Here is a 130,559-nt window from a genome sequence, read left to right on the forward strand (position 1 = left end):
TCGTACATCCAACACGCTTGATGCATGTCTTCCATCTATCACAATGTGATCAATTTGATTTCTTGTTCTTTGATCTGGCGATAGCCAGGTGCCCTTATGAATATCGAGATGCTTAAATCTGGTACTGCTAACTACCATGTTTCTTGCAGCTGCAAAGTCTATCAGCCTCATACCACTGTCAGATGTTTCACTGTGGAGACTGAATTTCCCGACTGTTGGGCCAAAGATATTCTCCTTTCCAATTTTGGCATTAAAATCGCCTAGTATAATTTTAATGTCATGGGCAGGGCAACGGTCATAAGTTTCTTCTAAGCGCTCGTAAAAAATATCTTTGGTCTGTTCGTCCTTTTCTTCAGTGGGAGCATGAGCGCAAATAAAGCTGGGGGGTTACTCTCTGTTGCGATGCGTTAGGAAAATGCGATGCGTAAGGAAATTAAATGCGTCTCTAATACGTTTTAGTATCTCCTTTCGCCATTATTTTTGTTCCTTTTTTCCTCTCTTGCACCGTCGCAATCTGTAATACAAAAGCATATGTCAAAATCGTGTGTTAACGCAAATATCTTGCGCTAACGAAATACCAAACGCAAACGCATCGCAATACAGAGTAACCCCCTGATGTTGAAGAATTTAGCTTTTATTCGAATTGCAGCAAGTCTTTCATTCACTGGGGTGAAGCTGGAGACCAGATGGCAGCTATAATACAGTGCGTCACCTTTAGGTGTTGTTGTGACGCCTTTCCCAATCCATCGTATTTCCTGTATGGCAGTAATATCGGCCTTGTACTTTTCAAGTACGTCTGCCAATGCGAAGACTGCACCTTCTCTATAAAGAGTGCGAACATTCCAGGTGCAGATTCGCAGATCATGGCCCTTAAAACGTTTGCGGGGTTCGTCAACTTTAGAGGGGTTTGTTTTTCTTTTCTTTCGTTTTTTCATAGTAGGATGTTTTTTCTAGGGGAGGGTTACTAACCCGACGCCCAAACCCATGTTTTTAACGTTCTTATGGGTGAACGAGCGGCACATGTTAGCTCACTACCTTTAACGGGTGTTAAAGGCAGTTCCCCAGGTATAAAATCTAAATAAAAATTGTCGGTTGCAAACGTTTTGAATATCATACGAGAAGAAGTGTTCTAATCTAAAAAATAACAAAAACAAATATTTCTTTATTTCGATTTTATTTCATTGTATATAAATTGTTTTTAAAGAAAAATGGTTTTATCACAATAAAAAAAGCTGTTGAAACATTTTAAATAGTAATGTATAATCTACAACAATAATTATTCAATCTCTATGGAGGACAATAATTGTTTATTGTTGTTGTTCTTGTTAAAATACATATTCAAGTGGTAAATAAATGGTTTTTCTTTTCATGGAATACATACATAAAAATACAGTTTGGAGGAAAGCGTTGTTTATACATTATGTTCTAAATGTACATTAACATAATAATAATTACAAAACTGTTAATTATAATAATAAAATAATTGAATAGATTCATTTCTTCCCTAAGGTTGTTGTTGTTGTTTAATACATACATACATATATAAATTGTAATATTATTATTGTAACCTTGAATACTTCAAGTCTTTAACAGAGTCGTTTGTTGGTTTATTTTGTGCCTTGAAGTTGTTAGCCGCTAAAATTTGGATTATATGGTGCTTGTTTTTCATAGGTACCATTGTTGGGTACACCAGCTCCAGCACCACTAACTGCCATATCATAGGATGGAGGAGCATCGTTCGCCATCGGTGGATAGGGCGCAACATAGGGTTGAAGACTGCAAGAAAAAAAAAAAATGGAAAAAAGTTAGTAAGGAAAAACAATTTATAAGGAATGGGGATTATATTGCTAAGGCAATTCGTTAATCAAGACCAAAACTTGGTGTTTATAACAAATGATAGGCAGGAAAAAAATTAAAAATGGTAATAAATGATCAGTCAGCCGTACCGACAGAGATATACCCTAAGCATCGGACCTAAAGAAAAGAAGTTAACACAATAATTCTGACGTCTTTAGGAGTTTTTTGAGTTTTTGGGCCAATTCCTAGGGAAGTATTGACTTGCCCCCGAAATAAATTGTACCATTGCAACTATGTTCGCATACATAACATGTTGTCAAAAATTTAAAAACGATCCCAGACTAGTTCTTAAACTGCACTCTTTCCAAACTTTGTGTCGGTGGTACCCCAAAGAGTGGTCCGATGTAGCCAATATTCCGACATAATCCGAGTGTGTAAGAAATACCAAATCGGTTTCTCCCTTCGAGGGTGAGGGCCCACAAGAAGAACTTTTTGGAAAAAAATTCAAAACTATCCGAGATGAGCTGGTTAACTCTACTTTTCCCAAATGTTAAATTTTGTGTTCGAGGTACATGAAGCAGTATACCGATTTATACCATATTCAAACCTGATATATGCCTGGAAGTAATATTACCATATGCAAAGTTTTGATCAATTCGGTTACTCTTTCCGAGAGGTTACTCCCTCCTGTCTATCTGAGTGGATCGCATAATAACTCTCGAACGGATCAAGCTATATGGTTCAAATTGAGGGTATCGTAATATATTGTCCAGACTTAGTTAAAGTTCGAAGATAGGTCATACGAATCCACTCCTTTAGATACCTTCCCACAAAAAATCAAACTTGTTCGCTTATACAACAAACAAACAATATTTTTGAACTTTTGTGGGGGAGGTATAAAAAAAGTGGGCCCAATTCGGTTCGCACCAGATAGACGGACATCCGAAATCAACTCCAAATTTTCTGAACCGGATTTCGTCCAAACATATTCGGGGTCTAAAACCATTTTTGCCATGAGGTACAATTTTGGTCGTATTAAAGTGTACATACCATTTTAGCCTAAAGGTTGAGGGTAAAAATAGCCTAAAGCCGATATAGAAGATCTGTTAAAGGTCTTTCGTCTACAGAGGACTTGTCAAAGACCTGTTAGAGGTCTTCTTTATATAGAATACCTTTAAAAGGTCTTCTGTTTGTAGAAGTCCTGGTAAAGGTCTTCTAGATATATATGATCTGTAAATGGACTTCGGTCTATAGGAGCCCTAGAAGAGAGGTTAAAGGTATTCTGTTTACAGTAGACCTATAAAAGGTCTCCTTTCTGTAGAAGACCTGTAAAAGATCTTCTGTCTATAGAAGACATTTGAAAGGTCTTCTGGATATATAAGATCTGTAAATGGTCTTCTGTCTATAGAAGACTTCTTAAAGGTCCTCTGTCCACAGTAGGCGTATAAAAGGTCTTCTGTCTTTAAAATAGGTCTTCTGTCGATTTTTCTATAGAAGACCTGTGTTAAAGGTCTTGGCTCTATAGAAGACGTGTTAACAGTCTTGGGTCTGTAGAAGAACTGTTATATTTCTTCTGTCTATAGAAAACCTTTAAATGGTTTTTTGTCCATAGAAGACCTGTAAAAATGTTCCTGGATATATAAAATCTGTAAATGTTCTTCGGTCTATAGAAATTCTATTAAAGGTCTTCTGTCTATAGAAGATCTCTTAAAGGTCCTCTGTCCATAGAAGACCTGTAAAAGGTCTTCTGTCTATAGAAGAGAGGTTAAAGGTCTTCTGTCTATAAAAGGCCTGTAAAAGGTCTTCTTTCTACAGAAGAGAGATTAAAAGTCTTCTATTAATAGTAGACCTGTAAAAGGTCTTCTGGATATATAAGATCTGTAAATGGTCTTCGGTCTATAGAAAACCTGTACTATTAACAGAAGACAAGGCCTGCAAAAGGTATTCTGTCTAAAATTAGAGTTATTTCTTGCGGAAGGCCTGTTAACGGCATTCCTTCTATTGAAGAGCTGTTTTGGGTTTTGGGTCTATTGAAGACCTGTTAACAGACTTTGGCCTGTAGAATTATTCTGTCTATGGAAGACCTGTAAATGGTCTTTTGTTCACAGAAGACCTATAAATGGTCTTCTGTCTATATAGACCTGTTGAGGGTCTCCAGTCTGTTGAAGACCTGCAAATGGTATGTTGCCCATAGAAGGCCTGTAAAAGATCTTCTGTTTGTAGAAGACCTGTAAAAAGTTTTCCATCTGTAGAAGACCTTCCGTCTTCCGTCTGTAGAGGGCCAGTGAAAGGACCTGTTAAAGGTCTTCTGTCTATAGAAGACCTGTTGAAGGTCTTCTGTCTATAGAAGACCTGTTGAAGGTCTTCTGTCTATAAAATACCTGTTGAAGGTCTCCTGTCTATAGAAGACCTGTTAAAGGTCTTCTGTCTATAGAAGACCTGTTGAAGGTCTTCTGTCTATAGAAGACCTGTTGAAGGTCTTCTGTCTATAGAAGACCTGTTGGAGGTCTTCTGTCTATAGAATACCTGTTGAAGGTCTTCTGTTTATAGAAGTCCTGTTAAAGGTCGTCTGTCTATAGAAGACCTGTTAAAGGTCTTCTGTCTATAGAAGACCTGTTGAAGGTCTTCTGTCTATAGAAGACCTGTTGAAGGTCTTCTGTCTATAGAAGACCTGTTGAAGGTCTTCTGTCTATAGAAGACCTGTTGAAGGTCTTCTGTCTATAGAAGACCTGTTGGAGGTCTTCTGTCTATAGAATACCTGTTGAAGGTCTTCTGTTTATAGAAGTCCTGTTAAAGGTCGTCTGTCTATAGAAGACCTGTTGAAGGTCTTCTGTCTATAGAAGACCTGTTGAAGGTCTTCTGTCTATAAAGTACCTGTTGAAGGTCTCCTGTCTATAGAAGACCTGTTGAAGGTCTTCTGTCTATAGAAGACCTGTTGAAGGTCTTCTGTCTATAAAATACCTGTTGAAGGTCTCCTGTCTATAGAAGACCTGTTGAAGGTTTTCTGTCTATAAAATACCTGTTGAAGGTCTTCTGTTTATAGAAGTCCTGTTAAAGGTCGTCTGTCTATAGAAGACCTGTTGAAGGTCTTCTGTCTATAGAAGACCTGTTGAAGGTCTTCTGTCTATAAAGTACCTGTTGAAGGTCTCCTGTCTATAGAAGACCTGTTGAAGGTCTTCTGTTTATAGAAGTCCTGTTAAAGGTCGTCTGTCTATAGAAGACCTGTTGAAGGTCTTCTGTCTATAGAAGACCTGTTGAAGGTCTTCTGTCTATAAAGTACCTGTTGAAGGTCTCCTGTCTATAGAAGACCTGTTGAAGGTCTTCTGTTTATAGAAGACCTGTTGAAGGTCTTCTGTCTATAGAAGACCTGTTGAAGGTCTTCTGTCTATAGAAGACCTGTTGAGGGTCTTCTGTCTATAAAATACCTGTTGAAGGTCTCCTGTCTATAGAAGACCTGTTGAAGGTCTTCTGTCTATAGAAGACCTGTTGAAGGTCTTCTGTCTATAAAATACCTGTTGAAGGTCTCTTGTCTATAGAAGACCTGTTGAAGGTCTTCTGTCTATAGTAGACCTGTTGAAGGTCTTCTGTCTATAGAAGACCTGTTGAAGGTCTTCTGTTTATAGAAGACCTGTTGAAGGTCTTCTGTCTATAGAAGACCTGTTGAAGGTCTTCTGTCTATAAAGTACCTGTTGAAGGTCTCCTGTCTATAGAAGACCCGTTGAAGGTCTTCTGTCTATAGAAGACCTGTTGAAGGTCTTCTGTCTATAAAATACCTGTTGAAGGTCTCCTGTCTATAGAAGACATGTTGAAGGTTTTCTGTCTATAGAAGACCTGTTGAAGGTCTTCTGTCTATAGAAGACCTGTTGAAGGTCTTCTGTTTATAGAAGACCTGTTGAAGGTCTTCTGTCTATAGAAGACCTGTTGAAGGTCTTCTGTCTATAGAAGACCTGTTGAGGGTCTTCTGTCTATAAAATACCTGTTGAAGGTCTCCTGTCTATAGAAGACCTGTTGAAGGTCTCCTGTCTATAGAAGACCTGTTGAAGGTCTTCTGTCTATAGAAGACCTGTTTAAGGTCTTCTGTCTATAAAATACCTGTTGAAGGTCTTCTGTCTATAAAGTACCTGTTGAAGGTCTCCTGTCTATAGAAGACCTGTTGAAGGTCTTCTGTCTATAGAAGACCTGTTGAAGGTCTTCTGTCTATAAAATACCTGTTGAAGGTCTCCTGTCTATAGAAGACATGTTGAAGGTTTTCTGTCTATAGAAGACCTGTTGAAGGTCTTCTGTCTATAGAAGACCTGTTGAAGGTCTTCTGTTTATAGAAGACCTGTTGAAGGTCTTCTGTCTATAGAAGACCTGTTGAAGGTCTTCTGTCTATAGAAGACCTGTTGAGGGTCTTCTGTCTATAAAATACCTGTTGAAGGTCTCCTGTCTATAGAAGACCTGTTGAAGGTCTCCTGTCTATAGAAGACCTGTTGAAGGTCTTCTGTCTATAGAAGACCTGTTTAAGGTCTTCTGTCTATAAAATACCTGTTGAAGGTCTCTTGTCTATAGAAGACCTGTTGAAGGTCTTCTGTCTATAGTAGACCTGTTGAAGGTCTTCTGTCTATAGAAGACCTGTTGAAGGTCTTCTGTCTATAGAAGACCTGTTGAAGGTCTTCTGTCTATAGAAGACCTGTTGAAGGTCTTCTGTTTATAGAAGACCTGTTGAAGGTCTTCTGTTTATAGAAGACCTGTTGAAGGTCTTCTGTCTATAGAAGACCTGTTGAAGGTCTTCTGTCTATAGAAGACCTGTTGAAGGTCTTCTGTCTATAGAAGACCTGTTGAAGGTTTTCTGTCTATAGAATACCTGTTGAAGGTCTTCTGTTTATAGAAGACCTGTTGAAGGTCTTTTGTCTATAGAAGACCTGTTGAAGGTCTTCTGTCTATAGAAGACCTGTTGAAGGTCTTCTGTCTATAAAGTACCTGTTGAAGGTCTCCTGTCTATAGAAGACCTGTAGAAGGTCTTCTGTCTATAGAAGACCTGTTGAAGGTCTTCTGTCTATAGAAGACCTGTTGAAGGTTTTCTGTCTATAGAAGACCTGTTGAAGGTCTTCTGTCTATAGAAGACCTGTTGAAGGTCTTCTGTTTATAGAAGACCTGTTGAAGGTCTTCTGTCTATAGAAGACCTGTTGAGGGTCTTCTGTCTATAAAATACCTGTTGAAGGTCTCCTGCCTATAGAAGACCTGTTGAAGGTCTCCTGTCTATAGAAGACCTGTTGAAGGTCTTCTGTCTATAGAAGACCTGTTGAAGGTCTTCTGTCTATAGAAGACCTGTTGAAGGTCTTCTGTCTATAGAAGACCTGTTGAAGGTCTTCTGTCTATAGAAGACCTGTTGAAGGTCTTCTGTCTATAGAATACCTGTTGAAGGTCTTCTGTTTATAGAAGACCTGTTGAAGGTCTTTTGTCTATAGAAGACCTGTTGAAGGTCTTCTGTCTATAGAAGACCTGTTGAAGGTCTTCTGTCTATAAAGTACCTGTTGAAGGTCTCCTGTCTATAGAAGACCTGTAGAAGGTCTTCTGTCTATAGAAGACCTGTTGAAGGTCTTCTGTCTATAGAAGACCTGTTGAAGGTTTTCTGTCTATAGAAGACCTGTTGAAGGTCTTCTGTCTATAGAAGACCTGTTGAAGGTCTTCTGTTTATAGAAGACCTGTTGAAGGTCTTCTGTCTATAGAAGACCTGTTGAGGGTCTTCTGTCTATAAAATACCTGTTGAAGGTCTCCTGCCTATAGAAGACCTGTTGAAGGTCTCCTGTCTATAGAAGACCTGTTGAAGGTCTTCTGTCTATAGAAGACCTGTTGAAGGTCTTCTGTCTATAGAAGACCTGTTGAAGGTCTTCTGTCTATAGAATACCTGTTGAAGGTCTTCTGTTTATAGAAGACCTGTTGAAGGTCTTTTGTCTATAGAAGACCTGTTGAAGGTCTTCTGTCTATAGAAGACCTGTTGAAGGTCTTCTGTCTATAAAGTACCTGTTGAAGGTCTCCTGTCTATAGAAGACCTGTAGAAGGTCTTCTGTCTATAGAAGACCTGTTGAAGGTCTTCTGTCTATAGAAGACCTGTTGAAGGTTTTCTGTCTATAGAAGACCTGTTGAAGGTCTTCTGTCTATAGAAGACCTGTTGAAGGTCTTCTGTTTATAGAAGACCTGTTGAAGGTCTTCTGTCTATAGAAGACCTGTTGAGGGTCTTCTGTCTATAAAATACCTGTTGAAGGTCTCCTGCCTATAGAAGACCTGTTGAAGGTCTCCTGTCTATAGAAGACCTGTTGAAGGTCTTCTGTGTATACAAGACCTGTTGAAGGTTTTCTGTCTATAAAATACCTGTTGAAGGTCTCCTGTCTATAGAAGACCTGTTGAAGGTCTTCTGTCTATAGAAGACCTGTTGAAGGTCTTCTGTCTATAGAAGACCTGTTGAAGGTCTTCTGTCTATAGAAGACCTGTTGAGGGTCTTCTGTCTATAAAATACCTGTTGAAGGTCTCCTGCCTATAGAAGACCTGTTGAAGGTCTCCTGTCTATAGAAGTCCTGTTGAAGGTCTTCTGTCTATAAAATACCTGTTGAAGGTCTCTTGTCTATAGAAGACCTGTTGAAGGTCTTCTGTCTATAGAAGACATGTTGAAGGTCTTCTGTCTATAGAAGACCTGTTGAAGGTCTTCTGTTTATAGAAGACCTGTTGAAGGTCTTCTGTCTATAGAAGACCTGTTGAAGGTCTTCTGTGTATAGAAGACCTGTTGAGGGTCTTCTGTCTATAAAATACCTGTTGAAGGTCTCCTGTCTATAGAAGACCTGTTGAAGGTCTTCTGTCTATAAAATACCTGTTGAAGGTCTCCTGTCTATAGAAGACCTGTTGAAGGTCTTCTGTCTATAGAAGACCTGTTGAAGGTCTTCTGTCTATAGAAAACCTGTTGAAGGTCTTCTGTCTATAAAATACCTGTTGAGTGTCTCTTATCTATAGAAGACCTGTTGAAGGTCTTCTGTCTATAGAAGACATGTTAAAGTCCTTCTGTCTTTAGAAGACCTGAAGTGGCTTCTTTGCATGGAATTATTGTTAAAAATCTTCTGTCTTTGGAAAATCTGTGAAAGGTCTTCCGTCCACAGACTGTCTATAGCAGGCCAAAAAAGACTTTTCCAAGAGAACGTAAAAAAGGGCTTCTGTCACTGAAAGACCTGTAGAAGACGTGAAAAAGGCCTTCTGTCTGTAGAAGAGCATTAAATGGTCTTCTATCAATTGAAGACTTTTAAAAGTTTTTCTCTCTAAAGGACACCTTCAAAGGTTCTTCTATCTATAGAGAATATTTAGAAGATCTTCCACATGTAGATTTTGTTGGATATTCCCAACTTACCCTGGAACTGGTGGTTGACTAGCTGGCATTGGCATAGGCATTTGTGTTGGAACCCTGAAATTAAAATAATATTGAAATTAATAGCAAATTCTTTAAAAGATTAACGGATATTTTCGAAGAATCCTATGGCAGGAACTTCATGTTTTCTACATACCCTTGGGGTGGATAAGGTGCTGCGTATGCTTGTGGTGCTGGGTATGCTTGTGTTTGATATCCTGTGGCTGTAGTCGTTGCACCCACTGGCATTTGTGAGACAGGGTAGCCACCGGGCGCTGTGTGTGTGGCAGATGTCACAACTATTGGTGCTGTAATGAGAGCAAAAGAATTAACAAAATGTTTGATGAGTGTTATTGTTAAAATAGTTTTTTTTGGATAGAAACAACAATTAATATGGCACTGGCCATTGTTTTTCAAAAGGGACAGAAAAATATGATCTTAAAGACATAAAGTAATGTTACTCCATGTTTACATTGAAATTTTCGGTTCATTGGATATAGGAGTTGTTGTTGTAGCAGTATAGGTTGGATCATGGTGGAATAATAAGGTGTTACATCGATAACAATAATCGGACCATTTACCAGACCAAACGTCAAAATTTGTGCACAATTGTTGACGTTTGGTGTGGTAAGTGGCCCGATTATTGTTATCGATGTAACACCTTCTTATTCCGCCATGGGTTGGATGCTGGGTTGGCGCCGCTGTCCCAAACACTATTGGTGTCAGCTATTGGCAACCATTGAGTTCATAACACCATCTTTCACCAACAAAATGAAAATTTCCCCACGTAATATTGCCCAATATAAACCATAGCTATTCATATCATATGAGAGAGACTTATGGGGGAGAGCAATATGTCTCTTTGTTAAGCAACAGCTGACATAATTTAAGTTGTTATGAGAAGGTATGTGCGCCGAAATCAATGACGTACAAATGTAAATTAAATTGGTTGAAATATGTTAAATATTATGTTAAGTAGAATTGAGTTCTTATGTTTGGACTTAATGCCACGGGTTCATTTTCTTTGTGATGATTTATTTGACATGAAGTGGATTTATACACGTAATATAACATTTCTTGTTTATGTGATAAGTCAAAATAAGATAGAAACTGCGATTAGAGGATTCGTTGGATATGTGTCCGTTTACCTTAGAAAGTCTGTTGATACGCAAAATTACCTTGGCCATTTTTTTTTATAAAATTATCTTATATATAAATATAACTACCTCCAATTACTTGAACAGAATGGCGCTTATTCATACATCTGCGACATATAATAACAGCCATTGATGTTATAACCGAAATTGAAAATGTCATTCCGAAAACGATAAGAAAGGTTGTTAACATGACGATAAACCACTGGCTGCTGTTTTTTTCTAATCAAGTATTAGTAAGGTGGAATATTCACGCGAAACTATTTGAACACTAATTACTGATTTCCAATTAAATACAATTTCTTGTTAAACAAATTAGTGAGATTGAAATCTGAGATGATAACAATCTTGGATTGTAAATTCACGGAAAATAGTACTATACATAGAGTGTGGGATTTCCACATGAAATAAATAATAAAATGCAAAGTGCGGCTTTTTCTCATAAAAAAAATCTTTATAGAGAACGTTGCTTCTCTAGACTATGGGGTTATAGATTATCAAGAAATTTAAATGTAACAGAAAGTTTACACAATCCAAATGCCTAATCGAAAGAAAAACGCCCTACCTTTAGAGGATTATTCTACGACGGCTTACCTCCCACAATCTCAGCTTCACATTGTCGTTTTAATTTTCTACGACGTAAATATATCGCCAATGTTGATAATAGAAAAATACCAAATGCAAATGAAAAACTAATGGTGAATGCCTCCATGAGGGAAAAATAATAACAATTTTCTAAGGGTAATGTTTACAACTTGCCGATAGCGCGTTTTTATTGGTACTAACACACTGTTTAAAAGTTTGATAACAAAATGCAATTGATTTGAGGTGAGTAATAGTTTTGGGGAAACTACGCAAAATGGTTAACACGTGAAGTGGTCACTGATAACATGAGAACCTTTTTTAATCTAATCAAAAGCAAAGAAGATTTTTTGTTAACGATCAAGATGGAAAGAGTCTTCTTGAGAATAGAAGACCTCCGTATAGAATAGAAGACCTCCGTTGGAGGCTTCTATAGAATAGAAGACCTCCGTTGGAGGCTTCTATAGAATAGAAGACCTCCGTTAGAGGCTTCTATAGAATAGAACAACTCCGTAGGAGGCTTCTATAGAATAGAACAACTCCGTAGGAGGCTTCTATAGAATAGAACAACTCCGTAGGAGGCTTCTATAGAATAGAACAACTCCGTAGGAGGCTTCTATAGAATAGAACAACTCCGTAGGAGGCTTCTATAGAATAGAACAACTCCGTAGGAGGCTTCTATAGAATAGAACAACTCCGTAGGAGGCTTCTATAGAATAGAACAACTCCGTAGGAGGCTTCTATAGAATAGAACAACTCCGTAGGAGGCTTCTATAGAATAGAACAACTCCGTAGGAGGCTTCTATAGAATAGAAGACCTCCGTAGGAGGAGGCTTCTATAGAATAGAAGACCTCCGTAGGAGGAGGCTTCTATAGAATAGAAGACCTCCGTAGGAGGAGGCTTCTATAGAATAGAAGACCTCCGTAGGAGGAGGCTTCTATAGAATAGAAGACCTCCGTAGGAGGAGGCTTCTATAGAATAGAAGACCTCCGTAGGAGGAGGCTTCTATAGAATAGAAGACCTCCGTAGGAGGAGGCTTCTATAGAATAGAAGACCTCCGTAGGAGGAGGCTTCTATAGAATAGAAGACCTCCGTAGGAGGAGGCTTCTATAGAATAGAAGACCTCCGTAGGAGGAGGCTTCTATAGAATAGAAGACCTCCGTAGGAGGAGGCTTCTATAGAATAGAAGACCTCCGTAGGAGGAGGCTTCTATAGAATAGAAGACCTCCGTAGGAGGAGGCTTCTATAGAATAGAAGACCTCCGTAGGCGGAGGCTTCTATAGAATAGAAGACCTCCGTAGGAGGAGGCTTCTATAGAATAGAAGACCTCCGTATGAGGTTTCTATAGAATAGAAGACCTCCGTAGGAGGTTTCTATAGAATAGAAGACCTCCGTAGGAGGTTTCTATAGAATAGAAGACCTCCGTAGGAGGCTTCTATAGAAAAGAAGACCTCCGTAGGAGGCTTCTATAGAATAGAAGACCTCCGTAGGAGGCTTCTATAGAATAGAAGACCTCCGTAGGAGGCTTCTATAGAACAGAAGACCTCCGTAGGAGGCTTCTATAGAATAGAAGACCTCCGTAGGAGGTTTCTATAGAATAGAAGACCTCCGTAGGAGGTTTCTATAGAATAGAAGACCTCCGTAGGAGGTTTCTATAGAATAGAAGACCTCCGTAGGAGGTTTCTATAGAATAGAAGACCTCCGTAGGAGGTTTCTATAGAATAGAAGACCTCCGTAGGAGGTTTCTATAGAATAGAAGACCTCCGTAGGAGGTTTCTATAGAATAGAAGACCTCCGTAGGAGGTTTCTATAGAATAGAAGACCTCCGTAGGAGGTTTCTATAGAATAGAAGACCTCCGTAGGAGGTTTCTATAGAATAGAAGACCTCCGTAGGAGGTTTCTATAGAATAGAAGACCTCCGTAGGAGGTTTCTATAGAATAGAAGACCTCCGTAGGAGGTTTCTATAGAATAGAAGACCTCCGTAGGAGGTTTCTATAGAATAGAAGACCTCCGTAGGAGGTTTCTATAGAATAGAAGACCTCCGTAGGAGGTTTCTATAGAATAGAAGACCTCCGTAGGAGGTTTCTATAGAATAGAAGACCTCCGTAGGAGGTTTCTATAGAATAGAAGACCTCCGTTGGAGGTTTCTATAGAATAGAAGACCTCCGTAGGAGGTTTCTATAGAATAGAAGACCTCCGTAGGAGGTTTCTATAGAATAGAAGACCTCCGTAGGAGGTTTCTATAGAATAGAAGACCTCCGTAGGAGGTTTCTATAGAATAGAAGACCTCCGTAGGAGGTTTCTATAGAATAGAAGACCTCCGTAGGAGGTTTCTATAGAATAGAAGACCTCCGTAGGAGGTTTCTATAGAATAGAAGACCTCCGTAGGAGGTTTCTATAGAATAGAAGACCTCCGTAGGAGGTTTCTATAGAATAGAAGACCTCCGTAGGAGGTTTCTATAGAATAGAAGACCTCCGTAGGAGGTTTCTATAGAATAGAAGACCTCCGTAGGAGGTTTCTATAGAATAGAAGACCTCCGTTGGAGGCTTCTACAGAGTAGAAGACCTCCGTAGGAGGTTTCTATAGAATAGAAGACCTCCGTTGGAGGCTTCTACAGAATAGAAGACCTCCGTTGGATGCTTCTATAGAATATAAGACCTCCGTAGGAGGTTACAGGGGACACTCAGGTTACAGATGATACTTTTTTTTTTTTGAAGAAAATAGTTCTCAGGTTACGGATGACAATTTTTCTATAGAAAAAAATCCCCAGGTTACTGAGGACACTGTTTTCCATAGAAAAAAAAGTGTCCTCAGGGAACTGAGGATTTTTTTCTATAGAAAAAAGTGTCTCAGCGACCTGGGGAATTTTCGCTATAGAAAAGTGTCCTCAGTAAAAATTCCTAAATGTCTATAGAAAAAAAACATCGTCAGCACACTGTGAAGAATTTTTACTACAAAAAAACCCTCTGGTCCCTGAGAATTTTTTTCCTCAGGATCTGAGAAATTTTTGGTATTGAAAAGTGTCCTTAGGAACCAGAGGAATTTTTGCTGTAGAAAAAAGTGTCCTCAGGAAATTGAATTTTGGATTTTCGTTCCGTAGAAAAATGTGTCGTCAGCGACCAGAGGAATGTTTTCTACAGAAAAAAGTGTTCTCAGGGACATGACGAATTTTGTTCTATAGAAAAAAGTGTCCTCAGTAAACTGATGAATTTTTTTTACAGAAAAATGTCATCACGGACCTTAGAATTTTTTTCTGTAGAAAAAAAGTGTTCTATGGAACCTTAGGAATTTTCTTGGGAACAATATTTTTTATAAAAAAAAAACATCTGCAGTTTCCTGAGGAGACTTTATTTCTATCTAACGAACATCCTCAGGTCCCCGAGAAAACGTTTTTCTATAGAAAAAACATTCTCACGGACTTGACATTTTTTCAATAGAAAAAAAATGTCAGGTATCTGCGAATACTTTTTTCAATAGAAATAAATTCCTGACGTCCTGAGACTTTTCTATAGAAAAATTCCTCCTCTGAGGAGACTATTTTGTTCAGAAACAAATCTGGAGATTACTGAGGAGACTTTTTTCTATAGAAAAAATCCTCATAAATGTTTTATAGAAGAAAATTCCTAAGCCATATGAGAATTTTTGCTACGGAAAAAACATCAGCAATTTTTTCCTTAGGATCTGAGGATTATCTTCTATAGAAAAAAGTGTCCTCACGTACCTGAGGAATTTTTTCTATAGAAAAAAGTATTTTCAGTAAACTGATGAATTTTTTCTACAGAAAAGTGTGCTCAGGGAGCTGAGGATTTTTTCTGTAGAAAAAAGTGTTCTATGGAAATTTAGGAATTTCCTGCGAACGATATTTTCTATAGAAAAACATCTGCAGTTTCCTGAGGAGATTTTATTTCTATAGAACAAACATCCTCAGGTTTCTGAGGAAACTTTTTCTATAGAGAAGAACATTCTCACGGACTGGAAATTTTTCTCTAGAAAAAATTTCAGGTCTCTGCCAACACTTTTTTCAATAGAAATAAATTCCTGACGTCCTGAGACTTTTTCTATAGAAAAATTCTTATGCCTCTGAGGAGACTATTTTGTTTAGAAACAAATCTGGAGACTTTTTCTATAGAAAAAATCCTCAGGAATGTTTTATAGAAGAAAATTCCAAAGTCATATGAGAATTTTTGCTACAGAAAAAACATCAGCAATTTTATTTCCTCAGGATCTGAGATATTTTTTCTATAGAAAAAAGTTTCCTCAGGGACATGAGAAATAAAAAAGTGTAGTCGGCGTTCTGAGGAATTTTTTTCTACAGAAAAAAGTGACCTCAGTGACCTGAGGAATATTTTTCTATAGAAAAGTGTCCTCAGGGACCTGAGGATTTTTGCTGCAGAAAAAGAGTGTCCACAGCTATCTGAAGAGTCTATAGAAAAAAGTATCCTCAGGATTTTCTTTTATAAAAAATGTCCTCAGTAACCTAAGGTATTTTTTTCTATAGAAAAAGGTGTCTTCAGTGACCTGAGGATTTTTTCTATAGAAAAACATCTTCAGCAACACTCGATGTTAGTGTGTATGTACTTGTATGTATCCTTATTTACCTTCATCAACTTTAGTTTCCTTTTGTCGTTTCATTCTCTTCCTTCTTTTTCTACGATTTAAAATTAGTGGTAACATCGATAGTAGGAAAATGCGATCAATAATGGAAAGAAAAACTTTAGCAGAATAAAATGTCGTACAACTTAACGATATGGATAATTTGATCGAACTAAATTATTTCATACGTTTCGTAAATACTTCAAATCCTTTGAAGTGGGTAATCGGTTTTAAGTAAACAATGTCGAGTAGATATTGAGACTTAACGACAGCGATTGATTTTTTGTAAACTATCGAAAAGAGACAAACTATTTGTTTCGAGTACCTTGTTATAAAAGAAGACATGCTCTTGACCTAAGCAAGCGCAATCGTTGCTTACATGCGAAAAGTGGCATATTCGGAATTAGTAGACGTATACGTAACTCCATTATTCATACGCACTTTAGCTAAATAAGGTGTTCGTCATTCTGCATACCATGTTTTTATAACTTCTCGATCGGGTAAAACCACTTCAGGAACCAACTCATTTAGACTTGTTTTTAACTGTCTTACCCTTATTATCCGAAGCCTTCCTACGTTTCCTTGTCACAAAAACACAAATTGAAGTTATTGCGAATATAAAAAAGGTAACGGCGAGCGCAAAAATTATGGCAGAATCCTCCATGGTTGACTAATAACAAAGGTAAGGTAATACTAAAAAAAATAACAGTCCCCCATTAACACAATTCGTTTGTAAAAAGAAAGTGGGTAATCTTCAAATACGAATACAAAAACAAATGAATCGTCGTTGGCAATTTGTTTTCCACTTGATTGCAAAAACAACAATAAAAAAAAAAACAAAAATGATAACAATCAAAATAAAGTTTATCTTCAAAAGTTGATGCAGCAGGGTTGACAAGTATAAAACAGAAATACCGATGGTTGGCTACAAATTTTTTTCAAAATAACCAGGAGATGTCTGCCTGTAAATCGTCGTTTTGTAAAGCAGAGCAAAGAATATCAAACACAAATTTTCTAAGATCTCCTGCTTTACTGCATTTATTAGACCAAATGTTGATTCTCGACCAAATTTCATTTTTTTTCGATATGCAAATATAAACTCATCATTCTCATTTAATGTCATAAATGATGGTTCCTACTTCTTTTTCGTGACAAATTGTCGTTGTTGTTGAAAATCAAAATCGATGGTGAAAAAAAATAAATACAATTTGGCAACTCTAACGTTAGATGATATAAATATTTACATCATTTGGTGATAACAACAACGCAAAATGTTATTCCATAGCAAACATACGTGAATCCAATGCAGATCTCAATGAGTAAATATTTAGGGTAGATACCGCGAATGTTTTTCGGAATTGCCAGGTGCTAACGTTAGGTGCTAGAAGACACTTTTTTCTATAACAAAACCACTAATCTGAGTGACTTTTCTATAGAAAAAAATTCTTCAGGTCAATGAGAACATTTTTCTATAGAAAAATGCCTCAGGTCCCTCACTTTTTTCTATAGAAAAAAATTCTTTAGGTCCCAAAGGGCACTTTATAAATAATAAACATCTTCAAGGAGATTTTTCCTGAGGTGACCTTTTCTATAAAAAAAGCTGGTCCCTGAGGTGACTTTTTCTATAGAAAAATACTTCTGGCACCTTCTGACTTTTTTCTATAGAAAAAAAATCCTTCCTATAGAAAAAAGTGTCCTCAGGGACCTAAGGAATTTTTTCTACAGAAAAAAGTGTCCTCAGGGACCTGAGGAATTTTTTTCTATAGAAAAAAGTGTCCTCAGGGACCTGAGGAATTTTTTTCTATAGAAAAAAGTGTCCTCAGGGACCTGAGGAATTTTTTTCTATAGAAAAAAGTGTCCTCAGGGACCTGAGGAATTTTTTTCTATAGAAAAAAGTGTCCTCAGGGACCTGAGGAATTTTTTTCTATAGAAAAAAGTGTCCTCAGGGACCTGAGGAATTTTTTTCTATAGAAAAAAGTGTCCTCAGGGACCTGAGGAATTTTTTTCTATAGAAAAAAGTGTCCTCAGGGACCTGAGGAATTTTTTTCTATACAAAAAAGTGTCCTCAGGGACCTGAGAAATTTTTTTTCTATAGATAAGTGTCCTCAGGGACCTGAGGAATTTTTTTCTATAGAAAAAAGTCTCCTCAGGGACCTGAGGAATTTTTTTATAGAGGACACTTTTTTTCTATAAAAAAATTCCTCAGGTGAGGACACTTTTTTCTATAGAAAAAAATTCCGCAGGTCCCAGAGAACACTTCTTTTTATAAAAAAAATCCTCAGATTCCAGAGGAAACTCTTTTATAAATGAGGAGACATTTTTATAGAAAAATACCTCAGGTCCCTGAGGAGACTTTTTATAGTAAAAATATCTCAGGCCTCTGAGGAGATTTTTTTATAGAGAAAAATTCCTAAGGTCCCTCAGGACACTTTTTTTCTATAGAGGACAATTTTGCAAACAAAAAGTGTTCACAGTACACTTTTTTCAACAGAAAAAAAATCCTCAGGTTTATAATGACACTTCTTCTATAGAAAAAAATTCCTCAGCTCCCTGAGGACACTTTTTTCTATAGGAAAAAATTCCTAAGCTCCCTGAGGACACTTTTTTCTATAGAAAAAAATTCCTCAGCTCCCTGAGGACACTTTTTTCTATAGAAAAAAATCGTCAGGACACCGAGGACACGTTTTTCTATAAAAAATGCATCAGGTCCCTGAGGACACTTTTTTCTATAGAAAAAAAGTGTCCTCACTTCTTTCTATCCCAGGTCCCTGAGGACACTTTTTTCTATAGAAAAAAAGTGTCCTCACTTCTTTCTATAGAAAAAAATCCTCAGGTCCTGAGGACATTTTTTATAGAAAAGTTTCTTTAGGATCCTGAGAATTTTTTCTATAGAAAAAAGTGTCCTCAGGATCCTGAGAATTTTTTTCTATAGAAAAAAGTGTCCTCAGTATCCTGAGGAATTTTTCTTTAGAAAAAAGTGTCCTCAGTATCCTGAGGAATTTTTCTTTAGAAAAAAAGTGTCCTCTGGATCCTGAGGAATGTTTTTCTATATAAAAAAGACTCCTCAGGGATCTGAGGACACTTTTTTCTATAGAAAAAATCCTCAGATCCTGAGGAAAAAATTGCTGGTGTTTTTACCGTAGCAACAATTCTCATATGGCTTAGGAATTTTCTTCTATAAAACATTCCTGAGGATTTTTTTCTATAGAAAAAAGTCTCCTCAGTGATCCTAAGGAATTTTTTTTCTATAGAAGAAAGTCTCCTCAGGGACCTAAGGAATTTTTTTCTATAGAAAATAGTCTCCTCAGGGACCTGAGAAATTTTTTCTATAGAAAAAAGTCTCCTCAGGGACCTGATGAATTTTTTATAGAAAAACGTGTCCTCGATGTCCTGACGATTTTTTTATATAGAAAAAAGTATCCTCAGGTACCTGAGGAATTTTTTTCTACAGAGAAAAGTCAGAATAGAAGACCTCAAGGACGTGAGGAATTTTTTTCTATAAAAAGAAATTTCTATAAAAAAAAATCCTCAGGTCACTGAGGACACTTTTTTCTATAGAAAAAAATTCCTCAGGTCCCTGAGGACACTTTTTTCTATAGAAAAAAATTCCTCAGGTCACTGAGGACACTTTTTTCTATAGAAAAAAATTCCTCAGGTCCCTGAGGACACTTTTTTCTATAGAAAAAAATTCCTCAGGTCACTGAGGACACTTTTTTCTACAGAAAAAAATTCATCAGGTCCCTGAGGATACTTTTTTCTACAGAAAAAAATTCCTCAGGTCCCTGAGGACACTTTTTTCTATAGAAAAAAAATTCCTCAGGTCCCTGAGGACACTTTTTCTATAGAAAAAAATTCCTCAGGTCCCTGAGGACACTTTCTATAGAAAAATATGAAATTGATTAGTTGCGGGCGGAGGGTGGGGAATACTATAGTTTCAGTTGTCACCAAACAACTTCATCAGTTCCCTTTTCCGCCGACTCTGTATCGATAAACAGGTCAATAAGCCCATCCAGCAAATTAAACAAAATGAGAAAATTGCTGTATGGCCCTAAAGCTGATTACCCTACAATTTGAGTCGAACTAAAGAATTTCATATCCACCACTGTTTTTATGTCGTCTTTGCTTTGCAAAGAATGCGAACATATGAGTGTTGCTTCAATAAGCGGGGGTAAAACAACGAGAAAGTTGTTGTTTTTGCATTACGCATTGATCAACAAGGCCGTGCTGATGCCTATTATTGTTGTTGGCGTTTTTTATTGTTGGACTGCAGAATTTTACATCTTTGTGTTTATTTCAGCTCTAGTCCATATTTTGTTGTATTCAAGTATTTGAATAACAACAAAATGTTTTACAGTGGATATGAAATTGATTAGTTGCGGGCGGAGGGTGGGGAATACTATAGTTTCAGTTGTCACCAAACAACTTCATCAGTTCCCTTTTCCGCCGACTATGTATCGATAAACAGGTCAATAAGCCCATCCAGCAAATTAAACAAAATGAGAAAATTGCTGTATGGCCCTAAAGCTGATTACCCTACAATTTGAGTCGAACTAAAGAATTTCATATCCACCACTGTTTTTATGTCGTCTTTGCTTTGCAAAGAATGCGAACATATGAGTGTTGCTTCAATAAGCGGGGGTAAAACAACGAGAAAGTTGTTGTTTTTGCATTACGCATTGATCAACAAGGCCGTGCTGATGCCTATTATTGTTGTTGGCGTTTTTTATTGTTGGACTGCAGAATTTTACATCTTTGTGTTTATTTCAGCTCTAGTCCATATTTTGTTGTATTCAAGTATTTGAATAACAACAAAATGTTTTACAGTGGATATGAAATTGATTAGTTGCGGGCGGAGGGTGGGGAATACTATAGTTTCAGTTGTCACCAAACAACTTCATCAGTTCCCTTTTCCGCCGACTCTGTATCGATAAACAGGTCAATAAGCCCATCCAGCAAATTAAACAAAATGAGAAAATTGCTGTATGGCCCTAAAGCTGATTACCCTACAATTTGAGTCGAACTAAAGAATTTCATATCCACCACTGTTTTTATGTCGTCTTTGCTTTGCAAAGAATGCGAACATATGAGTGTTGCTTCAATAAGCGGGGGTAAAACAACGAGAAAGTTGTTGTTTTTGCATTACGCATTGATCAACAAGGCCGTGCTGATGCCTATTATTGTTGTTGGCGTTTTTTATTGTTGGACTGCAGAATTTTACATCTTTGTGTTTATTTCAGCTCTAGTCCATATTTTGTTGTATTCAAGTATTTGAATAACAACAAAATGTTTTACAGTGGATATGAAATTGATTAGTTGCGGGCGGAGGGTGGGGAATACTATAGTTTCAGTTGTCACCAAACAACTTCATCAGTTCCCTTTTCCGCCGACTCTGTATCGATAAACAGGTCAATAAGCCCATCCAGCAAATTAAACAAAATGAGAAAATTGCTGTATGGCCCTAAAGCTGATTACCCTACAATTTGAGTCGAACTAAAGAATTTCATATCCACCACTGTTTTTATGTCGTCTTTGCTTTGCAAAGAATGCGAACATATGAGTGTTGCTTCAATAAGCGGGGGTAAAACAACGAGAAAGTTGTTGTTTTTGCATTACGCATTGATCAACAAGGCCGTGCTGATGCCTATTATTGTTGTTGGCGTTTTTTATTGTTGGACTGCAGAATTTTACATCTTTGTGTTTATTTCAGCTCTAGTCCATATTTTGTTGTATTCAAGTATTTGAATAACAACAAAATGTTTTACAGTGGATATGAAATTGATTAGTTGCGGGCGGAGGGTGGGGAATACTATAGTTTCAGTTGTCACCAAACAACTTCATCAGTTCCCTTTTCCGCCGACTCTGTATCGATAAACAGGTCAATAAGCCCATCCAGCAAATTAAACAAAATGAGAAAATTGCTGTATGGCCCTAAAGCTGATTACCCTACAATTTGAGTCGAACTAAAGAATTTCATATCCACCACTGTTTTTATGTCGTCTTTGCTTTGCAAAGAATGCGAACATATGAGTGTTGCTTCAATAAGCGGGGGTAAAACAACGAGAAAGTTGTTGTTTTTGCATTACGCAACTGAAACTATAGTATTCCCCACCCTCCGCCCGCAACTAATCAATTTCATATCCACTGTAAAACATTTTGTTGTTATTCAAATACTTGAATACAACAAAATATGGACTAGAGCTGAAATAAACACAAAGATGTAAAATTCTGCAGTCCAACAATAAAAAACGCCAACAACAATAATAGGCATCAGCACGGCCTTGTTGATCAATGCGTAATGCAAAAACAACAACTTTCTCGTTGTTTTACCCCCGCTTATTGAAGCAACACTCATATGTTCGCATTCTTTGCAAAGCAAAGACGACATAAAAACAGTGGTGGATATGAAATTCTTTAGTTCGACTCAAATTGTAGGGTAATCAGCTTTAGGGCCATACAGCAATTTTCTCATTTTGTTTAATTTGCTGGATGGGCTTATTGACCTGTTTATCGATACAGAGTCGGCGGAAAAGGGAACTGATGAAGTTGTTTGGTGACAACTGAAACTATAGTATTCCCCACCCTCCGCCCGCAACTAATCAATTTCATATCCACTGTAAAACATTTTGTTGTTATTCAAATACTTGAATACAACAAAATATGGACTAGAGCTGAAATAAACACAAAGATGTAAAATTCTGCAGTCCAACAATAAAAAACGCCAACAACAATAATAGGCATCAGCACGGCCTTGTTGATCAATGCGTAATGCAAAAACAACAACTTTCTCGTTGTTTTACCCCCGCTTATTGAAGCAACACTCATATGTTCGCATTCTTTGCAAAGCAAAGACGACATAAAAACAGTGGTGGATATGAAATTCTTTAGTTCGACTCAAATTGTAGGGTAATCAGCTTTAGGGCCATACAGCAATTTTCTCATTTTGTTTAATTTGCTGGATGGGCTTATTGACCTGTTTATCGATACAGAGTCGGCGGAAAAGGGAACTGATGAAGTTGTTTGGTGACAACTGAAACTATAGTATTCCCCACCCTCCGCCCGCAACTAATCAATTTCATATCCACTGTAAAACATTTTGTTGTTATTCAAATACTTGAATACAACAAAATATGGACTAGAGCTGAAATAAACACAAAGATGTAAAATTCTGCAGTCCAACAATAAAAAACGCCAACAACAATAATAGGCATCAGCACGGCCTTGTTGATCAATGCGTAATGCAAAAACAACAACTTTCTCGTTGTTTTACCCCCGCTTATTGAAGCAACACTCATATGTTCGCATTCTTTGCAAAGCAAAGACGACATAAAAACAGTGGTGGATATGAAATTCTTTAGTTCGACTCAAATTGTAGGGTAATCAGCTTTAGGGCCATACAGCAATTTTCTCATTTTGTTTAATTTGCTGGATGGGCTTATTGACCTGTTTATCGATACAGAGTCGGCGGAAAAGGGAACTGATGAAGTTGTTTGGTGACAACTGAAACTATAGTATTCCCCACCCTCCGCCCGCAACTAATCAATTTCATATCCACTGTAAAACATTTTGTTGTTATTCAAATACTTGAATACAACAAAATATGGACTAGAGCTGAAATAAACACAAAGATGTAAAATTCTGCAGTCCAACAATAAAAAACGCCAACAACAATAATAGGCATCAGCACGGCCTTGTTGATCAATGCGTAATGCAAAAACAACAACTTTCTCGTTGTTTTACCCCCGCTTATTGAAGCAACACTCATATGTTCGCATTCTTTGCAAAGCAAAGACGACATAAAAACAGTGGTGGATATGAAATTCTTTAGTTCGACTCAAATTGTAGGGTAATCAGCTTTAGGGCCATACAGCAATTTTCTCATTTTGTTTAATTTGCTGGATGGGCTTATTGACCTGTTTATCGATACAGAGTCGGCGGAAAAGGGAACTGATGAAGTTGTTTGGTGACAACTGAAACTATAGTATTCCCCACCCTCCGCCCGCAACTAATCAATTTCATATCCACTGTAAAACATTTTGTTGTTATTCAAATACTTGAATACAACAAAATATGGACTAGAGCTGAAATAAACACAAAGATGAAAAAAATTATTCTCTGGGACGTGAGGGCTTTTTCTACAGAAAAAAGTGTTTTCAGGGACCTGAGGTACCAAGGTGACTTTTTCTATAGAAAAACTCTGGCATTTTCTGATTTTTTCTATAGAAAAAAATTCCGCAGGTCCCTGTGGACACTTTTTTCTATAAAAAATGTCCTTCCTACAGAAAAGTGTCACTTTTTTCTATAGAAAAAAAATCCTCAGATCCTGAGGAAAAAATTGCTGGTGTTTTCACCGTAGCAACAATTCTCATATGGCTTAGGAATTTTCTTCTATAAAACATTCCTGGGGATTTTTTCTATAGAAAAGTCTCCTCAGTGATCCTGAGGATTTTTTCTATAGAAGAAAGTCTCCTCAGGGACCTGAGGATTTTTTTCTATAGAAAATAGTCTCCTCAGGGACCTGAGAAATTTTTTCTATAGAAAAATGTCTCCTCAGGGACCTGATAAATTTTTCTATAGAAAAAAGTCTCCTCAGGGACCTGAGAATTTTTTTCTATAGAAAAAAGTCTCGTCAGGGACCTGAGGTATTTTTTTCTATAGAAAAAAGTGTCCTCAAAGACCTGAGGATTTTTTCCCCTATAGAAAAAAGTCTCCTCGGTGTCCTGACGATTTTTTTATATAGAAAATAGTATCCTCAGGTACCCGAGGAATTTTTTTCTACAGAGAAAAGTCAGAATAGAAGACCTCAAGGACGTGAGGAATTTTTTTCTATAAAAAATCTATAAAAAAAATTCCTCGGTATCACTGAGGACACTTTTTTCTATAGAAAAAAAAATCCTCAGGTCACTAAGAACACTTTTTTCTATAGAAAAAAAAAATTCCTCAGGTCCCTGAGGACACTTTTTTCTATAGAAAAAAATTCCTCAGGTCCCTGAGGACACTTTTTTCTATAGGAAAAAATTCCTCAGGGCACTGAGGACACTTTTTTCTGTAGAAAAAAATTCCTCAGGTCCCTGAGGACACTTTTTTTCTATAGAAAAAAAAAAATTCCTTTTTTCTATAGAAAAAAATTCCTCAGGTCCCTGAGGACAATTTTTTCTATAGAAAAAAATTCCTCAGGTCCCTGAGGACACTTTTTTCTATAGAAAAAAATTCCTCAGGTCCCTGATGACACTTTTTTCTATAGAAAAAATTCCTCAGATCCCTGAGGACACTTTTTTCTATAGAAAAACAATTCCTGAGGTCCCTGAGGACAATTTTTCCTAAAAAATGTTCTCAGTACACTTTTTCAACAGAAAAAAAATTCCTCAGGTTTGTGAGGACACTTCATCTATAGAAAAAAATTTCTCAGGTCTTTGAGAACACTTTCTCTACAGAATAAAATTACTCAAGTCCCTGAGGTCACTTTTTTCTATAGAAAAATTCCTCAAGTCCCTGAGGACACTTTTTTCGATTCCTCAGGTCAGGGAGGACATTTGTTCTATAGAAAAAATTCCATAGGTCCCTGAGGACACTTCTTTCTATAGAAAAAAAAATCCTCAGGTCCCTGAGGACACTTTTTTCTATAGAAAAAATTGCTCATGTCCCTGAGGACACTTTTTTCTATAGAAAACAATTCCGCATGTCCCTGAGGACACTTCTTTCTATAGAAAAAATTCCTCTGAGGACATTTTTTCTATAAAGAAATTCCTCAGGTCCCACACGACATTTTTTCTATAAAAAATCCTCAGGTCCCAAATGACATTTGTTCTATAAAAAAATCCTCAGGTCCCAAAGTTCATTTTTCTATAAAAAATCCTCAGGTCCCAGAGGAGACTTGTTATAAAAAAATTCCTCAGGTCCCTAAGGAGATATTTTTATAGAAAAAATAACTCAGGTCCCTGATGAGACTTTTTTATAGAAAAAATTCCTAAGGTACCTGAGGATACTTTTTTTCTATAGAAAAAAATTCCTCAGGTCCCTGAGGACACTTCTTTCTATAGAAAAAAAAATCCTCAGATCCCTGAGGACATTTTTTCTATAAAAAAAAATCCTTAGGTCCCAGAGGACCTAAGGTCCCTGAGGACACTTTTTTCATAAAAAAATTATTCTCTGGGACGTGAGGGCTTTTTCTACAGAAAAAAGTGTTTTCAGGGACCTGAGGTACCAAGGTGACTTTTTCTATAGAAAAACTCTGGCATTTTCTGATTTTTTCTATAGAAAAAAATTCCGCAGGTCCCTGTGGACACTTTTTTCTATAAAAAATGTCCTTCCTACAGAAAAGTGTCACTTTTTTCTATAGAAAAAAAATCCTCAGATCCTGAGGAAAAAATTGCTGGTGTTTTCACCGTAGCAACAATTCTCATATGGCTTAGGAATTTTCTTCTATAAAACATTCCTGGGGATTTTTTCTATAGAAAAGTCTCCTCAGTGATCCTGAGGATTTTTTTCTATAGAAGAAAGTCTCCTCAGGGACCTGAGGATTTTTTTCTATAGAAAATAGTCTCCTCAGGGACCTGAGAAATTTTTTCTATAGAAAAATGTCTCCTCAGGGACCTGATAAATTTTTCTATAGAAAAAAGTCTCCTCAGGGACCTGAGAATTTTTTTCTATAGAAAAAAGTCTCGTCAGGGACCTGAGGAATTTTTTTCTATAGAAAAAAGTGTCCTCAAAGACCTGAGGATTTTTTCCCCTATAGAAAAAAGTCTCCTCGGTGTCCTGACGATTTTTTTATATAGAAAATAGTATCCTCAGGTACCCGAGGAATTTTTTTCTACAGAGAAAAGTCAGAATAGAAGACCTCAAGGACGTGAGGAATTTTTTTCTATAAAAAATCTATAAAAAAAATTCCTCGGTATCACTGAGGACACTTTTTTCTATAGAAAAAAAAATCCTCAGGTCACTAAGAACACTTTTTTCTATAGAAAAAAAAAATTCCTCAGGTCCCTGAGGACACTTTTTTCTATAGAAAAAAATTCCTCAGGTCCCTGAGGACACTTTTTTCTATAGGAAAAAATTCCTCAGGGCACTGAGGACACTTTTTTCTGTAGAAAAAAATTCCTCAGGTCCCTGAGGACACTTTTTTTCTATAGAAAAAAAAAATTCCTTTTTTCTATAGAAAAAAATTCCTCAGGTCCCTGAGGACAATTTTTTCTATAGAAAAAAATTCCTCAGGTCCCTGAGGACACTTTTTTCTATAGAAAAAAATTCCTCAGGTCCCTGATGACACTTTTTTCTATAGAAAAAATTCCTCAGATCCCTGAGGACACTTTTTTCTATAGAAAAACAATTCCTGAGGTCCCTGAGGACAATTTTTCCTAAAAAATGTTCTCAGTACACTTTTTCAACAGAAAAAAAATTCCTCAGGTTTGTGAGGACACTTCATCTATAGAAAAAAATTTCTCAGGTCTTTGAGAACACTTTCTCTACAGAATAAAATTACTCAAGTCCCTGAGGTCACTTTTTTCTATAGAAAAATTCCTCAAGTCCCTGAGGACACTTTTTTCGATTCCTCAGGTCAGGGAGGACATTTGTTCTATAGAAAAAATTCCATAGGTCCCTGAGGACACTTCTTTCTATAGAAAAAAAAATCCTCAGGTCCCTGAGGACACTTTTTTCTATAGAAAAAATTGCTCATGTCCCTGAGGACACTTTTTTCTATAGAAAACAATTCCGCATGTCCCTGAGGACACTTCTTTCTATAGAAAAAATTCCTCTGAGGACATTTTTTCTATAAAGAAATTCCTCAGGTCCCACACGACATTTTTTCTATAAAAAATCCTCAGGTCCCAAATGACATTTGTTCTATAAAAAAATCCTCAGGTCCCAAAGTTCATTTTTCTATAAAAAATCCTCAGGTCCCAGAGGAGACTTGTTATAAAAAAATTCCTCAGGTCCCTAAGGAGATATTTTTATAGAAAAAATAACTCAGGTCCCTGATGAGACTTTTTTATAGAAAAAATTCCTAAGGTACCTGAGGATACTTTTTTTCTATAGAAAAAAATCCTCAGGTCGGGGAGGACACTTTTTCTATAGAATAAAAATACTCAGATCCCGGAAAACACTTTTTTCTATAGAAAAAATTCCTCAGGTCCCTGAGGACACTTTTCTATAGAAAAACAAAAAAACCACATGTCAGTGTGGACACTTTTTCTATAGAAAAACAAAATCCTCAGGTCCCTGAAAACACTTTTTTCTATAGAAAAAATTCCTCAGGTCCCTGAAAACACTTTTTTCTATAAAAAAATCCGCACGTCCCAGAGAATATTTTTTCTATTAAAAAAACCAAGACCCTGAGTATACTTTTTTATTAAAAATTCCTCAGGTCTCTGAGGACACATTACTCTATATAAAAAATTCGACTGCTCCTGAGATGACTTTGTTTTGAACTTTTATCAATAATAATTCTCAAAAATTCTCTACATATGCCTTTCATAAATTTTATAATTCAAGATCTCCTACCTTGTCGTGTAAATTCTGTTTGATTGTGAACATTGCGTCTTTTGACAAAACACGCAATGATTAAAAAACACCAAAACAATACAATAAACCCGCCGATAATACTGCCAATAACAATTGGAACTATGGCACCGTTATGCATTATTTTAAATAAATACGAGCGATAAATAAATAAAATATTAGGGTGGGTTATTATTCAATTCCACTTGTTTTGTGTTACACTGCAAATTTCTCAGTTGATACTGAAATGAAATGAAGAGAACGTATTGGTGGTACTACAAATAAATGTCGATAATGACCAGTCACAATTGTTTATAGCAGCGATCGGCAGCGTGCCCTTACTGAGAGCAAAAGAGCGTAATTTTCATGCATTTTACATTGAAATTTATGCTCTTTTGCTCTCAGCAAGGGCACGCTGCCGATCGCTGGTTTATAGGCTCTCTGAGAGTGCATGAAAAAAAGACCACAAGTAAAGTTAAGGAGCCTATGACTAATAGAGAGATATGTATATGGTATTCCCCCTGTAAACTTTTTGTGTTTTATTTTTAATAAATGATAATAAATGTTTTATAATTGCATTTTGTGAATGCATATCGTAACTACATTTTTGAGAAGTTCGATAGATTCAAGAATATTGAGAGGGCTATGCTGGCCACTCAATTTATGGGTCTATTATCGATAGCACCCGTTAAAATATACATTACGAATGGTAACTGTTCCCTAACGACGGCAACTTCAATTGCCATAATGGGAATTTTTTTGAATTTGAACATCCCGGTTCATTCCTTCGGGTACCTCCCCTCTTCCACAAAATTCAAAATGTTTGGCTAAAATATAATCACGATGACAATCGAAGAGAGAAACTAATTTAGTCCAAACTTTGCACATCGTATTATTTCATCCAGACCTACATAGATAAGGTTAGAAAATGGACCGTATCGATGCACTCTTTCGGAAGTATCAGAACACACTAAATTTCAAAATTTGTCGGAAAAGTCGCGACAACATTTGAATCGGATAATGCGTAGGTCCAAAATATGCATTATTCTGCGGATCTTAGATTAAGTTTGAAGATGAAGCATATCGGTCGTTCGGACACCACTCCCACAAAAGTTCAAAATGTTTCACTTAAATGGTGCGAATGGTAGCTCTCGAAAGGAGTAACAGATTCGTAATAAACTTTGCACATCGTAATAATTGTATTTCTTCATAATATAGATCAGGTCCGATTATGGACTATATATCGATCAACATCCTTCGAGTTCCTCCTACAAAAATTTCAATTTTTTTAGTGACGGCTTTCGCATGGTTTTGAAATTTTTACAGTAGGTAGTCCTCTCTTTGCCACTATTACGACGGTAATTTGTTTTCGGATAATTAGCGAAAAGCTCCAAAAAACTCTGCAATTAAATTGTGAATAGTAGGTTCAGTCACTATCGAACCCTGGAAAGAAGGAAAAATAAGACCTTAGTCACGTTTGGCGACGTTACGCTGACTGATCCGAAGAGGTGCGCAAGTTATTTCAATCGACAGTTTACGAGCACTCCGGATGTGACAGAGAGAAGAGTATTATGTAGGTTTAGATGGATGATGTTGCGCATGTCATCACGAATGCTAAATCATCCAAAACTTTGGGTCCTGTTGGAATCTCCATGGTAATGCCATGGCCATATTGGTCCACTCTTTCGGGTACCTCCCCCACACAAGTTCAAAATTATTCGCTAAAATGACGCTCACCATAACTTTCGAAGCGAGTACTAAATTTGTTCCATACTTTGCACATAGTAATATTTCTACCAGACATAGATCAGATTTGAACATTGACTATATTGGTCCACTCCTTCGGGTACCTCCCACACAAAATTTTGGAAAAGTTCAGTTTAAGACCTGATCTTGAATCGCTTTGATTTCTGCTGTAACAACTTGTATTCGTTGCCCCCCATTACGACGGTACTAGTTTTTTCAGGGGCAAGACCGCACATCCTGAGAAAATGGCCCGCCACCATGTGTAGTGGTTGGAGCGCACGATAACTCTTGGAACGGATCAATCGATTCGGTCCAAAATTTGGCTTTCGTAATATTTTGTCCAAACTAGTTTAAGGTCGAAGATAGGTCATATCTATCTGTCCACACATTCGGGTACGCGACAAATGTTCCCCGACAAATGTTCAAAATTTTTCAAAATTATTCAAAATTTCGGAAAAGTGCAGTTTTTTAGACCTGCTCTCGAATTGCTTAGATTGTTTTGTAACTGGTTGTTTTCGAAGCCCGCATTACGACGGCACAAGTTATTTCAGGAACAAGTCTATACGTCCTGAGAAAATGACCGGAAAGCTAATTCTAATTTCAAATGGAATTCTCGAACAATCGTTCAATCTAGTTCAATTGTCACAGCTCTAAGGCTGAGGTTATATCTCGATGGCAAAGCCGACTGATACTTTTTATACCCTACACCACCCTGTGGTAAGGGTATTATGTGTTAGTGCATTTGTATGTTCCTTCTAGGGATATGCATAGAATCACTTTCTGGGTCGATTTATGCATGTCCGTTCGTCCGTTCGCAACGTACAGGTCGTATTTATTGTTCGATTTGGCTGAAAATTGGGGAAGATCATTTTTTTAGTCTAATGAAGAACGCTATTGCTTTTGGTGAAAATCGGTTCAGATTTGGATATAGCTCCCATATATATTTTCGGCTCATTTGAGGTATTTGATGCACCAAACACGCTGTATCTGTTCAAATTTGGAATGTGTGATGGAATTAGGTCTATGGATAAATGTGCCAAATTATATCGAAATCGGTTCAGATTTGGATATAGCTCCCATATATATTTTCGGCCGATTTTTGGTATTTGCTGCACGAAGCACGTTATATATGCCCGATCTCAATGAAATTTGGAATGTGTGACGGAATTTGGTCAAGAAATAAGTGTGCCAAATTATATAAAAATCGGTTCACATTTGGATATAGCTCCCATATATATTTTCGCCCGATTTAAGGTATTTGATGCACCAAAGACGCTATGTATGTCTAATTTTGATGAAATATGGAATGTGTGACGGTGTTTGGTCTAGAAATATATGTGCCAAATTATATCGTGTTCACATTTGGATTTAGCTCCCATATATATTTTACCTATTCACAGTGGTGTAGGGCCCGCCCGACTTTGATCCTTTCCTTACTGGTTTTTACTTGTATATTTTTGCAATTTAGCTGCCGGAAAAAAGTTGATTTTTTACTTTGAAATCCACTATTTAAAAATGGTTATTTTTAATTCCATATTTAATAACCATACAAAAATATACGATCGACAGACCGATCACATATTCGTTTTCGAGCTAGAGTACACACCGCAGCCGCTATAATAAACATCGTGTTTCATAGACGTCCATTTGACACCAATCTATTTAATAAAAACATTACTGAAATTACATAAAGATGTTCCCTTAAAGATAAAAAATATATTAAAAATTTTCCTCTTTTGAGCTTTACAACTGGTGATAACCTCTTAACGTGTCCTACCTTGCCTTGTAAATTCTATTTGATTGTGAACATTTCGTCGTTTGATACAACAGCTAACGATTAAAAAACACCAAACCAGTAAAATTATGGAGCCAATAATACTGCAAAAAACTATTGAAACAATGGCACCGACATACATTCTCAACAAATAAAAATAAATTTTAATTATGTTACTCCACTAATTTCTCAATTGAAACTACCAGAAATGAAGAGAAACCAAACATTTGGGATCTCTATGTAACTGTCGATGTCAAATGAACGAAGTGTGGTCGGTACTCTCTGTATTAAAATAAAATAGAGAACTAACAAAAATCGATAAGATAAATAAAACCGAATGATAGATGAATCACTAATAAATATTTAGTAAATCTCTTGGAAAATATTTTCTCGTATTTTATTTATGACAAATCAAAAGTTCCATGCTCGACACAAGAACTGGGTAAATGTGGTTTGTTAAGGCCGCCATCAGACCATCTGCTTTTTTACATGTATGACATCAGCTGTTCTGTATATTAGTATACCCAAAGTGACAACATACATATGAAAAAGCAGATGGTCTGATGGCGGCCTAAGAGAGCAATTTAATTTGTCTCATTGTGGCACTCACACACTACCATCGTTCTGTACAATTGTGGGGAGTAATGCGACGTTTGATGGGCAACACAGTAGACAATTAAAAGGAAAACAAAACAAAAAAATATACCACCGCGATAGAATAGATGATCATATCAATGACAAATGTAATTAATGCTTATTTTAAATAATATATTACATGTGATTAATTAATACAATTAAATATTTATTGTTACACTTCTAATTTATCATTAATGACAATAAAATAAATTGAAAGAAAGGAAGGGGAAGGAGAGAGAAACTAGTTGTAGGTGTGTATTAATCTTTACCACCACAAATCAATGCCGATAATGACAATCAAAACACGATAAGATACATTAAGCAAAAAACATTTGGTTAATCCCCGCGGTTATCTATGTTGTTGTTGTAATTATGACATGTAAAATGCAAAATGCGAAATGTATGATATTATTAAGTCTGTCTGGTTACTTTTTCAGCAAGAATTGTCCACCAAGAACTTTCTCAGAGAATAAGGAGTTTTTATTCTCTTTTGCTAGAAAATTATAAAAGTAAACAGACTCCTTCCCAGCAAAAACCAGCAGGCAATCAGCTGACTTGCCAAAACAGAACAATTTGTCGGCCAATGAAGGAACCAATGGAAGCAAAAATGTGTATTTTATTAAAAATAAAAAAAGATAACGACCCAAAAATGGATTTTTAGACATCGCAACTTTGTTCTACATAAAATAATACAATTGGACTTGCTATTTCCGCAATAAAATAGTTTTTTATTTTCACAAACATAAATCAACGAAAAATTAAAAACAGATGATTGATTGTTTTCAAGAAGAAGAAGAGTTGCAAATGTTTGCTAGAAGAAATTTGCCCAGCAAGAATTTGCAAACTGTCAAAATGTCTCTCTCGAATTGCTCTCTTTTGCTGGTTTTTTGTGTTAACAGACGACTTCCAGCAACAATTGGTACAAATTTTAGGGTAACCAGGCAGATCTATTATTAGGCGTCGAGAGAAATACATGTTATTTAATTTTAAAAACATAGAAGCATCATTAGCCACCAAGCAGACATATGTAAATGAAGCATGGGTTATAGTACGTTTACATATAAGCAAAAAGGTATAATATAAAAAAACTTTTAAACATGAATTTAAAACAAAACTTTTTTGTTAAATACCTTTTCACATTGACAATTCATAAGTTTGTATGTATTAGTTGTTGTTCCTCTTCTAAATACATATATTTACCATTTGTAACTCGTGAATAACATGGCGGTAAATCTTTCCGACTCTTTTTAATACAGGAAATCAACAGGGCACACCAGACTATTAAAATACCAATGGCCGCAATGACAAATAAAACAAAAACAATTATTGCAATAATTGGCATGATCGACCGTTAAAAAAAGCAAGAAAAAAACAGGAAAAGAATATGACACTTCGACGTTTACTTCTTCTACGATACTGAATATTGAAATAAATAAAGATACAAATTACTAACCCAACCATAATGTTATTGACCACTGTCAATAATATAATTTAAACAAAAACCACAATTCATTGTTTATAATAGCCAATGCAGATGTAATATAAACGATAAGAATGGTCTTCTATAGATAAAACAAAACTCTAAAGTTCTTCTATGGATAAAAGAACTCCTAAAGGTCGTCAATGCATAGAAGACCTCTTAAAGGTCTTCTGCATATAGAAGAGCTCCTAAAAATACACTATCTAAGTCTGGTAGAAATATTAGGATGTGCATAGTATGCACCAAATCGATTACTCCCTTCAAGAGTTATCATGCGCACATATTTTCCGAACATTCTATGTATAGAAGACCTCCTAAAGGTCTTCTATGCATAGAGGACCACCTAAAGGTCTTCTATCTATAGAAGACCTCCTAAAGGTATTCTATGTTTAGAAGCCTCCTAAAGGTCTCCTATGTATAGAAGACCTCCTAAAGGTATTCTAAGAATAGAAAACCTCCTAAATGTCTTCTATGTATAGAAGACCTCTAAATGACTTCTATGCATAGAAGACCACCTAAAGGTCTTCTATGTATAGAAGACCTCCTAAATGTCTTCTATGTATAGAAGACCTCCAATGGTCGTCTTTGTATATAAGACCTTCTAAAGGTCTTCTATGTATAGAAGACCTCCTTAAGGTCTTCTATGTAAAGGTATTTTATGTACAGAAGACCTCCTAAAGGTCTTCTATGGTAGAAGGCATCTTAAAGCTTTTCTGTGGATAGAAGACCTCTTAAAGATCTATACACAGGACCCCTCCGTACGGTCTTCTATGTATTGGAAACCTCTTCTATGGGTTTTAAATCTTCCTCTTACAATGTTTCAGTGGGTACAAAATATCCAGACCGTTTTTCGAAGCAAGAATTATATTAAAGAAATTTTGAAATTGATTCATTCCTCCTACCTTGTCCTTGAAAATTGGTTTGTACATGAATATTTCGTCGTTTAATAAAGCAATAGATTATTAGTATAAACGAACTTAGAGTAATTATGCAGCCAATAACCATAATAACTATAGCTCCGGCGGGTGGTGACATTGTAGACAAGATTTAAAACAATAAATTTCAATATCTCAATGGAATTATACTTTAATATAATAACTTTAAACGCTACCGTAATACTGTTACGCTTTCAGAGACGAAGGCAACAACAAGCGGTGTGAACATTGCAATCTCTTCAATAAACATATCATTGGCGATAATGGCCCCCTGTGCAAGTGATAAGATTATTAAAATATGGACATAAATTGCCATAAGTGTGAGTAATATTAGGTATTCTCAATTCCTGGAAATTAATTTAAAATCTCAAATTTAGCTTGTTCTAGTTTTACAGTTTTACTCTATTAGCAATGCCAAAGCCTACATAAATTTACGGATTTTTTTTTAGGTATCCTTCTTCCCCTTTTGTATACTTTACTAATAATGTTGAAACTCACCCGGTGGTGTAAATTGTGATTGGTTATGAATATTTTTGCGTTTAATACAACAATAAATTAAACACGCACAAATGCAAATAAAAGTACCACCTCCCCCAACGGATGCAATCACAATGAATGTAACCAAACCACTGTTCATTGTAATTTATTTTCTTTAGAGAGTCGCTGCTGACACTCTCTTCGATCAATGGACAAATGTTAGAATGAAAAATATCCAAAGCAATTGTTGATGATATTGAAAAAAAAAAAACGTCAGATAAGATTATTCATTTGGAGGAGTGCACCCGACGCATCATTTGTACGGTTGTTTGGTGTAAGGGTACTCTTATCGAGTAAAAAATAGAGATTCAACCTATTGATAGTCGTACTATCGTTTTGATCACTGTCCGAAAGCTTTGTTTATATCGGATTCAGAAGCAATTATGTTTTAAATAATTCGCGACATGTAACCAAAATGGTCTTTGTTTTACGACGGCAATCAAAACTATAGTCGGACTATCGATAGTTTGTCAGCTCTAGTAAAAATTAGCAAAACTTTACGACTCTAGCACGTAATGGAACAGAACTATTAGGTTAATAAATTATTATTTTTTGTTTGTTTATTTCTCTTTCGACAACACACAGTTGCTTGTGTATTTTTAAAGCATACTTTTAGGCTGTTTATAATGCAAGAGGGTTATTTTCATTTAACAATTGATGCAATTTGCTGCTTTTGAATACTTTTAGGACTTCTAGAGTTATTATTTTATTTTCTGGGTGTTGTTACCAAAAAAACAATATACTGATGTGTCACAATGGCATAGTGGGTGGAGAAAATGTGTTAAATCTAATTATCATATCACTCTTCCCGTAATTTTTTTATCCCAAAACTAGAAATGAAAACTTATTATAAAAGTAAAGTCATGGTAGAACAAATATTGTTGTATGTACTCTAGGTTATATGCCCAGCATTAGCCCGCTTTTGTAAGGTCATAACCGTCGGGTCTTGGGGGGCTTTAATGCTCATCATGAGCTGTGACATTCGGTCCTCAGAAACGACCAGATGGGTATAGTGCTGGCTGAGCAGATTAATAGCTCGAATATTAATAGCACGGTCAATGAGGACGCCCCTACAGAACTAGCGGAGAGTGTCACAGTTCGCCATACATAACCATCGTGTCACCTGGTCTGACCAATGACGTCACCTGACTACCCATTGTTGTTGTTGTAACAGTGTTTTCATTATGTTTATATGTTCGTTCCTCTGTTCAATCTGGCTCTGGATCTATCTCCAGTTCCAGAAAAATGGCTGATTCGATGGGATGTAGCCACAGATCCACTGGAGTTAGATGGGTAGGTTTGGCGGGGCAGTTAAAAAGGTGTTGTGTGTCGCGCGGGCCCATGCCGCATACTGGACATATGTCTTGCACGGCGCGATCGATTTCCGCCCAATACGAATTTAGGCGACTGCAATATCCCGAGCGTAGTTGAGACAAGACTATTCTGGTTTGTCGTGACAGCTGACGCTCCTCAGCTGCGATAGATGGAGGATGTACTCCGGGTACTTTATTCACACTATAATTGCTTAAGGCCTTGGCAACTGCGTCCGTGTGAATGCTATTCAATCCTGCTTGATATGCTTGTTGCTCTAGGGGTTCTCTCCTGTATCGTTGGACCTCTCCCTCTAGATCATGGATATCCTTCCTGATCTCCCTGAATGGGCCGGGCCTACCAACAATATGGTGATTGGGATGGCTGACACGATAACATCCAAGCAGGTACTGCAACGAAAGCATCTCATTGTGTTGCTTTACAGGAAGAATTTTTGCCTCCTCCTGTAGATGGTCCACTGAAGATTTGAGGAGGCACCCTGTCGCTGTTCTCAGGGCGGCATTCTGGCAAGTTTGAATCTTTTTCCAGTTCGTATCACACAATCTCGGGGACCAGACTGGAGCCGCAAAGCTTACCACAGACCGACCTATCGCGTTATACGTGGCCAACAAGGTTTCTTTATCTGCACCCCAAGTGCTGCCGGCAAGGGACCTGAGGACCTTGTTCCTACTTTTCAACTTGTCGCAGATAGCAGTGGCGTGAGCACACGACGTGAATGTAGTGTCGAATGTGACCCCTAAAATTTTAGGGCAGTTTGTGGTCGGAATTCTGCTACCGTCGACCACGACATTCAACTCACGTCCAAACTGCGCTGTCCATGTGGTGAACAGAGTGGCTGTAGATTTTGTGGCGGAAATCTGCATATTCCTCGAATGGAAAAAGGTGGTAAGATCGGTTAAAAAGTTGTTCAGTCTCTCACAGATGTCATCAGGATAGGTACCCGACGCCAGGATCGTGCAATCATCCGCGTACGTCACGATCTCAATGCCGTCTGGAGGGGGTGGAATACAGGAGAGGTAGAGGTTAAACAGTTCCGGAGATATCACCCCACCTTGGGGAACTCCCTGTTTCACTCTACGGGGTTTGGACTTCTTATTTCTGAATTCCACGTACGACTGACGTCCACACATATAGTTGACTATCCAACGTTTCAAGCTTGGCCGGAGGGTTGTCTCCTCAATGTCCTCAAACAGCGTGGAGTGCCTGACTGTATCAAAGGCTTTTGATAAGTCAAGCGCCACCATCACTGTTCTATCGCACGACCGTCTCTGGTTGAGTCCTTTACAGATATATGTGGTAATGGCGTGCAGCGCTGTTGTCGTGCTGTGCTGCTTACGGAATCCATGCTGATGATCGGCAACTTGATAGCTATTTCTGATACTGGGGAGGAGCAAGGCCTCAAGTGTCTTTGCTACGGGCGACAAAAGCGAAATCGGTCTGTACAATTCACTTTTGCTGGCATCCTTGCCTGGCTTCCGTAGTGGGACCACCCTGCCCATTTTCCAGACTTCGGGAACAACGAGGGTGGCTAGCGACAAGTTGAAGACTTTGGTGAGATACTCGACTCCCGGCTTATCCAGCTGCTTCAACATTACCATGGCCATTCCATCAGGGTCCAACGCTTTGGATGATTTAGCGTTCCTGATGGCATTGGCAACATCATCCATTGTAAATTGTGGTGGTTCATCCTCGGCAGGAAGAGATCTGATGCGACGTAATACTCTTCTCTTCGCCCTGTCACTCTCGGGATGCTCGACAAACTGTCGATTGAAATTACTTGCGCACCTCTTCGGGTCAGTCAACGTAACGTCGCCAAACGTGACTGAGGTCCTATCTTCCCTTCTTCCAGGGTTCGAGAGGGACTTAACCGTTGCCCACAATTCACCTCTACCGGATCCAATGTAGCAGCTCTTCAGATGATTTAACCATTTGTTCCGCTTATGCTCGCCGACCAGCCTGTTAATTTCCAGTGTCAGCTCCCTGACTCTGGGGTCATTGGGGTAGATACGACGAAGCTCATCACGCTCATTTGCTAATCCCGTCGCCTCTGCTGGGAATTTTGGTCTTACTTCGAGTATTCGACCAGCAGGGATATGGCGAGCGGCTGCAGCTCAGTGTGTACATGTTTGTATTTGTTCCTGACTACCCGTCGTTTCTCTTGGATCACACCATCTCCCCATAATAGTCTCCATCACCAGACTGCATGATTTCATCACCTCTGAACGCCGCTCTTTTATCAATCATGGGAAAGCTAATTGACCGACTTACAGAGAGTTCACTAAGCACCGCATCAGAGATCTGCCCAAACCTTTTGATGTTCGGGTAGCAGAAAGGACGTTCATATATCAGCTGCTCGAATACCCGAAGTGAGAAAAAACTTCCAAGCAGAAGCGACGGGATATGCGAATGGTGGTGAGGAGTTTCATCGCGCTAACTCAGTAACTCCAGAGTCTGGGAGCTAACACTGGAAGTTAACAAGTTGGTCGGAGAGCACAAGCGGAACAAGTGGTTAAATTATCTGAAGTGTTGCAACACTGAAACAGGAATAAATGAATTGAGGACAACGGATAAGTCTCTCTCGAACCCTGGAAAGAGGGGTGATAGGGAGTTACGCTGACTGATCCGCATGTTATTTCAATCGGCAGTTTATCGCGCACCCCGGGAGTGACAGTGCGAAGAGAAGAGTACTACGTCGCAATAGATCTCTTCCTGCCGAGGATGAACCCACACAATTTACAATGGACTATGTTGCGAATGTCATCAGGAACGCTAAATCATCCAAAGCGTTGGGTCCTGATGGAATCTTAATGGTAATGCTGAAAAAACTGGATATGCAGGGAGTGAAGAATCTTACTAAATTCCAAACCTGTCGCTAGCCACTCACATCGTTCCCGAAGTTTTGGAAATGGGCAGGATGGTCCCGCTAATGAAGACAGGCAAGAATGCCATGGAAGGTGAATCGTACAGACCGATTTCGCTATTGTCGTCATATCAAAGACCCTTGAGGGTTTAATTCTCCCAAGCATTAGAAATAGCTACCCAGTTGCCGATCATCAGCGTTGGTTCCGTAAGGAACACAACACAAAAACAGCGCTGTACGCCATCTCCTCAACCAGCACCAACGGTGCAATAGAACAATGATGGGGGCACTTGACTTATTATAGGCCTTTGATATTGTCAAGCACTCTACGTTGTTTAAGGAAATTTAACAAAGTACCCTCCGGCCAAGTTTGAAACGTTTGTTAATCAATTATATGTGTGGACGCCAGTTATACCTGGAATTCAGGAACAAGAATTTAGGTACCTTCCCTGATGTAATTTGTGTAAAGCTCAACTGTTATTTGACTGATCTTACCAAAATTTTCTACGCGAGGAATAGGCAAATATCTGCTACTAAATCTGTGGCCACTCTGTTCACATGGACGTCAGTGGTAAGCACCGAGTTGAATGTCATGGTCAATGGTAGCAGAATTCCGACCACATACTACCCCAAAATCCTAGAGGTAACATTTGACAGCATGTTCGTGTCGTTCGCGCATGCCACAGCTATCTGCAATAAGCTGAGATGTAGGAACAAGGTCCTAAAATCCCTAACCGGCAGCACTTTGGGGTCAGATAACGAAACCTTGTTGTTACAACGCGATAGGTCGGTCTGCGGCATGCTATGTGGCCCCATTGTGGTCCGCGAATATAAGTGCAACGCGATGGAACAGTATTCAGAATGCTGCCTTGAGGACAGCAACAGGGTGCCTCCACATGTCTTCAGTGGACCATGTACATGAGGAGACAAATATTCTTCTAGTACAGCAAGAAAATGACATGCTTTCGTTGCAGTACTTGTTCGGGAGCCACCCTAACTACCATATGGTGGATAGGACCCCCCATCCAGGCACGTCAGTAGGGATCTTCATGATAGTGATATAATAGAACGTATCGAGCTACAACGATTGCGATAGATAAAGATGTCCCCGCCAGAAAGACATATGAATACGAGCCACTTGACGATATACGAATCAAAAGAAGGTCAAAACTCCGATGGAAAAACCAAGTTTAAGGATGATATCAGAGATTTGAGAATGAGTTTTTTTTATAGAAAAAAGTCTCCTCAGGAATCTGAGGATGGTTTTTTTCTATTAAAAAATCTCTTCAATGTTTTATTTTTAAGAAAAAAGTCTCTTCAGGGACAGGAGAATGATTTTTTCTGTAGAAAAAAAATCTGTTTTTATAGAAAAAAAATCTCCTAAGGGCCTGAGGATTGTTTTTTTTTTCTTTAAAAAAAACTCTTCATGGACCTGAGGATGTTTTTTTTTCTTTAGGAAAAAGTCTCCTCAGGGATAGGAGAATGATTTTTCTATAGAAAAAATGTCCTCTGGGTCCTGAGGATGGTTTTTCTTTAGAAAAAAATCTCCTCAGTGACCAGAGAATGGTTTTTTCTATATTTTTTCTATCTCTCAATGGACCTGCGGATGGTTTTTCTATAGAAAAAATCTCTTTATGTGCAAAGGATGTTTTTTCTGTAGAAGAAAGTCTCCTCAGGGATCTGAGGATGGTTTCTTCTATCGAAAAAAATCTTCAAGGACCAGAGGATGGTTTTTTTTTTCTATAGAAAAAATCTCTTCGTGGACCTGACTACAAAATCTGAAAACCCTCTAATACATAATTATTAGGGAAACGGTTTTTGGTTGCGTTTACGGTATTCAATTCGATATTTTCAATAGATAAAAGTTTCAATTCACTCAGGCTGAGGTTACATATAGAGATATATCTCAGCCGACTGATACTTTTTTACTTTTTTTATAGAAAAAAGTTACCTCAGGGACCTGAAGAATTATATAGAAAACAACAGGGACCTGAGGATGGTTTTTTTCTATAGAAAAGTCTCCTCAGCAACCTGAGGATGGTTTTTTTCTATAGGAATAAGTGTTCGCAGGATCCTGAGAATGTTTTTCTATAGAAGAAGTCATCCCCAAAGACATGAAGAATTTTATCTATAGAAAAAAGTTACCTCAAAGACCTGAGCATGTTTTTTCTATAGAAAAAAGTCTCCTCAGAGACTAGGTTGGTTTGTTCCTGTGATTTTTTTTTCTATAGAAAAAGTCACTGAAGACCTGAAAAATGTTTTTCTATAGAAAAAAAAAAACACCTCAGGGACGTTGAATAATCAACTATATGTGTGGTCGCCAGTCGCATGTGGGATTCAGGAACAAGGAATCCAAGCCCCGTAGATTGAAACAGGGGGTTCCCCAAGGAGTGGTGACATCTGTGAAAGACTGAACCCTGATGACATCTGTGAAAGACTGAACTCTTATTTAACCGATCTTACCACCATTTTCCACGCGAGGAATATGCAGATATCCGCCACTAAATCGACGGTCACTCTGTTCACCACATGGACGGCGCAGTATAGAAGAGAGTTGAATATCAGGGTCGATGGTCGATTCCTACAACAAACTGTCCCAAAATTCTAGGGGACGCATTCGACACCACTTTCACGTCGTCCTCGCACGCCACAGCTCTCTGCGATAAACTGAAATGTAGGAACAAGGTTCTCAAGTCCTTAGCCGGCAGAACTTGGGGTGCAGATAAAGAAACCTTGTTGACCACGTATAAAGCGATAGGTCGGTCTGTGGTAAGCTATGCGGCGCCAGTTTGGTCCCCGAATTTATGTCACACGCAGTGGGATAAGTTTCAAATTTGTCAGAATGCCGCCCTGAGAACAGCAACAGGTGGCCTCCTCAAATCTACAGTGGATCATCTACATGAGGAGGCAAAGATTCTTCCAGTACGACAACTTAATTAGATGCTATCGTTGCAGTACTTGCTCGGGTGTTACCGTGAGAGCCATCCAGGCATATCAGGAAGGATATTCATGCTCAAGAGACAGAGGTCCAGCAATATAGGAGAGAACCTCTGGATCAGCAGGCATATCAGGCAGGTTTCAACAGCATTCACACGGACACAGTTGCCAAGGCCATGAGCAATTATTGTGTGAATGCAGTCATCGGAGTACATCCCCCATCTATCGCAGCTGAAGAGCGTCAGCCACCACGAGAAACCAGAGTAGTTTTGGCTCAATTACGCTCGGGATATTGCAGTCGCTTAAGCGAGCCAAATTGAACAGGAGAACGAACATACAAACATAATAAAACACTGTTACAACAACAACAACCACAGGGACCTAAGGATGGCTTTTTTTCTATAGAAAAGTCTCCTCAGCGACCAGAGGATAGTTTTTCTATAGAAAAAAGTCTCCTCAGCGACATGTGGATGGTTTTTCTATAGAAAAAAGTCTCTTCAGGGAACTGAGGCTGACTTTTTCTATGGAAAAAGTCTAATCAGGGACCTGAGGAAGGTTTTTTAGGAAAAATCTCTTCAGTCAACTTAGAATGGGTTTTCTATAAGAAATCTCTTCAGGGGCCTGAGGATAGTTTTTCTTATAGGAATAAGTCTCCGCAGGATCCTGAGAATCTCTTTTTTTCTATATACGAAGTCACCTCAAAGACCTGAGCATAATTTTTTTTTTTATAGAAAAAAAGGGACTAAAGGATGGTTTTTCTGTAAATGTTTTTCTATAGAAAAAGTCACTGAAGACCTGAAGAATTTTTTCTATAGAAAAAAAGTCTCCTCAGGGACCTGAAGATTTTTTTATACCCTCAGCATTTATGCTAACGAGGGTATAAATTCTTTCATACGGGCAAAATGTGACTCATCGAAATAATGGTTTTAGACCCCAAGTATGTTTGGACGATATGTGTTTCAGACAATTTGGAGTTGATTTAGCCATGTCCGTCCGTCTGTCTGTCTGGCTGGCTGGAGCGCACGATAACTCTCGAACGGATGAACCGATTCGGTCCAAAATTTGGCTTTCGTAATATTTTGTCCAAACTTAGTTTAAGTTCGAAGATGGGTTATAACGGTCCACACCTTCCGGTACCACCCCCACAAAAGTTCGGAAATGTTCGGAAAATTTGTGCGCACACTAACTCTTGAAGGAAGTAACCAGACTTAGATGAGGTTCCAATATGGACTCAATCGGTCCACTCCTTCGGGTACCTCCCACACAAAATTTCGGAAAAGTTCAGTTTAGGACCTGTTCACGAATCGCTTTGATTTTTGTTGTAGCTAATTGTATTCACTGCCCCCCATATAACGGTATAAGTTTCATCAGGGGCAAGTCCATACTTCTTGAAAAAATAGCCTGAAAGGTACAAAAAGCCCTATGACACCCTGTGTAGTGGTTGGAGCGCAAGATAACTCTCGAACGGATCTGCCGATTCGGTGCAAAATTTGGCCTTAGTAATATTTAGTCGAAACATAGTTTAAGTTCGAAGATAAGCCATATCGGTCCACTCCTTCAGGTACCTCCCCCACAAATGTTCAAAAATGTTCGGAAAAATTGTGCGCACGATAACTCTTGAAGGGAGTGACCGATTTGATCCATACTTTACACATCCTAATATATCTACCAGATATAGATCAGGTATAAATATGGACTATATTTGTCCACTCCTTCGGGTACCTCTCACATACAATTTCGGATAAGTTCATTTAAGAACCTGCTCTCGAATCAATTTGATTTTTGTTGAAGCGATTTGCATTCGCTACCTCCAATACGACAGTAAAAGTTTTTTCAGGGGCAAGTCCATATTTCTTAGGAAAAGCCGAAAGATGTAAAAAAATCCCTATGTCAGCATATGTGGCTGTCGGAGAGCACAATAATTCTCGAACTGTTTAACCGATTTGGTCCAACCTTTAGTCTTCGTCATATAATATCCAAAGTTAGTTTCATGGGCAATACCGGTCCACAACTTCCGGTACTTCTCCCCAATATTTAAAATAAATGTCACTAAAATGCTAGGACGATATCACTTGAATGGGGCAACCAATTTGGTCCAAACTTTGGATCTCATAATATTTTTTCAAAATTTAGTTTAACTTCTAATATGGCCCACATCGGTCCTCCCTAAGGGTACCTCCCCCACAACGGTTCAACATTTGTGTCTTAGTACAGTTAATTTCAAATTTCAAATGTCCAAAAAGGGCCACAAAATTCTGAAGAGACCTTAAATACATTCGATCTTTCCGTAGGTGAAAATTTCACTTCACATTGGCTGAGGGTATATATCTGTCGGCAAAGCCGACTGACACTTTTTTACTTGTTTTATAGAAAAAAGTCTCCTCAGGACCCAAGGATGGTTTTTTTCTATAAAAAAATCTCTTCATGGACCTGAGGATGTTTTTTTTTCTTTAGAAAAAAGTCTCCTCAGGGACAGGAGAATGATTTTTTTATAGAAAAAATCTGTTTTTTATTAGAAAAAATTCTCCTCAGGACCTGAGGATTGTTTTTTTAATGTCATCATGGACCTGAGCATGTTTTTTTTCTTTAGAAAAAAGTCTCCTCAGGGATAGGAGAATGATTTTTCTATAGAAAAAATCTCCTCAGGGTCCTGAGGATTGTTTTTCCTATAGAAAAAATCTCTTCATGGACCTTAGGATGGTTTTTCTATAGAAAAAAATATCTTTATGTGCCCGAGGATGTTTTTTCTGTAGAAGAAAGTCTCCTCAGATTTTTTCGATAGAAGAAACCACTATCGAAAAAATCTTCAGGGACCAGAGGATGGTTTTTTCTATAGAAAAAATCTCTTCGAGGACCTGACTACAAAATCTGAAAACCCTCTAATTATTAGGGAAACGGATTTCGGTTGCGTAGCCGGTATTCAATTCGATATTTTTAATAGATAAAAGTTTCAATTCACTCAGGCTGAGGGTAAATATAGAGATATATCTCAGCCGACTAATACTTTTTTCACTTTTTTATAGACAAAAGTTACCTCAGGGACCTGAAGAATTTTTTATAGAAAAGGTGACCTCTGGGGCATGAAGGTTTTTTTTCTACAGAAAGAAGTATCCTCAGGGACCTGAGGATGGTTTTTTTTCTATAGGAATAATTCTTCGCAGGATCCTGAGAATGTTTTTTCTATAGAAGAAGTCACCTCAAAGACATGAAGAATTTTGTCTATAGAAATAAGTCACCTCAAAGACCTGAGCATGCTTTTTTCTATAGGACTTAAGGATGTTATTACCTGAGAATGTTTTTTCTATAGAAAAAGTCACTGAAGACCTGAAGAATTGTTTCTATAAAAAAAGTCACCTCAGGGACCTGAGGATTTTTTTTTTCTATAGAAAATGTCTCTTCAGGGACCTGAAGCTGATTTTTTTCTATGGAAAAAGTATAATCAGGTACCTGAGGATGGTTTTTTCTATAGGAAAAATCTCATCAGTGAACCAAGAATGGAGTTTCCATAAAAAGTCTCTTCAGGGATCTGAGGATAGTTTTTCCTATAGGAATAAGTCTCTGCAGGATCCTGAGAATGTTTTTTCTATAGAAGAAGTCACCTTAAAGACCTGAAGAATTTTTTCTATAGAAAAAAAAAAGTCACCTCAAAGACCTGAGCATGATTTTTTTATAGAAAAAAGTCTCCTCAGGGACTTAAGGATGGCTTTACCTCAGAATGTTTTTCTATAGAAAAAGTCACTGAAGACCTGAAGAAATTTTTCTATAGAAAAGGTCACCTCAAGGACCTGAGGATGTTTTGTTTTTCTATAGAAAAGTCTCCTCTGTGACCTGAGGATGGTTTTTCTATAGAAAAAGGTCTTCTCAGGGATCTGAGTATGATTTTTTCTTTAGAAAAAGTCTCCTCAGGGACCTGAGGATGATTTTTTTTATAGAAAGTCTAAGATCCCTGAGGAGATTTTTTCTATAGAAGAAACCATCCTCAGGGACTTTATGGACCTAAGGATGTTTTTTTTTAATGTAGAAAAAGGTCTTCTCAGGGATCTGAGAATGTTTTTCTTTAAATGGGGGGTAATTCAAATTTTCTTAGTTGATTTTTACCGGATATTCATCCAATATTTGGTTGTGAAGGTCTTGACACATTAGTGTCATTTTCACTTCAGTAAAACAGTTTAATCTTTCACTTTAAAATATTTAAAGTATGAAATTTGTGTGCTTTTTTTTGTTTCAGTGAATAGGTCCTTAATTGGTTTTTTGGAACAGTTTGGTCTTCCAACCCGTTTCTCCACACACATTCATATCGTATTCATCACTCTCTATATGCAAATCTTTTTAATACAATATTGAACAAAAAATATATATTTGACGTACTGATTTTACTTTCGGGAAATAGGGCATCAACATTTCTTCTTCGTTTCTTGCAATACGAACAGCACATCACCGTTGTAATTGTGATAAAGACCACGGCAAATATTACACACACAATAATTGTCGAGGTGTGGTGATGATCATTGAGACTGAACTGATCCGACGATGGATCATTATTATGATTGTTGTTACTTGGCGGAACGCGATTAAAGGTAAACATTTTTTTGGTGCTTGGTTTATTTTACTGAGAATTCTTATTGGCGTTGGGACCGATCTGAAACGAATACAAACTATAACTGATGCTAACTTTAGTAAATTGGAGTAGAAGTAATGTAGGTTGGAGTGCTACTTTTTTTGTTTTGTTTGATTTACGAAGTAAAACACACACACACAACGTCAAGAGGTACAAGAAGAAGAACATTTTTGCCAATTCAATTAAGGCCCTGTCAAAAGCCACATTTATTGATCTGTTAGCCATGATAAGATAATAAAGTAAATACTAACAACAAAAACAACAACAACAAATGATAATCGGTGTAAAGCAAAACTGCAACAATGTTGGTAGGCTGGGCGGGGTAGACGATTATCAAAAATATATATCAAGTGGTGTAAAACAATTATCACTACTATGCCGATCAATGATCCACAAGTTTTTTTTTAGTTTGCAAAGCCAATTAATTTAAACTTCTGCTACTACGGCATTTGGTCACAGTATTTTAAGTCATACCCCATCCCTCTCTTTCCCTCCCTGCCGCCAGCCATCTTCCATGCATACATTAAAAGCGTGATGATTAAGCGATAAGAAGTGTTTTGCGTCAATGGCCATTGTAAATCTAACGAAAAGCTGCGTAAAATTCGATTATGAAGAGCTCGGGTTCTCTTTAACAGTTGCCAAAAGAAAATATGACGACGTGCTGCAGAGCTATAACTGGCGTCTGTGCAGTAGCAGAGATAAACCTAATTGGGCTAGGACGTTGATATGTGGGGGTATTCCTCGGGGAAAGTGACTGTCCAAAAATGCTGTGAAATTGATTGGAGAATACACGCAGAGAAAAAATACTTTTCGCTTTCGTTGGAACAATATATCTATATCTATCTGCAAATCCAAAAATACCATCTTTTGCTCCAAAAATACAAAACAAAAAACAACTTGCGAAATTCCTCAATATTGTAAAAATCATTGACAATACCTATGGTGGGAACTATCATAATCTAGAATTTTTACAAAAACTATTGTCAGCCCAGAAAACCTGTTACTGAAATTTTTGATTCTCATATACACTTTCCACATAACATTGGTATAAATGTCACGTATAATATTATGAGCATTGACAAACCCAACACATGACGAGGTTTTTCCAGGTTTAACTAAAAAGACAAATTGAATGAAGAAACATAACTACTCCATTGCGCTCATCCTCTAAGCACCTACCCCCACATAAGAGATACCATAAAATTACAACAAATGTCAAAACTCAAGGAGAAGAATAAGAAATAATAAATAAAAACAAGTAAAAAACTAGCAGTCGGCTTTGCCGACAGAGATATACCCTCAGCCTATGTAAATTGAAACTTTCATCTACGGACATATCGAATGTATTTAGGGCCTTTTCAGAATTTTGTGGCACTTTTTGGACATTTGAACTTGCCGATAAAATAGGATTGAAGTTCAAAAGTGTTGCGGAGGACCGCCATAGTCCATTATGAAAGTGAATCTTATTTTGGGAGTCATATACATATTTTCGATAGATATCGCGCCAACTAGTCTTTTCTGTTGGTCATCGTATAACTTTTGGACCAGTATGCCAAGAAGCATGGACGGGTCCACGAAAAACATAATATCACTGAAAACAGGACCACAAAGCATCGGTATACATTCCCAAAGGATTTTCGAACAGACCATAAACTGCACTTAGACACAAATGCTGAACTTTTGTGGAGGAGGTACCCTAAGGAGAGGTCCGGTTTGTCCATCTTCGAATTGAAACTAAATTTTGACAAAATATGACGAAGGCCAAATTTAGGACAAAATCGGTTGATCAGTTCGAGAGTTATAGTGCTCTCCAGCAACTACGTATGGTGCCATAGGGGTTTTTTAACCTTTCTGGCTGTTTTCTCAAAAAGTATGGGCTTGCCCCTGAAAAACTTTTACCGTCGTAATTGAGGCTGCGAATGCACGTTGCTTCAACAAAAATCAAAGTGATTCGATATCAGGTCTTAAAGTGATATTTTGTGTGGGAGGTACCGGATGGAGTAGACAAATATAGTCCATATTCGAACCTCATCTAAATCTGGTAGATATATTAGGATGTGAAGAGTATGAATTACCTTGGTCACTCCCTTCAAGAGTTACCTTACGAACAATTTTTCCGAACATTTCTGAACTTTTGTGGGGGAGGTACCTGAAGGAGTGGACCGATATGGCTTATGTTCAAACTTAAACTATGTTTGGACAAAATATTACTAAGGCCAAATTTTGGACAGAATCGGCAGATCCGTTCGAGGGTCATCTTGCGCTCCAACCACCTCACACGGTGTCATAAGGGAAGTATGAACTTGCCCCTTATGAAACTTGTACCGTCGTATGGAGGGCAGTGAATACAAGTTGCTAAAACAAAAATCAAAGCGATTCGAGAGATGGCCCTAAACTGAACTTTTCCGATATTTTGTGTGGGAGGTACCCGAAGGAGTGGACCGATTAAGTCCATATTGAAACCTTATCTAAGTCTGGTACACATTTCACGATGGGCAAAGTATGGACGAAATCGGTTGCTCCCTTCAAGAGTTATCTTGCGCACAAATTTTCCGAACATTTCCGAACTTTTGTCGGGGAGGTACCGGAAGGAGTGGACCGATATGGCTTATCTTCAAACTTAAACTATGTTGGGACAAAATATTACTAAGGCCATATTTTGGACCGAATCGTAAGATCCGTTCAATAGTTATTTTGCGCTCCAACCACCTCACACGGTGTCATAGGGGTTTTTTGCAACTTTCATGCCATTTTCTCAGGAAGTATGGACTTGCCCCTTATGAAACTTGTACCGTCGTATGGAGGGCAGTGAATACAAGTTGCTAAAACAATAATCAAAGCGATTCGAGAGATGGCCCTAAACTGAACTTTTCCGAAATTTTGTGTGGGAGGTACCCGAATATATGGTCCAGGCATATATGGCCCATCTTCGAACTTAAATCGAATCTGGACAAAATATTACGAAAGCCAAAATTTGAACCGAATCGGTTCATCCGTTCGAGAGTTATCGTGCGCTCCAGCCAGCAGGACAGACAGACAGACGGACGGACATGGCTAGATCGACTCCAAATTGTCTGAAACACATTTCGTCCAAACATACTTGGGGTCTAAAACCATTATTTCGGTGAGGCACATTTTCATCGTATCAAAGTGTATATACCCTCCTTAGCCTAAAGGCTGAGGGTATAACAAGAATCTCATGGTGTACATACACAAAAAAAGAACAAAGAACAAAGATAAAATAAATAAAAAACAAAGATAGCAGGAACTCATACAAACAAAACTCACCAAAATTGTTTTTTTTTTTCACCACGTCATCGAATACCGAGAGAAGAGAATGAAATTGTCGAAGAAAAGAGAATAATATTGTCTAGCATACAAAAACTATTGTTGGATATGACAACAACTATTGTTGAATATGATAAAAACAATTGTTGTAATTAACAAAAACGATTGTTGGACTTAAAATACTACATGCGGAATTTAACAATATCTTTACAATACATATTTTGCTCTTCGAATATTGTTGGATCAATGATATTTTTTTCTCTGCGTGTAAAAAGAGGAATGTTGCAGGTTATTCTGAATGATAACACACCCCTTGAGCTTTCTTACTTTCTGCTTTAAGTTTTTTCACTCTGAATAACCGCCGTTATATTCACAGAGGTTGGCGGAATGGAGTGGTTCAGTTATTAACATTATCTCCATATCCAGAGGTTTAAAAAAGTACATCAATTTTTTGCCCTTCATGCATCACCATGTTACAGCATTGATGTCCGCGAAGCTGCTTAACGAAATTTCGATATCGCCACCATCGACATTATGCTTTGAACATTGTAAGAAGTAACTTTACGGATCTTTCCCTGGTCCGAGCAACATAACCCTGTTAAACCCTGTTCTAGTCTCCTAAAGCATGGTGAGGAAAATATTTATACCCTTAGCTTTTAGCCTAAAGTGGCTAAATACATTTTGATACGACCAAAAATGTGCCACATCGATATAATGGTTTGGATGAAATCTGTTTCAGACAATTTTAGTCGATTTATCTGGCTGATGCGAACTATTTTTGTCAAGTTCGAGGACCAAGTGTCGTTTAGGAGCTTTCAGATCGGTCTGAAATATTCACCATAGGTAGCCCTTGGGACCCTGAACACAATGATATATAGCTTTCCGGGGGAGTCTATACTTCCCGTGATATGGGTCTTGCCTTTTTTACTTTTATCACCATTATTTCTAAAAACTATGCAATATAGGACTCGTTTTAAAACTCAGGAAGAGTACTTTTCAATACCGCCAATAACTAATAATTATAATTAAATTTTCTAATAATAATTTATTAAATTATTATACGTCAACATAATAAAAAAGTGTTAGGACTTAAGACTTTCTCATATGGACAGGTGCAACAAATGGGCTACGCGAATTAAACTTTCCCTTAAATTGTAAGTCTTATTAAATAGACGTTCTTCGGCTGGGGATTTAAGACTTTCTCCTATGGACAGGTGTAAAAATGGGCTACGTGATCAAACTTTCTTTTAAATTGAAAGTTTCCTAAGTAGCCGGATTCGACCATGAATTTAATACATTCTCCTATAAAAATGTGTAAAACTAGGCCGCGTGCACAAAAGCACTCTCCAAAAGCTTTAAAACGATACCCATATTGCCGTCCACGTTAGAATTGTAAAATGTCAAGATCCATATCTCGGGAAATATGGACTTCCCCCGGAAAATTATATATCGTTCTATTCAGGTTGATAATGGCTATCTACTGTAAAAATTTCAGCACGATCTGAGATGTGTCCATAAACGACATTTCAGCCAAGTTCGACGATGGACGATATCGGTCCCCTCCTTCGGGTACCTCCACCACAAAAGTTCAAAAATTTTCGCTAAAATGGTGCGCAGGTTGCGAAGGGAGTAATCGAGTTGGTCATAACTTTGCACATGGTAATATTACTTCGTATTATTTCATACAGGCTCGAATTATGTACGAAAATTGACTACAGCGGACCATACTTTCAGGTTCCTCCCACACAAAGTTTGGAAAGAGTGTAGTTTAACAGCTCGTCTCGGATCCTTTTGATTTTTTTTAACAAGTTCTTCTTGTGGGCCCTGGGGGTAGTTTATTCATCCTAAAAAATTGGTCCCAAAAGCTCAAACAACCCCTATGGACACCAGAAGTATTGTGTTTACTTATTTCCTATAGGTCCGAGGCTAAGGGCCAAGGGCTATCTACTGTAAAAATTTCAGACCGATCCGAGAGGTGCCCATACCTAATGGTGTTAAAGTACGAAATTTCGGAAATGTCAAGACCCATATATAAGGAAGTATGGACTCCCCCGGAAAATTATATATCGTTGTATTCAGGGCGCCAAGGGCTATCTACTGCAAAAATTTCAGCACCATTCGAGAGGTGCTCCTCAACTACATTTAAGCCAAGTTCGACGATGGACCATATCGGTACCCTCCTTCGGGTACCTCCCCCACAAAAGTTCAAAAATATTCGCTAAAGTGATGCGCAGGGTGCGAATGGAGTAATCGAATTGGTCATAACTTTGCACATGGTAATATTACTTCGTATTATTTCATACAGGCTCGGATTATGTACGAATATTGACTACATCGGACCACGCTCTTGGGTACCTCACACACAAAGTTTGGAAGAATGCAGTCTAAAAGCTCGTCTCGGATCTTTTTGTGCTTATTTCCTTTAGGTCCGACGCTAAGGGTATAGCTCTATCGGTAGTTTTTTCAGGGGCAAGTCCTACTTCCTGAAGAAATTGCACGAAGCCTGTAAACACACCCTAAAGGGCAGGTGCCCAGAATAAAGTTCGAATAGGATACTGCGATTGTCCAAAATTGGATATCGTAATATTTGTGCGAATCTTAGATAAAGATAAAGAAGATACTACGGTACCTACCCCGCAAAAGTTCAACTTTTTTCTTTTTTTGCTAAAATTGTATATTTTTGACTACAAAATATCGTAATCGGCACTACTATAAGTTAAATTAGGCACATTCAAGGAATAGGGTGGAATAGTCCAATTACCACGTTTACAGGGTCGTAGTTTCTTTACTGTGAGGAGCAAGACTTAATCACCCCTTCCATGGCGAACTGCATTCAATTTAGGTGTGGAAATGCTGCCGTACAAATCTGTGATGGTGCGAAGAAGAGAAGTGATTACCCAATTCTATATACCACCTGCGGTACCAGAAAAGGGCCATCTGGTTGGACGAGATCCGAGTTACTTCCACTTTCAGTCCCATGTGACCAAAATACGGGCAACCCGACCCTAGATATTTTCAGACGAATTCGTTGCAGACAATAGGAGTCTCTCTGTCTGTCTGGCTGGTGCGTACCAATGCTCTCGACCGGATCAACTGATTGGTCCAAACATAGGGCAACATTATATTCTTTCCAAACCTAGATCAAATTCGAAAATGACCATATTCTGGTACCTTCCCAAAACAGTTCAACATTTTCGCAGAAAAATATGCGTACGACGACATTCAGTGTCCTAAATCTATCATTTGTCATTGTACAATATTGTACGAGAAGCCTGGAAAGTTGGCAGGGTGGTCCCGCTACTAGCAAAGGGTAATCGTACAGGCCGATCTCCCTTTTATCGCTAGTAGCAAAGATTCTAGATGCACTACTTCTCCTTATGATGAGAAGCAGTTACGAGCACTGAACCAGAGCAGGCCATGTGACCGAACAGTTATGGTTGCGATTGAGGGCCTTCGATACTGTCAACCATGTCAAGCTGTTTGAGGACTTAGAGAAGATTACCCGGTTTGAAATGTTAGAGTGGAATTCTGAAATAAGAAGTTCAAGGTCCGTAGAGTGAAAAAAGGAGTTCCTCAAGGCCGGTGATATCACCGGAACTGTTTAAACTATTCCTTTTTGAAATTTTACTCCCTCAAGGCGATATTGTCGTCGGATTCTATCGTCGATGACATATGTGATAGGTTAAATGCCTACGTAGCTGACTTAGTGCAGTGTACCCGGCAAAATACCCGCCGCTAAATCCACTGCCGCATTGTTTACCACCTGGACGGCTGAAATGAGGCTTCCCCTGAACATATTGGTCGTTGGTGTACTTCTTACGACCACTTACTACCCAAAGCTACTGGCTGTATCGTTCGACGGCATGTTTAAGTTGTCCGTACAAGCCACAGCTTTTTTGCAACAAGATTAGAAGTAGAAACAAGGTTCTCAAGTCGCTAGCCGGCAGCACTTCAAGTAACATTGTTGACCTCTTATAAAGCAATAGGCCCCTTTTGTGATAAGCTATGCGAGATCAGTGTGGTATGCAAAACTACCAGAATACCGGCCGGAGGACTGCAAAAGGTGGTCCCTTTTGACAGCCGTGGACCTTCTTCATGAGGAGACGAATATTTTTACCGGTACAAAACAATATATAGGCGATGCAGTACCTGCTTGGGTGTTGTTGCCTTGAGCATCCCTATCACGGTCTAGCCCAGCAAAAATTCGTATCTGTTAGTCATTATATAACACATTACAAATTAATGTAACAAGGCAAAACTACTTATTTCACTACTTACTAAGTAATGAGTACGGTAACACAGAGCATTTGTGACCGACTACAAACCCTAGGATTGTGCGTTCTAAACTTACCCTCAGCAGGCGAGTTTTTTTTTTAATAAACAAAAAAAAAAAAATAGTTGGTGGTGCACACGTAAGCGTTTAAACAAACCCTTAATGTCTGTTCGTGGCACAGTGTGTAGTGTGTTCGGCTACAAATCACAAATTCGCATGATCAAATCGAGCAGAGAGCAAAATAGAAATAAAAATAGAACATATATTGTTATTGTTCCACAAACATACCAGAAGGGACAAGGGAGACTTCTCTCATATCAATGAGTGCACCCCGATTTATATTAGCTCAATGATATGGGACCTACTGTTTATCGCCGAGTCCGAACGGCGTGTCTTAAGACACCACTTGTAGAGACGTTTTATAAGGCTGAAATACTCAGGAAATGTCGCCAACAGGGGTATTTTGCCACCGACCTTTAGCGTGCAAGGCGGGTGAGCATACCATTGCACCACGGTGGCATACATATATTCTTTAGCTTATTTTTCAACTTCTAGTGGCCCCATAGAATAACTAGTTATTCAGTGCGGCATGCCTTTGTTAAAATAATGGGTTAGTAGGGAGTTTTGTAAGTAGATACTATTACCAGAAAGTACTATAAATTATTTATTATTTTGTAAAGATTTTTTTTGCTGGGATTTGACACGCTTCCCCCAACCAGACATGTCAGCAGAGATCTTCATGGCCAAGAGAGAGAGAGAGAGGTCCAAAGCTATACGCGAGAACCGACAAAAGTTCAAAATATCAGGCGCACTTGATGGACCCATGGGTACACTCCACACCAAAGTTCAACGCATTTACGTTAAATTCAGTTTAAGGCCACATCCGGTATTGTGTTGCAATTTTACCATAGGTAGTCTTTGCGGTTTTAATTACAACAGGCTATGTCTTAGGGAAGTCCATAATGTCCGATATATATTCCGAAATTAGATCCACTCTTTTTGATTTCTTCCCCGACAAGGTCCAATAGATTTGTGCCTTAATTCCATTTATAGCCTGGTTTTGAGTCGTTTTGGAAAATTTGCACCGCTCGTAGCCCCCTAAATTTCTATTGTTACCCTACGTAGGCATTCGTACCTATCTGTCGAAAAAACCGCCAGTTTTGTGCCCAAAGAGAAGAATACTATGGGGGCAGAGTCCTATTCAAGTGAGCGGCAGTGTACATCAACATACCTACCTATTCATCGGTATTTTCTCTACAAGAGTTTACAACCGTGCAGAGTGAACTTTGTTGTCCAGACGCTGTACACAGCTGTCATAGCGATAAGAAATTAAATATTGGAATCGAGAAACATATGATTACAATAACAACTGTCAATTTTTCAGACTTCGAAATTTACAATTAGAGAATTTTTGATGTCTGGCAAAGATATTCCATCGATGGATGATAGATATTTCGGGCAAAGTTCTCTGTCTGGGAAAATAAAAATTAAAAGAAACACCCATTATCATTATCATCGATGCTTAGGTATTGATTTATGCGATTTTGTTCCAGACAAAGTGTAGACATTGACGTTGTGTCTGGTCGTTCTACTGAATTTGTTCCAAAATAAGATCTGAGTAAATTTTAATAAGAATCAGGTGGTGATAGACTGTGACGCAATGTGTCTGGCAATTCTATTATCAACATACATACATATTTCATACAAAACGTCAATGATAGTGCCCTGCTTATGCATTGAATGTACTGCACGGACGGATTTGGTATATTTATACCCTCAGGATTTATGCTAACGAGGGTATATACACTTTCATAAGGGGAAAATGTTTTTTTTTTGCATTTTGTTGTAATATTCTCTGTTATCGGTCATTTCACGCTTATAAAGCTTCATTTGACCTATGCATATCCACGCAATTGGCCTAAAATCCAAGCTATTCAAAAAAATCGACTTTTTGTAATTTTTGACTTTTGGTGAAAAATGTAAATATGCGATAAACATTTAATTTAATTAAAGTTCAAAAATGTTCGGAAAAATTGTGCGCACGATAACTCTTAAGGGAGTAACCGAATTGGTCCATACTTTGTACATCGTGAAATTTCTACCAAACATAGATGAGGTGTCAATATGGTCCTCTCCTTAGGGTACCTCCCACACAAAATTTCGGATAAGTTCAAATTAAGAACTGCTCTCGAGTCGCTTTGATTTGTGTTGTAATAACTTGTATTTGCTGGCACCATTACGACGGTACAAGTTTTCCTAGGAAAATACGAAGGAGGGTCTTCTATCTAAAGAACACCCCTATGAGGTCTTTACTCTATACAAGACCCTTAGAAGGTTTCATATTTACAGAAGACCCTTAGGAAGTCTTCTAGCTAAAAAGAACCCTTACAAGGTCTTCTCTCTATAGAAGGCCCTTAGGAGGTCTTCTATCGATAGGAGGCCCTTAGAAGGTCTTCAAACTATAGAAAAACCACCAGGCGACTGTATAACAGGGCGCATGAGACTAAACTCGACATTGATTGGGACTCCTACAAGGTGAGTTTCAATAAATACACGAGTGAGATCAAGCGAGCTAAGAAAAAATCTTGGGTTAATTTCTGTGAGTCAGTAGAAGGAATCAACGACGCAGCTAGGTTTCGAAGATTACTCTCCAAGGACCCTAAATCCATCGGAAGTATCAATAAGGAAGATGGTGCGTGGACAGACTCTGCTACTGAGACTCTTAACCTCTTGACAGAGACCCACTTCCCAGGCTGTAAGGATGCGGACACCGTCAATAATGAATGTGACGACTTCCAAATTAAAGAGCCTATGGATTCGAATCTCATTGATAAGGTGGTTAACAGAAATAAGATTAAATGGGCTGTCAACACTTTCAAGCCATATAAGTCACCTGGGCCGGATGGTATAACGCCGACGATGCTTCAATTTGCATCGCCACGTTTATATCAAATCCTGGAGGAGATCTATAGGGCGTGTTTGACTGTCTCGTATGTATCGGGTCTGTGGAAAGAGGTAAAAGTTACTTACATTCCCAAAGCGGGAAAACCTTGTCACTCTGCACCAAAGGAGTACAGACCCATCAGTTTATCATCCTTTCTCCTTAAAACTCTCGAAAGACTGATCGAGGTGGAGATAAGGAGCCATGTAGACACCGCCTCTATAAGCAACTCACAACACGCCTATATCAAAGGCAAATCTGTGGAGTCTGCCTTGCATGAGGTGGTTGGCTTCATTGAGAGGAATATGGAAAACTCAAACTTTACCTTGGCTGCCTTTCTGGACATAGAAGGAGATTTTAACAACGTAGAACTTGAGTCCATAAAACTCTCACTTAAAAAAGTTAACACATCTTAACCTCTAACTTGTTGGATAAATAATATGCTAGAAAGCAGAATTATAAACTCCAACATAGGGGAGACAAAAATTAGGAAAACAGTAACTAGAGGCACTGCCCAAGGCGGGGCGCTCCCACCGTTACTGTGGCTAATTTTTATAAACAATATTTTGACTGATCTGGACAATCAAGGTATAAAAGTTGTTGCTTATGCGGACGACGTACATAGTACTGCTGATTTCCGGTAAGTTTTCATCAACCATTTCGGAGCTTATGCAGGGAGGATTATCGACGCTGTCGCGCTGGGCTAAGGCCAATGGCCTTGGAGTAAACCCAACCAAGATAGAACTGGTGATGTTCACGAGAAAGCGTAAGCTCGGCGTTTTGTACCACCAACACTGGATGGAGTGCAGCTTCAGCTCTCGCCCGAGGCAAAGTACCTTGGCACAATCCTGGACTGTCAATTGCGATGAAACAGGAATGCTGAGGAGCGGGCGACGAGAGGATTGATTGCGCTTTATTCATGTAAGAATTCTATTGGGAAAAGTTGGGGTCTAAAACCATCGATTATACACTGGTTGTATAACACCGTGGTTAGACCCATCTTATCCTATGGTTCTCTTGTTTGGTGGCACTCACTGCGCCAAAAATCGACATCCAGTAGGCTTGACAAGGTGCCAAGAGCTGCCGCGATGCTCATAACTGGAGCCACCATGAGCACACCACAGGCTGTTCTGAAGGCAATGCTGAACTTATAACCTCTGAGTCTCAGCATTACAACAGGATCTCTGGCGCGGTTGTACCTATGGGCATGGATGTATCCTGAACGAATCAGGCATAAATGTGAACCAACGCGGAAAATTGAGCGACTATATATCACCAGTCCTGAGATTTGACGATATAGACGTCGTTATAACTATCTGGTCTGGCTTTTTATACAGACGGTCTGGCTTTTTATACAGATGGTTCCAAGATGGAGGAAGGTACCGGGGCTGGCGTCTACTGTGAAAGGCTATCTCTTGAGTACACCTACAGGCTAGACAGCAACTGTAGTGTCTTCCAGGCTGAAATCTTCGCGATTTGGAAGGCAGCGGAATTGATTAAAAGTTTGGATGCAGTAATCTTTGAACCGGTGGCTATCTTTGTCGGTAGTCAAGCGGCTCTTAAAGCCATCAAATCCTGCAACATCAAATCCGATGTCGTCCTTAAGTGTAGATCAGCCTTGGGAACGCTAACTAACGGCATTCGGCTATGCTGGGTACCAGGACACCGCGACTATCTGAGTAATGAAAGAGCAGGTGAATTAGCTTGTCGTCCTTAAGTGTAGATCAGCCTTGGGAACGTTAACAAACGGCTTTCGGCTATGATGGGTACCAGGACACCGCGACTATCTGGGTAATGAAAGAGCAGATGAATTAGCTAGACGAGGATCGCAGTCTACATATCTAGCTATCGCTGTCTCCATCTCTCCAAGTTACTGACTATTGCAGACTCTTTGAGGATGAGGAGGAGTTGGAGACGATCGAGCACCTCCAGTGTCGTTGTCCAGCCCTGGCTCGTAGACGACATAGGTTAGTAGGTGTTCACTTTTCACCATGTCTAACTTTCTACTCAACTGTGGAACCTGCTGTGATCTACAACATCATCAAAAATCTGAAGTGGCTGGGACAGCGCAACCTGAACGCGTAAATGATGTTTCTATTATTCTGCCTACCATCAAAATAAAACTTTTTCCTTCTCAAAAACTATTCCTCCCCTCTTAAACTTTCTTGTAATTTATTTGTTCTTTACTTTTTAATAACTTCCTCTTTTTATTTCTTCCCTCTCTCCTCTCTTTCCCACCTCCTCTTTTCTTTACAACATTTTTCTGTTTTTTCTACTGGATGATCACAATGGACCGGAAGGTCTCCGAAAGTGGCTGCACATCCCCAAACCTAACCTAGGAGACCCATAGGATGACTTTTCTCTATAGAACACCCTTGGCAGGCCTTAGGCGGTATTCTATCTATGAAAGACTCTTAGGATGTCCCCTATCTGTACAGGATCATTAGGAGGTCTTCTGGCTATAGAAGACCTTTGGGGGTCTATCTATAGAATACCCTTAGAAGGTCTTCCATCTATAGGAGACTCTTAGAAGGTATTTTATCTATAGGTGATCGATAGGAGCTCTTTTATCTATAGGATATCCTTAGGGGGTTTTCTATGTATAGCAGACACTTCAAAGCTTTTCTATCTGTAAAAGGCTTTTGGGAGATCTTATATTTATAGAAGACCAATAAGAGCTAGAAGACCCTAAGGAGGTCTTCTATCTAAAGAAGACCCTTACTTTTGATGTTCTTGTCAGGGATTGAACTGGTGGCTCCCAGTTTAAATATGTACTTTCAACAAATAAAAATTCAATTTATTTTAGTATTGAAAAATTGTATAATCTGGCATAGTTTTTTTGGATTGCAAATGATTGGATTACAAATTTTCGAGATTCAACTGTATTGTAACTATTCGAAACATAAATAAGTTCAAGGAACTGACAGTTTGTTATGAATCACATTAAAGTGAATTCAAACCTTATTTTGAAACATACTTCCATTACCACTGCGCTCCAAATTTTGTTCGCTGCATTTTTGTTTCAATTTTTGTAAAATACACGAAATTAGAAATACACAGCTGACGATAATTAACATAACACACAATGTAATCAAAAAAGCTGAAGTCATTTTCGGAGATTGCAACCGTTTTTAAAAACGAGAACTGTAACAACTAATGTCAGTTGTCAGTCAGTCCATATATGGGTCATATAAATTCTGCTTCTGAAAACAAAATGATATCGACGATTGATATTCAAGAAATTCACTGTTTATTCTACCGAAATTATCAAGGCATTCGTTTGTTTGTTTGCGTTGGTAGCCATGATAAGCTATAAAACTAAAAAAAAATTAATAAAAATCCCAACAACAAACAGTGGTTGATCGATTTTATTATTCGATTATCGATAACTTATGGTTGATATCCGTAAGCTAATACAAACTTTAAACTTTTCACCACACAAAAGCGGGAGGGAAATTCTAAAATGAATTTAAAAGCGTACAACCCAAGATGTGGTTTGTAAGAAATGAAAAAAAAAAGAATAGGTAAGGCCTACCTTGGGCGTAGATTTTTTTAAAGGAATTTTTTAAAATGCCTACCTTAAGCGTGGAATTTTTAGAGAAATTTTTTATAAGGACTACATTGGGCGTGGATTTTTTAATGAATTTTTAAAAGGCCTACCTTAAGCGTGAAATTTTTACAGAAATTTTTATTAGGCCTACCTTGGGCGTAAATTTTTTAAAAGGCCTACCTTAAGCGTGAAATTTTTACAGAAATTTTTTATAAGGCCTACCTTAAGCGTGGAATTTTTACAGAATTTTTAAGCGTGGAATTTTTATAGAATTCTTTAAATGCCTACCTTGGGCGTAGATGTTTAAAAGGCCTACCTTCTTAAGCGTGGAATTTTTACAAAAATGTTTTAAAAGGCCTACCTTAAGCGAGAAATTTTTACAGAATTTTTTATAAAGCCTGCCTTAAGCGTGGAATTTTTATAGACTTTTTTTAAAAGGCCTACCTTAAGCGTGGAATTTTTACACAATTTTTTATAAGGCCTGACTTAAGCGTGGAATTTTTACAGAATTTTTTTAAAAGGCCTACCTTAAGCGTGAAATTTTTACACAATTTTTTATAAGGCCTGCCTTAAGCGTGGAATTTTTACAGATTTTTTTTTTATAAGGCTTAAGGTAGCGTGGAATTTTTAGAGAAATTTTTATAACGCCTCCCTTAAGCGTGGAATTTTTACAGAATTTTTTAAAAGTCCTACCTTAAGCTTGAAATTTTTACAGAAATTATTTATAAGGCCTACCTTAAGCGTGAAATGTTTACAGACATCTTTTATAAGGCCTACCTTAAGCGTGGATTTTTTTAAAAGGCCTACCTTAAGCGTGGAATTTTTGCAGAATTTTTTATAAAGCCTGCCTTTAGCGTAGAATTTTTATAGAATTTTTTATAAGGCCTACCTTAAGCGTGGAATTTTAAGAATTTTTTTATAAGGCCTTTGTAAAGGAATTTTTTAAAGGGCCTACATTAAGCGTGGAAGTTTTACATACAATTTTTATAAGGCCTACCTTAAGCGTGGATTTTTTAAAGAATTTTCTTAAAAGGCCTACCTTTAGCGTGGAATTTTTACAGAAATTTTTTATAAGGCCTACCATAACCATGGAATTTTTACAAAATTGTTTAAATGCCTACTTTGGGCGTGGATTTTTTAAAGGAATTTTTTAAAATGCCTACCTTAAACAGGGAATTTTTACAGAAATATTTTAAAAGGCCACCCTTAAGCGTGGAATTTTTACAGAATTTCTTTATAAGGCCTACCTTAAGCATGATTTTTACAGACATATTCTATAAGGCCTACTATAAGCGTGGAATTTTTAGATAAATTTTTATAAGGGGAATCTGTTAAAGAAAAATTTTATAAGGCCTACCTTACGCGTGGAATTTTTAGAGAAATTTTTTATAAGCCCTACCACGGGCGTGGATTTTTTAAAGAATTTTTTTAAAATGCCTTCCTTAAGCGTGGAATTTTTATACCCTCAGCATTTATGCTAACAAGGGTATATACACTTTCATACGGGAAAAATGTGCCTCATCGAAATAATGGTTTTAGACCCCATGTATGTTTGGACTAAATGTGTTTCACACAATTTGGAGTCGATTTAGCAATGTCCGTCCGTCTGTCTGGCTGGCTGGTGCGCACAATAACTCTCGAACGGATAAACTGATTCGGTCTAAAATTTGGCTTTCGTAATATTTTGTCCAAACTTAGTTTAAGTTATCGGTCCACTACTTCCGGTACCTCCCCCACAAAAGTTCGGAAAATTTGTGCGCACGATACCTCCCAAACAAAATTTTGGAAAAGTTCAGTTTAGGACCTGTTCACGAATCGCTTTGATTTTTGTTGTAGCAACTTGTATTCACTGCCCCCCATATAACGGTATAAGTTTCATCAGGGGCAAGTACATACTTCCTGAGAAAATAGCCAAAAAGCCCCTATGACACAGTGTGTAGTGGATGTAGCGCAAGATAACTCTGGAACGGATCTGTCGATTCGGTCCAAACTTTGGCCTTCGTAATATTTTCTCCAAACATAGTTTAAATTCAAAGATAAGCCATATCGGTTCACTCCTTCAGGTACCTCCCCCACAAAAGTTGAAAAATCTTCGGAAAAGTTGTGCGCACGATAACTCTTGAAGGGAGTAACCGATGTAATGCATACTTTGCACATCCTAATATATCTACCAGATATAGATCAGGTTCGAATATGGACTATATTTGTCTACTCCTTCTGGTACCTCTCACAAATTTCGGATCAGTTCACTTCGAGACCTGCTCTCGAATCACTTTGATTTCTGTTGAAGCGATTTGCATTCGCTACCTACATTACGATAGTAAACGTTTTTTCAGTGGCAAGTCCATATTTCTTAGGAAAACAGCCCGAAAGGTGTAAACAATCCCTATGTCACCATATGTGGCGGTCGGAGAGCACGATAACTCTCGAACTGTTCAACCGATTTGGTCCAACATCCAAACTTAGTTTCATGGGGCAATACCGGTCCACAACTTGCGGTACTTCTCCCCAATATTTAAACAATGTCACTAAAATGCTAGGACGATATCACATGAATGGGGCAAAAGTTCAACATTTGTGTCTTAGTGCAGTTAATTTCTAATTCACATTTTTGTCGGCAAGTTCAAATGTCCAAAAAGGGCCACAAAATTCTGAAAAGACCTTAAATACATTTGATCTGTCCGTAGGTGAAAGTTTCACTTCACATTGGCTGATGGTATATATCTGTCGGCAAAGCCGACTGACAATTTTTTACTTGTTTAAAGAGATTTCTTTTAGGGCCTACCTTGGGCTACAGTAACAGTCTTAAGTTTGAACTTATAATTATTATCACACCGAAATTGAATGTTATTTATTTTGAAGAATTTATTTCGAAATAACATTTATTTCCACCGGCGACTGGCGTTCATTTTGGATTTGTCGAGTTCGACGTCTTAAAAATATTGCAAGAAAAATAATTATTGCCGATAAAATTACAATCACTACAAAGGCTATAATTATATTCCAATATAGTTTCATTTTCGTGTCGGAATAAAAAAACAATATTTTAAATAAAATTCACAGAGAAAATAAATCCGTAAAAAACTTCACGCGACTTGTAAAAATGTACTAAAAGGAAAACATTCCAAACAAAAAGTATCAATAAAATGGAATTAGTGTCCATGTTTACGAACATCTGTACATAGATACCTTGCTTGGTTGTAGAGCTGATGGCTGTAGACGGAAGCAATGAGACAATCAATTAATGATTTTTTTATCTTTGCAAAATTTAATACCATTTCGCCGATCGTAGATAAATAAATGTGTGAGTGAATGTTAAAGTAAATATGTAGATAAAATTGAAAACATGTCGGTAGATTTCATTATGAAATTACAGTGGAAGCACTATTTTGTGGAGACTCTAAGAAAAAAAAGATACATACATATATGTGTATGATTGTCATATTCTTTTGGAGGAATCATGGTCTAATAAAAGAAGTTAAGCTTATTTCAAAAGCGTTATATCCAACTCAGCATAAATATGGCAAGACCCTGACGGGACCATAGACCAATATGGCTGCCACCTCAGTATACACACGTTAGTATTTTTATAGTTTTTCTGTATTAGGAGCAGCATATTCCGAAATGCCTGCTCCGGATTCTTTTGGTCCGTGCGGGGACGGAGGAAAACCCAGGACCAATTTGTATGTGCTTAGTTTGTCACTTCCGCATCCACCACATTCAAATTTCGGTGAGATACAACATATGTCGGGAGTGGGTGCATCTCAGGGGTTGTTTTGGATTCGTCCATGCGAGGAATTACGACAGGGACTATGTTGATGCATGCTGCGTGAACCGAGACCCAGGAAATCGTCGTCGTCATCAAAATACGCGACTTCCAACAGCAAAGGTACACGCAGCACTTAAACCTCAGCCGTTGTTGTTCCAATCCCTGAAAACGCATCCTTTTTGCAATCTAATTGTAATGGACTCCGTGTTAAGATCGATTTCAGAGTCGGAAAGATATCACGATCGCGGCGGTGAAGGTAACCAAGCAAAATTTGCAGCTTACTGCGTTGTTATAGTTACGAAGTACTGAGGAAGGATCGCACCAGAAGTGGAGGTGGGGAATTAGCCTTCCTATTTCACCAGTTTTGCCAATACAGACCTAAGTGGTTTTAGCGTTGTTGTAACGACCCGTACACGGAATACATGGGGTTAGCAGTCAGGTGTGGAAATGCCGTGTTAGAGTTGCTTAACGTATACATGCCGCAGATAAATAGTTGTACTTCAGGTTATAGGCCCAACATTAGCCCGCTTTTGTAAGGTCATAACCGTTTGGTCTTGGGGGACTTTAATGCTCGTCATGAGATGTGACATTTGGTGCATGGAAACGACCAGAGGTGTATTGTGCTGGCTGAGCAGATTGATCGCTCTACGTTTTGCATGGTGAGGGCCATAGTTCGCCAGACATAATTATCGTGTCACCTGGCAACCCGTCGTTTGTCTTTTATCAGACCATCTTCCCAAAATTGTCTGCATTAGCAGACCGCTCGATTTCATCACCTCTGAACGCCGCACTTTCATCAATGATGGGAAATCTAATTGGCCGAGTTTCAGAGAGTTCACTAATGCTAATCAGAGATGTGAACAACCCTTCTAATGTTCGGAGAGCAGGAAAGGACGTGCGAACGCAATATACCTGCTGGTCGAATACGAAGCGAAGTGAAAGCAAATTTCCCAGCAGGAGCGTCGGGATTAACAATTTATTTATTTTGGACACCAATGCACCAGAGTCAGGGAACTGATACTGGAAGTTAACAAGTTGGTCGGTGAGCTTAAGTGGAACAAGTGGCTACATCATTTGAAGAGTTGGAACATTGGAGCCGGAATAAATGAATTGTGGTTGACGTTTAAATCACACTCGAAACTTGGTAAGATTGAAGATAGGATCTCAGTCCCGTTTGGCGACGTTACGCTGACTGATCCAAGGAGGTGTGCAAGTTATTTTAATCGACAGTTTGTCGAGCACACCTTGAGACGAGGCAAAGAAAATAGTCGCAAAAGATATCTTCCTGCCGAGGAAGTACCACCAACAAATGTATGAGGTTGGGCATGCTATCAGGAATGAGCTAAATCATTCCAAGCGTTGGACCCGCATAGAATCTCCATGGTAATGCTGAAACAGCTGGATAAGACGTAAGTTGTGCATCTCACCAAAGTTTTTAACCTGCCGCTAGCAACCCACATCGTTCCCGAAGTCTGGAAAATGGGCAGGGTGATCCAGCTACTGAAGCCAGGCAAGAATCCCAACAAAACCCCTTTAGGCTTCAGTCCTCCCCAGTATTGGAAGCTATTCAGTTGCCGATCATCAGCATGGATTCCGTAAGCAGAACAGCACTACAACAGCGCTGCTCACCATATCGACACATATTAGTCGAAGACTCAAGCAGATCGAGCCGTGCGATGGAACAGAGATAATGGCGGTCAGCTTATCCAAAGACTTTGATACTGTCAAGCACTCCACGCTGTTTAAGGACTTAAGGCAGCCTACCCTCCGGCAAGTTTAAAGGTTGAATAGTGAATTATATGTGTGGAAGCCAGTCGTTTGTGGAATTCAGGAACAAAAAGTCCCCAAGATGGAACTGTTTAACCACTCTCCTGGATTCCACACCCTCTTGACAGCATTAAGATCGTAACGTATGCGGATGATTGTACGAACTTGGCATCAGGTACCTTCCCTATTGCCATTTGTGAAAGGCTGAACTCCTATATAACCGCGATCATACCACCTAATCCGGTTTCAAGCGGCGAGAACTGTTTTTAGACTCCGGGGGTCAGGGTGTTGGCGTGGTTCACACTTTGGACACTCGAATGTCCTAAAACTAGTTGATAGTCGACTTGAGTTAGGTGACAATGGTTGCGTAAGCGATTATATGCCTACCTCATTCAAGTTGGACTCCTTAACTGTTATCTTCCCAAGCAGAGACGCATGGGCTGAGTGCATATCTCCTCTGGACGGTCAGGCAATTTACACAGACGGGTCCAAGATGAAAGAAGGTACTGGCGCTGGCGTCTACTGCGAGAATTCACTAATAAAAAATTCATATAAGCTTGACGATAATTGTAGTGTTTTTCAGGCGGAGATTCTTGCTATCAAGAAAGCAGCTGAATTGGTGAAATGGCTTGAAGGCAGTCTTACAGGACCGGTGACTATATATGTCGATAGTCAAGCGGCCCTCAAGGCTATCAAGTCACGGACCATAAATTCAAGAGCTTTTCTTAATTGTAGGAGAGCTCTGCAGGATATACACTCATAGCAACATGGTGGGAAACGAGGTAGTAGATGAACTGGCTCGAGGTGGCTCTAGGTCTATCGACTTATCAGTTGATGAAACCATTCGGCCACCGATGTGCCACTACATCGACAAACTTCGGGAGATCTTCAATGAGAAAGCACATCAAAGATGGCTATTGGAACCTGGTTGTAGAGTATCCAAGGCAATCTGACCTGTGGTTTCTCATCGAAGAACCGCTTCACTCCTATCACTTGATAAGTTAGGGATGAAAATCGCGGTGGGACTTATAGCAGTCCACTGCAGAATGAGGTCCCTAACTTTAAAATGGGACGACAGTGGCATTGACTACTGCAGACTATGTGAAGATGCGGAGGAGATAGAGACTGTCGAACATCTGCTTTGTAGGTGTCCCATGTTGCAAACAAGGAGCTACCGTACACTAGGCAGATATGAGATAGACACTCTAACCTTCCTATCTAACATAGATCCCATCGTCCTACTCAACTTTGCCAGACATCTAGCATGGCTTGGCAAATGTCCTTAACAACCCTTAATAATCAGGCTCTTTTCACTTTCCAGATAATTCCTTGGCGTCAATCTCTACATCTCCCACACTCACCATCATCTCATCATCTCTATCCTATCATCCACATCTAATCAAGCCGCATCAAAACTCTATCATCTCCTTCATCTTAAATCATCTCAACAACACACCTCCATCATATTTAAATAATCATCTCCATTATCTTTAAATAGCCTACACAGGGTGAACACAATGGACCAACGGTCTCCGAATGAAGCAGTCACCTTCGTAATAGAGGGATGCGCATCTTTAAACCTAACCTAACCTACCACCTTTTTCTACGCGAGAAATTTGCAAATATCCGCAACTAAATCTCACGTCCACTCTGTTCACCACATGGGCTGCAGAGGTGAGCACTGAATTGAATGTCATGGTCGATGGTAGCAGAATTCCAACCACCAACAACCCCAAGATTTTAGGGGTTGCATTCGACAGTATGTTCACAGCTATCTGCGACAAGCTGGGATATAGCAAAAAGGTCCTCAAGACCCTAGCCGGCACCACTTTGGGCGCATATAAAGAAAACTTGTTGACCACATATAACACAATAGTTCGGTCTGTGGTAAGCTATGCGATGCCAGTGTGGTCCGCGAATATAAGTGCAACGCGATGAAAAAATATTTAAACAAGTTAGAATGTCGCCCTGAAAACTGCAGCAGAGTGGCATCTCATGTCTACAGTGGACCATCCACATGAGGAGACAAAAATTATTCGGGTACAGTAACACAATGGTATGCTTTCGTTGCAGTACTTGCTCGGGTGAGGTAGAGCCATCTTAATCACAATATGGTGGATAGGACCCCCACCCAGACATGTCAAGAGGAATCTTCATGATCGGGCGGGGTCGACTATATAATACCCTACACCACTGTGAATATGTTAAATATATAAGGGAGCTATATCCAAATCTGAACCGATTTCGATATAATTTGGCACACTTATTTCTAGGCCAAATACCGGCAAACATTCCAAATTTTATTGAAATGATATATATATCGCGTTTCGTGCATCAAATACCTAAAATCGGCCGAGAATATATATGGGAGCTATATCCAAATCTGAACCGATTTCGATATAATTTGGCAAACTTATTTCTGGGCCAAATACCGGCAAACATCCCAAATTTTATTGAAATCGGATATATATATCGCGTTTCGTGCATCAATTACCTAAAATCGGCCGAGAATATATATGGGAGCTATATCCAAATTTTAAACGATTTCTACATAATTTAGCACACTTATTTCTAGACAAAATTCCGTCGCACATTCCAAATTTCATTGAAATCGGACACATAAAGCGTGTTTCGTGCACCAAATGCCTTAAATCGGGCGAAGATATATATGGGGGCTATATCCAAATATGAACCGATTTTTACCAAAATAAATAGCGTTCGTCCTTTGGTCAAAAAAACTATCTTCCCCAATTTTCATGCGAATCGGACAATAAATGAGACCTGTACTTTGTTTACAAAAATACATGGACGGACGGACATGCGTAAATCGACTCAGAAAGTGATTCTATGTATATCCCTAAAAGGAACTATGGGTCTATATCGTTTCCTTTTGCATGTTTCAAACTAATGCACAAAGACATAATACCCCTTACCACAAGGTGGTGTAGGATATAAAAAGCTAGAGTAGTTTTGTCTCGACTACCTTCGGTATGATGCAGCCGTCTAAATTCCTATTGGGAAAGGATTGATGTCACCGTGCAAAATATCTAAATTGGTTACTCCCTTACTTAGCCGGATCGACTAAATTTCGATTAGGCACATTTTTTCTTGGATCCAAGTGTATCCATAAGGTTGAAGGTATTAATATTTGCTACAAGTCTTCTCACTTTATAAAAAATGCAGTCCGATTTATTAAGGAGCCCCGTGGTTCTGTGGTAAGCACGTCCATCTTGCACTCAGAAGGCCTGCGGTTCAAGCCCTGACCAGAAAATCATCATTTTCGGCGGTGGCAAATCCTCTCAGTGTAATGTTGACTAATATTTATACCCTCAGCCTTTAGGCTAAAGAGGGTATTTACACTTTGATACGACCAAAAATGTGCCTCATCGAAATAATGGTTTTAGACCCCAAGTATGTTTGTACGATATCCGTTTCAGACAATTTTAAGTAGATCTAGCAATGTCCGTCCGTCTGTCTGTCCGTCTGTCTGGCTGGTGCGCACGATAACTCTCGAACGGATCAATCGATTCGGTTAAAATTTTGGGTATCGAAATATTTTGTCCAGATTTGATTTAAGTTCGAAGATGGGCCATATAGGTCCACTCCTTCAGGTACCTCCCCCACAAAAGTTCCAAAATGTTCGGAAAAATTGTGGGCACGATAACTCTTGAAGGAAGTAACCGATTTGGTCCATACTTTGCACATCGTGAAATTTCTACCAGACTTAGATGAGGTTCCAATATGGACTTAATAGGCCCACTGCTTCGGGTACCTCCCACACAAAATTTCGGATAAGTTCAGTTTAGGACTTGCTCTCGAATCGCTTTGTTTTTTGTTGCAACAACTTGTATTCATTTCCCCCCATACGAGGGTACAAGTTTCATCAGGTGCAAGTCCATACTTCCTGAGAAAATGGACGGAAAGGTGCAAAAAGCCCCTATGACACCCTGTGTAGTGGTTGGAGCGCAAGATTACCCTCCAACGGATCTGTCGATTCGGTCCAAAATATGGTCTTCGTAATATTTTATCAAAACATAGTTTAAATTCGAAGATGGGCTATATCGGTCCACTCCATCAGGTACCTCCCCCACAAAACTTCAAAAATGTTCGGAAAAATTTTGCGCACCATAACTCTTGAAGGGAGTGACCGATGAAATCCATACTTTGCACATCCTAATATATCTACCAGATATAGATCAGGTTCGAATATGGACTATATTTGTCTACTCCTTCTGGTACTTCTCACATAAAATTTCGGATAAGTTCACTTTAAGACCTGCTCTCGAATCACTTTGATTTTTGTTGAAGCGATTTGCATTCGCTACCTCCATTACGACGGTAAAAGTTTCTTCAGGGGCAAGTCCATATTTCTTGCGAAAACAGCCCGAAAGGTGTAAAAAAACCCTATGTCACCATATGTGGCGCTCGGAGAGCACGATAACTTTCGAACTGTTCAACCGATTTGGTCCAACATTTGGTCTTCATCATATTATATCCAAACTTAGTTTCATGGGCCATACCGGTCCACAACTTTCGGTACTTCTCCCCAATATTTAAAAAAAATGTCACTAAAATGCTAGGACGATATCACTTGAATGTGGCAACCAATTTGGTCCAAACTTTGGATTCCCTAATATTTTAGTTTAACTTCTACAATGGCCCATATCGGTCCTCACTAAGGGTACCTGCCCTACAAAAGTTCAACATTTGTGTGTTAGTGCAGTTAATCCCTAATCCAAATTTTTGTCGGCAAGTTCAAATGTCCAAAAAGGGCCACAAAATTCTAAAGAGACCTTAAATACATTCGATCTGTCCGGAGGTGAAAGATTCGCTTCACATTGGCTGAGGGTATCTATCTGTCGGGAAAGCCGACTGACACTTTTTTACTTGTTTCTGAGTACTTGAGCCATTAAAAACTTCTCTACAAGAGATGTCGGACTGGGCAATAAAAAGTAGGTCCCACATCATTGAGCCCAATATGATAAGTCTCCCCTGTCTCTTCGGGCAAGTTTGGGGACATAAGTATGTATGTTTGTATGTACATATGTATGTCATATTTATGGGTACCACCGCAGTGCTATGGTAGGCATGCCCGTGCTCGATTCACACGTCAGACATCATCACACTTTTTAAACGATGCCAAATATAGTCGATATTTCCTGAGTTTGGACATAGCTTAATAAATAGGTCCCTTATCATTGACAAAAGAATCGGAGTCTGCCTTGTAACTTCGGGAATGTTTGTAATCCGATTTTAGCGGGCATGTCAATTGTCATTATTCCTGGTAGCTTGTAGGAGAGAGGACAATCATTATTATAAGTTCGCTACAACTTGAACATACATACCTATAACTTCTATATTCCCGTTTACTTTTGTCTGAAACATACATTTAAAGGAGAGATATACCACGATGTTGGGTGTCACCGTGGGCCAATGGTAAGCACGTCCGTCTTGCACTCTGTATGCCCGGATTCGATACCCACGCGGGACAAAAACATCATACTTGCCAACGATGGGAAAATAACCCTCAGAAAGGATGTCATCAATGTAAGCGACATTTCCTAAAAGGGTTGCCGTAATACACGCCGTTTGGAATCGGTGATAAAATGTAGGCCCCATATCATTGAGCTAATATGAATCGGCGTGCACTCATTGATATGAGAGAAGTCTCCCGTGTCCCTTCTGGGATGTGTATGGGAACATATTTATGTATACCACAATGTTGAGGTATGTATTATACGTCGCAAAAGTATATGTAACCAAGTCTTTGATAGGCCTGCCACCTCTCGTACCCCGGAGACATTTTATACGAAGTCTTATATAGTGAGAACTTAGAGAAACACATGTTTTATGTTTATCATTATAAATTCGAGTATAATTTTGAAAAATGATTTATATTTTCCACGGTATAAAAAATATAAATATATATGTATAACTTATTTTTGTATTATACTAAGTATTATTAACTAATACTAACTAAATAAAACTTAAAACAACAAATACAAATTGGAATGAATGGTAAAACTAAATTCATATTTCATTAAAATAAGTCTCCTTGTGTTTGATTTTGAAAATCGAAAATACAGCAATATCTAAAGGATTCACCATTATTAGATTTGGCATCACTTGGAATTTTCATTTTTTGTTTGAAAAAATCGCTTACCTGCTGTGGACATGGTTACACATGTTGAGGCTACGGCCATGCGACGTCGTCTTCGGATGACAATAATCATCCACAAGAGTAAAATAATGAATAGTATTATGAATATTGGAAACCAAATATTGAAATATATGTAAATCATTTTTAAAATAAGAAACTCAAGACGGAATGTCGTCCGTTGGAATGATTTTTTGTCGATATGTTATTTCGTACTATTTCAAAGTTTGGTAAATGTGAAACGTAAAGAGTGAAAGAAAAAGAAGAAGAAGCTATTGAATAGAAATTCAATTAACGCAAAATCAAAAAATTCTGCGGAAATCAATTCATAAATTTTATTCAAAGTGTTGATTTTGAAAGTGACTTAAGTCACGAAATTAAAAAATAAAATAAAATAAATAGGTGTGGAGCACTCACTTTTAATTATGTACTATAAGATAACTTTTTTAATTGATAAAGGAAAATATATCCTTGTTCCTCCGTAAGGCAAAACTATCAGCAGCTCGGTAACTCAAGTTCCCATTAACACAAATGAATATTTAGGTTATTATTCATAAAATGCTTTCTGTTACAGAATCTAATTTTCGATTTCTTCTTCTTCGAACTTGACGGAAATCTACGATTGGCGTCAGTATGAATCCAATGCGCCACTAAATCTTATTTTCTATTGTCTTTAAAACTTATATTTTTTATTTTTTGTTTTTTATTAAGAAAAATACTTAGTTCACTTTGAAAGTCAACGCCACCAACATGAGGATATAATTCTGATTTATTTATTTATCTTTCTTTGTCCAATTTTTTTTCTGCATAGCTACATTTCGAATTCAATAATTTGATATCAAATTGAAATGTTGAAACTTTCATTACAAATCCCATTAAACGATAAGATAAGGAATAAATAGTCTGTGGCTCATTTAGTGGGCTACGGAACTGTGACTTCTGAATAATGAAAGCAGTTTCCTTTACACTTTCATTAGATTCAATGTGAGGAGTAGAGAAGAAGGAATATGATATTAAGTGCTGATGTCATGCTAAAGCAATTCTTCAGCAGTGCTTGGAACGTCAGATAATGTACAAGCAACTGGGAGAATCTGATCTTGTTTCCAAAAAAGTTTACAACACGATCAGTAATCATTCGATTCGTAGACTTCTCTACAAATGGTGTCTTAAGACACGCCGTTCGGACTCGGCGATAAACAGTATGTCCCATATGATATATATGAGCTAATATGACTCGTGGTGCTCTCATTGATGAGAGATGTCTCCCATGTCCCTTCTGGGATGTTTGTGGAACAATTAAAACCCCAAAGATTCCATTCCGTAGTACAGCAATAGACTATTCATAGAACAAAAAAGCACCAGACCGTGAAAGAAGAAAGCTACTTGGAAAGAAAGATGCTGAAACACAGCGGACAAACAAGTGCAACCTACCTTTCTAATACAATGCCAATACATTTGAGGTCCCCCGACATTTGGAAAATAGTTCCAGTGCATAAACCTGGTCAATCTTCACACCTAGGTAGATCATATCGTCCAATAACACTATCACCAGTGGTAACATTTCTATAGACCATACATACTCTTGGTTAATTTCACAGATCACCAAAACCATGGCTTCTTCCAGCTCTGAAGACTCGTCGAATTACACCGCCTACACAATAAATCACGCCATACTCTTAAAACCCAGGGCAGCGGGTTCTATCGTACCGAATTGACCCGGAACCACACAACATTCGTGTTCCGGTCAGCGGGAGCAGAATATCCCAGGGACTATGCTGCTGTGTGAACACAGGCCCCTGTGAGTCGTCGTCATCAGAATACGCGACATCCAGTGGGAAGAATATCATGGTCATGGAAGCGGTCCAGGAAACCAAGCTCAATAACAAATTCATCTTCTTACAGCGTTGTGATGGTTACAACGTACTGAGGAAGGATCGCACCAGAAGTGGAGATGCATAATTAGCTTTCTTTCATCGCGAGCTCCAAAAATTAGGAAAACAGTAACTAGAGGCACCACCCAAGGAGGGGTGCTCTCACCGTTACTGTGGCTACTTGTTATAAACAATATTTTGACTGATCTGGACAATCAAGGTATAAAAGTTGTTGCCTATGCGGACGACGTTGTACTACTGATTTCCGGTAAGTTTCCGTCAACCATTTCGGAGCTTATGCAAGGAGCATTATCGACGCTGTCACGCTGTGCTAAGGCCAATGGCCTTGTAGTAAACCCAACCAAGACAGAACTGGTAATGTTCACGAGAAAGCGTAAGCTCGGCGTATTTGTACCACCAACACTGGATGGTGTGCAGCTTCAGCTCTCGCCCGAGGCAAAGTACCTTGGCACAATCCTGGACTGTCAATTGCGATGGAACAGGAATGCTGAGGAAAGGGCGAAGAGAGGATTGATTGCACTTGATTTATGTAAGAATTCTACTGGGAAAAGTTGGGGTCTAAACCCATCGATTATACACTGCTTGTATAACACCGTGATTAGAACCATCTTATCCTATGGTTCTCTTGTTTGGTGGCACTCACTGCGCCAAAAATCGACATCCGGTAGGCTTGACAAGGTACAAAGAGCTGCCTCGATTCTCATAACTGGAGCCACCAGGAGCACACCACAGGCTGCTCTGAACGCAATGCTGAACTTAAAACCACTGAGTCTCAGCATTAAGTATCAGGCAACTCGCAGTGCCCTACGGCTGCATGAACAGTATCGCTGGGCGGTTGTACCTATGGGCATAGATGTATCCTGAACAAATCAGGCATAAATGTGAACCAACGCGGAAAACCAGTCCTGAGATTTGACTAGTAGAGACGACTGGAACCGCAGTAACCCCCCTCTGGACGGTCTGGCTTTTTATACAGATGGTTCCAAGATGGAGGAAGGTACCGGGGCTGGCGTCTACTGTGAAAGGCTATCTCTTGAGTACACCTACAGGCTAGACAGCAACTGTAGTATCTTCCAGGCTGAAATCTTCGCGATTTGGAAGGCAGCGGAATTGATAAAAAGTTTAGATGCAGAAAGTTTGGAATGCATCCCCTAACCTAACCTACTGCACCAGTCTATTCATTTCAGACCGATCTTGCTTGAGCCTGGCTCTAATGACCCAACATTAGCCCACTTTTGTAAGGTCATAACCGTCTGGTCATAGGGGACTTTAATGCTCATCATGAGTAGTAGCATTCGTTCCTCGAAAACGACCAGAGGGGTATAGTGCTGGCTAAGCAGGGTGATAGTTCTACGTTTTGCACAGCCAATGAGGGCACTCCTACCGGGATTAGTGGAGAGTGTCACAGTTCCCCAGACATAACCATATGTTGCTCTGTTCCAGAACCTGCAAGAAGCTACTATTTTTTACTACGATAGCATTTTTCCTTTATGTTATCGGAAATAATAGTGAAAATTAGTACATTCTTGCAGTTCTGGGACAGACCAATTGCCTCTATTAGCACACCACCCGATTTCATCACCTCAACGCCGCAAACTGATTAGCCGAGTTTCATAGAGTTCTCTGATCACCGCTTCAGAGATCTGCCCAAACCTTTCGATGTTTGGATAGCAGAAAAGGCGTTCCGAGACATAATCATCACTGCTGCAGCCGCTCGTCACATACCTGCTGGTCGAATACCCCAAGTGAGGCCAAACTTCCTAGCAGAGGCGACGGGATTAGCAAATGAGTGCGATGGGCTTCATCGTGCCAACCCCAGCGACTCCAGAGTCAGGGAGCTGGCACTGAAAGTTAACTGGTTGATCGATGAGCATAAGCGGTACATGTGGGTAAATCTTCTGAAGAGTTGCAACATTGGAGCCGTAATAAGTGAGTTGTGGGCAAAGGTTAAGTCACTTTCAAACCATGGAATGAAGGAAGATAATACCTTAATCCCGTTTGGCGACGTTACGCTGACTGACCCGAAGGGTGCGCAAGTTATTTCAATCGACAGTTTGTCTAGCAGCCCGAGAGTGACAGGGCGAAGAGAAGAGTACTACGTCCCATCAGATCTCATCCTGCCAAGGATGAACCACCACAGTTTACAATGGAGCGCTGGGCCCAGATGGAATCTCCATGGTAATGCTGAAGCAGCTGCATGAGCCGGGAGTGGAGTATAGCACTAAAGTTCTCAACTTGTCGCTAGCCACCCTCATTGTTCCCGAAGTCTGGAAAATGGGCAGGGTGGTCGGTCCCGCTACTGAAGCCAGACATGGATGCCAGCAAAAGTGAATCGTACTGGCCGATTTCGCTTTTGTCGCCCGTAGGAAAGACTCTGAATGCCTTAGTCTTCCCCAGTATCAGAAATAGCTATCAAGTTGCCGATCATCAGCATGGATTCTGTATGTAGCACAGCACAACAACAGAGCTGCACGCCATCTCCACATATATTTGTCAAGGACTCAACCAGGAGCGGCCGTGGGATAGAACAGTGTTGGTGGCGCTGGACTTATCAAAAACCTTTGATACTGTCAAGCACTCCACGCTGTTCGAGGACATCGAGCAGACAACCCTCCGGCCAAGTTTGAAACGTTGGATAATCAACTATATGTGTGGTCTCCAGTCGTATGTGGAATTCAGGAACAAGAGGTCCTAACCCCGTAGAGTAAAACAGGGAGTTACCCAAGGTGGGGTGATATCTCCGGAACTGTTTAACCTCTACTTTATTACGCCCTACTTCAGACGGTATTGAGGCGTCAGGTACCCTCCCTAATGATATCTGTGAAAGTCTGAACTCCTATTTAATCGATCTTACCACATTTTTCCACGCGAGGAATATGCAGATATCCGCCACTAAATATACGACCACTCTGTTCACCACATGGACGGCGCCGGTCGGAAGAGAGTTGAATGTCGTGATCGATGGTAGCAAAATTCCCGCAACCAAACTACCCCAAAATTCTAGGGGTCACATTCGACACTACGTTCACGTCGTCCGCGTATGTCGCATCTATCAGCGACGAACTGAAATGTAGGTGCAGGCTGCATTTGGGATTCAGATAAAGAAGCCTTGTTGACCACATATAAAGTGATAGGTCGGTCTGTGGTAAGCTATGCGGCGCCAGTTTGGTGCGCGATTGTTAGTCCAAAGCGATGAAAATATATTCAGAGCTGTCGGAATGCCGCCCTAAGAATTGCAACAGGGTGTCTACTCATGTCTTCAGTGGATCATCTACATGAGGAGACGAAGATTATTCCAGTACAACAACACAATGGCATGTTTCCGTTGCAGTACTTGCTCGGGTGTTACAGTGAGAGCCATCCTAATCATAATATGGTGAATAGGCGGGCATGTCAGAAAGTATCTTCACGATCTAAAAAGAGAGGTCCATCGTACAAAAATCAGCCCAGCATGCGACGCTACACAGGCCCGCGCGATCCACTGGGAATTAGCACTTTGATTTTGGGTGTTCCGAAGTTTAAACAGTTGTGGTGGTAGGTACTCCAATAATAACAAATAAGCTCACAAAAACGTCCATTTGCCAACTACATAAGGAATGATAATCGATTGCATTTCAGAAACCTGTTTGTTGTACAAATTTAAGAGTCACTTATCAATCTCAATATCCATTGCTAAGAATGAACCATACAGTTTCTATAATTAGAATTATATGATGATGATAAATATACATATAGTTTGTAATAATGAATAATTATCCAAGTATGTATATTTATAACCCTACCTATTTTGTTACATAAAACGACGATTACTTTCAAACCATTGAACAAGTTGTGTCTTTCCCACTAATTATACCTATATTGAGATTCGAATTAAACATTAAAATACATATACATGAACGATAAAATATATACAAAACACAAGATTGTTATAGAAATATGTATAGTTTCTGTTTAATAATAATTAGTAATTGATAGAGAACTTGTACTATTTTCAAATAATTACGTAAAAAATAAGTTTTCATATCATGTTGCTACCAAACGGGGAAAACTAAGCTTAGCTGGCGGGAAACGTACTATGTTATTGGAGCTTCGCTTAACAAAAAAGTCAATATTGACTGTTCTAACGAATAACAAATTTAAACCAGATTGAATATACTATTCTGAATTGACCATGTCTTGTAATAGAAATAAAGCTAAGGTACTTGGTATGTTTTGACAAGTGTACCATATATTTGTTTAATAATAAATGACTAACACTCCATGGAAGACTGGATTTTTTATGAAATTAATATGATAATCACATGTTGTTGTATCTTTAAATATAAAAACCGAATAATTCGTAGGGAATTTAATGTTATGGAATTAATCATTATATGTATACAAAATTAAGGCATCAACTTTCCACTTGATAATAAATACTCGTACATACATTATAAGTTCACTCACCAGATAAGACGGTTCCACGTCGTTTTTTCGTACAACAATAGCCGCAACAGCTAAATATGATAAATACAAAAAAGAACATAAATACTATTCCCCAGAAATCCATGCCGTCGTCAAAATCGTCGTGGAAATCGTCCAAATCGTCTAGATAACCCACTGGAAAGGAAAACAAAGAAACAAAAACATTTTTACATTCTAATAATAAACACAAAACCTGTGCCGAACTATTAATACAATGTTCTCATTCAATGACTTACGTTTCGTAGAGTTTCACTTAAAGCCACAAAATTTAAATACAAAGAAAATCGTCACTGGTCACAAGGACGAGTGAGTTATGTGGGGAAAAACAAAAGACCAACGAATGAAATTCTTAGCCACCCAATCTCGAGTCCAACAACCAAACCACTTGTTGTTTTGTCCAATTAATTTATTTTAATCAGCACTTTGTCAGATATTAAGTACGATGGCAGTATCTATGTATTAAGATATCAGTTAATATCTTTTTTATTTGTTTATATATTTAGTGATAAATATACAAATTAATTGCGTTTGTCTTCTGTGCGTCACGAATTTGTCTAATGGGTCGCAAATTTTTTACACAAACATCAAAATATGACGAAATACAGATGTCAAAATCAGCTGGTTTTGACGAGCGTTACATTTTTTGGGCTGTGGCATTCATTAACCCACTAAACGCAAACAATTTATTTTTTGTTCGAAAAAAAAAATATATTTTTTGTGGGGATTTATACTTTTTTATTTACCACAGATAGTCTTTGAGGGTCCTGAGTACAACGATATCAACCATGATTTTTCTGAGCATGTTTGCTGGCATCTGTAGTGGAATTCTGTAACTCATTTTTTGAGTTGCCGACAAAAATGGGTAAAAACGCAAAATTATGAATGAAAAGTATCAACAAAATTTGACTACACTGTTGCTATCTGTAGGGCTTATCAACAGCTTTATTTTGGTTGTTAACTTACCGAAAAATTTCGTTAGTTACCGAATTTATAAGCATTTTAATTTTATCGACTTTTGTCGATAAGTCAAAAAATGACCTTCAGAATTCCACTACTGATTGCCTTATGCTTGGTTTACATTTACGAAATCCACTCGAATTCAACTGCCAATTCCTTTGCTTACACGTCAAATGAAATCCAGTCGATTTTAGACGAGTTTACATTTGACGTATACGCAAAGGAATTGACAGTTGAAATCGAGTGGATTTCGTAATGTAAACCAAGCATTATGTGTTCATTTTGGCATTTCAGCTTCAGATTTTGCGTTTTTGTCATTTCTCCGTTCCCGCACTTTTTGGAAGAAATATGTATAAGAAATCAATTGTTTATTAAAAACAGCGTACGTAAAAATACTTTATGAAACATTTCCAATGATTTCGTTTCGTATTAACAATACAAAACGAAACATAACCCACGTTGACCGAAGTCGCCGTTTAGTTTCGTTTTGTTTAAATTCGTGAGTGCGAACCATAGTGGAATAATAAGGTGTAACGCCAAAAACAGCTGATCTTCATAGCAGTTGTCAAAATGCGTCATTGTGAATAAAATCACTTACAAAATGTAAACAAGCAATTCACAGTAATGCATTATTGTGAGCAAATTTGACGTTTGGCATGATTTGATGTTACACCTTCTTATTCCATCATGGTGCGAACAAAACGAATAACGAAAAGTTCTCAATTCCACATCAACAGATAGAAAACGAAAAAGTTCAAAACACATAAACGATTCAATGAATAGGTCTGTACGATAACTTCGAAAGTAAAAAGTACTTGCAAGTACTCAGCAAGTTCTCAGTAAATTCTCTCCATTAATTTTACTCTCTCGAAGCTAAAAATTTGCAGAATGTTATCGAACAACAATTTGCAAAAACTTGCAAGAAGTCAGCTGATTTGACAAACAAGAAGATAGGCGGATAAGATTTACCCCCATTATTATAAGTCTTCTCTTGTTAAAGTTTCGATTGAAAGAACAGATTTATAGCGTTCCGGTTAACTTAAAGTTAAAAGTGATGATTCAATTTGAAGGAGGATAATATGGGCATTAACTCTCAATGTAAAAATTATATTTTTAATGCCTGCAAATTGGTTTGGTTTGCGTTTTCAAATCCATCAGATAGTAAAAGAACGCATATAATAATGGCCCTTAATTTAACAATCGAAGGTTGTTTATGAAAATTATTGGATTAAAAATCTCTTTCCATATCATAAATTAACGGCTGGCCGTCTACATAGTGTTCCTCCTACTCCCTGGATATGCCGCTTTTTGCCGGGATTTGATACCTTAGAACTAAAACAATCACCACAAACTCCTTGTCCTGCCTGGGATTTTTGTTAAACAATTATTCTATAAACTACAAACTAAAGCTAGGGTCACATTCATGGTAGAACAAGAAAAGGTAGCAGCAATACCCAGCTGACTGAACTGGGTTGTAGTGTTAGTGTCAAATTCCATTCGACATTTTATGTATTTATTTCTATGTTCGATGTATATTAGGGATATATATTTTTGAAGAACAAATTTATTCATCAGAAAAAAAAAATATTTCCCATAAAGACGGCTTCATATCATTGACATGTAACCTCCTCCAGGTCCGAACGACATGCCGCACACTAAAACACCGCTTATAGAGGCGGTACAATATTTGTTAATATGTGTGGTATTTTCTTAAACTTGAAAAGAATGAAGCCCTAATAAACATGTGCTTTTTTGTTTTCAAAAGCAAATGATTGAAACATCTTCTCTTTTTTCAATGAATTACCAGCGACCCGAAACATTTTTGCAAGTATTCTACTTTCTGCGAGAAATTATTCATTTAGTGGAATGATATGGAAACATTCAAATTGAAAATCTAACGAGTTTTCATTCATGTTTTCCAAAATATTCAATCAAATGTGAAAAATTATTAGTTTTTTAAATTCCAATAATTTATAGACATTTCCTTGTTTTGTTTACATTTACGTTGACTCTAAGGTTTACAAACAAAAACAAATTCCTTTGTGGTTGTTGTTCGAGTTGTATTTGTTGTAGTATTAACTTTACCTTGTATTTGTTCTACCATGGGTCACATTAGGCAAATGTTTGCTCTAGCGACCGGCAGTGTGCGCCAGACAACGAAGCGAATCGATTTTTTCGGCGGCGGCGGCTCATTACTTGTAAGCCCACGGCGGCGGCGGCGCGGCCATTTTTGTCGGCGGCGGCTGAATTTCGGCGTATTATGTCAAAAGCAAATATTTCCTTTATGACGAGAACAAAGGAAGAAAACAACAATTTGTTGTGGTGATATAGCAGGGGTAAGCAATGGGGCGCGTACAACTTTCTCACACACACAATTTAACTGATTGAAAAAACATCCCAGCTAACAATTTTTTCCGAGGGCTCTGATATCAGATTTTTTCTGAGATTTTCTGATTTTTTTTAGAAATGTGGCCGATTTCTCTAATATTTTCCTAGAAATTGGCCCTATTTTCTATAAGTTTATTTTAAGAATCTCTGCACATTTTCTAAAGAATCTTAAGAATCGTCATTCCGAATTCGTTCCGATTTCTAATGGATTTTCTAAGGGAATTTTTTTTCGGTTGATGTCGAAGAACAGAAATACTGATCTTAAAATTCGCATATACAAATTTACAATTTTTTAAATATAAATGCAACATATAATAATTCAAGCTAGTGTTGATAGCTTCGACTTACTTCTGCACATTGTTCTACTGTTAATCATAAAATGATAACAACAGGCAAAATCATTCGAAAGTTTGAAATTATAATCTTCCATAAATAGTACATTATAAGAAAATTGTCTCTGAGTGGGGTTTGTTCAGTACAGTACACGTGTTGTGTCAATATCAAAGGCGTCAGCGTCAGAATTGTTTCCGATTTTTTTCAGAAAATCTGAACTTTTCTCCGAATTTTTCCAGAATTTCCTTCCGAATTCGGACGGATTTTCTTAAGAAAATCTAAATTTTTCATCGAATTTTCCAGAAATTTCTTCCGAATTCGGACCGAATTCTGTCAGAAAATCTAAATTTTTCTCCGAATTTTCCAAGAATTTACTTCCGAATACGGACCGAATTCGTCGCGAAACTCTAATACTTTTTAAGAATTTCCTTAGAAAATTCTTTCCGAATTCGGAAAAAAATGTTAGCTGGGATGCAATATGCAATGCACACCATTGCCATATAGTCAAATGACTAGCCAACACCACTATAAATTCGGAAAAAAGAAAACAACAAGCTCAAACAAATGAATGGAAAGAAGAAATAGTAGAAAAACGTGATATGATTTTCCAATACTTTGGAAAAGCATCCAGAATTTAATAATTAATTGAAAAATTATCGGCGCACGCGTCTCCACTTAAGTTGACGGCGGCGAATTTTAGCCGATTTTAGCCGATGTAGTCGGCGGCGGCTGAACCCTTAAAAAATGAGGAGCGGCGGCGCGCCGCCGATTTAAAATCGACTAGCTTCCACGTCTGGTGTGCGCTTACTGAGAGCAAATGAGCATTAACAATGCATTGAAATGTATGCTCACTTGCTCTCAGTGAACACACACTCCCTGTCGCTGGAGCAAATATTTGCCTAGTGTGACCCTAGCTTAAGTCGTTTTCCACAATTTATTTAGTTATCTCTTCCCTTTTTAATCTTGTAATTATAGTCCCATTTTAAACGCTTCAATGATTTATTTATGATTGCCACCATGGTGGAATAAGAAGGTGTTACATCACATCATACTAAACGTCAAATTTGTGAATTGCTTGTTTGCATTTGGTATGTGATTTTATTCACAATAAAGCATTTTGACAACTAGTATGATGATCAGCTGTTTTTGGCGTTGTACCTTTATTATTGTGCCATGATTGCCACAAAGTTGTTGTTGTATTTTAAATTGAACTAATTTTAATCATTACAGGGAGTCACTTTCGAGTCCCTTTCTAATCATACAAGCGACATAATCAGTTTTTGATCCCCAAAAGGACTCGTCTTTCGTTTTAATGTGATTTTTGAAAAAAAAAGTAATCTTCCAAATGGTAGCCGGGGTAGCTCAGCCCCCAGATGACATACCGACCTCATTTTTCGTAGACGCGTTTCGTGCATAGTTAAAGGCCTCGGCCTCGGAAAAATTTGTAAAGAACTGAGTACATAAGCTGCCTTGCCTGCTTACCTTGCTTACTTCTGATAATATTTTTTTATGTTAGAAATGAAGCAGGAAAGCAAGGCAACCAGGCGAAGCAGTTTATGTACCCAGGCCTTAAGTGATTCTAACAGTCAGTTTCTCAGTAGTCACACGCGCAAAATTTGCGACGAAACTTTCCCATTATTGTGGCGTTCACAGATCGAGATCCATACTAAAGTAATTTTATGAAAATGCTGTATTGGGGAACTCGATCTATGAACGCCAAAATAATGGGAAAGTTTCGTCGAAAATTTTGCGCGTGTGACTACTGAGTTTCTGTATGTTGAAATTTTTACAAAAACAGGGGGTTAATTTCATAATGGTTGCCATGTTTGCTAATCTTTGCCATATGGCAACATCATTTAACTTAGGCCTTGTACACACCCTGCGACTTTTGATGCATGCATCACCATTTTTTTAGCGGTGTTGCAAAAAATAGTAGTGATGCAGGGAATGAAAATGTACGAAATGTAAAATTTAATGACTAATCATTTAATTTATTAGTACCATTTAGAATGTTAAAATTATTTAATGTACATCATGGATTTAAAAGAATGTAATAAAAATAAATGGACTAAACTTCCTCCTTTATTTGATAAGTATGTTGTTAGTTTTTTATTGCCTTCATAGTTGAAACTGAATTGCTTGTGTTCCAAATGTGTTTTGAAAACATCAAAATGCGAATTGCAGAAAAAAGAATTTAATTTTTTGAATCGATTGGATTAATATTGACGCCGTTCGTTGCTCAATTTGTTGCCCAACATTTCGTAAAAATATTTCAATAATTGTGTGAACACCCATATTGTCGGAGTTTTATTACCTGTATCTCGTAGAATGGAATAACCCGAATGTTGGAAAATACATTTTTACCTAAGAATGTTTTTTCCAAAAATTTTGTTATTTACATTTGTCGAGAAATATTAAGAAATATTTTTACCTGTTTCAATAATTTTGGTTTAACAATTTATACCTACATGCACTCAACAATCATAACATGTATGTAAAATCGTACATGTTTGTTACAAAAATTACACTTCTTACAATATTACGAAAAAATGCAACCCTACAAGTACGAAAATGGTGATGCATGCATCAAAAGTCGCAGCGTGTGTACAAGGCCTTAGGAGCGCTTTTCATTTATACTACCCATTTTAATTGATTGTTTTTTTTTTTTTGAACTGTCAAAACATTGAAGTATCAAGTGTTTAACTTGTTTTGATCCGTGACAAACAAAAACAATTTAATAGAAAAAAGAAAAAAAGAAACACGCCAAATATTTCATCAAACCTTTTAAATATGTCTAGAAAGAATAGAAGTCGTTTGGCCAATAAACAACGAAAAAGTTTCCGCCAGAAGAAGAAAATAATACGCAAATTAAAACTTAATAAAACGAGTCGAAAATTAGTTCAAGCAAGCAACATGCTTCCTCACCATGACTCAAATGAAAAGATGCATCAAGCTGTAAGTAATGTTCAGATTTCCGGCGGGAAAGTTGATGTAATTTTTTGAGGATTAATTAATTTGCAGTGAGATTTTTAAAATACTAAATAAGATATAGATATAAAAATTGATTTTAATGTAATAATAATAGTTGAATTAAAAGTTTGTATCCTCAGTTATTATGTGAAATCTAAAAAATCAGAAGTTCTCTCTGTTGAGGACTTTGTGGCAAGATATGGGTTGGGCGGTCTTACGGCATTGATGGACTTCTGCGAGAAGGCCATCATTAAGCTCTAAACTGTGTGCTGATATGTTTAAATTTGTGAAATTTAATAGATGAAGTCTATTAATTGGTGATGGTGCTTAACCCCTGAGCCTGAGCTGTTGCAGGAGTGAACCAAGAAATTCAATTTGAGGAATTTGGGGAAAAAATATTGTTGACCTGCTACTTAGTAGTCTTTGATAGTTCATATGCGGAAATTCTCACAGCAGAACCCATTGAGTTTTATGATGATGGGAATATTGGAATTGTTGTGTTGCTAAGCAGTGCTCTGATACCAACGTTACCTTTCCCCACGAAAGCTATTACATTTTCCCTTCAGACGCGCCGAATCTTGAAACTTTCATGGTTCGAAAGGAGGCCACAACTTTACTTGCGGAGAATCTTCAACACCTCTACCACATTCGAATTCAGAGATGTTATAGTGCATGCGGCCCAATGTGCGTCCATCTTTACATTTCTGTGGGCTATATTGGTCCAATCCTTTATTTTTTCGGGGGCAAGTCCATATATTCTATGATAATGGCCCTAACAGCTCTAAAAGTCCCCCTGCCTGTACACAGTGTCACGTCAGCGGCCAAAAATGGTCAAAATCAAGTACCTCGGAGTACATGTTATTTATCTTTTTCAGTTTTCATTGTTTGTCATCATTTTTTCAGCCAATTTGGTCGATAAATTTAATTTTTTAGATAATTGAAAATGAATTGTTAGTTTTAAGATTCTGGAGTAGTAAATCCATTGTGGTTTCTGGAACCGTTCTTGGCACTATGGGCTAGGTTCTCATTTATGGGAAATAATAAATAAAAATTGAATTGAAATTTAGCTAAAATATTAAAAATATCAATAATTGAGAAGTACCGTTATATGGGGGCTATACCAAAGCATGGATCGACCTTCCCAATTTTTTTCTCGATATTGTAAGCTAACAATTATTAATTGTACCAAAATTCATCCACCTACGCCAAATACAGCTATTTTTGGCCACAGTTTTATGAACTCGCGACACAATGACAGATGAGCAATCCCACGGCAGCGGGTTTACAGGATTACCCGAAACCATAATGTTTCAGCCAACGGTTGCCAAACCAGGATCAAACCCAGGGTTTCGGAGTCGGAGTCGGAGTCTACGAGTCGGAGTCGAGCAATTTTGCTGGAGTCGGAGTCGGAGTCTGAGTCGAAAAAAATAACTCGACTCCGACTCCGGGCAAAATTTTTTCCACGTTATAGAAATATAACATTAAATTTGAAACAAGAACTTTTTTAAAAATCATTATTTATTTTAAAAGAAAGGTATAAGAAAATATATATGTATGTAAATTATATATTGTACCGAATTAAAGAACAATTCACAGGGTATTTACTATCCTTTGAAGTGTAGTCTATTCATCCCTATTTTGTTGGTCCAATTGATTCGTTACATTTTTGCAAACAAAAGTAAAGTTCTATGACAATCGAATTAAGACTGGACCTTTAACCTCTTTCGTCAGAAGACTTACTGGTCTACTCACAAAGGTCTATTGGTATTCTCATCTTGTTTTTTTATGAGATGGCATCCTTGTCTTCTATTAAAGACATTGTGATCTCTATGGGAAATCTTACTGAATACCCTGTGACACAAAATGGAAGTTACGATCTGGGGGAGGAAAATTCATTTTGGGAATTAAAGCCCCAATTGAGAACCCTAAAGGATCCCTTAGCTGAAATTTCTGAGTCATGACATAATGATTTTTTTATTTGACTCCCATCAATCATTGAGAAAATAGTTTTATATCTCTGTTTGGCAGGGACGTAGCCAGGATTTCATTTCGGGGGGGGGGGGGGGGGGGCCCACCTGAGCAAAATTTTGAAAGTTCATGTTAGCGAAAATGTCATATTTAGCAAAGATGCAAACCTTATTTTAGACTTATTCTACTGATGAAATAATTTTCAATACTATTTTTCAGTTCATATGGCGCAAGACTTCTTGGCCAATTTTATCTTTTAGAACTTTTTTGACAATATGTCACAGTTAATATATGGTCAAAACAATGAATATATTAATAATCCCATATATTTTTCGCCGGATCATTTATCAAATAATTCACAACTACAGTGAATGTTCACTTCCTTAATGCTAATAATTAGTTATAAGTAAATATAAAATAAACTCTCTGGAAACGCTTTGCTTTTTTGCAACAAGTGTTCTCGGGGCTCCTATTACTACCGTACAAGTTTTTCAAGGGCAAGTCTATACTTCCAGATGAAATGGCCCGAAAGCTGTAAAGAACACCTAAGGTAATTATGTGTAGTGGCTAGTGCACACGACAACTTTCGAACCGGATACTGCGTTGGTCCAAACTTTGTTTATCGCAATATTTCAGCAAGTCTTATATATACAAAATTCGAAGATGGTGCTTTTCGGTCTACTTCTTCTGGTATTTTCCCCCCAAATTTCAAGAATTTTGGCTTAAGTGGTATGTGCGAGTGGGTGACGTAGGGGATGGAAGATACCAAGGAACGGTCCTGACCGGTTTTAACATGGCAAAGCCCAGGATTTATCTTGGTCCCTCTTTCATCCCAAGTGGACACTGACCTCCCCGTGGTGTCACCTGGGGAACTGCCTTTAACACCCGTTAAAGGTAGTGAGCTAACATGTGCCGCGCGTTCACCCATAAGAACGTTAAAAACTTGGGTTTGGGCGTCGGGTTAGTAACCCTCCCCTAGAAAAAACAGCCTACTATGAAAAAACGAAAGAAAAGAAAAACAAACCCCTCTAAAGTTGACGAACCCCGCAAACGTTTTAAGGACCATGATCTGCGAATCTGCACCTGGAATGTTCGCACTCTTTATAGAGAAGGTGCAGTCTTCGCATTGGCAGACGTACTTGAAAAATACAAGACCGATATTACTGCCATACAGGAAATACGATGGATTGGGAAAGGCGTCACAACAACACCTAAAGGTGACGCACTGTATTATAGCTGCCATGACGTAAAGCATGAGTTTGGTTGTGGATTCGTAGTTAGTCGGAGACTAAAACATCTTGTATCCAGCTTCACTCCAGTGAATGAAAGACTTGCTGCAATTCGAATAAAAGCTAAATTCTTCAACATCAGCTTTATTTGCGCTCATGCTCCCACTGAAGAAAAGGATGAACAGACCAAAGATATATTTTACGAGCGCTTAGAAGAAACATATGACCGTTGCCCTGCCCATGACATTAAAATCATTCTAGGCGATTTTAATGCCAAAATTGGAAAGGAGAATATCTTTGGCCCAACAGTCGGGAAATTCAGTCTCCACAGTGAAACATCTGACAATGGTATGAGACTGATAGACTTTGCAGCTGCAAAAAACATGGTAGTTAGCAGTACCAGATTTAATCATCTCGATATTCATAAGGGCACCTGGCTGTCTCCAGATCAGAAAACAAGAAACCAAATTGATCATGTTGTGATAGATGGAAGACATTCATCGAGCGTGTTGGATGTACGATCGTTCCGAGGCGCAAACATTGATTCGGACCACTACCTTGTTGCAGCAAAGGTACGCACCCGCTTAAACGTAGCAAACAAAGTACGAACAGACACAACACGAAAGTTAGACATCGGTAAGCTGCAATCACAACAGATAGCCACAGCATATTCCACTCAACTAGCCCAATTGCTTAATCAAAGCCCTCCTCATCCCGATAACATATCAGCGCAATGGCAAAGCATTGCCCACTCCATGCAAACAGCCGCAAAATCCATACTTGGATACCAGAGACCTCCACCAAGGAATCCATGGTATGATGAGGAGTGTCGTGCTGCCACCGAAGAGAAAAATGCGGCATATAAGGCTACTTTACAATCCGTAGCAACGCGTAGCGCACGAGAGAGATACAGGGAGAAAAGGAGAGAGGAGAAACGTCTTTTCCGCAGGAAAAAGAGAGAGATGGAAAAGCGGGAGTGTGAAAAAATCGAGATGTACAGGAGCCAGAATGAAGTCCGAAAATTCTACCAAAGAGTCAAGCATCAAACTGATGGCTTTGGTACAGGCACATCCTCCTGTAGAGACCAGCAAGGTAATTTGGTAACTGATACAGATAGTGTACTCAGGATATGGAAAGAACATTTTTCAAATCTGTTGGTATCCAATAGCAGCGAAGACGACGAAGATACCACAGTCCCAATTCCAGAAGATGGTATTGAATGTATACCGCCCAGCCAAGATGAGGTAAAGACAGCAATAAATCGGCTGAAGAATAATAAGGCAGCAGGGGCCGATGGCTTACCAGCCGAGCTGTTCAAAACCGGAGGCGACACGCTGATAAGGTGTATTCATCAGCTAGTTAGCACCATCTGGCAGGAAGAACGAGTACCCGACGATTGGAACCTGAGTATCCTGTGCCCCGTCCACAAGAAGGGAGATAAGACTGTATGCTCTAACTATAGGGGCATAAGTCTACTCCCTATTGCCTACAAGATCGTGTCAGGGATATTGTGCGAACGACTAAAGCCAATGGTCAACGAGATTATTGGACCATACCAATGCGGCTTTAGACCTGGCAAGTCCACCATTGACCAGATATTTACCCTGCGGCAAATCCTGGAGAAGACCCAAGAGATGCAGATCGACACCTACCACCTTTTTGTCGATTATAAAGCAGCCTTCGACAGTCCGCTGCGCTCAAAGGTATTCCAAGCCATGTCTGAATTTGGTATTCCCGCAAAGCTCATCCGGCTTTGTAAAATGACTTTAACTGACACGAGGTCCTCAGTTAAAATAGGAAAGAACCTCTCCGAAGAGTTTGGTACCAAAAGAGGTTTCAGACAAGGAGACAGCCTTTCGTGTGACCTCTTCAACATCCTGCTAGAAAAGGTTATACGAGAGGCAAACGTCAAAAGAAGTGGCACAATCTACACCAATAGTCACATGTTACTTGCTTATGCTGATGATATAGACATCATGGGTCGATCAGTAAAAGAAGTAACTGATACCTTTATAAAAGTCGAAGGAGAATCTGCTAAAGTGGGTCTGGCGGTAAACGGTGAGAAGACCAAGTTGATGGTGTCGACGCGCAATGCGTCCATTGAGCTCGGACCGACTGTGGAAGTTGGTTCCTATAATATTGAGGTAGTAAAAGACTTCGTCTACCTCGGCACCTCCGTCAACACAACAAACGACATCAGTTGTGAAATAAAAAGAAGAATTGTATTGGCCAACAGATGCTACTTTGGATTAAGTAAGCAGTTTAAAAACAAAGCCACATCTCGTCAAACAAAAATAACGCTCTACAAAACACTGATACTACCCGTGCTGATGTATGGCTCCGAAGCCTGGGTACTTGCGCAAGCAGACATGGCAGTGCTTGGTGTGTTTGAGAGAAAAATTCTTCGAAAGATCTACGGACCAATCTGCGTTGACGGTGAATATCGACGTCGCATGAACCACGAGCTGTATCTGCTATACAACGACATGAATATTGTTAAACGTATCGAGATGCAGCGATTGCGTTGGCTAGGCCATATCAAAAGAATGAGCGATGATGAACCCACTAAAAAGGCGTATGAATACATGCCACATGGCGGTGCACGCAGAATTGGCAGGCCAAGGAATAGATGGCGCAAACAAGTGGATGATGAGATGACAAGGCGCGGTATTCCAGAGAGCAAAGCAACAAATAGAGAGGAATGGAGATCTCTTCTTAGTTCGGCCTATAGAACAAATGTTCTGTAATGGGCCAGCTAAGTAAGTAAGTAAGTAAGTATGTGCGAGTTTTCTTGAACGGAGCAACAGATTTGGTCCAAACTTTGGATTTAGTAATATTTTTTCCAAACTAAGTTTTTGCTCGAAAATGGGCCATGGTACCTCCCTCACAAACCTTCAAAATAGTTGTTTAAGTGCTGTTTAGAGCGGTATTAAGTTTTTCGTGGGCAAGTCCAAATTTCCTGACATAAAAGTCAAAAGGTGAAAATTATACTGTGGCGAACTGAAATGACTGGTGGGCGCTATATCTTTTAAAAGGAATGACTCCCAAAATAAGATATACTCCAAAAATGAACTATGTCGGTCCGGTCCATTTCTCCATACCTCCTCCGCAACACTTGTGATCAATGATACAAATCCCTATTTTGTTTGCAAGTTCATACGTCCGAAATGGCTACAAATGTCTGAAAAGCTCCTAATGTATAGTTTTTGGGTTTAAGGATTTTGGCTGTGTAGTGGCTATTCGATCTGTCTACAGATGAAAGTTTCAATTCACACAGGCTCAGGGTATATTCCTGTCCGCAAAATCGAGTGGTACTTGTTGAGATGTTGACGAAGAAGAACCTGTTTCCGATCAGTTTTTAGATTTCATTTGTCGTCACAAGGTCCTTTACCGAAGCAGGAAAAATTAACATTTCTAGAAATGTGCATCCATTGAAAGTACTTCCCAAAATACAATTGCTGTGGGTTTCTATGACGTTTTCGTCTGGTTTTATTCAAAGAGTAATCGACAGAAAAATCTCTGAAGATGAAATTCATTGTAATGTTGAAATATTGGAAATAATATGTAATAAATCAATATATATAAAGTAGAAAAATGTTTGTACGTTTGTTTGTTTGACGTTTATGGACTTAAAAACCGCTGAACTGATCTTCCTGAAATTTTCAGAGTACTCGTATATCACTACATGGCCTGAAAGTAACATAGGTTATACAAATTTCTGAAATTCAGCGTTGATCCGGAGATATAGCATCAGAATCGGAGGTACCTCCAAAAAATTTAGATTTTTTATGCAAATATCTATAGAACGGTAACAGATAATGTCTCCCAATTTTGGATGTGTGCAGGAATTTGGTCTAGAAATAAATCGGTCTAAAATGGTCTAGAATTGAAATCGGTTCAGATTTGGATATAGTGCCTATATATATTTTCGGCCGATTTCATGTATTTTATGCATTAAACACGCTATGTATGTCCAATATCAATGAAATTTGGAATGTGTGACGGAATTGGGTCTAGAAATAAAATTTTAAAATTATATTGAAATCGGTTCAGATTTGGATATAGCTCCCATATATATTTTCCTCCGATTAATGTATTTGATGCACCAAACACGCTTTATATACCCGATTTTAATGAAAGTTGCAATGAGTGACGAAAATTGGCCTACAAATAAATTTGTCAAAATATATTTTACCTTATTCGGGGTCGCGAAGCGCACCAGGGTCAGCTAATAAAATATAAACATTGACCTCAAGCTCAATAATCTTGATTTTATTAACATTCGAAAGGTCGAACAAAACATAAAAATTCGACAGAAAAATCCTTTTGTCCAATAGACATTTACGACACTGCGGTGGAACAGAAATTATATCATAAAAATGGTTGATATACATAGTTTTTTTATTGCAAATTTCAAACATAATAAAGAATTTGTAATTGTTATGAATTTCAAAATAGTTCATTATAAAAACGTGTTAGAGAAAATATACAAACAATTAAAACCACAAAGATTAAGCAACAGTTTAATAAGGCAAAAATAAAAAAAAAAAAAAAAAATTTTAACATTTTATTGTTGAATTGCTCTTATAAAAAATATCAAAAACAAAATGTCGCAAAAATTTTTTTTCTGGATGTTGCCAAGCCAAGGTAATCGACCTACAAACAAACGTTCAATAAATACAAATAAACGTATTGTTCTGAACTCAGTAACACCGTCAACCTAAAATTCCGATTAAACGCTTAAACAACACCTCAAAAAGCCTAACTTGTTCATTACTTTTATATTTTCAAATATGTTGAACAATAAGTATACCAATCTAGTTACGTAATTCTCTGTAATGCTTCCAACTACTTTACATATTTCTTGAACAATTTAAAACAGCTTAGAATTTTACTCAAAAATTAAAAAATTTGTAACATAAGCTAATATCCTATGGGAACTAAAATCATTTCGGGGGGGGGGGGGGGGGGGGGGGGCCCGGGCCCCCCGGGCCCCCCGGGCCCCCCTGGCTACGTCGGTGCTGTTTGGAGATATTGTTTCATCATTTTTAGATGACATGTTTTCAGTTAAATGGAATGAGGAAACTTTCTGTCAAATATGCTGTCCTTCTAGCTCAGTTTCATCCATGTATTTTTTGTTTTTGAACTCAAAAAGTAAAACAAAATTAAATTTTCTACAAAAATTTTCCACAGAAAATTATATGTAGGTTTACCATATCCTTGAAATCGACATTGTCACGTTTTGATTGTCCTTTATCAGTTTTACCCGTTACTTTCTCAAAAAAACCATATGTTTATGTATTTCGGTAAATTTCGCATAATCTATTGAAATAGGCATCATAAATTTGTTGTTGGTTAACGACAGATTTATCCCACTATAACTCAGAAGTCTGACAAACGGTGAATCTTTCGTCTATGATTCGTATAATGAACTCAATGAGGGCTTTAGATGTAGACATTCAAATAACCGCATCTGTCCGCCAGGAGCAGATATAGTTTATGTGTATCCGAGTTTTCTACACAATCAATTGCATATACGAAATTCAATGAAATACATAATCATAGAGTTTTCATGAGAAAGGATCGGGTAAAAGTGATAAAGGACAATGAAGGGGTGATCCCTACTTATAAATTTCAGAAAAAAGTAGAAAGTAGAAGTAGCATATAATATGTGGTCAAATTTCTAAGTCGATGGAAACAATATTGCCTCAGGATGAGCGTTGGATGGGAACAATTTATTTATAAAAACTGTGTTTTTCTCGAGATAGTTTTCGAGATAGAGTTGGCACCGCAAAATGCTTTAATAAAAACAAGGTTTCGTAGACAACCTTAAAACTTTGTACTATTCTTCTATTTCAGATGAAGAAAAAATCCTGCCAAAAAGTTGCGCAGTTTTTTCGGAAAGAAAAATCATGAAAAATGGCTTGGTCGTGATTTGCTTATTGCCCAATCATTTTCACATATTTTGAAGGCTTAAAGATTCTCTCACGCGGAAGAATTCCATCCAGAATATCCTCGTGCAAAAAAGGAAAACCGACAAAAACTTTCTAACTTTGCTATTTGTCAATGTAAGATTCGGCAGAAACAGTATTGATATGTTCGAATGTGAATATGTAAGGAAAAACTAACACATTAGCCTATATAGGCCAAAATATAGGAAAAACTTACAATTTTGTGTACATTTTATTTATTTTTAGTAGTATAGGAATTCACTCTCGGAGTCGACCCGGAGTCTGAGTCGGAGTCGTGAAAAAAACTCGCCTGGAGTCGGAGTCGGAGTCGAGCCGAAAATACCTCGACTCCGAAACCCTGATCAAACCTATCATTTTGCGTATGTGTTATGCTATTACAACAATAACAGAAGAGCACTATAACTCACGAATTGAGTGTCAGATATGATTGCAAAGTGCAAATCATATTGGACAACACCATCGTATGCCTACCTCACAAAAGTTAAATATTTTCGTTTAAGGGCTGTTTGAGGATAGTTTTAAAATTTTCCTTGTGGTCCTGTTTATAGCAAAATATTGGTTCAAAAGTTCTTAAAGTCTTTCGGTGTCCAACTAAAATTAGTGGTGGGAACAACAACTAACGAAAGGAGTGACTGAGATTGGTCCAACTTTTGCATATCGTATAATTTCTCTCAAAATTAAATAAATTTCGAAGATGGACTATATGGAAGTGCACCTTCGGGTACATCCGTCATGCACAAAAGTTCAAAATTATCGCTTAAGTGCAATATAAGAGCAGTTCGAGGATTGTTTTGAAAATTTCTTCCAATGTAGTCCATGCTTCTTGTCATAATAAACCAAAAGCTTCAAAAATCTTAGGGTGACTGTTTGTTGGCACGAAAACTATCCAAAAGCAACAAAATCCAAAATTAGTTCTTCCAGTTCCAATATGGAAAATGTTGGTCCATTCCTCCAAATGCATACTCCGCCAATGTTCAACACTTTCACACTTTACGGCCATTTCTCGAATCACGGGTAATCGTTGCGATCATGGCCACAACAGTTCTAGGGTAAGTCTATACTTCCTGGCTACTCCTTTGTGATATTTACTACAGTAGACAGAATACGTCCATTCTGCACTCAGAAGGTCTGCGATTCAATCCCTGACCAGAACATCAACATTTTCTGTGGTTTCAAATCCTCTCATTGTAATGTTGGTAATATTCATTATATGGATATTCTATATATTGAAGATCGTTTACAAGAGATTTTTAGGCAGTATACCTCGTATAAGAGTATCCCTTAGATGGAACAACCCTTGCAAAGGTCTTCTATAGATAAAAAGCAACTACAAGGATCTTCTGTTTATGAAAGACCTGTTACAAGGATCTTCTGTAAATGGAAGACGCATGTGCAGGATCTTCTAAATATAGAAGACCTCTTAGAAGGGTTTTCTACATACAAAGCACCAAGTACCATATACAAATAGATAAAAGATCTCTTACATTTCTTTTATATGTAGAAGACTTCTTCCATGGACTTTTATAGGGGGGTATACTATAGATATAATATACATTACAAAGATATTTTACGGATGGAAGATCTTTTACAAGAGTTTTCTATAGGCAGATCATCTATTATATGTGCCTTCTGCGGATCGAACACCCCGTGCAAATGTTTTCTGTAGATAGAAGTCGTATTGCAAGGATCTTCTGTTTATGGTAGACATCTAACAAGGATCTTCTATACAAAAAAAAAAACTTCTTACAAGGTTTTCCTACATACAAAAACCACTCTTCCAAGTGACATATAGAGGTAGAGGTCTTCTATCATGTGTTTTATATTTAAAAGACTTCCCAGCAAACCAATCGTACCGACATCGAAACGAAATCGGATCAAAATTCGAACGAAACGTCCGATTTCGGATCCGAAAACGTAACGATATCTTAACGAAAGTTGTATGAAGTGGTTGACATAATTTCGGAACGAATTGTCGGAGCGAAATCGGATGAAAATCCTTGGGATATTCGGAATGCGAATTTTTTCCTCCGAATTTTCGTACAGATTTCTGAACGATTTCGGAATAATGTCGTATGAAAATCTGAGATACCTTCCGAATCTTCTTAAAGATTTTTGAAAGATTTTGGAATTTCGTATGAATATCGAAGGAAAAAAATTTTTCTCTGACGCCTCTTTATACCCTCAGCCTTTAGGCTAATGAGGGTATTTACACTTTGATACGACCAAAAATGTGCCTCATCGAAATAATGGTTTTAGATTCCAAGTATGTTTGTACGATATCCGTTTCAGACAATTTTGAGTAGATCTAGCAATGTCCGTCCGTCTGTCTGTCTGGCAGGCTGGTGCGCACGATAACTCTCGAACGCATCAATCGATTCGGTTCAAATTTTGGGTATCGAAATATTTTGTTCAGATTCGATTTAAGTTCGAAGATGGCCCATATAGGTCCATTCCTTCAGGTTCCTCCCCCACAAATGTTCAAAAATTGTCGCAAAACTTGTGCGCACGATAACTCTTGTAGGGAATAACCGATTTGGTCCATACTTTTCACATCGTGTAATTTCTACTAAACTTAGATGAGGTTCCAATATGGACTCAATCGGTCCACTCCTTCGGGTACCTATCACAAAAAATTTCGGAAAAGTTCAGTTTAGGACCTGGTCTCGAATCGCTTTGACTTTTGTTTACGCAAGTTGTATTCGCTGTCCTCTATACGACGCTGTAAGTTTCATTAGGGGCAAGTCCATACTTCCTGAGAAAATAGCCTGAAAGTTACAAAAAACCCTATGACACCGTGTGTAGTGGTTGGAGCGCAAGGTAACTCTCGAACGGATCTGCCGATTTGGTCCAAAATTTGACTTTCGTAATATTTTGTCCAAACTTAGTTCAAGTTCAAAGATGGATTATATTGGTCCACTCCTTCCGGTACCTCCACCACAAAAGTTCGAAAATGTTCGGAAAATTTGTGCGTACAATAACTCTTGAAGGGAGTAACCGATTTGGTCCATACTTTACACATCGTGAAATTTCTACTAGACTTAGAGGAGGTTCCAATATGGACTCAATCGGTCCACTCCTTCGGGTACCTCCCACACACAATTTGGGAAAAGTTCAGTTTAGGACCTGCTTTCGAATCGCTTTGATTTTTGTTGTAGCAACTTGTATTCATTGCCCCCCATACGACTGTACAAGTTTCATCAGGCACAAATCCATATTTCCTGAGAAAACAGCCTGAAAATTGCACAAAACCCCTATGCCACTGTGTGAGGTGGTTGGAGCGCAAGATAACTCTCGAACGGATCTGCAGATTAGGTCCAAAATTTGGGCTTAGTAATATTTTACACATCCTAATATATCTACCAGATATAGATCAGGTTCAAATATGGACTATATTTGTCTACTCCATCCGGTACCTCCCATACAAAAATTTGGATAAGTTCACTTTAAGACCTGCTATAGAATCACTTTGATTTTTGTTGAAGCAACTTTTATTCACTGCCTCAATTACGATGGTAAAAGTTTTTTCAGGGGCAAGTCCACACTTCATGAGCAAACAGCCCGAAAGGTGTAAAAACCCCCTAAGGCACCGTGTATAGTGGCTGGAAATCCACTTCCATATTGGTTAATGTCGTTCCATTCCTTTAAGTATATCCTCCGCAAAACTTTTGCTCTTTAATCCTAATCAACATTTTTGTCGGTCTATACGCCGAAAATTTTTAAAACCCCCTATATACATACATTTTTTGGGAAAAAATTGTTTCAATATACACAGGCTGAGGGTATATCTCTGTCAGCCAAGCCGACTGATACTTTTTACTTGTTTTTATTATAATAAATATTTGAAGTAAATAAATAAAGAAACCCTGTAAGGATCTTCTGAAGAAAAAAAGAACCCATTTCTAGGATATTCTATATACAGAAGACCTCATAGAAGGGTTTTCTAAATACAAAATACTCCTTACAAGTGCCATATACAGAAGAAGAACTCTTACAAGTGTTTTATATGTAGAATACATTTTAGAAGGGGTTTTTCTAAATCGAACAGTTCTTACAATGATTTTCTACAGATGGAAGACCCATTCCACCACGATCTTCTATATAGAAAACCTCTTCGAAGTGTCATCTATAAGTAGAAGACCTCTTACAAGTGTCTTATAGGAAGAATACTTCTTACAAGGGAAAATTTCTACGATCTTCTATATATATAATACCTCTTACAAGGGTTTTCTATACCCAAAGCACCTTTTTTATACCCTCCACCATAGTATGGTGGGTATATTAAGTTTGTCATTCCGTTTGTAACACATCGAACTAATCATTTGCGACCCTATAAAGTATATATATATTCTTGATCAGGATAAAATTTTAAGACGATCTAGCCATGTCCGTCTGTTGTAATCACTCTAGCGTCCGCAATAATTGAGATAGAGTGCTGCACCCGAGGGTCTTTTTTCCATAGGCAGGTCAAGTTCGAAGATGGGCTATATCGGTCCACTCTTTGGTATAGCCCCCATATAACGGTACCTCCGGATTTGAGGTATTTTGACGTTCTTCGCCACATTTGCAGACCGAATTAGCTATAATTTGGCACTTATGGTTCCTAGTGATCAACAAACTTATATCCCAAAGGATATGGGCATAGGTCCATGTTTTGGTATAGTCCCCATAAAACGGTATCTCCCGATTTTCGGTATTTTGAGAATTTTAGCCACAATTTTTAACCGAACTATCTGCAATTTGACATTTGAGGCTTTCAGTGGTCATGAAATATCTCCACCAAACATCGTCAACATAGGTCCATGTTTTGGTATAGTCCCCATATATCGGTACCTCCCGATTTTCGGTATTTTGAGAATTTTAGCTACAATGTTTAACCGAACTAGCTGTAATTTGTCATTTGAGGTTTTCAGTGGTCATGAAATATCTCCACCAAACATCGTCAACATAGGTCCATGTTTTGGTATAGCCCCCATATAACGGTACCTCCCGATTTTCGGTATTTTGAGAATTTTAGCCACAATTTGTAACAGAACTATCTGCAATTTGACATTTGAGGTTCTCAGTGGTCATGAAATATCTCCACTAAACATCGTCAACATAGGTCCATGTTTTGGTGTAGCCCCCATATAACGGTATCTCCCGATTTTCGGTATTTTGAGAATTTTAGCTGCAATTTTTAACCGAATTAGCTGTAATGATCGGTATTTTGAGAACTTTAGCTACAATTTTGTCTATTCAAAAATAATCGTTAATATAGGTCCATGTTTTGGTATATCCCCCCCATATAACTGTACCTCCCGATTTTCGGGAATTTTCAGTGGTCACGAAATTTCTTCACTAAAATTCGTCAACATGGGTCCATTTTTGAGGGTCTATATTGTTTTGATGAAACTACCCACAATTTGACTCTTGAAGTTCCCTGCAGCTATAAAACTTTCCGCCAAAAAATTTAAAGAAAGGTTGACATGGAGGTGAAAGTCTGGGGCACGGAAAATTCCTCTTAGGGAAGAAAGGCCTTGGTGAGTATATTATGAACCCCGAAGGCCAGATCCGCCGTGAGTCGAATTTCCGCGTTATTGCGTGATGAACTTTTTGTTAGAGACCTTGTGGGCCATCAGGAATTAGCGTTTTATCTTTGTTCACTGTTGCTTAAGTGCTCTACAAAAACAACAAACAAAGATATAATGCTAATTCATGATGGCTTATAGGGTCTCTTGCAAAAACTTCATCACGCCATAACGCGGAAGTTCGACGGGGTTTTTAATATACACACACCAAGGGCTTTCATTTCCAAAAGGAATTATCTCTGCCCCAACATTTGTATTCTCAGTGTAATTTAAGCAATAGTGGGAGGCAGTAGTAGTCTATCCATCGAAAAGTTGTTCCACCTAAGACTAAGACTATTTTATGGTGGAGGGTATAAAAAGTTCGGCCCGTCCGAACTTAACGCCTTTTTACTTGTTATACATTCGTTCGCTCGTTTAGCTGTCGGCAAAGCCGACTAACTCTTTTTGCTTGTCTTGTCTAAGAAGCACTTTTTATCGCTACCCTAATAAGGCACAATATCCAGTTTAAATTTGATTTACGAATGTTGAGCTTTTCTGATATTATTTGAACTTATGTTTGACCTAATTTCAACCTCAAACATCATCAATGTCTCCCATAACAATGTTAAAATTTTCTAAAGATTTTGGGGTAGTTGAGTCGTTAGGCCTATCTAACGGAATGATTTCAAAGTGACATGCCATTACATACACACTCAGTATAAAATACGATAGTTGAGGACATGTCTACCTCCAACAACAAACTGAAATTCTTTTATAAGACACAAAAACACAAAGATTGTCTTATTTTATACGAAAAGGGGATGATTGTTTCGAAACACCTGAAAACCCTCATATCAACCCTAAACTAAAAAAGACGTCAATATAAAATTCCTTTGTATTATCACACATTCTTTCCATTATTTACTGCAGTTGCAATGGCAACCCTTGTTGAAAAAAAACCACCCAAAAAGCTTACTGACTGGACTCACAAGCTTTTCACCCCCTAACTTTTACCATAACAAAACACCACCCCTTCTTTTAGGGCAGAACACAGAACTCAACAATTCATTAAAAGAAAATTTTTTGACTCATACAGTTTGTTAAAACAACAACAATAACTATTCTTAGCCAACATATTTCAAGTGATATTTTTTTAATAAAAATCATATTACAAAATAACAAATCAATAGTTTACCAAAGGACCCCCTTCAGCAGTACCTCTCTTAGCAACCGAAAAAAAAAGAAAACAAATCCCCTAAATTATGACCACTTGTGACTTATATGATATTTGGTCCAAGGCTTGTAATCATTATGATTTGCCCGAGGCCAGCATACGTTCCTGGTATGAACGTATTCGCAGCAGATTAAGTGAGGAGGATAGTAAACGCATCTATCACAATTGGTCATTTATGTTGGCCCACAAACGGCCAGAATTGGTATGTGCCAAACCTCACATAGTACTGGCAGCATTTTTCCAATACTATGAATTTGATTTGCAAAAAAATTGTGTACAAGAAAATTGTGAAATATTTCGAGAATTTTGTCGTGATGCCATGGTGGAAGATGTAAGTAGCCAGCCAAAAATATAATTACACTTTAACACGAAATATTTGGAAAATATTTTCTTAACACTTTATAGGAAGATATGAAACAAATTGTATGTCGTCTGCTGGGGGAAAAAAGTACTGAAGCCATTGCCTCGGATATTGATGATGATTTGGCCGCATTACAGGATTTGGATTTATTGATATTGGCGTAAGTTTATATTTAAGTTCCAATGCTGTATTGTGACCTTGATTTGATTTTGTGCAATTTCCATTTGCAGTTCCTCACCAAATGACTATAAAAACTATGCAGAATTATCACGCCAGGAGTGGTTAAATGCTGGTAAAACTAATTATGAAGAAGTGAGACGTAAGGTGAGTGTAGTTATAACATATATGCATATATGTGTATGTGTGCGTGTCTTAATAACTTTGTATTAAGTGATCACAAGGAAAATATTGCCTACGCTTCGTATAAGTATTTACAACAATTTTTTTTTATTTATTATTATTTTATATGGAGGCAGAAGACCTCTTATAAGTGTTTTTTTTTTTTATAAAATATTTCTAACAAGGGTCTTCTATAGATAGAAAACCGATAACAAGGGTCTCTCATATAGATAGAAGTCCCCTTACGAGTGCCTGATGTAGATCTTTTTTGGGGTTTTTATAGATGGAAGACTTCTGATAGATAGAATACTTCGTACACGGGCATCTTATAGATAGAAGATCTATTACAAAAATCGTCTATGTATTCAAAACCTCTTACAAGCGTTTTCTATAGATCGAACAGCATTTTTAGAGTCTTCTACAAAAAGAAGACCTCTAGTGTTTTATATAGAAAACTTTTTAGAAGGACCTCAAAAAGGGACCTTTCAAAGGTATTCTATAGACAGAAGACGTCCTACAAGTGCCATATATATCTAGAAGACCAATTACAATGATCTTTTATAGATGGAAGAACTATTGCGAGTGTCTTATATATAGAGGATTTCTTGCAGGGTCTTCAATAAAAAAGAAGACTCATCTAAAAAGTCTCCTATAGATAGAAAACCTCATACAAGGCATAGATAGAACACCTATTACAAGGAGCATCTATGGATAGAAGACCAGTTACAAGTTTTTTTACAAAAGTTCTAAAGATCTAAGACCCATTTCTGGGAATATGGAATATATAAGACTTCTTACAAGGCTATTTGAATCATAGAAACTTCCATTATAAGGGTTTTCTAAAATAGAAAGAAGAATAAAGAATGAAGACCCATAATAAGGGTCTTCAAAAATCATGGCGTTGTGTTCTTCGACACAACACAACATTCGTGTTCCGGTTAGCAGCTGCAATCTCATTGTTTAGGGTTTGTATTTGTATTGTTTCTTCTGTATTGAGAGCAGAATATCCCGGAGGGCCTGTTATACGGATTCTTTTGGTCAGAGCCCGAATGGAGGATATGGATGTACTCTGTTTGTCACATCCACATCCACCACACTCAAACTTCGGTGAGCACCAGAAAAGGAAGAGAGTTGGGGAATTAACTTTCCTATTGCACCAGTCTGTTCAACATATACCGCGCTTGAGCCTGGCTATAATGGCCTATAAATATAATATATGAGTACAGCTGTGTCGTTTTTATACCCTCAGCCTTTAGGCTAAAGAGGGTATTTACACTTTGATACGACCAAAAATGTGCCTCATCTAAATAATGGTTTTAGACCCCAAGTATGTTTGTACGATATCCGTTTCAGGCAATTTTGAGTAGATTTAGCAATGTCCGTCCGTCTGTCTGTCTGTCTGGCAGGCTGGTGCGCACGATAACTCTCGAACGGATCAATCGATTCGGTTCAAATTTTGGGTATCGAAATATTTTGTCCAGATTCGATTTAAGTTCGAAGATGAGCCATATAGGTCCACTCCTTCAGGTACCTCCCACACAAATGTTCAAAAATTGTCGCAAAACTTGTGCGCACGATAACTCTTGTAGGGAATAACCGATTTGGTCCATACTTTGCACATCGTGTAATTTCTACCAAACATAGATGAGGTTTCAATATGGACTCAATCGGTCCACTCCTTCGGGTACCTACCACACAAAATTTCGGAAAAGTTCAGTTTAGGACCTGGTCTCGAATCGTTCAAATTCAAAGATGGATTATATCGGTCCACTCCTTCCGGTACCTCCCCCACAATAAATCGAAAATGTTCGAAAATTTGTGCGTACGATAACTTTTGAAGGGAGTAACCGATTTGGTCCATACTTTGCACATTATGAAATTTCTACCAAACTTAGATGAGGTTCCAATATGGACTCAATCGGTAAACTCCTTCGAGTATCTCCCACACAAAATTTCCGAAAAGTTAAGTTTAGGACCTGCTCTCGAATCGCCTTGGTTTTTGTTGTAACATCTTGTATTCACTGTCCCCTATACGAAGGTACAAGTTTCCTCAGGGGCAAGTCCATACTTCCTGAAAAAATAGCCTGAAAGTTGAAAAACAAACCCTATGACACCATGTTTATGGGTGGAAGCGTAAGATAATTCTCGAACGGAAATGCCGATTTGGCCATCGTAATATTGTTTCCAAACTTACTTTAAGTTCGTAGATAAGCCATATCGGTCCACCCCTTCAGGTACCTACCCCACAAAAGTTCAAAAATATACGGAAAAATTGTGAGCACGATAACTCTTGATGGGAGTGACCGATTTGGTCTATACTTTACACATTCTCATAATATCTACCAGATATAGATCAGGTACGAATATGGACTATATTTGTCCACTACATCCCGTACCTCCCACACAAAATTTTGGATAAGTTCACTTTAAGAGTTGATATTGAATCACTTTGATTTTTGTTGAAGCAACTTACATTCGCTGAGTCAATTACGATGGTAAAAGTTGTTTCAGGGGCAAGTCCATACTTCTTGAGAAAACAGCCGGAGGGTGGCACCCCCCATGGTCGCTGTTGGTCCATTCCTTTAAGTACCTTTTCCACAACATTTTTGAACTTTTATCCTAATCAACTTTTTTGTCGGTTTACAAAAGTTTTTTGTGAAAAAAGTGTTTCAATTTTCACAGGCTGAGGGTATATCTCTGTCGGCAAAGCCGACTGATACTTTTTTTACTTGTTTTTTTTCTGTATTGGGAGAAGAATATTACAGAATGCCTGTTCACACCCACCACACTCAAAATTGGCTTAGCATCAGAAGAGGAGTTGGGGAACGTTTCCATTGCACAAGTCTGTTCAACATAGACCTCACTTAAGCCTGGCTATAATAACGCGTATATGGAATATATGAGGGTAGCTGTCAGGTGTGGAACTGCCGAGGTAGACTTGCTTAACTTATACATCCCGCCGATAAATAGCTATACTCTAGGTTATAGCCTCAAATTTAGCCCGCTTTTGGAGGGTCATAATCGACTGGTTTTATGGGACTTTAATGCTCTACGTTTTGCACGGTCGATGGGATGCTCTTATCAAAATTAGAAAAACCCATCGCTTCTCTTGGGTGAAAACATCTTCCCATAATTCTCTACATCAGCAGCGGAGACTCGACCAATGATGGACTTATGAAAATTATTGAGCAGACTACCCTCAAGTTTTAATCGTTGGAATTCAGGAATAGGAAGTCTAAACCCCTTAGAATAAAACAGGGAGTTCCCAAGGTGGGCTGATATCTCCGGTACTGTTCCTGCTCTCCGCCGATAAAAAGCTGTACTCCAGGTTATAGGCTCAAATTTAGCTCGCTTTTGGAAGGTCATAACCGTCTAGTCTTATGGGACTTTAATGCTCTACGTTTTGCACGGTCGATGGGGAAACCCTTATCAGAATTAGCGAAACCCATCGCTTCTCTTGGGTGAAAACATCTTCTCATAATTCTCATTTCATCACCTCTGAACCCCGCACTTTCATCGGTCTTGGGAAAGAGATCTGCCTAACCCTTCTGATGTTCAGGTAGGAGAAGAAGAACGTTCCGATACATCATCACTGCTGTAGCTGCTCGCTGTATATCTGCTGGTGGAATACCCGAAGTGAGAACAAATTTCCCGGTTCCGGGATTTGCAAATGTGCGTTATAATCTTCGTCGAGCCAACCTCTGTGATCCCAGAGTCAGAAAGCTGACACTGGTTTGTTAAAAGGTTGGCCGGTAAGCATAAGCGGAACAAGTCATCATCAAATCATCTGAATAGTTGCAACATTGGAGCCGATACATGTCAGTTGTGGACAACGGTTTAGTCACTCTCGAACCCTGGAAAGAAGGACTAATCGGAAGAAGTTGATCCGTTGACTGATACGAAGAAGTGCGTAAATTGTTCTAATCGAAAGTTTGTCGAACACTCCGGCAGTGACAGGGCGAAGAGAAGAGTACTACGTCGCATTAAATATCTTCCTGTCGATGAGAAACGCCGCAATTTACAATGGATGCTGTTGCGAATGTCATCAAAAACGCTAAATCATCTAACGCGTTGGACCCTGATGGGGAATCTCCATGGTAATGCCAAAGCAGCCCCACCCACAAAACTGTATCGATATGCATTTCTGACTACGTCCTGAAGCTGGATGAGCCGGGAGTTGAGTATCTCATCAACGTTTTCAACCTATCGCTAGCCGCCCACATCGTGCCCGAAGTGTGAAAAATCGGAAGGGCAGTCAGGCAAGGCCTTGCACAAATAGGGTCGTGGGTTCGATTCCCCGGCCAGGCAACATCAAAACACTTTTCAACGGTGGCAAAATACCCCTCAGTAATGTTGGCGACATTTCCTGAGTATTTCAGCCATGTGAAACTTCTCTACAAAAGTGGTGTCTTAGACACGCCGATCGGACTCGGCGATAAAGTGTAGGTCCCATATCATTGATTGCATTGCTAATATGAATCGGGATGCACTCATTGATATGAGAAAAGTCTCCCTTGTCCCTTATGGGACGCTTGTGGAACAATTATATATTATTATAGTCAGGCAAGGCAGGTACTGAGGTCAGGCAAGAATGACATCAAAGGTGAATCGTATAGATCGTTATCGCTTTCGTCGCCCATAGCAATGGTTCCTCCTTTTACTCCTCCTTATGCTACAAGCTATACAGTTTCCGACCATCAGTATGCGTTTCGTAAATAGCACAGGATATTAGTAGAAGACTCAACCAGTGATGGCGAAGCTCGGCTTATCAAACATTTTTGACACCGTCAAACACTTTGAGGACATTCAAAAGGCTTTGAAAAGTTGGATAGTCAATTATATGTGTGGACGCCTGTCGTACGTGGAATTCGGGAACAAGAAGTCTAAGCCCCTCAGAGCGAAACAGAGAGTTCCCTAGGTGGGGTGATATCTCCAGATTACATTCAGATCGCAACGTGGGCGATCGTGGCGTCAGGTACCTTCCTTTATGTCATTTGTGATAGGCTGAACTTCTATTTGACTGATCCTACCACATTTTTCCACTCGAGGAATATGGAAATATCCGACGCTAAATCTGTTAACCACATCGTCTGCAGAGGCGAGCACTGGAATGAATATCATGGTCGATGGTAGCCGAATTCTGACCACCAACAAACCCAATATTCTAGGGGTCACATTCGACAACATGTTCACGTCATGTCACTGCTATCTGTCACAGTCTGAGATGTAGGAAAAAGATCCTCAAGTCCAAGTCTGGCTGCACTTGGGGTTCAAATAAAGAAATCTTGTTGACCACATATAACGCGATAGGTCTGTCTGTGATAAGCTATGCGGCGACAGTGTAGTCGGCGAATATAAGTGCAACGCGATGGAAAAATATTCAAACCTGTCAGAATGCCGCCATGAGAACTGCAACAGGGGGCCTCCTCATGTCTTCATGACGAGGCAACGAATTTTTCCAATACAGCAACATAATGGCTTACTTTCGTTGCAGTACTTGCTCGGGTGTTACCGTGAGGGCAATTCCAATCACCACATGGTGGATAGGACTCCCCTACTCAGTCTTGTCAGAAGGGTTACAAGAGAAAACAGCTAGATCAACAAGGAAGTTTAAATAGCATTCACAGGGATGCAGTCGCAGAAGCTATAAACAACTATCGTTTGAAAGCGGTCCTTGGAGAAAAATCCCCATTTATTTACGACAAACCAGAGCAGATTTGGCTGAACTACGTCTAAATTCCTGTAGGGCAAGGACCGATGCCATCGTGCAAAACATCTGACCAGCATGCGGCAAAGGCGTTTTTTTATCGTCAAAGTTCCTAATAACGAAAAATTTTCTGTAAAGAATTGTCTAAGGCTAAAAATTTTCCTTTCACGTATTGATTTTTCACCCCTAACATCTACGTTATAGAGAAATGTGTATATATGTAGTTACTGGCATAGCCAACTGATTCTTTTTATACCCTCAGCCTTTAGGCTAGAAAGGGTATATACACTTTCATACGGGCAAAATGTGCCTCATCGAAATAATGGTTTTAGACCCCAAGTATGTTTGGACGAAATGTGTTTCAGACAATTTGGAGTTGATTTAGCAATGTCCGTCCGTCTGTCCGTCTGTCTGGCTGGCTGTCTGGCTGGTGCGCACGATAACTCTCGAACGGATGAACCGATCCGGTTCAAATTTTGGCTTTCGTAATATTTTGTCCAAACTTAGTTTAAGTTCGAAGATGAGCTATATCGGTCCACTCTTTCCGGTACCTCCCCCACAAAAGTTCCAAAATGTTCGGAAAATTTGCGGGCATGATAACTTTTGAAGGGAATAACCGATTTGGTCCATACTTTGCACATCGTTAAATTTCTACCAGACTTAGATAAGGTTCCAATATGGACACAATCGGCCCACTCCTTCGGGTACCTCCCACACAAAATTTCGGATAAGTTCAGTTTAGGACCTGCTCTCGTATCGCTTTGATTTTTGTTGCAACAACTTGTATTCACTTCCCCCCACACGACAGTACAAGTTTCATCAGGGGCAAGTCCATACTTCCTGAGAAAATGACCGGAAAGTTGCAAAAAGCCCCTATGACACCTTGTGTAGTGGTTGGAGCGCAAGATAACTCTTGAAAGGATCTGTCAATTCGGTCCAAAATTTGGCCTTCGTAATATTTTATCAAAACATAGTTTAAATTCGCTCCACTCCTTCAGGTACCTCCCCCACAAAACTTCAAAAATGTTCCGAAAAATTTTGCGCACTATAACTTTTGAAGGGAGTGACCGATGTAATCTATACTTTGCACATCCTAATATATCTACCAGATATAGATCAGGTTCGAATATGGACTATATTTGTCTACTCCTTCTAGTACCTCTCACACAAAATTTCGGATAAGTTCACTTTAAGACCTGCTCTCGGATGACTTTGATTTTTGTTGAAGCGATTTGCATTCGATACCTCCATTACGATGGTAAAAGTTTTTTCAGGGGCAAGTCCATATTTTTGTAAAAACCCCCTATATCACCATATGTGGCGCTCGGAGAACACGATAACTCTCGAACTGTTCAACCGATTTGGTCCAACATTTGGTCTTCGTCATATTATATCCAAACTTAGTTTCATGGGCAATACCGGTCCATAACTTTCAGTACTTCTCCCCAGTATATAAAAAATGTCACTAAAATGCTAGGACGATATCACTTGAATGAGGCAAGCAATTTGGTCCAAACTTTGGATCTCCTAATATTTTATCAAAATTTAGTTTAACTTCTAAAATGGCCCATATCGGTCCTCCCTAAGGGGACCTGCCCTACAAAAGTTAAACATTTGTCCAAAAAGGGCCACAAAATTCTGAAGAGACCTTAAATACATTCGATCTGTCCGTAGGTGAAAGTTTCATTTCACATTGGCTGAGGGTATATATCTGTCGGCAAAGCCGACTGACACTTTTTTACTTGTTTCAATTGTCTTTGTGATCACTTAATACTATTTTTATTGATCTCATTCCGACACATCTATTTAATTTTATTCCCGTTTTTTTCAGACTTTACACGCCTTATTGGCTTTGGACATCTATCAGACACCTGAATTTAATACCAAATATGCCAAAGCAGCACGTTCAAATATTGAACAGGAATTGAAAGATTTAGAAAATTGTTAAATAGTTACTACAACCTTTTTCAGGCTTCTTTTACTCAGAGGGGGTAATGTTCCTTTCACAACGGGTTTTGTAGAACTTTTATTTTTTTGAAATATTTATTTATTATTTGAAATAGTTCAAATGTTGTACCAGAGGATCTATGGTTAGGAGTTTATTATAGGTTTTGTGTTAACTTTGTAACTTTTTGGATGAATAAAAGGAACAATGTTCAGGAGATCAATTACATAAATGGATTTGTCGAATTCCTAAAAAAGTATTTTTATGTATAATTCGAAAATAGTGATGATACATACATGGTAATGCATGATTGAGAAGAAAAATGGCCCCCTGCATCTTTCACAGTATACGATTAAAAGACTCCACTAATTCTAATAAAAAATTGATGCTTTTCACTTTAAAGTTTTATTGAAAATTTAGTCGGCTTCTTTGCTTCTTACCTTAACTCTAAAATGTCCAAAATTTGTTTACCCGTCCATTTTTTATATGTTTTTGCACTGAATACGGCAAAATTAGCATTAAATCCCACACAAATATTGGATATTTCCCCATTTTTTATTTTGTTATAACTCAAAATCTCCAAACCGTTTCACCTATCTCCAAAGGACAATAACATCATAACTAAACCAAATATATGAACCTTATACTACAATTCTTTTATGTGGGTAGGTAGGGCCTCTGGTACTATTTTATAATCTTATAAAATAACTATACTATGTTTGTGTTTAAACAATTGTGTTCTGCTTATTGTATAAAAAAACAACAACATGTAAATGCCAACAATATTCCAAAACTAATAAAATATATACACCAACTATTAGGCAACAAATATCCTTTTTTGGGGAAATTGTGGTTTTATTAAAAATTTGCAAGTTTTGTTCAAATACCATCATCAAAGGTAAGTATTGCATGGAAAGTAAATTGAAAAATCGTATATACAAGTAATGATTTGAATAATCATGTTCAATAAATATCAGTTCGTCTATTATCATATTAGAAGGAGAGAATGAACGAGAATTAAAAATGAAACTTGAAAAATGTTATGTTAGGTTTCCTCATTGTTCTTTGTGCTTCTGTCTCACCCACTCAACTATTTAAGTTTTAGTTAGAGTTTCCTAAAAATCCAAATGCTTGAAATATTGAATATGTATATCACAAATTTCGTCAACAAATTTCTCCAGAACATACATACATACATTTTTAAGATAACCATCGGCCACCTTAAACATTTAAAATTATTCGCTTTTATGCAGTTTTAGGACTACTCGAGGATCGTTTTGAAATATTTATAATGAATGATTTTTTTTTTTCTAGAAGAAGTTCATACTTCCTGTGTTAACTCGAAAGCTCTAAAAAACCTATGGACATCAACTACAATGACTGGCACTTACGACAAATTTTGAAAGAAGTAATTGACAAACGTTGCTGGTTGCCGTTGCCGATTCGAATCAAATTTTACTTACTTAGCTGGCACATTACAGAACATTTATTCCATAGAACGAACTAAGAAAAGATCTCCAATTCTCTCTGTTTAGTGCTTCGCTTTTTGGAATACCGCGCCTTGTCATCTCTTCATCCACTTGTTTGTCATCGCTTCATCCACTTTGGTCTGCCAATTCTGCGTGCACCGCTATGTGGCTCGATATACGCCTTTTTAGCGAGTTCACCATCGCTCATTCTTATTATATTGCCTAGCCAACGCAATCGCTGCATCTCGATACGTTTAACTATATTGATGTCGTTGTAAAGCAGATACAGCTCGTGGTTCATACGACGTCGATATTCACCGTCAACGCAGATCGGTCCGTAGATCTTTCGAAGAATTTTTCTCTCAAACACGCCAAGCACTACCTTATCTGCTTGCGCAAGTACCCAGGCTTCGGAACCATACATCAGCACGGGTAGTATCAGTGTTTTGTAAAGCGTTATTTTTGTTTGACGAGTTGTGGCTTTGTTTTAAAAGTGCTTACTTAAGCCAAAGTAGCATCTGTTGGGCAATACAATTCTTCTTTTTATTTCACAACTGATGTCGTTTGTTGTGTTTACGGAGGTGCCGAGATAGACAAAGTCTTTTACTACCTCAAAATTACTGGAACCAACTTCAACAGTTGGTCCGATCTCAATGGACGCTTTGCGCGTCGACACCATCAGCTTGGTCTTCTCGCCGTTTACCGCCAGACCTACTTTAGCAGATTCTCCTTTGACCTTCATAAAGGTATCGGTTACTTCTTTTACTGATGTCCTTGCCTGAAACCTCTTTTGGTACAAAACTCTTCGGAGAAGTTCTTTCCTATTTTAACTGAAGATCTTGTGTCAGAGTCATTTTACAAAGCCGAATGAGCTTTGCGGGGATACCAAATTCAGACATGGCTTGGAATACCTTTGAACGTAGCGGGCTGTCGAAGGCTGCTTTATAATCGACGAAAAGGTGGTAGGTGTCGATCTGCATCTCTTGGGTCTTCTCCAGGATTTGGCGCAGGGTAAATATCTGGTCAATGGTGGACTTGCCAGGTCTAAAGCCGCATTGGTATGGTCCAATTATTTCGTTGACCATGGGTTTTAGTCGTTCGCACAATATCCCCGACACTGTCTTGTAGGCGATAGGGAGAAGACTTATGCCCCTATAGTTGGAGCTAAAGTCTTATCTCCTTTCTTATGGACGTGACACAGGATGCTCAGCTTCCAATCGTCGGGTACGCGTTCTTCCTGCCAGATGTAGTTAACTAGCTGATGCATACATCTTATCAGCGAGTCGCCTCCGGTTTTAAACAGCTCGGTTGGTAGGTCATCAGCTCCTGCTGCCTTATTATTTTTCAGCCGGTTTATTGCTGTCTTTACTTCATCTTGACCGTTTGGTATACATTCAATACCCTCTTCTGGGATTGGATCAGTGGTATCATCGTCGACTTCGCTACTATTGGATACCCACAGTTTGGAAAAATGCTCTTTCCATATCCTTAGCACACTATTTGTATCAGTTTCCAGATTACCTTGCTGGTCTCTACAGGATGTGTCAGTTCCAAAGCCATCAGTTTGATGTTTCACTCTTTGGTAGAATTTTCGGACTTCATTCTGTCTCCTGTACATCTCGATTTGTTCACACTCCCGCTTTTCCATCTCTCTCTTTTTCCTGCGGAAAAGACGTTTCTCCTCTCTCCTTTTCTCCCGATACCTCTCTCGTGCGCTACGCGTTGCTACTGATTGTAAAGTAGCCCTATATGTCGCATTTTTCTCTTCGGTAGCAGCACGACACTCCTGGTCATACCATAAATTCCTTTGTGGAGGTAATCTGGTATCCAAGGATTTTGCGGCTGTTTGCATGGAGTGGACAATATTTTGCCATTGTGTTGTTATGTTATCGGGACAAGGAGTGCTCTCATTAAGCAATTGGGCTAGTTGAGTGGAATACACTTCACCCCGGTTATTTACCTCTCTGCTTAACTGCCTTTCCCGTTTAATTGCCTCATAATCTAAATCCCCAAAAGCTTTTCATATAAATGAGTTCAAACTGTCCCGGTTAATTACTTTTCTATAAGTACCCAATTCGGATATTTACCTGTCAAATATTTTCCCAAAAAGAACATTTATTTATACTTTTCTCGGTTTATTACCAGCAATGGTATATTTCTGAGACAATCGATTTCGATGACTACGTGAATTGTGATGAAGATGTCCAGTGTTACAGATAAATAAATTTCTTATTTATTAAATAATATAACTTACATTATACTCTTAAAGCCTGGGTACATAAGCTGCCTCGTCTGCTTGCCTTGCTTGCTTCTGATAAAAGAATAAAAGAAAACAGGGCAACCCAGTTCAAAATTTGCTCGGCCTTCTTTATTCTTTTATTTTTCTTATGTCAGAAATGAAGCAGAAAAGCAAGGCAAGCAGGCGAGGTAGCTTAAGTACCCAGGCCTTTAGCCTTGGTTTCATTTGTTGACTTATTGTTTTCCAATTGTTGTCATTTTGAGATGAGATTTTTGTAACTACCCACATGAGGTAGATATGCGAGATTTTCGTAACTGCCTTTCCCGCATAACTACCCCAATCTCTTGGAATTTTATGAAAGGTAGTTAACCGGGGTGCAGTGTATTCTGTGGCTATCTTTTGTGTTTGCAGCCTATCGATGACCAACTTCCGCGTTGTGTCTGTTCGTGCTTTATTTGCAACGTTTAGACGGGTACGTACCTTTGCTGCAATAAGGTAGTGGTCCGAATCAATGTTTGCGCCTCGGAACGATCGTACATCCAACACGCTCGTTGAATGTCTTTTATCTATCACAACATGATCAATTTGATTACTTGTTCTTTGATCTGGAGACAGCCAGGTGCCCTTATGAATATCGAGATGATTAAATCTGGTACTGCTAACTACCATGTTTTTTGCAGCTGCGAAGTCTATTAGCCTCATACCACTGTCAGATGTTTCACTGTGGAGACTGAATTTCCCGATTGTTGGGCCAAAGATATTCTCCTTTCCAATTTTGGCATTAAAATCGCCTAGAATGATTTTAATGTCATGGACAGGGCAACGGTCATATGTTTCTTCTAAGCTCTCGTAAAATATATCTTTGGTCTGTTCGTCCTTTTCTTCAGTGGGAGTATGAGCGCAAATAAAGCTGATGTTGAAGAATTTAGCTTTTATTCGAATTGCAGCAAGTCTTTCATTCACTGGGGTGAAGCTGGATACCAGATGTTTTAGTCTCCGACTAACTACGAATCCGCAACCAAACTCATGCTTTACGTCATGGCAGCTATAATACAGTGCGTCACCTTTAGGTGTTGTTGTGACGCCTTTCCCAATCCATCGTATTTCCTGTATGGCAGTAATATCGGCCTTGTACTTTTCAAGTACGTCTGCCAATGCGAAGACTGCACCTTCTCTATAAAGAGTGTGAACATTCCAGGTGCAGATTCGCAGATCATGGTCCTTAAAACGTTTGCGGGGTTCGTCAACTTTAGAGGGGTTTGTTTTTCTTTTCTTTCGTTTTTTCATAGTAGGCTGCTTTTTCTAGGGGAGGGTTACTAGCCCGACGCCCAAACCCAAGTATTTAACGTTCTTATGGGTGAACGCGCGGCACATGTTAGCTCACTACCTTTAACGGGTGTTAAAGGCAGTTCCCCAGGTGACACCACGGGGAGGTCAGTGTCCACTTGAGATGAAAGAGGGACCAAGATAAATCCTGGGCTTTGCCATGTTAAAACCGGTCAGGACCGTTCCTTGGTATCTTCCACCCCCTCTAAATACATAAATTTTAAGGAAAAAAACAGTTTCAAGTCGCATATGCTGAGGGTATATCTCTGTCGGCAGATATGATTGATACCTTGGGGTGAATTGGGCAGAGACCCAATTACGGATCCATTACTACTGTTATTGTTTTTTTTTTACAACCATAGCCTGAGGATATTTAGCTGTCGACTTATTCTTGTTCTTTTTTAATACAACCTTTTATTCTTTCCTTCTAAATGATAATATTGATATTTATCTGATGTATTCCTATGATATGCCCTATGAAACCAGGCGGACAAAAATCTAAAGGTTGCATTCATTAACATTCGATAATCAATTCCAGTTCGAGAATCATTTGTCAAATGTTTTTGAGTTTAACTTTTTGGATACAGTTTTCAAGGACCCAACATAGAGCAATTTACTTTCCATTAAAGGGTAAGTATGGAGATTTTCTTTATTTTCAAATTCGTTTTATTATTTTTAATCTAATCTTTGTTTTAATTTTTTTTCTTATATTTTAATTTCAATTAATTGAAAAATCTTTGAAATTTTTTCAAAAAGAAGCAAAATATTGATGCTATTCCAAGTACAAGCCAGGCTGCTGTAATGAATAACAAAAAATCTCCACAGAAATATGGCAGAAAGAGTCCTTTGAAAGCAGGTTACATTAATAAATTTCAAAAATTTAGAGATGATAAAGCGGTAAGTTGATATGACGTACAATACAGATTTGCAGTTATAGTGAACTTCTTGGAATCAATATAATGTCAAAGCTTCCAAGCACTGATGTTCATTATAACCGTAGTCGTGGCTTTCTTAAAACAATATTTCATAATTAATTCCCATACTTTTTTTTCATTTATAGAAAAAATTACTTAAACGCAGTAAACTAATAATGCTTGACCTGACCAAGAGTCATCAAAATCGCAGCAATAATGCCAACGGTGGAAGATTGTATTTAAATAAATCGGCTAGAAAACAATTAAAAACTCCAAAACAAAATAAACGCAACATAAATCTGATAAATAATAAAAATAACCGATCAAGAACCACGCCTCACAAGGTCAAGAAAAGTCTTTTGAGTAAACCGCAAACAGCCAAAAAAGACAATGAAAAAATTCCAAATAATAATGACGACGACGATGATGATGATGATTGTATATTGATAGAAAAAACTTCAACACAAATTATCATTGATGATGACAGTAGTAGTAGTAGTAGCAGCAGCGATGACGATGATGACAGTGATGAGGACGTCCATAAAATCACAAATTCTAAAGCCGTACCAGAATATCAATCACTATTTCAATCATTTTCTAAACGTGGTTCATCAACTCCTTGCAATAACACTAATCAAAAGAAACGAAAGATTAATAATAACAACAACAACAATGAAAATCATAGCCACCAGTATTCTCCGCGTAATTTATCCTATGCCAATGTTGTGGCTAATACCAACAACTCAAACTATTCGAGTCCTTTACAGGGTGGTGGTAATGATTTGTTTTTTGTTGATGTTAATAGTAATGCATTTCTGGGAAATATTAAATATATTCCTAGGAAGCCATTAGGTGTAACAGCCACCAATGAGGTTGAGAAGGACGACAATGATGATGTTATTGTTGTTCCCGACAATGATACAACATTGAAGGAATCCACCAACAACACCGCCAATAAATCCAGCCAGAAAGAATCTTCCAAAGAATCTACATGCAGCAGCAGCAGCAGCGAATCATCTGAGGATGATTCTTCAAGTGACGAAGAAGAAGAGGGTGAAATTGTCGACACAAACAAAAATAAGTCTAGAACCAATGACACAGCCGATGATTCGGTGGTCTTTGTTTCCGAAACAAATAACAATAATTTCATACCTTTGAGCGGGAATGGTGGGGGTGAAAACAATCGTGTGGTATGTTTTTTTTTCTTCTAGGAAGTACGATGGAATAATTCTTTAATAAAAAATTATTTTTTATTTTTAGAAATCTGCCCATCCGCCTAAGTCTTCTGCCACCACCAAAGCTCCCATGTATAGCGACTTGTTTACCCGAAATGAAAAGAAACAATTGGAGTCTTACAACAGCAATGCGTATAATCCCAATGCCGGTGAGGGATTTACAGCCAAGAAACGTCCCGTTATTATTGATGGCAGTAATGTGGCTTTCAAGTGAGTATTGATATGATTTAGGATTAATTACCTAATTAATTTATAAAAAACTTTAATTGTTGATGTTGTAACAGTGTTGCTGACTTCCGTATCGTCAGATGTTTTGTAGTTTTTAAACTTCGTCAAAATATTTCAGATGCACACTCACGCGTTGTTCCCAGAAAATGCAACTAAATGCATCAGAAATAGAAATGATACATGTTTGCTTTTAACCTGCGCTAAAAATGCACTATTATGACGTTTTGAAATAAATAGCTTCGCATTTGTTAAGTATTACGGCGTTATGAAACACAATACTTCAGACATTTTCAGTCGTTTGTTTGTATATTCGTTCTTCTGCTTAATCTGGCTATGGCTGTTTCGATGGGATGTAACCACAGATCCACTGGAGTAAGTTAAGTAGGTTTGGTGGGGCAGTTGAAAAGGTGCCCTGTGTTGTGATGGTCTGTGCCGCATGCTGGGCAGATGTTTTGCACAGTGCCGTCGATCCTTGGCCAATAGGAGTTTCGACGGCTGTACTTTGCCGAGCGCAGTTGAGCCAAAACTACTCTGATTTGTCGTGGCAGCTTGGAGATGTGTTCCGAGGACTGCATTCAAACTATAGCTGCTTATGGGCATCTGAAACTACGCCCGTATGAATCCTATTCAAACCCGCTTGATATACTTGTTGATCTAGAGGTACTCTCTTGTAACGCTGGACCTCTTCTTCTAGCTGTTTCGATGGGATGCGGGTCCTTAGCAACTACGTCCGTGTGAATGCTTTTAAAACCTGCTTGATAGAATTGGGCAATATAGTTCCCAGTTCACTGTACTAGTTCCAAATCGTATGAGTAACGTCATAAAATCTAACGTGTGATATTACGTATACGCAGATTGTTCATAAAAATTATGTGGGCTATTGGAACTGCGTAGTGAACTGGATAGTTCCATATTAGGGATAGGTAATGGAAAGCAATAATCGATTTTTCGACTTTTCGATTTTGGTCTAAAACTAAAAACGCGATTTTTCGGTCTTGCGATTACTTCAGTTGTCTTAAAACTCGACTTTCGACTTTTTTATAACCGCAGAAAATCGATTATAATCGACTACTATTCGTCGATTTTCGAGTTTTCTTTTGAAACTGTAAAACCACCAAAAGGGTAAAACCGCCAAGTCCACAATCTATGGGCAAACTCGAAAATCGATCACAAGATAATCGATTATGCGATTTTCCCTCCAGACAAAAGTCGACTACGATTTTTAGATTTTTGACTGCAAAAAGTCGATTAATCGATTAACCGAAAGTCGACTTACCTATCCCTGTTCCATATAGATCACTTGGTACAACTCTACTGCTTGATATGCCTGTTGATAAAGGGGTTCGCTCCTGTATTATTGGACCTCTTCCACTAGAAAGTGAATATCCTTCCTTATGTACCTGGGTCTGTCGGGCCTACCCACAAGATGGGGATGGCTCTCACGGTAACACCCGAGCAAGTACTGCATCGAAAGCATCTCATTGTGTTGTTGTACTGGAAGAATCTTTGCTTCCTCATGTAGATGGACTTCTGATGGCATGAAACATGTTGCTGTTCTCAGGGCGGCATTCTGACAGGTTTGAATCTTTCCCCAATTCCTAACACATAATCTCGGGGACAAAACTGGAGCCACATAGCTTACCACAGATCGGCGTATCGCGTTATATGTATGTATGTATGTTATATGCCTATCTCCAGTTCCAGAAAAATGGCTGCTTCGATGGGATGTAGCCACAGATCCACTTGGTTTAGATGGGTAGGTTTGGCGGGGCAGTTAAAAAGGTGTTGTGTGTCGTGCGGGCCCATGCCGCATACTGGGCATATGTCTTGCACGGCGCGATCTATTTCCGCCCAATACGAATTTAGGCGACTGCAATATCCCGAGCGTAGTTGAGCCAAAACTACTCTGGTTTGTCGTGGCAGCTGACACTCCTCAGCTGCGATAGATGGAGGATGTACTCCGAGTACTTTATTCACACTATAATTGCTTAAGGCCTTGGCAACTGCGTCCGTGTGAATGCTATTCAATCCTGCTTGATATGCTTGTTGATCTAGGACCTCTCCTTCTAGAGCATGGATATCCTCTTCCTGATCTCCCTGAATGGGCCGGGCTTACCCACAAGATGGTGATTGGGATGGCTCACACGATAACATCCAAGCAGGTACTGCAACGAAAGCATCTCATTGTGTTTCTTTACAGGAAGAATTTTTGCCTCCTCATGTAGATGGTCCACTGAAGATTTGAGGAGGCACCCTGTCGCTGTTCTCAGGGCGGCATTCTGGCAAGTTTGAATCTTTTTCCAGTTCGTATCACACAATCTCGGGGACCAGACTGGAGCCGCATAGCTTACCACAGACCGACCTATCGCGTTATACGTGGCCAACAAGGTTTCTTTATCTGCACCCCAAGTGCTGCCGACAAGGGAATTGAGGACCTTGTTCCTACTTTTCAACTTATCGCAGATAGCTGTGGCGTGTGCGCAACACGTGAATGTAGTGTCGAATGTGACCCCTAAAATTTTAGGGCAGTTTGTGGTCGGAATTCTGCTACCGTCGACCACGACATTCAACTCACGTCCAAACTGCGCTGTCCATGTGGTGAATAGAGTGGCTGTAGATTTTGTGGCGGAAATCTGCATATTCCTCGAATGGAAAAAGGTGGTAAGATCGATTAAAAAGTTGTTCAGTCTCTCACAGATGTCATCAGGATAGGTACCCGACGCCAGGATCGTGCAATCATCCGCATACGTCACGATCTCAATGTCGTCTGGAGGGGGTGGAATACAGGAGAGGTAGAGGTTAAACAGTTCCGGAGATATCACCCCACCTTGGGGAACTCCCTGTTTCACTCTACGGGGTTTGGACTTCTTATTCCTGAATTCCACGTACGACTGGCGTCCACACATATAATTGACTATCCAACGTTCCTCGCTTGGCCGGAGGGTTATCTGCTCAATGTCCTCAAACAGCGTGCAGTGCTTTCCAGTATCAAAGGCTTTTGATAAGTCAAGCACCGCCATTACTGTTCTATCACACGGCGGTCTCTGCTTGAGTCCTTGACAAATATATGTGGAAATGGCGTGCAGTGCTGTTGTCGTGCTGTGCTGCTTACGGAATCTATGCTGAAGATCGGCAATTTGATAGCTATTCCTGATACTGGGAGGACTAAAGCCTCAAGGGTCTTTGCTATGGGCGACAACAGCGAAATCGGTCTGTACGATTCACCTTTGCTGGCATCTTTGTCTGGCTTCAGTAGTGAAACCATCCTGCCCATTTTCCAGACTTCGGGAACGATGTGGGTAACTATCGACAGGTTGAGAACTTTACTGAGATACTCGATTCCAGGGACATCCAGCTTTTTATGCATTACCATGGAGATTCCCAACGCTTTGGATGATTTAGCGTTCCTGATGGCATTCGCAAAATCATTCATTGTAAACGGTGGTGGTTCATTCTCGGCAGAAAAACATGCGATGTGACGTAATACTCTTCTCTTCGCCCTGTGATTCCCGGGGTGCTTGACAAACTTCCTGTTAACTTCCAGTGTCAGCTGCCTGACTCTGAAATCATTGTGGTTGGCTCGGCGAAGCTCATCTTTGGGTATTCAACAAGCAAGTATATGGCGAGCGGCTGCAGCAGTGATGATTTCTCGGAATGTCCTTTCCGCAATTCGAATATCAGAAGGATTGGACAGTTCTCTGAAGCGGTGATTGGTGAACTCTCTGGAACTCGGCCAATTAGCTTTCCCAAAATTGACGTATGTGCGGCGTTCAGAGGTGATGAAAGCGGGTGGTCTGCTAATGGAGACAATTATAGAGTGATCTGATCTAAGAGATCTGAGTCTGATCCAAGGAAATGACGGGTTGCCAGGTGACGTCATTTGACAGACCAGGTGACGCGATGGTTATGTCTGGCGAACTGTGACACTCTCCTCTAATTCTGGTAGGAGCGTCCTCATTGACCGAGCAAAACGTAGAGCTGTCAATCTGCTCAGCCAGCTCTATACCTCTCTGGCCGTTTCCGAGGACCGAATGTCACATCTCATGATGCGAAGTAAAGTCCACCAAGACCAGACGGTTATGACCTTCCAAAAGCGGCTAATGTTGGGCCTATAAAGTGGAGTACAGCTATTAATCGGCGGGATGTATACGTTCAGAAACTCTACCTCGGCAATTCCACACCTGACTGCTGCCCCCATATATTCCATGTACGGGTCATTAGAGCCAGGCTCAAGCGGGATATGTCTGTATTGAACAGACTGATGCAATAGGAAAGTTAATCCCCCACCAACATTTCTGGTGCGATCCTTCGTCAGTACGTTGTAACCATCACAACAATGCTGCAAGTTGCAGTTGTTATACCCTCAGCATTTATGCTAACGGGGGTATATACACTTTCATACGGGCAAAATGTGCCTCATTGAAATAATGGTTTTAGACCCCAAGTATGTTTGGACGAAATGTGTTTCAAACAATTTGGAATCGATTGAGCAATGTCCGTCCGTCTGTCTGGCTGACTGGAGCACACGATAACTCTCGAACGGATAAACCGATTCGGCTCAAATTTTGGCTTTCGTAATATTTTACCCAAACTTAGTTTAAGTTCGAAGATGGGCTATATCGGTCCACTCGTTCCGGTACCTCCCCCACAAAAGTTCGAAAATGTTTGGAAATTTTGTGCGCCCGATAACTCTTGAAGGGAGTAACCGATTTGGTCCTATCGTGAAACGTGTATCAGACTTAGATAAGGTTTCAATATGGACTTATTCGGTACTCTCCTTCGGGTACCTCCCACACAAAATTTCGGAAAAGTTCAGTTTAGGCCCATCCCTCGAATCGCTTTGATTTTTGTTTTAGCAACTTGTATTCACTGCCCTCCATTCGACGGTACAAGTTTCATCAGGGGAAAGTCCATACTTCCTGAGAAAATAGCCTGAACGTTTCAAAAAAACACCTATGACACCGTGTGGGGTGGTTGGAGCGTAAGATAACTCTCGAACGGATCTGCCGATTCGGTCCAAAATTTGGCCTTAGTAATATTTTGTTGAAATATAGTTTAAGTTTGAAGATAAGTCATATCGGTCCACTCCTTCAGGTACCTCCCCCACAAAAGTTCAAAAATGTTCGGAAAAATTGTTCGTACGGTAACCCTTGAAGGGTGTGGCCGAATAGGTCTATACTTTACACATCCTAATATATCTACCAGATAAAGATTAGGTTCAAATATGGACTATATTTGTCCACTCCATCCGGTACCTCCCACACAAAATTTCGGATAAGTTCACTTTAAGACCTGATATCGAATTACTTTGATTTTTGTTGAAGCAACTTGCATTCGCTGCCTCAATTACGATGGTAAAAGTTTTTTTAGGGTCCATACTTCTTGAGCAAACAGCCCGTAGAGTGTAAAAACCCCTTATGGCACCATATGTCGATCCATTCCTTTTAGTATCTCCTCCGCAAAACTTTTAATCTTTAATCCTAATCAACATTTTTATCGGTTCAAACGCCCAAAATTTTAAAACGCCCTAAATACATACCTATTTTGGGACAAATTGTTTCAATATACACAGGCTGAGGGTATATCTCTTTCGGCAAAGCCGACTGATACTTTTTTACTTGTTTTTGAGCTTGGTTTCCTGCACCGCCGCGACCATGGTATTCTTCCGCCTCATAAAATCCACTATTACCTCGATCCTACCATGCAAAAAGGATGCATTTCTAGGGATTGGAAGGCTGATGTTAAGTGCTACGTGTGCGGTTGCTGTTGGGGGAACTGTCGGAAAAGGGACACTTTATCCACGTTTCGGTATAGCCCTGAACATCCCGACTATACTGCGGCATGTAAAGTTATATATTTACGGATATTTTGGTTGTCCCTATGGTGGACGGTATAAATAGTTCGACTCGGTTGAACTTACGGCCTTATTAATTTGTCATAATAATGTGTCCTTCTTCTCTTATTAGACACTCCCTGGACAAAGGATTTTCGGTGAAAGGCCTTAAAATTGCCATTGAATATTTCGAAAGTATGGGCCACGAAGTGAAGGCAGTTATACCACAGTTTCGTATGAATCAAAATAAATCAACAGATCCTGCTGAATTGGATAGACTGCATAAGAGTGGTAAAATCGTGCAAACGCCATGTAAAAATTTACCCGGACTAACCAGTACCAGTTATGATGATCGGTAAGTGTTAACAAAATAATATTTATATTGAAGTAATTAATTTTATTTTCCCACCTCCCTCAAACAGTTTTATATTACAATTGGCCTGTGCCATGGATGCCGCCATTGTCTCAAATGATAACTATCGTGATTTGCTGCACGAAAATCCGGCATTTAAGAAAATCATTGAGACCCGAGTAATTGGTTATACGTGGTGTAATGATATCTTTATTCTACCCAAAGATCCCTATGGTAAATGGGGACCGACACTCGATATGATACTTAATCGTTCGTAAATGGGATTTTTTTGTTATGTTTCTCGTTTTCACTGCCTAATATTACTTTACTACATACATATATAAATAATTATTTAGTTAGTATGGTTACTGCTCAACGCCAAAGGATTAAAAGCTTTTGGATTTTTTGTATTGAGAGTTTTTCGTTTTGTTAATAAGTCATGGTGAAAAAATCGTTGGAGGGGATTTAGAAATATTTACATATTTCTTTGAAATATGTCATTTATTTAACATAAGTTCCTCAATATTCATTACATGATACCAATGATTTTGAGTATATTTCTTAAAAAATATGTATTTGAAAGAAAAAAATGGAAGGTTATGATTAATTTAGTATTAGATTTTTTTAATAAATTTAAATAAGTACCTGAAATTAAGATTACATTAATAAATTGGCAGTAATTTGGAAAATTTATATGAAGCCTCCCCTCTCAACCACCCACCGAAAGTCGTACATGTTAAGGCACTTTACACACATTAAAAATATTAAAAATATGATTAAAGAAAATAATATTCCCTTGTGTGTCAATGTCCCATTGGGCGATTTTATTTGCGGAAATTCTCACTTTATTGACAAACTGAAAATTGCCGCAAGCAAAATTGCCTTATGCAAATTCGGACAAAGTTTTGACATTAACTGTGTCGACAGTATTCTCTCTTTATCTAAGTTAAGAAAAATTAATTTTTCCCTTTTTTTGGTTTTGTACTTATCGGAAAATAATGAAATGACAAATTTATATTTGCTCCCTTGGTTTATTACACATCACTTAATTTTATATAAAATCTTCCTTCATAGTTTTATTTAATACTGCGTTTGTATATTTTTGGTTTCTTTTCACTGCTAACTTATCCTATTAGATTTACATACATACCTATACTATACTAATTTAACAATAAATAAAAATTGTTAACTTTTTTTAAACTGTATTTTTAAATGTTTGTTTCATTTTTGCAATAAATTATCTGTACAGAAGAGGGGCACAGAAAGGGGCGTTTTGGTGTAGCCTCCTGATGCTATTGTATTATCTTAATGGATGTGTGAGTTGATTAGAGCTTCTGCTGAGTTCACATCCTTTGTGTGGATTTATTTGCCTATATGTAATTTAAAATTTAGTTTCGTTAAATCCTGTTCAATGTAAATGAAAGGTTTAATTAGTTTTCAAGCTTCAACGTAGTGGAAAGAATACCTCTCAAAAGTACCGTCTGAGCCACAGCAAAGATAGGTTAGGTTAGGTTGAAAAGAGGGGAGAGTACTCGCCACATGTCCTGGTGGACATACACATAAGCCATGAAGTAGGCCTGTTGTGCGCTCTAGTCTAAGTTTTTTGAAAGAAGGGGACTCTACTATAAATTAATTAAGGAACTCTGTTCCCTTAACAAAATCCCGTAATTGTTTTAGGTCGTCTACAATTACCTGATTAAGATCTGGTGTTGTGTCGTTCCCTAAAAACTGGGATCTGATGTTTGCGAAAGCGGGGCATTGGCAGAGAAAATGCTCCAATGTTTCATCATCCTCTCCGCATGCCCTGCATACGCTGTTATCTGCATAATTAATTTTTTGCAGATGAGCTTGTAAACCCAGGTGACCTGTAAGAACACCTGTAAGTCTACTCAACTCTGCTTTACCTAGCAGTAATAGGTTTTTTGTTTTTTCCTCATTTGGGTCTCACCATAGGATTTTTGTGGTTTTCCCTAATTCCTCTCTATTCCATAGGGATAAGTGGGCATTTTTTGCCCAATTTTTTAACTCTAGCCGAGACGCATTTAGTGGCTTTGCGTTCGCCAAGTTTACGGTTGCTAATTCCCTTCCCTTTTTTGCCAGAGAATTTGCAATCTCATTACCTCTATTCCCCTCATGTCCCGGTACCCATATTATACGCACCGTGCCATGCTGAGTATAGCTGTTGATCGAATTTATACAATCCAAGACTGTTTGTGATTTTACTGTCTTGGATGTTATTGCTTTGATTGCAGTTTTACTGTACGTAAGGACGTTTACAGTAGTTGGCCTCGTGTTGGCATTAAGCCAGTTCAGACACTCTGTGATCGCTCGGATCTCCGCTTGATGGACCGTATTGTGATCCGGCAAACGAAGAGATATTTCGGTCTCTGGTTCTTCAATAAAGAGACCCAGTCCCGTTCTCCCACCTAGCACTGGGCCGTCTGTATAACAACAGTTTCCAGTCGGCATTTGTGCTAGATTTCCGCCGTTCCACGAGTCTCTGTCTGGAATTAATGTCTCGCATGAGGCAGCTACAAATGTTTCAGGTATACGGTCCGATACAATGTTATCCATTGACTCTCCCGTTGTTACCTGTAGAATGTTTTGATGGTATGTTAGGTGGTCCCTACTGATCCACTCGTCCATCGCATTAAGTCGAATAGCTGCGACAGCCGCTTCATACCTTATCTGGATTTCTATTGGGTGTATATATAGAATAGTTTCTAATGCCCTCGTTGATGTTGTCCTCATTGCGCCGCTTACACTTAGACAGCACATTCGTTGGACTTTCTGTAGTATTTTAATATTACACTTTTTATCCATAGCTGTCCACCAGACTACTGAAGCGTATGTTAGAATAGGTCTAACTACGCTTTTGTATAGCCAGTGTGTCATCTTAGGATTAAGACCACACTTGGCGCCTATAGCCCTTCTACAGGTTGACCAACATCTATGAGCTTTATTGGCTCTTTCTTGAATATGGTCTTTCCATTTAAGTTTCCTATCCAGAATTACTCCCAGATATTTGACTTTATTGGAAATATTGATCGTCTTGTTTAGGAAAACTGGTTCTTCAAAGTGTCCCAGTTTTGTTTTCCTAGTAAACAGACATATTTCCGGGTTTACATTAACCCCCAGTTTTTGTAACTTATTTTTGTTCGTTCGTCTATATTCGTAATAATTTAGGCATTCATAGCTTAGCCCCAAGATGACATACACATCTAATGTTTCGTATACCCGTTCCATATATGGTTAAGGATTCCTCATTTAAAAATCAGCGCTCTACATTTGCGCTAAAGCGAGTAAATCGATATACAAAATTTGACAATTCGTGTGAGAAGAATACATTTTTTTACAAAAACTGGGGGTAAGACCTCTTGGTCTAGCCCAGTTGTACGCTAGTTTTAGGGCTGATTCAGCTCTTCTGCATAGCAAGTTTGGATTCTTACCCCTCAGAAGTATTATAACGTCGTCTGCATAACAGACTGGGTCAAATCCCTCATCGGTTAAAGTCCTTAATAGGCTATTTATGGTAGTGACCCATAGGAGTGGGGATAAAATCCCCCCCTGTGGCGTACCCTGACCAACTTTGTCATTTATTTTTACGTCAAGTAGCCCAAGTAGGGTGACGTAGGGGATGGAAGATACCAAGGAACGGTCCTGACCGGTTTTAACATGGCAAAGCCCAGGATTTATCTTGGTCCCTCTTTCATCTCAAGTGGACACTGACCTCCCCGTGGTGTCACCTGGGGAACTGCCTTTAACACCCGTTAAAGGTAGTGAGCTAACATGTGCCGCGCGTTCACCCATAAGAACGTTAAAAACTTGGGTTTGGGCGTCGGGTTAGTAACCCTCCCCTAGAAAAAACAGCCTACTATGAAAAAACGAAAGAAAAGAAAAACAAACCCCTCTAAAGTTGACGAACCCCGCAAACGTTTTAAGGACCATGATCTGCGAATCTGCACCTGGAATGTTCGCACTCTTTATAGAGAAGGTGCAGTCTTCTCATTGGCAGAGGTACTTGAAAAGTACAAGGCCGATATTACTGCCATACAGGAAATACGATGGATTGGGAAAGGCGTCACAACAACACCTAAAGGTGACGCACTGTATTATAGCTGCCATGACGTAAAGCATGAGTTTGGTTGCGGATTCGTAGTTTGTCGGAGACTAAAACATCTGGTATCCAGCTTCACCCCAGTGAATGAAAGACTTGCTGCAATTCGAATAAAAGCCAAATTCTTCAACATCAGCTTTATTTGCGCTCATGCTCCCACTGAAGAAAAGGACGAACAGACCAAAGATATATTTTACGAGCGCTTAGAAGAAACATATGACCGTTGCCCTGCCCATGACATTAAAATCATTCTAGGCGATTTTAATGCCAAAATTGGAAAGGAGAATATCTTTGGCCCAACAGTCGGGAAATTCAGTCTCCACAGTGAAACATCTGACAATGATATGAGGCTGATAGACTTTGCAGCTGCAAAAAACATGGTAGTTAGCAGTACCAGATTTAATCATCTCGATATTCATAAGGGCACCTGGCTGACTCCAGATCAGAAAACAAGAAACCAAATTGATCATGTTGTGATAGATGGAAGACATTCATCCAGCGTGTTGGATGTACGATCGTTCCGAGGCGCAAACATTGATTCGGACCACTATCTTGTTGCAGCAAAGGTACGTAACCGTCTAAACGTTGCAAATAAAGCACGAACAGACACAACGCGGAAGTTGGACATCGATAGGCTGCAAACACAACAGATAGCCACAGCATATTCCACTTATCTAGCCCAATTGCTTAACGCGAGCACTCCTTGTCCCGATAACATAACAACACAATGGCAAAATATTGCCCACTCCATGCAAACAGCCGCAAAATCCATACTTGGATTCCAGAGACCTCCACAAAGGAATTCATGGTATGACCAGGAGTGCCGTGCTGCTACCGATGATAAAAATGCGGCATATAGAGCTACTTTACAATCAGTAGCAACGCGTAGCGCACGAGAGAGATATCGGGAGAAAAGGAGAGAAGAGAAACGTCTTTTCCGCAAGAAAAAGAGAGAAATGGAAAAGCGGGAGTGTGAAAAAATCGAGATGTACAGGAGCCAGAATGAAGTCCGAAAATTCTACCAAAGAGTGAAACATCAAACAGATGGCTTTGGTACAGGCACATCCTCCTGTAGAGACCAGCAAGGTAATCTGGTAACAGATACAGATAGCGTGCTCAGGATATGGAAGGAACATTTCTCCAATCTGCTGGTATCCAATAGTGGCGAAGACGATGATACCGCAGATCCAATCCCAGAATATGGTATATAATGTATACCACCCGGCCAAGATGAGGTAAAAACAGCAATCAACCGGCTGAAGAATAATAAAGCAGCAGGAGCCGATGGCTTACCAGCCGAGCTGTTTAAAACCGGAGGCGACGCGCTGATAAGGTGTAGATAAGGTGCTAGTTAGCACCATCTGGCAGGAAGAACGCGTACCCGACGATTGGAACCTGAGCATCCTATGTCCCGTCCACAAAAAAGGAGATAAGACTGTATGCTCCAACTATAGGGGCATAAGTCTACTCCCTATTGCCTATAAGATAGTGTCAGGGATACTGTGCGAACGAATAAAGCCTATGGTCAACGAGATAATTGCCTATAAGATAGTGTCAGGGATACTGTGCGAACGAATAAAGCCTATGGTCAACGAGATAATTGGACCATACCAATGTGGCTTTAGACCTGGCAAGTCCACCATTGACCAGATATTTACCCTGCGGCAAATCCTAGAGAAGACCCAAGAGATGCAGATCGACACATTTCATCTTTTTGTCGATTATAAAGCTGCATTCGACAGTCCCCTCCGATCAAAGGTATTCCATGCAATGTCTGAATTTGGTATTCCCGCAAAGCTCATCCGGCTGTGTAAGATGACTCTAACTGATACTAGGTCCTCAGTTAAAATTGGAAAGAACCTCTCCGAAGAATTTTGTACCAAAAGAGGTTTCAGACAAGGAGACAGCCTTTCGTGTGACCTATTCAACATTTTGCTGGAAAAGGTAATACGAGATGCAAATGTCAAAAGAAATGGCACAATTTACACCAATAGCCACATGTTACTTGCCTATGCTGATGACATAGACATCATGGGACGATCAGTAAAGGAAGTAACTGATACCTTTAGGAAGGTCGAAGCAGAATCTACGAAAGTGGGTCTGGCGGTAAACGGCGAAAAGACCAAATTGATGGTGTCGACGCGCAAAGCGTCCATAGAGCTCGGACCAACCGTAGAAGTTGGTACCTACAATTTTGAGGTAGTTAAAGACTTCGTCTACCTCGGCACTGCCATAAACACAACAAACAACATCAGTTGTGAAATAAAAAGAAGAATTGTATTGGCCAACAGATGCTACTATGGATTAAGTAAGCAATTTAAAAACAAAGCCACATCTCGTCAAACAAAAATAACACTATACAAAACGCTGATACTACCCGTGCTAATGTATGGCTCCGAAGCATGGGTACTTGCGCAAGCAGATAAGGCAGTGCTTGGTGTGTTTGAGAGGAAAATTCTTCGAAAGATCTACAGGCCGATTTGCGTTGACGGTGAATATCGACGTCGTATGAACCACGAGCTATATAAGCTATACAAAGACATGCATATAGTTAAACGTATCGAGATGCAACGATTGCGTTGGCTAGGCCATATCATGAGAATGAGCGATGATGAACCCGCTAAAAAGGCGTATGAATACATGCCACATGGCGGTGCACGCAGAATCGGCAGGCCTAAGCTTCGATGGAGCACACAAGTGGATGAAGAAATGGAAAGGCGCGGTATTCCAAAAAGTCAAGCGAAAAACAGAGAGGAATGGAGATCTTTTCTTAGTTCGGTCTATGGAACAAATGTTCTGTAATGGGCCAACTAAGTAAGTAAGTAAGCCCGCAGCTTATCCATCTATTCCTTAGCATGTGGCTTATCCAGTCCCTAAGGGCCCGATTCACCTGAAACTTATCTAAGGATTGGATAAGGCTTTCGATGCTGACGTTGTTGAAATCACCC

The 130,559-nt window shown here is 38.7% G+C and overlaps 3 protein-coding genes across 14 annotated transcripts; 2 read left to right on the forward strand and 1 right to left on the reverse strand.

Moving 5' to 3' along the window:
• Window positions 1-1,157: 1,157 nt before the first annotated feature.
• LOC141405107 (uncharacterized) lies at window positions 1,158-79,565 on the reverse strand. 11 transcript variants are annotated; one of them, XM_073989111.1, is made up of 6 exons: window positions 79,465-79,535; window positions 79,186-79,401; window positions 78,932-79,084; window positions 9,327-9,477; window positions 9,173-9,226; window positions 1,158-1,776 (listed from the first exon to the last, which is right to left on the reverse strand). In XM_073989111.1, the coding sequence occupies exons 3-6, from the start codon at window positions 79,032-79,034 to the stop codon at window positions 1,629-1,631; spliced, it is 456 nt and encodes a 151-aa protein (XP_073845212.1). In that variant the 5' UTR covers window positions 79,035-79,084; window positions 79,186-79,401; window positions 79,465-79,535; the 3' UTR covers window positions 1,158-1,628. The 11 variants fall into 11 exon arrangements, with proteins under 11 accessions (XP_073845212.1, XP_073845211.1, XP_073845204.1 ...); XM_073989110.1 differs by having other exon boundaries at window positions 79,186-79,565; XM_073989103.1 differs by lacking the exons at window positions 78,932-79,084; window positions 79,186-79,401; window positions 79,465-79,535 and adding an exon at window positions 46,599-48,284.
• Window positions 79,566-85,249: 5,684 nt separating this feature from the next.
• Window positions 85,250-124,699, forward strand: LOC141387545 (uncharacterized). Of its 2 annotated transcripts, none has more exons than XM_073957423.1 (6): window positions 85,250-85,582; window positions 115,689-115,829; window positions 115,993-117,036; window positions 117,107-117,291; window positions 123,276-123,497; window positions 123,565-124,699. In XM_073957423.1, the coding sequence occupies exons 1-6, from the start codon at window positions 85,418-85,420 to the stop codon at window positions 123,770-123,772; spliced, it is 1,965 nt and encodes a 654-aa protein (XP_073813524.1). In that variant the 5' UTR covers window positions 85,250-85,417; the 3' UTR covers window positions 123,773-124,699. The 2 variants fall into 2 exon arrangements, with proteins under 2 accessions (XP_073813524.1, XP_073813525.1); XM_073957424.1 differs by having other exon boundaries at window positions 85,291-85,582; window positions 115,692-115,829.
• LOC141387548 (uncharacterized) lies at window positions 101,343-110,727 on the forward strand. The gene is made up of 4 exons (XM_073957429.1): window positions 101,343-101,877; window positions 101,952-102,067; window positions 102,138-102,231; window positions 109,785-110,727. Exons 1-4 carry the CDS (start codon window positions 101,575-101,577, stop codon window positions 109,899-109,901), a joined length of 630 nt encoding a protein of 209 aa, XP_073813530.1. The 5' UTR covers window positions 101,343-101,574; the 3' UTR covers window positions 109,902-110,727.
• Window positions 124,700-130,559: the final 5,860 nt, after the last annotated feature.

This window comes from Musca autumnalis, unplaced genomic scaffold, assembly GCF_047663935.1.
Source record: "Musca autumnalis isolate F117 unplaced genomic scaffold, ASM4766393v1 scaffold_5, whole genome shotgun sequence".
Taxonomy (NCBI): domain Eukaryota; kingdom Metazoa; phylum Arthropoda; class Insecta; order Diptera; family Muscidae; genus Musca; species Musca autumnalis.

What these genes read in the sequence shown, in the direction of transcription:
- LOC141387548 (XM_073957429.1), top strand. Translation starts at nt 101,575, where the DNA reads ATGACCACTTGTGACTTATATGATATTTGGTCCAAGGCTTGTAATCAT. An exon ending in TTGGATTTATTGATATTGGC is followed by an intron (nt 102,068 to 102,137) that starts GTAAGTTTATAT and finishes TTCCATTTGCAG; the next exon opens with TTCCTCACCAAATGACTATA. An exon ending in ATGAAGAAGTGAGACGTAAG is followed by an intron (nt 102,232 to 109,784) that starts GTGAGTGTAGTT and finishes CGTTTTTTTCAG; the next exon opens with ACTTTACACGCCTTATTGGC.
- LOC141387545 (XM_073957423.1), top strand. Translation starts at nt 85,418, where the DNA reads ATGTCTAGAAAGAATAGAAGTCGTTTGGCCAATAAACAACGAAAAAGT. An exon ending in GGGGTGAAAACAATCGTGTG is followed by an intron (nt 117,037 to 117,106) that starts GTATGTTTTTTT and finishes TTTTATTTTTAG; the next exon opens with AAATCTGCCCATCCGCCTAA. An exon ending in GGCAGTAATGTGGCTTTCAA is followed by an intron (nt 117,292 to 123,275) that starts GTGAGTATTGAT and finishes TTCTCTTATTAG; the next exon opens with ACACTCCCTGGACAAAGGAT.
- LOC141405107 (XM_073989103.1), bottom strand. Translation starts at nt 46,815, where the DNA reads ATGTTTACCTTTAATCGCGTTCCGCCAAGTAACAACAATCATAATAAT. An exon ending in ATTTCCCGAAAGTAAAATCA is followed by an intron (nt 9,478 to 46,598) that starts GTACGTCAAATA and finishes CTCTCATTACAG; the next exon opens with CACCAATAGTTGTGACATCT. An exon ending in AGTCAACCACCAGTTCCAGG is followed by an intron (nt 1,777 to 9,172) that starts GTAAGTTGGGAA and finishes TTTTTCTTGCAG; the next exon opens with TCTTCAACCCTATGTTGCGC.